Source organism: Pseudophryne corroboree, chromosome 1, assembly GCF_028390025.1.
Source record: "Pseudophryne corroboree isolate aPseCor3 chromosome 1, aPseCor3.hap2, whole genome shotgun sequence".
In the NCBI taxonomy this organism is placed as follows: domain Eukaryota; kingdom Metazoa; phylum Chordata; class Amphibia; order Anura; family Myobatrachidae; genus Pseudophryne; species Pseudophryne corroboree.
The window spans coordinates 188,257,009-188,401,187 of NC_086444.1; the positions used below are offsets into that span (position 1 = coordinate 188,257,009).

The 144,179-nt window shown below is 42.4% G+C and overlaps 1 protein-coding gene, 1 long non-coding RNA gene and 2 other non-coding genes across 6 annotated transcripts; 3 read left to right on the plus strand and 1 right to left on the minus strand.

The window, feature by feature from the left end:
- Positions 1-23,320: 23,320 nt before the first annotated feature.
- LOC135060152 (uncharacterized) lies at positions 23,321-76,044 on the minus strand. Of its 3 annotated transcripts, XR_010246548.1 has the most exons (6): positions 75,907-76,044; positions 45,256-45,392; positions 42,465-42,620; positions 38,569-38,609; positions 24,648-25,556; positions 23,321-23,502 (listed from the first exon to the last, which is right to left on the minus strand). It is a non-coding gene; the product is annotated as an uncharacterized LOC135060152 (long non-coding RNA). The 3 variants fall into 3 exon arrangements; XR_010246554.1 differs by lacking the exon at positions 42,465-42,620; XR_010246560.1 differs by lacking the exons at positions 38,569-38,609; positions 42,465-42,620.
- A 71-nt stretch (positions 76,045-76,115) lies between these two features.
- Positions 76,116-78,533, plus strand: LOC135060136 (cytochrome c oxidase subunit 7C, mitochondrial). Its single transcript, XM_063963962.1, has 3 exons — positions 76,116-76,262; positions 77,804-77,943; positions 78,456-78,533. The coding sequence occupies exons 1-2, from the start codon at positions 76,188-76,190 to the stop codon at positions 77,918-77,920; spliced, it is 192 nt and encodes a 63-aa protein (XP_063820032.1). The 5' UTR covers positions 76,116-76,187; the 3' UTR covers positions 77,921-77,943; positions 78,456-78,533.
- LOC134932719 (small nucleolar RNA Z39) lies at positions 76,377-76,440 on the plus strand. The gene has a single exon (XR_010179460.1). It is a non-coding gene; the product is annotated as a small nucleolar RNA Z39 (small nucleolar RNA).
- On the plus strand, positions 78,303-78,364 carry LOC134932722 (small nucleolar RNA Z39). The gene has a single exon (XR_010179461.1). It is a non-coding gene; the product is annotated as a small nucleolar RNA Z39 (small nucleolar RNA).
- Positions 78,534-144,179: the final 65,646 nt, after the last annotated feature.

Below are 144,179 nucleotides of genomic sequence, written 5' to 3' on the forward strand. Positions count from 1 at the left end.
TTTTTCGTTGTTTAAACTTTTTGCATAAAGAAGCTATTTGGTCTGCTTCTAGGAGACACAGAGCTCTGGCATGGGATGGTAGGGACATTCGTCTCTTTCAGGATTACTCCGCAGAAGTATCCCGAGCCCGCAAGGATTTTTTCCAGATTTGTTCCCGCCTGGTCCAGGAGGGCAAGAAATTTGCACTGTTGTACCCTGCACGATTACGGCTCTTTGAAGGGGAATCATTTCGTGACTTTTCTAATGCGGTTGACGCAGCTGGCTACCTGTCTGAAGGAAGAAAGTCGGGACACTCCTCCTCTCCTGCTTCTCCACGTTCCACATCATAGGCCCTGTGCTGAGAGATTCACGCGTTACTTGATGGAAGGCCTGGAGGTTCCGGATGGGACTGCTTGCAGGCCTGCTATTTGTATGGTATCCATATGCGGGGAAAAAACTGCTTAAGTGATACTCATCCAGTTTACAAGTACTAAACACCCTCTTTTCCTTAATCTCAGTTTAGTTTGCTCAGTTGGGCTGGGGAGAAGCTGGGAGTTTAATTTTTTCATTGAAGGTAGCTATTGACCGGGGTGTGCTAGGGGTAAGCACGCCATGTTTGAAGTTAACATTACGGATTTCTAAATGGCTGGAAGTCCTTATTTCTTGGATGATGGAGGCGAGTTGCAGCCTCCTGTCCTGTTCTGCTTTTTTGTTTCTATATGTTGTTACCCTCTCTGTGTCTTGTCTAGTCCCCCCTGTATGTTTGCTCAAGTAGCGTGGTGGGTGGAGCAGCGGTGGCTGGACCACCATTGCATTTATGTGCTCATCATTACTTCACTGGGTTTATTTAGATTGGCTGCATGTCATCTTTTAACGATTAGCACATGGAACGTGGGGGGTATTAACTCCCCGGCTAAGAGGAAAAAAAATTCTTATGTATATGAACAAGCTCCGTATGTATATAGCTTTCCTGCAGGAAACGCATCTCCTTCCTCTAGAGATGGCCAAACTTAACACACTTCGGTGGTCAGTGTTGGCCTCGGCCCCATACTCCTCTAAGGCACGGGGGGTAGCCATATTGATTAGACAGTCTCTTTCTTATACTGTTCATTCTGTAAAGGTGGAGCCGCAGGGTCGGAATATTATTGCAGACGTCACAGTAGACTGCACACGCCTATTGCTATGTAACATATATGCCCCGAATAATCGCCCCAAAGCGTTTTTCTAGAAATGCTGAACAAACTGTATGGTCATATAGATTCCAACATTGTGTTAGGGGGGGATTTCAATGTGGTTTCTTCTCATGTTATGGATAGGAATGTGGCTTCCAGTCAAGGGCTTAGTGACCCTAAAGTGGGTGTTAACTATATAACCCGCCGGCTGCGGGTGGTGGATGTGTGGAGGGCGTGCTATCCGCTAGAACGGGATTATACTTGCCTGTCAGCTGCATATGGTACGCTCTCCCGCATTGACTACTTGCTGTTGTCAGAACATGTTCCCTAAGGTTATGGATGCTGGGATCGAAGCTATAAGTATCTCGGATCGTGCCTTATGTTGGATTAAGCTGGCGGTGCAGGTGGATAAGGGTCCGGTGCGGCAGTGGCGGTTCCCGGCACATCTGGCTAATTCATTGACATTTCGTAATATGTTGGAGGCGGCGTGGCTAGATTATAAGAGTAATAACGCAAGTTATGAGTCCGAGAAGCCTCTGACATTCTGGCAGGCATCTAAACCCGTCATGATAGGGGTAATTATGTCTTACTGCGCACACAGGGAAAGGCAATTAGACGGCTCATACTTGGAAGCCCAGGCAAACTTAACGACTTCCTTTCAGAGGTTTAAGCATACACCTACTCCAACTAATAGGGCTGATTATAACAAAAAGGCAGTTGTTGATAATATTCTGAATCACTTAGAAGCCAAGCACACTTTCTATAGGTCTGCTTCTTTTCACAGATATAGTAATAAACCATGGAAATTAATGTCCTTCTTATTGAAAGGGCGCCATTCTTCCTCAGTAATTAAATCCATCCGCACTAGTGACGGTACTAGGGTCAGGTCTAATGCCAAAATAACGGAGGTGCTGAGCTCTTTTTATGCCCAACTGTATTCTCAGCCTCCTAGCAATCTGCCCAATAAAGAGGCCTTTTGGGCTAATATGAGTTTACCTCAGATGTCTGACAGCCAGGCCTCATCCCTTATGACACCCATCTCGGGGGAGGAGGTGGAGAGGGTGATTAAGGCACTGAAGACTGGAAAGGCACCGGGACCGGACGGCCTCTGGAATGATTATTATAAAATCCTAATGCCCCATATCCGGGACACATTACAGGTATCTTTTAATGAATTACTCTCCGGTCGGGCCCTGCCTGGTTTCTTTAACTCAGCGTTCCTCAGGGTGTTGCCGAAGCCTGGCAGGGATCCGGAACTCCCGGAATCTTATAGGCCTATTTCCCTGCTTAATACGGACTATAAGCTGTTTACCAAGATATTGGCTGACAGGTTAAAACTTGTATTGCCCTCCATTGTCCACCCAGATCAGTTGGGAATCATTTGGGGCCGCCAGGCGGTTGTTAATATAAGAAAAGTCTTAACAGTAATGCAGAGGTTACAGTCTTCCTCAGATACGGACACCAATGTAATTTTATCACTTGACGCCGAAAAGGCATTTGATATGGTGACTTGGGACCATTTATTTGATACCATACATAGGTTCGGGGCCCCGTCAGCCTTTGTAGAAATGTTGGTCCGCCTATACACAGACCCGGCCACGCAAGTATTAGGCAATGGCTATTTTTCTTCCCCCACCTACATCCAGAGAGGCACCCATCAGGGTTGCCCTCTATCCCCCCTACTATTCGCCCTGGCCCTGGAGCCACTGGCGATATCCCTCCGTGACGCATCTTCCTTTAGAGGCATTTTGGTGGGCAGGCTGGGGGTTAAGATAGCGTTGTTTGCTGACGATATGTTGCTATTTATCGCTGACCCCAGCAGGTCGATAGGACCTATAGTCTCTATCATTAATAGCTTTGGATCCTTTGCGGGTTACAAGGTTAATCTTTCCAAATCGGAACTCATGCCTCTATCGGGAGATGCGTCCTTCTTTAATAGGCACCCGATATTGTCCCAGTTCCCTAGGACCCAGAGGGCTCTTAAGTTTTGGGGATAATGATACCCACATCACTAGAACTGTTGTATACAGTTAACGTTGCCCCGGTCCTGACAGCTGTCCGAGCTCTCCTAGACGGGTGGGTTAATTTGCCCTTGTCCTTGCTGGGAAGGGCCACGGTCCTTAAAAGTGTACTGTTCCCGAAACTCTCATATATTTTGCAGATGCTGCCATTATGCCTTACAAAAAAAGACTGTAGGTCTGTAAATTCCATGTTCTCTAAATTCTTATGGGGGGGAGGAAACCAAGGATTTCTTGTGCTAAACTTCAGCTGCCAAGGGTGGAGGGGGGGCTGGGGATTCCAGACTTGGAAGCGTTTAGTAGAGCGGTGATGTTCCGCTATGTCACAGACTGGTTATGGCAGCGTTCTTGTTTTACCAATTATACATTAGAGGAGGAACTGTTTGCCCCCTTCTCTCCCAGCGCCCTCCTACACACCCCAAGGAACAAGCTGCCGGCATCACTTAAGACGAATATTATCCTTTCAGATACTCATGGAGCCTGGCACTATTCCAATTCCAAATTACATAGAAACCCGGCCTCCTCCCGTTACATAACTTTCTGGGGGGAATCCCTGCTTCAGGCCTGGGCTGGAAAATGCTAACTTTAAGCAGTGGCGGGAGCGGGGAATTTCGTCTAATTATAGACGTATTTGACCCTGGGGGAAGGCATATGCTCTCCTTTGAGGAATTAAAGTCCAAATATGGTATAGCAAACTCAAATTTTTATATGTACCTGCAAGCCCGACATTTTGTCATTACTATGGCTGTCCCTATGACTTCGCCAGACAAACAGGATTCGATAGCCACTCTCCTCACTCTCACGAATGCCTCGGCTTATCGTTTATCTTATTATTATGACCATTTACGGGTGATACAGACGGAAAAGCTATGGAAACGTACGGTTTCTAATTGGGAGGGGGATGTACCGGACTTCCCGGCGCAACCAATTCTACTGAAATCCTGTCAGTATACATTTAAATATCTACACTCAGCTCAGCTTCAGGAAGTGTACTTTAAGTTATTACACAGGGCTTACATAGCCCCGGCCCAAAGAGTGCATATGATCCCGGATGGGAATAGTGAATGTTTAAAATGCCACATGTCAAGGGCCTCCTTTTTTCATTGTTTTTGGACATGTAGGAAGATTGCCACGTTTTGGAACAAAGTTATTGTATTTATTAATAGAACTCTCTCATTGAGGGTCGCCAGAGACCCCATAGCTTGTTTATGCAACTGTTTTGAGGGTTGGCCTCTTGGCCCGGATAGGAAGCGAGTTACGCCCATTCTCACGGTCATCCTCACGGTGGCTAATAAGGTTATTTTGAACCATTGGACGAAGAAGTCATCTCCCTCTTTGGGGGAATTAAAAAATGTTCTTTTACGGGTTCTCTATTTCGAGCGCCAAGCCACCTTGCCAGACATTGAGAGGGGAGTCGCTCGCTTTTACTCGAAATGGGAGCCTTACATTGACAGTCTAGACATTGATACACAGGGCCACATTGAAAAGCTCTTTGAAAATACCTCCTGGGTTCTTCACAAACATGTAGATGCTAATTGATATGAGTTAATACTTTGCTATATTGAGGTTGATGGGCACATGGAACGGGGTAATGTATGTATGCCACGCGACTAAGGAGTGAATTGTCTTGTCTTGTCTCCCCCCTTCCCTTCTCCCTTCTTGTGTTCTCCCTTATTATTTTATGATGTTTATACGTGGGTGATGACAGTTTACAGTGTATAAGTATAGGATATGCGAAATTAAGTGGTACGAGTTGCAAGGCACAGAGACACTCGCAGTACTGTTAATGCTGAAATGCATGTATGTATCTTGGCCATTCTTATCTTTTTTCATTTTGACTCACCACTGTATGTAAAATGTTATATTATAAAAATGAGAAAATAAAGTTTTACAAAAAAAAAACCTGAAACTGGAATTAACTGGGCTACATTTACAACATTTACAAAGAGCATGGCGCAAAGGAAAATGGCAGTATTTGAAGAGTTGCAGCATAAGATGGGGAGATGTGGGCCAACTAAGTTCCTGATTCAGAAACGGACGAAAATGCCATTGTGACTGTAACTCAGCAAGAAGCAACCATGAGGAAATATGCAAATGTTGCAGCCACCGGGATTGTTATTGAGTCACCAACCAGGTGTCTCAAATCCACTGCTTGTGTACAAAGACAAAACCATCAGACATACAGTACATCAGCCGATAATAAACTATCTGGGTAACCCCATGATCATGCAGAACAGCTGTCAGAAGACACCACAAGTTGTGAATTGACCCCACAACTGTCACAACATGCCTGCGTTTGAGTCGCCACTTCCCCGTTACCTCAAATAAGCGCTACCTGTCATTCACATTGCAAATTAATCCACACTCCAACAGCTGTCAAAATACCATCACGGCACATGCACTGTGTTGTGCAGTAGTAAAAAATAGTTCTACTTAACTCTTACATTTTTACTTTGCAAGAGGACCTTGTTATTGAGTTACTTTTTATGGGAAACAATGTTCCAGTTGCCCTTTAGTGCAAATGCTAAGTAATTATTCAAACACATAATAATGCTGAACATGATTGATTTAAGCATACCTCAAAATATTTGAGTTTGGGGTGCAGCTGTGTAATAGCATCATAGAGGGTGTGCTCATGTGAATATAGTGAAAATGGCCATGAATTGATGTTATTTTTAGCAGAAATAAGAAAAATAAATGCAGGCAAATACCTCCCAACTTCCCATTACAATACCCCATAAGTTTCCAGATAGGTGGAAGTTACATAGTAACATAGTATCTGAGGTTGAAAAAAGACAATTGTCCATCGAGTTCAACCTATTTGTGGTCTCCTATGCATGATGATTTGACTAAAATTTCTGACTGATGCTGCTGTCAGCTGTTGCATTTTATCCCTATTTATAGTAACTATAATGCATTACTATGCACCATACCCCTGGATATCCTTATCCATTAGGAATTTATCTAACCCATTCTTAAAGGTGTTGACAGATTCCGCCATTACAACTCCCTCGGGCAGGGAATTCCAAACACGTATTGTCCTTACCGTGAAAAAGCCTTTACGCCGTATTGTGCGGAATCTCCTCTCCTCTAACCTGAGCGAGTGTCCACGAGTCCTCTGTGTTGATCTAACCAAAAACAGGTCCCGCGCAAGCTCTGTGTATTGTCCCCTTATATATTTGTATATGTTGATCATATCCCCTCTTAGTCTCCGCTTTTCCAATGTAAACATGCCTAGTCTTTCAAGCCTTTCCTTGTATTCCATCGTCTCCATGCCCTTAATTAGTTTGGTCGCCCTCCTCTGTACCTTTTCAAGCTCCAGGATATCCTTTTTGTAGTACGGTGCCCAGAATTGTACACAGTATTCAAGGTGTGGCCTCACTAGTGATTTATATAACGGGAGTATAATACTCTCGTCCCTAGCATCAATACCCCGTTTTATGCATGCTAATATCTTATTAGCCTTCTTTGCTGCAGTCCTACTTTGGGTACTACTGCTTAGCTTGCTATCTATGAGGACACCTAAGTCCTTTTCCAGTACAGAATCCCCTAATTTTACCCCATTTAGTAGGTAGGTGTAATTTTTGTTCTTGTTACCACAGTGCATTACCTTACACTTGTCTGTGTTAAAGCGCATTCTCCATTTGGCTGCCCATGCTTCTAATTTAACTAAGTCGTTCTGAAGAGACTCGGCATCCTCCTCTGTATTTATAGCCTTACACAATTTGGTATCATCTGCAAAAATTGACACCGTGCTCTCTAGACCTTCTGTTAGGTCGTTAATGAAAATATTGAACAATAGCGGTCCTAAAACTGAGCCTTGCGGCACACCACTTAGCACTTCAGTCCAAGTTGAAAAAGATCCATTAACCACAACGCGCTGCTCCCTATTATCTAAACAATTTTTGACCCAAGTGCATATTGTGCTTCCTAGCCCTGATTCTTGTAGCTTGTTAAGTGAGAAGTTAAGTGAGGATAAAACAAACAGCATTTAGTGGTGATGCAGTTAATATGCCGCTGGGCGGGATCCCGGCCAGCATAATACCAACTGCCCGGTGGCCACAATTCCAACATCAGAACACAGACATAGGTGGGATTCCCAGCGTAAAAATACCGATGCCTGGAATCCCAAACGGACTCTCAGCGGGACGCAATCGCATCCAGCCACCGGGGGGAAATTAGTTTTACATAGAAGTGGGGTTAGAGTGCAGGGACGGGAAGGTTAAGGTTAGAGTGCAGGGACGGGAAGGTTAGGGTGCAGGGATGGGAATGTTAGGGTGCAGGGACGGGAATGTTAGGGTGCAGGGACGGGAAGGTTAGGTACCGGGGAGGGTTAGGTAGCAGGGAAGAGAGGGTTAGGCACCATCTGGGGAGGGTTAGGTAGCAGGGAAGAGAGGGTTAGGCACCACCTGGGAAGGGTTAGGCACCCACAAGGGAGGGTTAGGTTAGGGGACAGGGGAAGTTTAGGGTCTTACCTGCGGGACTGTTGGGATTGTAAAGGACGGGATGCCGATGTCGGTATTGTGACCATTGATATTCCATCCATTGCCATTACCTACTGAACCAATTAAAAAGCAAAACTGATAAGATTTATTTAGTTTAATGGTAGCACTAAAATGCAGGGTGACTGGACTATGAAGTCTAAAGTGTTGATGTCACATGCTGATGTCTCATGAAAGATACTTCCATCTCTCCACAAAATATGTGGTGTCTTCCTGAAAGGGGAAAATGTGGCTGCTGGATGGACTATTCATTATTATTATTATTGTAACCCTTACCTTCAGATTATTAATTATTGAGAAATAGTGCATCCACCGAAGCCTCATAGTTGACACCAATCTCAAGGGCAAAATGATGTGATAATACATACAAGCGCCCAATGAAGGGACCAACTGTAGTTCAGAATCCTTCCACAAATGATTTTCAATGTTTACGTAACAAAGAAAAAAGTGCATATAGTGATGTACCATTAAAACATTTAATATACAATCACATAAAACATACAGCAATAAAACAATAAGTGCATGGAATCCAAAGTGCAGAGAGTGTCCAAAGTGCGTAATTACCAGCAGCAAGTTTTTTCAAGCATGAGGTTTTGTGTTCCACGGCAACTGTGGCTGTCAACATTGAAAATCATTTGTGGAAGGATTCTGAACTACAGTTGGTCCCTTCATTGGGCGCTTGTATGTATTATCACATAATTTTGCAGTTTGCTTGAGAATATTCTCTGGGTGGAGGTACATATGAGAGTTACCTCTGTGTGATTAGTACAATAACTAGCTGCCTATTCCTGAGCGCACTGAGAATTATCTATCCTCTTGTTTACCAATCTCATGGGGTTTGCTAGGGAACAACACCTGGGAGTTCCAGTTTCTCTTTCGTATTATTTCTATTAAATTAGTCAGTCACACACCTCATTAGAAAGTAATAGATTGGGGGGGGGGCGGGCTTGGCTGCTTTCTGAGGAAGACGTTTATAATAAGAGATCATGCAGTGTTGGTATATAACCAGGTTAGACACCCTTATTTCGGCCCACCCTAGTAATGCTGCATACTGCCCTGGTCTGCTGTAGTTGTCTGCTGTAGCTGTCTGCTGCTGGTGGGATCGGTTGCGGAGTCGGGGGTATGGCAATCCAGTCCCTGCAGGCTGCGGACTACCCACATTCAGATGCCAGGACCACGAGTATTGCACCCCCCCGCTGGCAGATCCGGAGCAGCGGACATCAATTCGCTCAGCGGCTGCTCCTTTGAGGCGGAGAAGCTGCCCAGCCCTTGGAGTCTTGCCGCGACGCTCCATGCTGCCGTCCGGTGGCCCTGCAGTTAGACAGGAGAGCTCTGCTGAAGAGGCTCTCGGCAGCGGGACTCGGGTGGCGGCCATCTTGGAAGGACACAGAGGTGAGCAGCTGCAGCTCCCACTGCCTCTAGCTATACCCTCCGGTGCTCTCAGTGACTGTCTTGTGCTCTTACTGTCCTAGCCTCCGGTGGCAGTTTAGTGGGGTATTTCTTAGGACCAACTCGTGGTAGCTTTATATCCACACATCTCCTTATCTGTTATATTGGAGCTGTTGGGACTTGAGGCTATATTAACACATTACATCATCAACTTTGTGAACCCTCCTGCACATTGCTATATAGTCTCCATAGAGGACAAACCGCTCCCTGTACCAGAGCTATCTCCTGTGACCTTTATCATGGGAATCAAGTGTTCTGCATTGTTTTTCAATTTCACTGACCCTCAACTTCATATTTAATTGCTGTCCACTCCTGCCTTACCGGGAGATACCTTTATGGACACCTACATGCTACTTTTATTCCTCATTTAGGTTTCACAAGCTAATTATTGTTACCTTACACCTATTTTGCCTTACATAATTTTGTCATACTTGGCCTGTTATCTGGTTCACCCCCGGAGGCTGTCCTGTGTTGTACCCTTTAATATGTTCCTTGCTCACACTGCCATGTGACCGCTGGGGGCCTGTGTTCATTGCAGTCTCTTTCTATAATACACACTACCACCATGACACCTCTGATTTAATGTCCTTGCCTGTCAAACTACTCTGACTCAACCGCCTTATGGGCAAGTCTGGGAAATCATCAAACAAGAACAATCCACATCCTAAACCTGCAACTTATCAGGCTGATTTACGGTCTTTCCTTCTTCCAAATCCTTTAGTACTGAGCCCTGCTCCTGATATATCGGACTCTTCCCCGACACCATCTGATCCTCCAAGTCCTGCCACAATGGTTGATTCACCTCCTCATCCATCCAAAAAAATGGGGAAGGACTTACAGGAAATCTTAGCCTACATCAAGACTTTGCCTACTAAACAAGACCTTCAAACCACTATTCGACAAGAGATTGCGTTGGTCAAGCAGGACCTGACCGTGCATTGTGAAAGTCTCACAGAATTGGAATAGGGTCAAGAATCCACTGACTTAGCTTTCTCTAAATTGACCGATGTCATGGCTCTTCAAACGACTGAACTTAGCCCCATGAAAGCTCAAATTAATGACTTGGATAACAGAGGGAGAAGAAATAATATCAGGATTAGAGGCCTTCCTGAGGACGTACAACCTCCTGCTCTGATCCCTGCAATAACGAAGTTCTTCAATGAGATCCTTGATGCTGATCCTAATAACAAAATTGTCTTTGACAGAATTCACTGAGCCCTAGAGGATCCTCTTCAGACAAACTAAGAGATGTCATTTGCAGGTCACATTACCATTCCCAAAAGGAACAGGTAATGCTGGGGGGTTGGCGATTGGATGGTACTACTATCCAAATATTTCATACGTTGCAACCTCTCACGGATGAATTGCGTAAGCGCCAGATAAAGTATCGGTGGGGCTTCCCATTCAGTCTGCAAATGTCCTGCTCTGGAAAGCCATGTTTTCTTCATTTGCCATTGGATCTCCCATCATTCTTAGACAAAACAAATTGAAAAGATGGCGCTCCAATACAGAGATGCTGCAACCAGACAGGGTGGTCACCTTCACCCCTACAGAGTTCCATGAATGTTCCAATACTTAGTATGGTGCGCTCCCTGGAGTATATGGACAGTTCCCACGATCAGATAAGCAATGCTTGTAATATTGATGAATCGACTCCTTATTATTTTCAATTTATAAACAAATGATTTAATCCGCTTTTCCTCTGGTGGGTAAACCTTCGCAACTCAGAAGACTGGCATACCCCCCAAAAGCAAGGAAAAAAGATGCATATAGTGAAGTAGTTTATTTCGTACATAAAATTCAATGTTAAAACTTCGTATGTTAAAAATTACAAATACAGAATCCACCAGATTGGTAGACCAGAGTACCAGAGAAAGTGGGGTGTCAATATTGCCCACCCAAAATCACATGCAGTGTTACCTCCCGGTATTTCCAGCAACACTCCACAAACTGGGTCACCAACACGTTTCAGCTCCAGCAGAGCCTTTTTCAAGGTGTGTGGTAAACATGGGTCCTGGCTTGCTTATAGACCCCTTCCTGTGATCTGATTGGACAGTACCTTGATTGATAATTCGGTGCTCTTTTGCACCCTACCAGTATATACTGTTCACATTATCCAAAACACCCTGTGGTCTCCTGTAAGGATATTGGTGTATAATACCATAAATACATTCCTATTATCCAAATATCGTGTGCATTCCACAGCCGTGGAACGCACACCACTTCTGTTTTCCTGTAAACTTAACTGCGGTTGAAAGGGACCCCTCTTAATTCCGTACCGCGTGACCGTAAGTGCATCACCTTCCCGCTGACCTCTTCCAGTTAGCGATGAAACACAAGCACAGCATTTAAGCAAGGTCAGCGGGAAGGTGATGCACTTGCAGTCACGCGGTAAGAAAGTGAAGACACCTCTTATCAGCGGTTTACTTCCTATCTATAAGAAGCGCTATGAACTTCCACTGTATACTATAAATGCGCTATGATACTCTATTTTCAAAAGTCTGTGACCATTAAAGTGCATGTAATTAGCAGCATTACGTATTAATTTATCATCATTATTTTGCAGTAATTTTCAAAAATCTATGAGATCATTTAAGTGCATATAATAAACAGCATTACAAATTGGTTCACAGATAAAATGCATATAAAACCACAGCAAAATATTCTATCTTTAAAAAATACAATAAAAAAACACTTATAAAAACCACTTCAATTCAAAATCCACATTTAGTCCCTTTGGGTTCTAAGTGTCCATTTCATTAATTAATTTCATTTCCGTCTGGGTCAAAAACTCTTCTATATTGTTATTTCTCCAATGGCTATGAACATCTTTTATTCCAATAACTTTTACCAGGCCCTCACAACCCTTTTTCTATATTATGGACATGTTCGGCCCATCTCAATTTTAATGGCCTAGATGTCCGCCCAATGTACTTTAAGCTGTATTTGCATTCTAAAGGTAAATGCATTTTTTTGTATCACATGTAATAAAATCTTTAATATTGTACAATTTCCCTGTGATCGTAGACTTATAATTTTCAAATCTGCTTGATTGTGATACTGGGTCCTACACATTTAACACAGGCCACATCTATGGAAACCCTTAAGTCTTAATTATATTGGATTTTTTTAGGAGGGATCACACTTTTTACTAATTTTCGTTTCAAATTAGGGGCCCTCCGATAAATAAACTTAGGTTCTACGGAAATGATTGGTTTTAGAATTGGACCCCTTGAAAGGAGGTGCCAGTGTTTTCTAATTATTTTTTCCATTCCCTTGTATTGGCTGTTAAAAGAGGTAATGAAAGGTAAAACTATTTCCTCGGACTTTTTCTCAAAATTAGATTTCAGGGTATTTTCCCTATTAGAAGCCAGGATGTCTTCAATATACATATCCATAGATCCTTCCTTATACCCTTTAGCTAAGAATTTATTTTTTAATTCTCCTGCTTGTTTTTTAAAAACTTCTACCTCCGTACAGTTTCTTCTCATTCTTTTCAGCTGGCCCTTAGGTACATTCCTAATCCAATTCGGGTGGCGATTACTGCTGATTGCAATATATGAGTTACTGTCTGTGGGTTTAAAAAATGACTTTGTATGGAGATGTCCTTCCTTTATATATACAGCTAAATCCAGAAACACTATCTCGGTTTTACTAGTATTAAAAACGTAATTAATATTAAAAACTAAATTAATATTAAAATCATTAATATTCAACTTATTACAAAAATCCTCTAAACGTTAATCTTTTCCTTCCCATATGAAAATTATATAGTCTATAAACCGATACCAAAACATAATATTTCTTAAAAGTAATTCCCCCAAACATGGACATCTTCCCATAAACTCATATAAAGGTTCGCACATGAGGGCGCAAAGCGTTTGCCCATTGCGGTACCTCATTGTTGTTGATAAAATGTACCACTGTGCCAAAAGAAATTATTACTTTAAATAAAACATGTTTTCCAATAAGAAGGGAATCATGTCCACATTGGCCTCATTTTAATCCAAGTGGTATTTTACTGCTTGTATACCCCTTTTGTGGTTGATTACAGTGTTCAAGCTGCTTACATCAACTGTACCCAAGATGTAATTGTCCTTCCATTCTACACCATTCAACTTGTTTAAAATATCCGGAGTGGACTTCCGGTTCCGGCGTCTATGTGAGGAGACGCTTCTCACTAGGGCTCTCTGGCACCCCCGGCTACCGGACCTCCTAGAGCCAGCATCCTAATTCTGACAGCTGCGCTTTTGGCCTTAAATTGAAGGGGAACACCCAGGGAGCTATATGGACAAATTTTTGTCTGCCTCTATGCCCCCGAAAGTGCAGCGTAACAAGGCTGAGAAGCGGGTCCCAGAACCCAAGATGGACGCCACTCCTCCTCAGCATGTGTCTGTGGCCTCTCCCAGGTGCACCACTACGGCGCCCTTGATATCACTGGAGTCAGCAGATTGCCCAGGTCAGTTAACTGGGTCTCCGGTTACATATACAGATGTGGTCCGCGCGGTGCAGGACGCCATGGGGCCTATAATGGAGGCGCATACTGCTAAATGGCAACAGGCATTGCTGGACGTTAAGTCTCAAATGAAACAGTTATCTAAGTCAGTGGGGGTCACGGAACCGCGCTTAGGAGAAACTTTTCGGGATGTGTCAGTTTTGAAATCTGATTATACAGCTTTGCAAAAATTACACTATCAAATCACACTATCAGTTGCTTACAAAGGTCGATGATTTGGAAAATCGCTCAAGAAGATGTAATTTACGTATCCTCGGTCTTTCTGAGGACATGAAAGGTCCTGCATTATTTACATTTTTACAAACATCGCTCTTATATTTGCTGGACATTACTGACTCTTGCACTGGGATTGTGATTGAGCGGGCACATAGGTTGGGTCCGCCCCGCACTGCACCTAACAGTCGCCCACGTGTTGTGATTATCAACTGCCTCAGCTTTGTGCATAAGGAACTTATATGGACAGCGTCCCGGCGTCACAGAAACTTGCAGTGGGAGGGTTCCCGCATCTCCATATTTCAGGATTACTCGTCTGAAGTGTACAGAGCTAGGAGAGAATTTTCCCCACATTGTACCAGGCTAGCCAATACAAATAGGAAATTTGCACTACTGTTTCCAGCACGCCTCCGCTTATTTGACGGATCTTCTTTCAAAGACTTCTCCACTGTGGCGGATGCGGAAGGATACCTCCTGGAGTCCTCTGGGGAGGATCCGTATGCTATACATGCTGCTTGCTCTCCTACCCATGATTTATAGCTCTTGCACTGCAAATATTTGCTGACATTTAATCTCTCCTGTTGTCATTCTCAATGCTAACTATTTTTTGTCTCATATATGTCTGATTGAGGTTAAAGCTGCTATATTATGTTTTTCATATTCCTTATGGGTCTGCTTTCCGTTTTATCTACCTCTTTGTAAAATACCATAGCCGGCCCTGTTGGAATCTCTGCTGTTAGAGGTACTTTACTCATTACCTTACTGGGTGTTGTATCAATCAGCTCACCATACTATAGGCTTCGCGCCCATGTATTAAATCACTGCACTGCTGCTAGCTTGCAGTGTACTGCTACTTTAGGATGGTCCACTTTATTGTCTTCACTGTATTATTTTCTTTTATAGCCGGGGGATGCCTAGCGCACCCCATATTGTTACTCTTCTGATTTGTACACGGAATAGTTGCTGTGTACAACTTTGATATCGGTTGTTGTTATACGCCTATGCTGTAGGAATGTGTGTCCGTTTCTGGTCCTGCATTCCTATGTGGTTTTTGTGTTTGTATTTGTTTACCCCCCCTCTCCCCTCCTTCCTTCTTTCTCCCCTAATCTCTTCTCTACTGTGTCCTGTGTGGTGCATCTCCATGGTATCTCATTTCGATCCTACTCTTATTTCAAATAGACTCAGGGTTTCAGACCGACATGCCCGTCTTCCCATTAAGTCATTATGACGAGTTTAAAATTAGGCACATTTAATGTCGGGGGCTTCCATTCCCCCATCAAACGAAAGAAGATTTTAATATACCTCAACAAACTGCATTTAGATGTGGTTTACTTGCAAGAAACACACCTGCTCCCTCCTGAGGTTGAAAAGTTAAATTCATTACGTTGGAAAGTATTGGTTTCGGCACCCTATTCCTCCAAGGCTAGGGGTGTTGTTATTTTAGTTAGACAAGCTATTGCCACTACCTTACATTCCTCCAGCATTGATCCTCAAGGCAGATATGCTATTGCCGATGTAACGTTAGACCAGTCCAGATTGATTTTATGCAACATATATGCCCCTAATGTGTATTCCAGTGTTTTCTTTTTACGTATAATCACTAAGCTACATGCCTTTGGTACTGCCCCGCTACTGCTAGGAGGGGATTTTAATATTGTATCTTCTCACATGCTTGATAGATCCACATCCCGATTGACTCAGAAACAAGCCCCAAAGATAGGTATCCCATATATTCAACAACATTTACATGTGATTGATGCCTGGAGGGCGTCTCATCCTGTGGAAAGAGACTATACCTGTCTCTCAGCAGCCCATGGTTCCCTTTCCAGGTTAGATTATTTGTTAATTTCTGAGTCCCTCTTTACTAGGATTATTGACACCTCTATTGAACCTATCTTTCTTTCAGATCATGAAGTCACATGGCTCAGTTTCTCTTTGCAGCACGACAGGGGTCCCTACAGGCAATGGAGATTCCCATCACATTTAGCTAACTCAGCAACCTTCCGCTCTGCTTTAGAATCTTCCTGGAGCAATTATAAATGTAACAATGGGGATTGTGAACTAGACTCTCCCCTACTATTTTGGCAAGCATTCAAACCTGTCATACGTGGAGATATTTTCTCTTTTTGTGCACATAGAGAAAAATCTCAGCGTGCGGTTTATATTGAGCTGCAAATCGCTCTGTCGGATGCATATCATATGTTTCTTACCGCTCCTACTTCTGCTCATAAAGATAAATATCTCTCAAGTAAAATAGCGTTTGACACTATGCTTTCAGAATGTGAATCTAAATACTCTTTTTACTCCAGTTGTAAATTCCATCGTTACGGTAATCGATCTAGCAAAATGCTGTCCAGTTTACTACGAGGGCAACCGAGGGAGACCTGGTTAGGAAGGGGAAGGAGATTTCTGCTGTCCTTCATTCTTTTTACACGGCATTATATTCCCCTCAACTCACAGATGAACCAAATAGGGCTGAGTTTTGGAAGGACGTTACATTACCTCTTATCTCCTCTGCCCAGGCGGATTCTTTAATCGCACCCATTACCATTGAGGAACTTAGACAGGCTATAAGTCATCTTAAGACGGGGAAAGCCCCTGGCCCTGATGGTCTCTCCAACGATTTTTATAAAATCCTAGGCCCTAAATTAGAGGACTCCTTACTTCTAGTTTTTAACTCCCTTCTTTCTGGAGCTATGCCCCCTCTTTATTTCAATACTGCTTTGCTGACAGTTTTGAGTAAACCGGGCAGAGACCCAGAACTCCCTGGCTCTTACAGACCTATATCGCTTTTAAATACTGACTATAAGTTATTTTCCAAAATTTTAGCGGATAGACTGAAACTTATTTTGCCATTAATCATTCATGACGACCAGTCTGGGTTTATTGCTGGTCGTCATTCAGTTGTCAATGTTCGTAAGGTCATTGCCACTATGCAATGGTTGTAGTCGTCTGGGGCGCCGGATCAATATGCGATCCTTTCTCTTGATGCCGAGTAGGCCTTTGACCTTGTGTCTTGGAAACATCTATTTGATGTCATGGGTAGATTCGGTGTCCCAGACGGCTTCATCTCAGTTTTAAAACGCCTCTATCACAACTCCTCATCACACATTGTAAGCAATAATTATCTTTCACCTCCTTTCCCAATCTTGCAGGGCACGAGACAGGGCTGCCCCCTTTCCCCCATATTATTTGCAATGGCATTGGAACCTCTGGCAATAGCTCTACGGAATTCTTAGGATTTCCAAGGCATTATGGTCCGCAATACGGAAGTAAAGCTTAGTCTATTTTATTTGCGGACGATATGCTGCTTTTCTTGTCCAACCCGTCGCAATCTATTACTGCTGTTATGAGCATTATAGATAAATTTAGCTCATTTGCTGGCTTTCGGGAAAATTACTCTAAATCCAGATTGTTACCCCTTTCGTCAAATGATTCATTTTTTGCCTCTCATCCGCTTTTATCTCAATTTACAATTTGCCAGGCCCCCCTGAAGTATTTAGGGGTTCTCATCCCAAGACAACTTGCTCTGCTCTACTCAGTTAATTTCAAACCAATTTTGCTCTCTATTCAAAAATCTATAACTAATTGGATGAGGCTACCATTATCTATGTCAGGCAGGATAACTGTTATTAAAAGTATCCTTTTCCCAAAACTTTCTTATCTCCTGCAAATGCTCCCTTTGATGCTGTCTATTAAGTATGCCTCCTCCCTTAGAAAACTGTTTTCAATTTGTATTTGGAATGAGAAGGCACGCATATCCTACATGAAATTGATATTACCTAAGTCTCTGGGGGGCTTTAGTCTTCCAGATGCGACGGTTTTCTCACAGGCTGCTCTATTTAGACATGTTATAGATTGGTTTCTCCAACAATCACTTTTCTCCAACTACACCTTAGAAAAGGCCCTATTCCATCCCTACTCACCCAGCGCACTCATACATATCCCTTTGAAACAACTTCCCCCAGGCATACTCTCAAATATTCTTTTCACATACACTTATAAGGCTTGGCGCACTATCAACAATAAACTAAACAGAAATTTCACATATTCCCCGTATATCACGTTTTGGGGTAACCCTGCCTTCCCCTCTGGTTTGGATAATTTTACTTATGTACAATGGAGAGACAGAGGTATATCTGCTATTTAAGATGTGTTCGATCCTGGAGGCAAATTGCGCCCATTTGCTTATTTTCAAGAAATGTGGCAGATAGGCCATAAATGCTTTTTCATGTATCTTCAAATTAGACATTTCATCCAAACTAGACCTAAAGCCCTGGAGGAGGGCAGTGATGTAGATTAAATAATGGCTGTTATGTCCTTTATATCATCTAAACCATACAAATTGAGGTATCTGTATCCTTACCTAATTGCGCCCACTGCTCATAAAGCTTGGGCACGCTCAGTGGATTCATGGTCTGCTGACATATTTTTGATTCAGTCTCAAGAGGACTTACTTTCCCCGATAGCGACCTCCATAAAATTTCTTACCTCAGCAGCTTTACAAGAGGTGCATCTTAAAGTAGTAAATAGAGCCTTCATTTCCCAATCCCAGAGGAAATATATGGGGAAATATATGGTTCCTAACGAATCAGGTCAGTGCCCTAAATGCCATGCACAATTTGCTACCTTTTTCAACAATTTTTGGAGTTGTGGAAAGGTGCTACGTTTTTGGAATAAGGTTATACAGGTTGAGTATCCCTTATCCAAAATTCAAAATCCCACATTTTGGGTTCCCCTACTGAGATAATGACACATATATATATGTATATTACATTATATATCTATATACTATATATATATATATATATATATACACATAATGTATAATATATATGTCATTATCTCAGTAGGGTACCCAAAAATGTGGGATTTTTAATTTTGGATAAGGGATACTCAACCTGTACTATTAATACTGTCTTCTCTCTACAATTGAACAGGCTTCCTGGACCTTGTTTGCTACTTAATTTTGCAGGTTGGGATCTTGGACCCAACTCAAAGCATATTAGGCCTGTAATTATTGTTATTCTCACACTGGCGAAAAAATCCCTGCTGAATCATTGGATTTCATCTGCCCCTCCTATGCTTTTAGAAGTCAAACAGTTGATTCTGCAGGTTTTATATTATGAACGACATTGTGCATTTTATGATATTGAAAGGAGAGTAATCTGTTTTTATAAAAAGTGGGAAATATATATTGAACATCTTCCCCATGTGGAGCAATTTAGAATACAGAAGATCTTTGAATCTACTAGTTGGTATTACCTGAAACAACTGTCATAACCAATGTTTTATCTGTTTCCTCATTGATATGTTCTCAGTGATTTATGTTCCGATATGTGTCCATGTGATGCTCTTCTCTGCCTCCCCCCCCTAGCACTTTCTTCTTGTCTACGTGTATTCTCTCATCCCTGTTGTGCTACCCCTTCCCCCTCCCCACCTTTTTATTGTTACAAAGTTTGTTTTTATCCGACTGTTCTCTTTGTATTCAGATTGTATTCCCAAAATTTTTTTTGGGTGTATAGAGACATGATGTAATGGGTTACCGTAACTTCCATATTGGGACTCGTGGTCTCGACTATCACTTATCATGACTGCTGAATTTTTCTGCACCTTATTTTTCAAATGTGCCTGTTCACATGATGATCTTGCTGTTGTATTGCATCTTTGTCTATTCCTCATGCACTTAATAAAAATTGTTTATACAAAAAAATATATATATATCCGTAGTGTCTTTAACATAGGATTTTATTTTGAGATCATCTGGCTGGAGGTGATAATCTATAACGTGTGATAAATTCAACGTGATGGATTTTGTACCAGCAACAATAGGTCTCCCTGGGGGATTTACCTGATCTTTATGAATCTTTGGTAATACATAAAATACAGGAAGACTGGGATCCTTCACTTTAATATATTGTCCTTCTTTCTTGGTTATAATATTCTTATCTCTGAATTTCAATAATAAATTACTCATGTCCTCTCTTTGCCTCTCCCAATGGACTGACTCCTCTACTCATCAGGAGGGCCACTGCCTTGATATAGTATTCACCAGACTATGCTCCGTCTCTGAACTCACTAACACTCTTTTCCCCCTCTCAGATCACAACCTTATCACCTGCATGCTCTCCTCCGTTAATTCAAACTATCTGTTGCTGAAGTCCTCCAATCCTCCTCAAACCCGCAGAAATATTAACACAATTAATCTTCAAGAACTTTCGACTTCACTCCAACAACTGCTTTCACCTATTTCTGCATTCACCTCTCCTGAGATGGCTGTATCACACCTGAACGATACTATAGAACTAGCCCTTGATGAAGTTGCTCCAGCTACCCATCACACTCCACGTAGTCCTAGATGTCAACCATGGCACTCCAAATTAACAAGACAACTACAAAAACTCACGCAAAAACTTGAACATAAGTGGCATAAATCTCATATTTCAAGTGACTTTCTCACATATAAGACTGTCTCCCACTCTTAGAGAAATGCCCTGGACACTGCCAAACATATTTCCAAACTCTTATCTCTGCTCAAGCCTCTAACCTCAAACGACTCTTTAATACATTTAAATCACTTCTGAATCCTCCCTTACCTACCCCACCCGCCACTATCAAGGCACAGGATCTTGCTTCCTACTTCAAGGAGAAGATTGATAAGATCCGAGATGACATGGTATGCTCTTCGGCAGCCAGTGACCTGCTCCGTTCTTTACCTGAACCCTCTGACATTCTCTCTTTATTTGATCCTGCAAATGAAGATGAAGTATCATCACTCTTCTCATCCTAATTCTCTACTACCTCTCCTCTTGATCCTTTACCCTCACAAATAAGTAACGCTGTCTCTGGTGCTCATCCCTACCTTAACTAACATCTGCAATCTCTCTCTCTCTACTGGTATTTTTCCTTCACTTTTTAAGTACGCAGTGATTACTCCCATTTAAAAAAAAAAAAAAAAGTCTGACCCTAACACTCTCTCAAACTACCGCCCTATCTCTCAGCTCCCTTGTCTCTCTAAGCTACTTGAGAGACTTGCCTACACTCGACTCACACACTTACTTAACTCACACACTTTATTTGACCCACTTCAGTCAGGATTTCGTTCCCAACACTCCACAGAGATAGCACTGACTAAAGTGGTTAATGATTTGGTCACTATGAAGTCTAAAGGCCATTATTCACTACCTATTCTTCTAGATCTATCTGCTGCATTTGACACTGTTGACCACACTCTTCTCATACAAACACTACAATCCCTAGTTCTTAAAGACACAGCTCTTTCTTGGTTCCTATCCTACCTATCTAATCGCTCCTTCAGTGTTCACTTCTCTGAATTTACCTCCACTTTGCTACCTCTTTCAGTTGGAGTACCGCAAGGCTGTTTTGGGTCCTCTGCTTTTCTCTATCTATACCTCATCTCTAGGTAAACTAATCAGCTTTTGGATTTCAGTATCATCTGTACGCAGATGATACTCAAATCTACCTATCCTCCCCTGACTTGTCCCTATCTGTACTGGGCCGTGTCACAGAATGCCTTTCTGACATTTCATCCTGGGTGACATCTCGCCACCTCAAACTTAATATTTCAAAAACAGAGTTAATTATATTTCCACCGGCCAATAGTAGTTTCCAACCTGGCATCTCTATCACTAATAAAAACTCGACTACCCTACCCCACAAGCTCGCTGCCTAGGTGTCATCCTTGACTCTGATCTGTCCTTTGTTCCCCACATTTAATCTGTCTCAAGATCATGTTACATGCATCTAAAAAACATATCCAAAACACGACGATACCTTACACAAGACACTGCTAAAACTCTAATCCATGCTCTCATTATCTCCCACATTAATTATTGCAATAGTCTCCTAACTGGTCTTCCCAAAACGAGACTCTCACCACTACAATCCATTCTGAATGCAGCTGCGAGGCTAATCTTCCTCGCTAGATGTTCATCGTCTGCAGATCCACTCTGTCAGTCCCTCCATTGGTTACCTGTATTCTACCGTATTCAATATAAAATACTTTTACTCACACACAAGGCCATTAACTAAAAACTACACCAACGTACATTACTTTGCTTATCTCAAAATATCTCCCAACCCGACCTGCGTCTCTCATCCACACTCCTTACTCGCTCCCACTCACGATTGCAGGACTTTCATCGGGCTCCACCCACTCTGTGGAATGCACTACCACGCACAATAAGACTCTCCTCTAGTCTCCAAACCTTCAAGCATTCCCTGAAAACTTACCTCTTTAGGCAAGCATATCAAAATCTAGAACCGCCCACATAACTTTCATAAACCTTCCGATCAAATTGCACCCACTCTGCACAGTCTACACATATCCTCACGTCTTCTCATTCTTCACTTTCCCTTCCTCTCGAACCCGGTTCATCATTGCTGTATGACCATATCATACAGCCCACCAAGAACCTTTGCAATCTGGCGACAACTATGCAATAAATAGCACCTTTCCTTGTATATACATGACTATTTCCCTATAGATTGTAAGCTTGCGAGCAGAGCCTTCCTACTTCTATGACTGTTTGTTACTACGCAGTTTTGTTATATCATTGTTATTTCCAATTGTAAAGCGCAACGGAATTTGCTGCGTTATATAAGAAACAGTTATTAATAAGTTATTTTGTATTATTTCACTTGGGTATTTTTTCTTATCCTCTAGTTGTCTCCTGATTTAATTTTAATACTTCTCCACATCCAATCATGACTATGCTTCCCCCTTTATCTGCAGGTTTAAAAAATATTTGTATTTCCACTAAGGCATTATGGTGGTCATTCCGAGTTGTTCGCTATTTTTTTCGTACGCACAAGGTATGAGCAAAATTGCAAACATGTTGCAAAATAGCGAATATCCGCCCTCAACGTGTTTTTGCTATTTCGTATGCAGTATTACATAAAGTAGGCGTATGCAAAATGACATCGCACTAATGCGAACCCATCGCATTACCACAAACCTCATCGTAAAAATCCTAACTTATCGTAGATTTACACATTCCTGTTAAAATTGCACACGCTTTAGCTAAAAAACGCACAGCAATGGGTTTTTATTCTTTAAAGTTGAATTACACCTTTCAGTTTAAACTCCACAAACCTTCCTCAATTACGAATCCAATTAGTGTAATGAATGATAATGGTCATGACCAATTAAGTCTTCAAAGAATACCTTAATAACACTATGTAGGCATAATTGGACCTCAACATTTAAAAGAAGTAAATAAAAATATAGATGTGGTAAATGTGCCTGTTTTTTTTTTTTTTGTTGTAGAGGTGTAGAGTGTGAAGTTTGTGAACATGTTTTTGTAAACAATAAGCTCCTAATTATTATTATGTTTTTTTTTATAATTTTAATTCAATATTCAGAAATAAGATATGTGACGTGTTTTAGCTCACCAATTTATGCATGCAAATCTGTTTTGCCAAAATAGCATTAATAAACACAACACCCGCTTAACTTCAAAATCAATTTTATTTTATTTTGTTATTTTTTAAGCTAATGTAAATTTTAAAAAATGTAAAAAAAAATTAAAAAAATGAATCCAAAAGTTCTAAGTCCGCTATGACGGCCCTCAGATTTCCTTTAAGGCGGGAAACAATCTCCGGCAAACTGCTGGGATCTCCAACTGCCACATCTGAAATGAAGATGCAAAGAAAACATTACTAACTTACTCACATTACATATTATACAATTAATGCACAAAGCACACTTTAATGCAGCCATGTCCAAACTGTGGGCCTCCAGCTGTTGTGAAACTACATATACCAGCATGCCTTGACACAGTTTTGGGATCAGATAATGCAAAAGCTGTGTCAGGGCATGCTGGGATGTGTAGTTTCTCAACAGCTGGAGGGCCGCAGTTTGGACAGGCCTGCTTTAATGGCAAAGTGACTACATCATGGCTGTTTTAAGGATAAATCAGTAGCAGAACAACACACAAGGCTGCTCAGCAATGTTTTTTGTAAATTACTATATTTTAATAAAATGTACCACACCATGGGGTGCATTTACTAATATGGGAGTTCTATTTAAGATGGGACGTTGACCATAGCAACCATTCAAATTCAACATATTATCTTGTAGAAGGGGGTCTAAAAAATTACAAGTATAATCTTATTGGTTGCTATGGGCAACATCCCATCTTAAAGAGAACTACCATCTTAGTAAATGTAACACCATGTTGGCATTCATTCACATCTGGAGTGAAGCCAACTTATCTTTTTTGGGGTTGGCCCTGCATCATCACACTGCATATCAACATCTTCAGAAGGACCACATATCGTAGCATGCCCACACTCCATGAAAGCCTGCCTTACAACATAAGGTCAAACAGCTTTATAAATGTATAAATCTTAAATAGTAGGAGTGTAACTTTCACAACACAAATCACTGTGTCCTTAGCCTGCCTAACAAAGTGACTCCTGCGACTTTAATTTGAAAATCTTGCAATACCCAGGCACAATTGTAAACGTAAAACCACACAAAAAGTACCACTCAAGTCTAAATGTTTTGCATATAATGTATCACATACAAACCCTGTTGTGCAGCCAAACCTGTTGACATAGTGATTGGCGACCCAGAGTGGCCATCCTCAACATTGCAGATGTAGACACTGTACATATAATGTTCCTTACACAAATGTAAATGCATCATCCATACCATGATGAAGAAGACAAGCATTTAACCTTGACAAAAGATTGGCCACAGTACAACACTGCATTTATTTGAATGTGTCGTTTTTTATCAAAAATAAAAATTAAGGAATGTGTGTGAACTTACTTTCCTCTGCCACTTGCCCACCTCCCTCAAGTGGCTCCGGGCCTCTGCTGCCCATTCACATGGTGGCGAAGGTGGCTGGCTGGGGGATGGAGGCTGGATGGGTGAGGTTGGCTAGATGGGGGATGGGTGCTGGATGGAGGAAGGAGGCAGGATGGGGGAAGGAGGGTCTAATTGTGTAAGAGTATGGAAGGGGGAGGACCTTACAGAGGGGGTTTGGGAATGATAGGGTGAGGGTGGTTTTTTGGGACACAGAGGGGGAGGGGGGCAGAGAGGGGAATTGGGAAAGAGAGTGGGATTGGGCCGGAGAGGGTAATTGGTTGGGAGAGGGGGATTGGTCGGGAGAGGGGGATTGGTTGGGAGAGTGGGATTGAGCTGGAGAGTGGGATTGGGCTGGAGAGGGGGATTGGGAAAGAGTGGGATTGGGCTGGAGAGGGGGATTGGGAAAGAGAGTGGGATTGGGCTGGAGAGGGGGATTGGGCTGGAGAGGGGGATTGGGAAAGAGAGGGGGATTGGGAAAGAGAGGGGGATTGGGCTGGAGAGGGGGTGTGGGGCGGAGAGGGGGTGTGGGGCGGAGATGGGGTGTGGGCCAGAGAGGGTGAGGTGGCCGGAGAGGGGGTGTGGGCAGGAGAGGGGGATTGGGCTGGAGAGGGGGATTGGGCTGGAGAGGGGGATTGGGTCGGAGAGGGTGAGGTGGGCGGAGAGGGGAGGTGGGCGGAGGGGTGAGGTGGGCGGAGAGGGGAGGTGGGCGGAGAGGGGGTGTGGGCCGGAGAGGGTGAGGTGGCTGGAGAGGGGGTGAGGTGGCTGGAGAGGGGGTGTGGGCTGGAGAGGGGGAGACAGAAGGGGAGGGGGCCTGAGAAGGGGCCTGGTGTTGCCTCCCAGCAGCAGCAGCAGCTTGCCGTTGTGCTCGCCCTAGAATGACATATGTAATATTTAGGTTTTAGCATATACATTTATAACATCAGCTTACTGCGCCTACGTAGGTTACGGATTTGTTGGCGGAGCTCCGCCAACCGGTCCGGCGTACGCCTGCGGAGGTCGCTCCACCGCCTCTCCAACTGTATGATGGTCCGCCTGCTGCGGTAAGCGTCAGACCTCCGCGTAGGCCTCACACTTAACCCTATTTGGGACAAAGGGCCCTGTGCGGCCTACGCGGCGGTCCATCACTGCCACCAGGACGCGCAGCTCGCGGCGTGTGACTGCTGCTGCGTGCATCATGGCAATGGCGTTTTCCATATATGGGCTTATATTTATAGTTTGTGGTTGCATGCGATTGGTTGGAAATGTATGGTGTCATCTGTAATAAACTTTATTGATGTGTACATTGATGTGCAGGACAGTTTGTACAGTTCTCATGGGCGGAGATTCGCACCCGCGGACACACACACACATCATTCAGATATGGCTTCAAATCATAAACATATCAGTCTTCATATATATATATATATAAAAAAAAACATTTTTAAAAATTAAAAACCATTGGTTTTAGGTTTTAACAAACATGAAAAGGAGAATATTACATAAAAAAACTGTACTGAAACAATAAAAATAATCTCTAAACTCATTCAGAAATGTGCTCTCAGAAATGTCCACTTTGCTTCAGTAATTTTCAGCATACACGCACACAGGCTGCATGCAGGGCGCTTATATAGCCAGTGCAACAATTAGTGGACCAATTTGCATAATATACACCTGCGCGGAATTCCTCACCGGAAACCACACGCAGCTATAAATAGCTTAACACTCGTGCATACACACATGCCACCAGCAACATGGCTACTCGTGAGCAGACGGCAGCAGAGATGGACGAGGTGCAGAAGCAGATGGCAGCTTTAGCACATAGAAGCTTAGCACTGCGGAGGCAGATGCTTGAGTTTGCCAATGCTGACTCTGAAATAGCAGGACCCAGTACTATACAAACTCCTTCTTCTGCTACCCAGGAGTTAGGAGTGAATCCCCTGCCAGACATAGCTAGTGGGGAAACTGAGGGTGATTCTGGACTGGCAGCTCAAACACAAACTACACAAGCAGCTAGTGAAGAGGAAGATGGAGAGTAAGGTCAGGACGATAGCTCACAGGCTACTTCCAAAAAAAAGAAAAGACAGCCCGCCTTCACTAAGAGGGAGTTACGGATTTTGGTCACACAGGCCATGCAAAAAATACATCGAGTACCCAAAAACATGGGTGCTGCAACCAAAGACAGAATTTGGAGGGACATCACTAATTCTATTAATGAAGTCGGCTCAATAGTCCACACCTCGCAGGAAGTTCGAAGACGGTAAGTGTATATTGCCAGTCCATTTTCTGTGCCAAGTATTATTAAAGTTACTTAGATGTGATGTTGCCTATAGCAACCAAACGCATAACATGTGTACTATATATTAAAGCAGGTTTTCATAATTTAACACTACCTTGCCCCTATTTTTCCCCGCATGTAGTTGGGCCGACTTCAAATCCCGCCTGAAGGGCAAGAGGTCTGCGGAGTGGAATGCCTCGAGTGCAACATGGGGAGGACCAGCTGCCACTGTGGAATACACAGATCTGGAGGAGATAGCGATGGACTGTGTGAGCTACGAGGAGGGGGTTGGGGTGTCTTATATGGACACGGACCTGCCTGAAATACTCCATGCACATGACTTGCCAGGTAAGTTTACACACATATTTTTATTTTATTTTTTGGATACAAAAGTCTCATATTGTTTTTATCTACTCTTTTTCCACTCATTCTTCTATTTGCTTTGCACATAACACAGCACAGGGGGGTGAGCAGGTAGAGTCACAGAAGGGTTATGTGGCTGAGGCTGAGGTGGAGGGACCTAGTGTGTCTGGCAGTGTGGGACCACAAATCCCACCCATCCAGATTCCAACTGGCCCCCTCACCCAACCCTCTGCTATCCTGGAAATCCTGACTGAAATAGCCAGGTATGGTGAGAGCCTGAATGATTTTCATGACAGGATGCTCCGGGAGGTAAGCCAGATACCTGTCCGGCTCACTGAGCACAGAACCAGTGTGGAGCAAGGTGTACCTCAACTCTGCCAAGGTCTGGCAGAGATCAGGCAGGGCCAAGATCAACTCGCCTCCTCCTTCCATGAACTTGCCAATTCGATTCGGCAAGGGCTCCAGGACATCGCTGTCTCCCTTGCCCACAGTGGCAGAGAGCCAGCCACATCGGCTCCCTCCCCTCACCCTGCCCAGGAAGAACATCCCACTGGGCAGGGCACTCGAAGGTCGCTCCGCAGACCAAGCCAAGAAGAACATCATCAGGCGGGGAAAAAAAAAGAGAAAGTGATGTCTCTCCAGATGGGCAGCACCCATGTTTTACATGTTGCTTCGATGTATTTTTTTATTTTGGCTTGTGTGGCCAGAATGTAGAACTCCCTCAAAGTGAAAGGTTTTCTTTAAATTGTAGCCTGTGAGTTATTTGTGCCTACACCTGAGCCATCTTCCTCTTCCTAGCGTGCTGTGTATGTTTGTGTTTGTTCCGGAATCTGCCTCAGTTCCCCTAAAAGTTTAGTCTGGCTGGGGGTTCACTTACTTAATTGAAAACATCATATTTTGTCAGAAGAAGGGATTACCATAGTACTGGGTTCTGCTATGTGCATTTGCCCAATGCCATCTGCTTGCTGCTATGTCCATCTCTGTATGTGATGCTCATTTGTAGCCATGTTGTGTTGTTGATTTTGAACTTTTTTTGAAGTAAAAAAAAATTACTTTACAATTGTTTGTGTTTTATTAAAGGTTATGCACTCATGAAAATTGTGCCCTGTAAACTTGAACATGGCATATTGACATTTGTGGAACAAGGGAACAATCAGAATATTAAGACAAACATTGCATAGTGTAATTTTAAATCTGTATGCCTTGCACAACACTTAATTTACCATATAAAAAACACACAACAAAAAAACTTGGGTTACTAGGGGCAACATGCCATAGTATTAGATATGGACACATATTCCCCCCCCAAAAAAAAACACAAACATATTAAGTCACATTAAATGTAGGCTGCCTTATGGTGCTCATGTTATTTAGTATGTACAAAGGAATATGTCTATGTCGAGAAGATTTAGCTGATGTAGTTTATAAGTTTGTTTAGTCACATTTGAGATTATTAAACAAAAAATTAAAACATGCATTTAACATCAGTTAATTTTTATTTGTACAAAAAAAACAGTGCATTATTTGTGAGTGTGTCAGATTTGTTTGTGCTAACAATACAAATATTAAGTGGCCATATAATTGCTGTTTGTATTATTTTGTAAGAGCAGTGTTTTGTGAGTAAATGCTCAACAGGTGAATTCAGTTGCTAATTAATTGCTAATTTGAACATTTGTTATGTACTTTTAACATAGGATACGCATTTTTGCCAAAAACACGCCTACTACAGGATGCATACTCCCACACTAGCCGCCCACTTTCACGCCTATTTCGCAGGATTGCGAAGCCGTGCCTCTGCCACGCCTCCGTCACTCCCCGTTTTCGTTTGTGTATTACGAGCAGTTTTTCTTATAGTAATTCTGCACAAGTGTCGTATCGCTATCTTTGCGCATGCGTATTTCTGCTTTTGCGCTTGCGGTTTGAGGTTTTCCTGCCGTTTGCGATGCGATGATCTGCTGCGAACAACTCGGAATGAGGGCCTATATTGTTTTCCTTTCTGTCTTAGTTAAATTTTGGTCCTTCTGTGTCAATTCAACCTCTTCCAAATCTGCAGTTACAGCCTTTTTAAAACTAGCAATAAAACATCTGTGGTTAAAAGTGGGATTTAAGGTGGATTTTGGTCTAAAAGGATCTCTTGCTAATGTGGTTTCATTTTTTTGTGAGAGGAAATATTTCTTTAAAGATACCTTCCTCACAAACTTTTGTACATCCAAGTAAGCCTCAAACTTATTTAACTTATTGTCAGGGGCAAATTTCAGACCTTTTTCCAAAATCCCCTTCTCTTCATTTGTAAGTTCATGATTACTTAAATTAAAAATGGTTATTTTCTCACTGACCCTATTTTCTACTTTTGCCTCTTTTCTTTTTATCTCAAAGACTAAAATCTTTCGGACCTCCTTCTGATCCCTATTAAAAAATCTTCATTATTGAAGGCTTTGTACCTGGTCTTAAGGGTTGGATTTGTCTATCCTCTTGACTTCCCCTCCATTCGTCCTTCACATAAAAAGTATTTCTATTGGGGGGATCTCTCCTATACTGTCTTTCTGATCTATATTGGAATCTCTCTCGATTTTCCCTTCTGCAGTATTTTTCTCTCTGTAATGGAAGGTTCCTCCTCCTATTATATCCCTGCTGAAAGTTCCTCCTGTTATATCTCTGTGGGGTATATCTATCCGGAGTGGGACCTGACTCACAATCACCATGGGTTTCTTCTTTATATTCCCTTATAACCTCTACTGAATCCTGATGTCTTCTATTCATATCACTTTTCATTGGTTCTGAGATATACATGCTGCCTGGCCCTGCGGGATCCCAGTATATTTATATACAGGTTGCGTATCCCATATCCAAATATCCGAAATACGGAATATTCCGAAATACGGACTTTTTTGAGTGAGAGTGAGATAGTGAAACTTTTGTTTTTTGATGGCTCAATGTACACAAACCTTGTTTAATACACAAAGTTATTAAAAATATTGTATTAAATGACCTTCAGGCTGTGTGTATAAGGTGTATAAAAAACATAAATGAATTGTGTGAATGTACACACACTTTGTTTAATGCACAAAGTTATAAAAAATATTGGCTAAAGTGACATTCAGGCTGTGTGTATAAGGTGTATATGAAACATAAATACATTCTGTGGTTAGACTTGGGTCCCGTCACCATGATATCTCATTATGGTATGCAATTATTCCAAAATACGGTAAAATCCCATATCCAAAATACCTCTGGTCCCAAGCATTTTGGATAAGGGATACTCAACCTGTATTTAAGTCCTATACATTTAATTTTGATTTATCTATATAGCTGTGATTGACATCACGGCGTGTGAACCTTCTAGGGAAGCTTTGGCACAGCTTCGTAATTTAATGAGATCTATGATAATTGTACATTATGCCTGCATTGTGTGTCGGTTTACATTTGGACTCTTTTTAGACTTTTTAATGTCACAAATACATCAGTTGTTCACTGGCTAATAGCCATTTAGTGTGTCTGGGTTGCTATGCATGTGGAACTCAAGTACTATTCATTTGGAATGCTAGTGCTATTCATTTGGAATGCAAGCGCAGGAAATTATGTAACTGAATGAGTAACCGTGGGATCCGGGGATGCCTGCTGCTAGGTGCAGGCATAGTTTTGAGTACAGTGAAGCGTGTTGAGTCCCGCAACATGTGGTAGGTGCAGTCCTACATGGCTTCAGTGGTGCAAAGGTGCAATCCTGGTTGTAGCACCAATGGTCACTCTGTATGTAACTGGGTGGAGCATGTGTAAAACGTTGGAACGCATGCTGGGAGTGACAGAATTCTCAGCTGCGGTGAGTTTGATTGATGTTTGTAGTACATCAGGGGATTCCGTGGGATGTCTCATGACTATAAGGGTGCATTAACCAGTTGCTCAGGTCTTGAACGGTCTATCCAAAGACCAAGGTCGACAAACGGGTATCATGAAACTTTGAAGTAGACTGTAATTTTTTGAATATTGACATGAACATGTCAGGTGCCTGTTGCTGTTTTTATTATGGTGATTGAAGATTTAAGCATAAGTCACTTTAGATTGTGTATGGAAAGTGCCTTAGTGGGTGGTGATGATGGTACTAAATTTACTGTGTTTAACCACTAAGATGGAGTGCCCTTAACTTACATATTTTTAGATTTCCAAGACCACAGAAGACAGACTATAAGGAGCACCATTTAAACATTGACACAATGGGGCGTGGCTTGGCGGCCATTCGGAGTAACTGTCTCTCTGCAGAGCTCCTGCAATTATTGCCGTTTTATTGCCACTGCAAAAGCTTTTGCCGGGCTGAAACTCTCACTCCAGACCACCCCCTGGCCTTGCCCATTTATCACTCCCCTGAAGTTACATTTTGCGGAGCCGAGAGAAGCATTAGGCCTCTTTGCGGGTTGCGGCATACCTCCCTCATCTAAGCCGGGACCTAGATTTTCGTCTCCTCGCCTGGATCTGTGATCGCAGACACAAGCTGGTTCTCCCCGGCGGAGCTACTCCCCGCTGTCTCTACACTCACCCTGCAGCGGTCACCGCTTGGAGGCGATTCACTGCTGCCGCACTGTGTGGTCCCGCCGGAGATTTAGACTGCCTGCCTTCCGGTGCGATTGTTGTGCATGTCGCGCTGGCTGCCGGAGGCTCGGTCTGCCCCTGTTGGCGGGGTGTATGCACGGGATCCCGGCCTCAAGCCGCAGCTTCCTCCGGCTCTTAGTGGCTGCTGGACCCAGGACCCCACACCTCGCTCCACAGAGCCCCAGGCGGGGAGGTGTACAGACCGGAAGTCCTCCTGCCTGCTCAACACTACACTACAGGTCTGTCCAGCCACTGCAGACAGGGAGCTGCAGTCATTACATATACCTACTCTGCATTTATTAAACCCCAAGTGTCCAGCTGATTGTGCAGTTTTATAACACTGCTCATTACTCATAATTAACCCACACATTTTGTATTTTGCTGCCCTCTGCTCCTATGTATGGTAATCACTCCACATTTAGATTTTATCTTTGGCCTGTATGCCTTATATTAATAGGGCCTCCACCCTATACCTATTGCCGTTATTGGGGCCTCCCCTTGTTTTACAGCATTGTTGACTTCCTGTAAAATCGCCCTTGAGCCCTTTCTACAGCCATGAACGAGCCCTTTCTACAGTCATGACTGTGGCTCCGGCACGTTTATTCAGGCTTTATTGCTCTGGTATACCCACTACTTCCCTAACTGTAGGGAGTTATCCCATGATATGGGCATCAGCCCTCTGTTTTCAAATGAGGCTCTCCTGATCGCCATGACTTGCCACTGACAGGGGGCTATTATCCTCGACCCTCATACGAGTTTTGACGTTGAATTACAGGATGAATCTACTTTCTCCGCTCTTCTAATGGGCAGGGGCAGAAGGAGTTCGCAAGGAAAGGGTTCGCGAGCTAAACGTATTGCTCCCTTCAGATCCAACATCCGCTCATTTCTTTCTATCACACAACACCCGGATTCCCTTCCCCCCACCCTAGAGACTGAAGCACCTAACTCGCCCACAATGGCTCAGACTCCTCCTCCTGGCGACTTCCAAACTCAAATGTCTCAACTACGTAGTGAAATCTGAGAAATTTTAATGCATGTCCGCTCCCTACCCACCAAGCAAGATATGCAGGCGCTTGAGTCTCGCTTGCAGGACTCTCTTCAGACCCAGATCGCCTCAGTATAATCAGATATCAAACACCTGGGGTCGAGAGTGGTGATACTGGAAGAGGAGAAGGAATCTGTAGATGACCAAATTGCTCATCTCCACGAAGCCATCTCCCAGCAGGCATCAGATATGATGGCTATCCAAAACAAACTGGAAGATTTAGACAACAGTGGACGTCGTAACAATATCTGTGGCCTTCCTGAATCGGTTCCTCCGACTGGGATCATTGATGCTCTTAACAAAATATTTGGAGAACTTTTGAGTCTTGACACTAATGAGTCCATCACATTTGATCGACCTCACAGATCACTCCGACCAAAAGGATCTGCCTCTGATCAACCGAGAGATGTCATCTGCAGCCTCCACTTTTTCTCGCAAAGGGAGGCGATCCTCCGCAAGGTTAGGGAGCTGGAGGGAATTGAGTTCAATGGAGTCAGAATACAGATATTCCAAGATCTTTCGTGGAGAACACTTCAACAGAGGAGGCTGGTGAAACCTTTAACGGAAGCATTACGTAAAGCAAATCTGAAATATAGATGGGTCTTTCTGTTCTCCATCCAAGTCATTCACGCTGGTAAATTTCATTCTCTTCAGTCCCCGGCTGATCTCCCTATCTTCTGCTCTTCGTTGGGTCTGGAAACCATCACCCATCCTGATTGGCAAGCATTCAACTAACCCGATCCGGCCCCTCCTGCCTCTGCTAAAAGATCGAGATGGCAACAAGTTCCATTCAGCAAAGAGATGCCCACCACTGATGTAGCCTCTCGGGCACGTGACCCCACTTGATGGAATGCTGCTTCACTGTTTTTTGTCCTCTGTTGATCTCACATGTGGGCTTGACCCCCCCCCCAGGACTTCACTAGATGCCATCTACAACTTTCCCCCTCATTAATGTTTTAACTTACAGATTTTTAGACGATGCCTCTTGATTACGTGCCTGTTTATGTTATTCATTACATTGTTTATATATTTTTTTTCTTGCAAGTTGTTTTTATAATTAATGTGAAGTTTATGCGGGTTCGTCACTCGGTGGCGACATGTTTTTGAGGCTTCCTGTGCGATTGCACTTCTGGCCTTTAGGATATTTTTATACTAAGTGAGAATGTTGAGGTTCCTCCTGCCCTAGATCGTTTGACTACGTTCAAAAAATTTTTCTTATTTTTCTATGTCCAGGTTTGTTGAGGGCTGCAACTGTTTGTTATTGTTTAATTCTGTTGTTTAAAAATTGTTTTTTAATATTTTTCCTGTTTAGCCACCAGCCCCCCTACCGCCAAATTTATTTTGTTTTATTATTTTTTTATTATCTTTTTCTTTATCTCCGAGTTTCTCTCTTTGCCTTACTTCCAAGGCTTTACTGTTTCTTTTTTGGTTCTGTCCTTTTCCGTTTTCTTCCCTTTTCTAGATGCTTGCTCTTTATCTTCTCTTCCTCTTGGTCTCTTACTTATTTTCTTTTTTCTGTCCCCCTGATACGTTCTACTTTGATGTTGTAATATGTTAACACTATGCCCTTATGGCGTCTACACTACAATTAATCTCAATTAATGCAAGGGGTCTCAATGTTCCCGAAAAAAGATCCCAGGTCCTCTGCTCCTTCCGAGCTGATAAAGAAGATATAGTACTTTTCCAAGAGACACACTTCCGTCACTTGCCTCAACTCAAGAATAGATTTTTTTCCTTCCGATTACTACAGTAACTACTCTCTCTCAAAGTCTAAGGGGGTAGCAACTTTGTTCACTGTTTGCTGCTCACTTGCCCGTTTCCGTGAGCGCAGTCTACCGTTTAGAAAATGGGAGGTGCCTTTTATTAATTTGTACTATATTCAACACTACCTTCACTATTGTGAATATATATGCCCCCAATCTAGGACAATTGATGTTTCTGGAAAATACTTTTGATAAAATTGATTCACTCAAGCAGGGTGTAATAATTGTAGGGGGGATTTTAACTGGACACTTGACCCCCAAGCTCGACGTCTCCTCTGGACCCTCCTCCATGTCCAACCGAAGGTCGAGACAACTGAGGCGCCTGCTCCACACTCACCAGCTGTCTGACGTTTGGAGAATACTTTCATCCAACTGTTCGAGATTTTACGCAATATTCGGTTCCTCATCGTTCTTATTCAAGGATTGACTATATCCTTATAGACCATAGTTACCTTCAGTTGGTGCATGACGCATCCATAGGCCCGAAAACTTGGTCGGATCATGCGCCAATCTGTTTAGACCTGTCACTGAGTTCCTCCTACTCGACCTTCCATTCTTAAAGATTCAATAAATCACTTCTGTACGACCCTTACTGCAAAACTCAACTAGAAAATACCTTAGATATGTATAGAGAAACCAACGTCTCCCTCGAGGTATCAAGCCTCACCATTTGGGAAGCCCATAAGTGTGTGGTAGGAGGCAAATGTATACAACTAGTGTCCTATCTCAAGAAACAGAGACAAGGTCAGATTGATGGACTTTTACAGAAAATCCAACTTCTGGAATCCTCCCACAAAAATACCATCTCACCTGATGTATATGCAGATCTTGTCTCTGCACGATCGTCACTCAACCAATTGCTTCTAGATAAAGTTAAATATTCTTTTTGAAAATGTCGTAACAGATATCACTGGGGAAACAAACCTGGCAAGATGTTGGCCAGGGCTGTACGCTCTCAGCGAGCTCTTTCATATATCTCCTCCATTAATAATGACCAAGGTTCCACTCTCCACAAAACTGACGAGATAGCTGAGACATTTTGCTCTTACTATTCTTCGTTATATAACCTGCCCTCCCCTGTGGCCATCGCGGATGCTGGCGAGAAGCAGAGGGCCATTCACTCCTACCTTACGAAAATCGGTTTTCCCAGACTCACTGCCGACGCTTGCGAGAAGCTTGAGAAACCCTTTTCCTCTTTGGAAAAGAGCCCGGGCCCAGACAGTTTTACGATTACTTATTTCTGGAGGCCTGCAATACTGTTTTGGATGATGTGCCTTTTTCTCGCCAGTCTCTGGAAGCACATGTCACCGTTATCCCCAAGCCCGGCAAGGATCCCTCCCTGTGCCCCAGCTACCGGCCTATCTCTCGCCTAAACACCGACATAAAGCTTTTTGCAAAACTTTTTGCAAACAGATTAAAGCTCCTTTTGCCGGGAGGCGAAAGACAACACCACCAAGATAATTGCTCTCATTCACTATATTTCATCCTCGGACTCTCCCGCTATTTTGTTATCTACCGATGCCGAAAAGGCTTTTGATAGGATTGATTGGGGATTTATGGCCAGTGTGCTGGGTCACTTGGGACTGGGTCCCATGTGTCTTCAACATGTTAGCTTTATATACTTCCCCACGAGCTAGAATTAGGATTAATGGCTCTTTATGGGGCTCCTTCAACATTCACAATGGAATCCATCAGGGGTGCCCACTTTCGCCCTTAATATTTGTTCTCTGTATGGAGGCTTTGGTGATCAGGCTTAATCCCAATATTACAGGGATCAAGATAGAAGATGCTGACCACAAGCTAGCCCTTTTCACAAATGATCTGTTAACCACTCTCACAAATCCTGTAATCTCCCTCCCAAATCTGATGGAGGAGTTTAAATTTTTCGAGGGCCTCTCCAACTTTCACATAAATTATTCTAATTCGGTAGCCTTGAATATTACAACAGTAACAGGACTTAAATCTGCGTTTACTTTTTTCTGGGACACCTCCCGAATCAAATATCTGGGGATTACTCTAACTAGAGACCCCTCATGCCTCTTTGACTCTAATTTCACATCGTTGTTGAGTAAGTTACGATCTGATCTCCAGACTTGGAAGACGAAACCAAGAATGAGTGTACTCAAAATGAATTCCCTTCCTAAAATATTCTATTTACTGCAGGCTCTCCCCATCAAAATTCCCCTAAAATGGTTCAAGGATACTCAAACACTATTTAGAGACTTTCTTTGGGGAGGTAAACGCCTGCGCCTGAGGTTCAGTTTGATGTCCATACAGAAAGATAGAGGCGGGACAAGTCTACCAAATATCCAGGGGTATTATCAGGTTTGCCACTTAATCAGGATCATGGATTGGTCCAGATCAGAGTCATCTAAACAATGGGTTCAGATAGAAAAATGCTCAGTCGATCCCTCTTGAGGTAGCCCCATGGATCCCTACCCTCCCTAACCCCCCCTATCCTACTATTGGCCCGACTCTGTCGTGCTCGAAGACGGTTAGGAAATTGCCATTAGTTTCTTCTTCGAAGTCTTATATTTCCTTTTTGCTCAATGCTCATTTCCCCCCGGGATTGAACTTATCGGCTTTCCGCACCTGGTATGCCAAGGGCCTCTTTCGTGTTGGTCAGCTGGTGAGTGGGGATGGCATTGTCTCCTTCTCGGATCAACAGACTAAATGGGGTTTGTCCCAGGGAGACTTTTGACGCTATCTACAAGTTTGCCACTTTTTGCAGTCGCTCGGCCCTTTACGATCCTGGCATTCTGAATTGACACCCTTTGAATGCATTTGTGCTAGCCCAGAGACCCCTGTCCATTCAATCTCCAAGATATATAACATCCTACTTACAGACTCAAATAAGACTTTACCTCCTTTCACTCAGGTATGGAATAAAGAAATGGGTGCTGTTCTAGATGACCAATGGGTAAGAATTTTCAAACTAGCCCATTCATGTTCTGCTAGCACATTAATTATTGAGACCCAATATAAATTAATTTCCAGGTGGTATAGATGCCCCGATACCCTCTCCAAAATGGGTTTGGGTGTTCCTAAAATTTGTTGAAGATGCTCTAATGGCGTGGGTAGCCTATTTCACATTTGGTGGCTTTGTCCTGATATCCAGCCCTATTGGAAGGAAGTCCTTTCCCTTTCTGCTATAACGGGAGTAGATGCCCCAACTGACCCGCTGTTTTGGCTTTTCCATTTTTCCTCTAGACCCATCCCAAATTACAAAAAATCATTGTCACTTAAATAATGCAGCCACGGCAGTTATTCCTGTCCATTAGCGCTCATCCTCCCCTCCTACGGTGCTAGACTGGTTCCATAGGATTGACTTTTATATGGAAATAAACGATATTATGTCCTCTATAGATAATGGTTATACTTGTTTCAGGGATACTTGGTATAGATTGTTGGTTTTGGTGTATAATCTGTTGGTCACTGGACTATTAAGCGTGGTTTGGGCTTGCTAACTGTTTTTGATACTAGTATAACGTACTGCTGTTGTATGTATTCACTTTTTATTTTGCACAAAAAATTGACACAATAAAAGTGTGCAATGGTTCCCTATATCAATACAGGTTGAGTATCCCTTATCCAAAATCACACATTTTTGGTTCCCCTACTGAGATAACACATATACAGTACATATATTATATATCTATACAATATATATATATATATACATATATATATATATATATATAAAAAACACTAATGCCCCGGCACTCCACATAAATACCTTGGCGTGGTTTGGTGCCCTCATGAAAATTCATATAGAAAAAGATGCTGATGCGGCACTCATAACCGATTGGCAAAGAATGAACCACAACCACAAACTAGTACCGATACATGAAAAAAAGAAGGATACAGGAACAATACCTAATTACTCCCTTGGCAGATGAGCACATGATCAAGACATCCTAATAACAAAGAGATAATCAATCACATAAATACATTGTTATAAAAACATAGAACACACGCTCATGAATGAATATTCATATCGATCTAATAAGCAACAGTGTCATAAACATCTAAACATGAACATCACTTAACTAAACCCCCAAACAGAAACAATGTGTCTAACACATTCCAGATGGATAGTGAAAATTGTATCGTATGCTTCTATAAACATAAAAAGCACTGCATCCTACAACCAAGGAAATAAGCAGAAGATTCTACAAACCACCGACTCATACCTCAATGATTAAAGAAAGCTAGCAAATGAATTGTGATCATTAAGGCACCGAGGACTGACAACGTCTAGTCTATGGATCCATTCTGTTTCCTTTCTTAATAGCAATAAATTACGGTCTCCACCTCTCTTGTTAATAGGAACGTGATCTATCATCCTATACCTGAGGCTGTTTAGGGGGTGTCTGGCTAAGATAAAATGCCGGGCCACAGGTTGGTCACTGACCCCACTCGCAAGGGCTAACCTGATTGAGGAGTGATGAACAGTCATACGTTCCTTGAATTTGCGTTGCGTTTTACCTATGTATGAAAGACCGCATGGGCAGATGAGCTGGTAAATGACATGTGTGCTCTCACACGTCAAATGATGGTTCATTTTAAATCTGGTCTCTAAATGCGGATGACAGAAGGTATCTCCAGTTAATGAAAAGTTACATGTTGTGCATGTACATTTAAAAAAGCCTTTGCGTACCGAGGACATAAAATGCTGTTTAGTGGTCGTGATCAGTTTTTACTAACAGATCCCTGAGGTTTTTTGACCGTGAGTAACATGGCATAAGTGTGTGTCCTACAATGCCGATTTCCACGTCTGAAGAGATGACCGGCCATAATTTTTTTGAAGTAGCATTTATCATAGATGAAGATGTATTGTATTTATTAACCCAATGAAATGTATTTTTCCTCTGTTCTGACACTTGTTTCTGTAATAATGAGGATCTATTCAGAGTCATTGCCTTCTCTTTGGCACAAATAAGATCTTTTAAAAGATACCCACGTTGGAGAAATTTGCCAATTAATTCATCAATCTGGTTTGATGCCAGCTCCAGATTGTTGTTAATTCTCCTAATCCGTACCATTTGGTAGTAAGGCAGACTCTTTTTCATATGGGTTGGATGACAACTTTGGTAATGTAGCAGTGTGTTCCTATCAGTATCTTTGGTATACAATGTCGTAACAAAGCTATCCTGGTTTCTAATGATTTTAACATCCAAGAATTTGATCATCTGTTGGTCCATCTCAAAGGTCAATTTGACAGGATAATTGGACAAATTATGCTTGGACATCAGATCAATAAAGCTTGATTGAGTTCCCAACCAAATCAACAATAAATCATCTATTAAACCTGGTGTAAAAAAATATGTTAGCTGAAACAATTGGATCATCAAAGAACAATGCTTGTTCGACTTTAAACATATAGGAATTTGCATAACTTGGGGCCACTGAGGACCCCATAGCACAACCAGTAGATTATAGATAAATCTTATTATCAAAAAGAAAGAAATTACACGTTAAAAGCACTTCAAGCATATTAAGTAGAATCACAGCATGAGAAGCATCATAGTCACCATATTCCAACAACAGATCTTTCACTGCTCTCATGCCTTCACCAAGTGGAATTACTGTATACAGACTTGAGACGTCTGCTGTAATAAGTCACGCCTCCTGTGGTACAGGGCCTAATGCTGATAACTTGTTCAACAAAGCTGTGGTGTCTAGTAGAAAGTTCTTGTGTTTCTGCACCAATGGCTGTAAAATTGAGTCTAAAAAGATGGAAGTAGGCTGTAGTAAAGAGCCACGTGCAGAAACAATAGGGCGGCCAGGTGGCGGAGTGAGGCCTTTATGTATTTTAGGCAATGTATATAAAACAGGCATATTCGGAAATTTTGGTACTAAAATAGAATAAATATTATCATCAATCATCTTAGCATCTAGAGCGACTTGAAGTACTTCGCATAATCTCTTGGTGAACTGAAGGGTAGGATCACCTTTAAGTTGTTGATAAACCGCGGTGTCACTAAGCTGGTGCACAATTTCATATCTATAGTCGCATAAATCTTGAAGGACAATGCCTTCACCCTTGTCCGCATGGCGGATCACCAACTGTTTATTTTGGGACAATGATTTAATGGCATCTCTTTCAAGATTCGTCAGATTTGGATGTTTCTGAACCCTTAATTTACTCATACACGTAACCTCCGAGTCAAGCATATGGATGAAAGTTTTAATAGAGGCATTGGTAGATGGTGGATCAAACTGAGACTTTCTCTGTAGCTTTTTCAGCTGTAAAGGAATAGGAATTTCAGTGTTTTTATTGTCCACTGGTCCCTTCTTAGTAAAGAATTATTTAATCTTCAATTGACAGTGAAGACAATGCTTCTCAATTTGCCATTGAAGGTTGTTAAAATGGGAACTGGGAATGAATGATAAACCTTTCGCAAGTAGACTCTTTTCACTACCACTCAAATCGTGGGAAGACAGGTTGAAGATTATTTCTTCTTTGCTTGAGTCAGAGGTTTTTTGGCCATATTTATGTCTCCGGTTCTGGCCACCGCGTCGGTTATATCGTCTCGATCTTGTCTGTTGCGGTACCGGGTTTCTGCTGCTAAAGGGATGACTGTCTTATTTCTATGGGATGTGGTCGGTTTTTCAATATCACTGGTTGCGCTACTGCCCTCGTGACGATTCTGTATCAAGATTATTTCTAGGATACTGTCTTCTTCTAAAGAAAGCTTTTTTACGCTACTGTCCTTTATTAAGTCTATTGCCTCCTGTCCTTTATTAAGTCTATTGCCTGTGAGCCACCTATAAACTTGGTGCTGCTCATAATCCATCCTGACTTTCTGTAATTTTTCCCGTTTAAATTTCAGGAGATCTTTTTTATATAGTCAGTTGATTGCTTAATTTATTCAGCCAATTTGTTTCAGCATCTGTTTGTAAGCATGATAAATGTACAGTTTCAAATTCAGCGATCTTAGTATTAACAGCCAACAGTTTTTTTTTTTGGACTGTTCGATCACCAAGAGCATCAGATCAAACGAACATTTATTTAGGATACTAATCCATTTTTTACAAAATGCCGGATCAAAACGCCCGATAGTCGGGCAATTGCGAACTCTAAAGCCTCTTGGGATTTGTTTTGATCTAAAATAGTTGCTGAGAGAGACTGCATGTAAATGAAAGTCTATCTCTTTCTTTTTCAAAGACAAGAGATCACGATAAATCATGTCATTGGGTAAGCATTCTATTTGATCAGTCATATGTTCACTGTGCAGAATAGCTTCTGTCTCAGATTCAGAGTAGCTGTGAGTTTCATGCAACGGCAGTAATAAAGGGTTAAAGTGCTCATCAGTGTTTTCAGCATACTCAGCCATCTTATCACAGTAGTAACAAACACCAGCTGCCAGAAAAATATTGCACCAATCCTCAAAGTGCAAATGCAAACAACAGTCCACTAAAGTGCAAGTGACATTTAAAATCAAATCCAAAAAACCGACACAACTATCCCACAGGGCAAATCATGTGTTCAGTCACAAGTTTGTATGATTATGTTTCCAGGAAGAAATATCAGTACGTGCCCTGGTTCGGTCCAGAAATACTGAACTCCATTTACAACACAAATGTCCCGGCACTCCACATAAATACCTTGGCTTGGTTTGGTGCCCTCATGAAAATTCAAATAGAAAAAGATGCTGATGCGGCACTCATAACCGATTGGCAAAGAATTAAGTCACACAAAGGATGCTTTCAACGTTTCAATCTGTAATAAGATTGTCTTCAGGAAATATACAAACAGTGTTTCTTACCTTATATCCCTTCACAAATCGCCCAGACAAACACAGGTTGGCTGCATTGCCGGGCGCGGGAGTCCCGGCCCGAGATTCTGGTGCAGATGGATGATGTCATCGCGCACTCCCGCGATGCACGTCAGTATTGTTTACAGTTAACTAAGCAACCACAAACTAGTACCGATACATGAAAAAAAGAAAGGAAACAGGAACAATACCTAATTACTCCCTTGGCAGAAGAGCACATGATCAAGACATCCTAATAACAAAGGGATAATCAATCACATAAATACATTGTTATAAAAACGATGAACTAGGACGAATGATTTTATCCAGCACTTACTCTGTGTCTTCGAATGTGATGAGACAAGCGATCCTGAAGTATTGGCACATTCTACAGTCCGACCCGGTTATGGGGAAACATTGTGAAAATCTGCCCCTATTTTGTTACAAACGGAGCTCTAATCTGAAAGATCAGATAACTTATTCTGACATTGTGCCTATAGCCCAAGAAAGAAAAGTGTGGCTACAGCTTAAAAAAGGAGCTTTCAAATGTGGGTCGTGTGTCAATTGCAAACATATGCGCACAGGGAGCAGCTTTTCACATCCTACTATCAATGGCAAAACATATCATTTACGTCATCGTATGACACGATATGTCACTTATGTGATTGTTTGTCCATGCAATAAGTTGTATGTAGGGAAGACGATGAGAATGCTGAAAGAACGTATTGCTCTACATCGCTCATCCATCAAAAAGGCATCTATAAAAATGGATGGCTCCACACCACCGGTCGCTAAACATTTTGTTCTGTCTGGACATAACATCAAAGATCTACTGTTCATGCCCATTGATCATGTACCACCTCTCAAATTAGGTGGAAATAGACATAAGCTGTTACTACAACAGTAATGTCGGTGGATTCATCGGCTTGAAACATTGACTCCAAATGGACTAAATGAACATTTCTCGTTTACCACATTCTTGTAAATAATCTTAAGAAACCCCTTTTTTCTTTTCCTTTTTTTTCTTTTCTTTCTTTTTTGCAATATGTTTTTTGGTCTTGGTGGACCTGGACTTCTGGATTGCATCTGGATCCATCGCCTGATAGGGAATTATTAATGGTTTATTAATAATAATTTTTTTGAGTATGACTATATGTTTTTGACATACATCCCACTCAGTGAACTGACAGTAATCGGGGTCATTAACTCTAACTTACGTTTGGCCCTAATTTGGGTATGATTAAGGGTTTATTAAGTATTATATTTATGGCCTCATTTGGAACCGGGAGTCACTGATTGGGATGTGGTTTATGATGTATATATATTGTTTGTTTCATTTAATAGTTATATATTAGTTGTACCTGTGTATCTTTGTTTCCTCCGGCCACAATGTGTCAGGCTCATTGTCATGGATTGTCCGTGACAGCTAGCCTGTCTTGGATTGGCACCACCTCTTGCGCGTCATCTGATGCGCTGGTGTCTTCCAGGGGAGGACCTGGTGGGCTCAGACTCGCCAGGGGGAGTGGCGGTGTGACGCAGCCTGGCACCTTGTGTGCAGGGAGGTGTGGGCACGCTAGTCCTCTGCCGTCGTTGCCGGAGCGCGGCCAACAGCGGCGCTTCCGGGTGACGTCTGACTGTTCCCCACGTGTGGCCGGCGGCAACAGCTGGTCATCAGGTAATTATACGCCGGTTTTAAATAGGCTGTGTGTGTAATGTATCTTTTGGGCACTTGGCACTTTATTCTGTTGCACTGCAGGACGAGCAGTGCTTGAGCATATATGCTGATTTTACTATTCCCCTGATGAAGGCATACGAAACGGCTGTTGGGATGATGAGTATATCATTGCATTTGATATTTTGCTGCTGAAATACCGGTGCTGCATGTTTGCGTTGGAACTTTTGCACTTTATTGACACATTAAAACACAGAAAGATGTTTCATGACTGAATAGTGTGCTGGTCTATCCTGAGCTTGGTTCCTGTAGGATCCTTTAGTTTATGGACAACACTGCATTATTTATCTGACCTGGCACCTAGACATTGACCTGGAAGTGTGCTGCGGCTTTGTTTGTGGAAATTTATATATATATATATATATATATATATATCGGACCCCAAAAATGTGGTATTTTGAATTTTGGATAAGGGATACTCATCACACACACATTGTATATATTTATATATATGCTTGTGACATAGAAAAATATTAAATTATTAATGAGAATAATATCAAATGTTGGACAACATGTTAGAAGTCAATTACAACATTTAACATTGTCATTGAAAAACAACTGAAATAATAAATGTCAAATATTTTTTATAACTAACTCATTTGTCATTTATTTTGTTAATCCATATCTCCTTTAGATAAACCATCATGTCTCGCAATTTTGTCTGTCTGAAATTGATAAAATTGCATTATTTTAAAAAACATTAAAATCTAAATAAAATACATACCACTGAGGTCTTGTTGGTTTCCGGTGTCCAAACATCCCTTAACTCAACAGACAGCTACTGGTGATAATATTTATTGTTCTCCCAATGGACATACTCAATATGCACCTTTGGCCCTCCTCATGTGCCTTGAATGTTTTTTTGTTTGTTTTTTCAAGACATTTTTTTCAACACTACTTTTGCAGTTATTAAACTTTTTTTGCACATGTGCAGTTCTGGTAAAACTTCCAATTGTACTGACATTACTGACATTTTTTGCAGTTTCCCTCCAAACAGCTTCTTAATAATCATATGACGAATTAGTCCCAATATGCTTTCCAAATAGCTTACTGTAGGTTTTAATAACTTACACAATCAGGACCTAATTTTCCTTAAAGATGAATTTGTATGCTCTCTGATGGTCTTCTGAATTTTTTTTTCCTGGTTATGCGTTCCATGGATGCCACTTATCTTCTTTTTGGTGTAACTCCAGTGGATTCTTTGGAATCTAGAAAGTTTGAATCATCCATTTTTACAAATGCTATTGAAATACAATGCTATTTGGCTGAGGCAATCACTGTTATTTTAAAATACAATTATTTTATGTTTGAGGGTGAGTTCTATTTATAGGTGCTGGGTTCGGCCATGTGCACTAAGTTAGCACCAAGTCTTGCAAATTTATATATTGGAATATTCAGAGATATATATGGGATGGACCTTACGGTGCAAACTAGGGTACTATGGCTGATATACAGATGATCTATTTATTATTTGGGATTTGATACACAGAAAGCACTTGAACTTGTTTAATTTCTTAATGATAATTTATCTAAAATTTTCATGTTGTTTTGATCACTTTTTCGTGATTTTTTGGGGATCTGACGATTACCTCGGGGGGCTCCTGTACTGTGAGACAACTATAGAAAAAGTTGATACAATCAATTTTTTATATTTTTCCAGAGGCCATTATAACCCATGGGTAACTAATGTACCCTATAGTCAATTTAGCAGATTTAGAAGAAATTGTTCTATGGCAGAAACATAAAAATTACGGGCAATTAAAATGTATAAAAAAATTGATACGAGGTGACCCCGCTTATTTGCTTAAAAGTGCCTATGAAAAAGTACTAAAATTGGATTTCCCTAGTCTTTTGAAATATTTCAAGAAACCTCTAGAATGGACAGGTAGTAATAAGAAAAATAACCAAATGTTTTGTATCAACATTTAATAATCAGTCAGGGGAAATAAAAAAGGTTTTATGTAATAATATAACTATAATTCAACAAGACCAAATCCATCAAGAAGCCATAGACTCCTAATTAAGGGTGATGTTTAAGAAAAATGAAAGACTGAAAAGTATAATAGCACCTAGGATGTTAAGAAAGGAGGAAAGAGAGATGAAACTATAAAGAAGGTCTGGTGGAATACTTCGATCAGAGGCTGCTTAAAATGTGGTGAAAGCAGATGAATTACATGTGGTTTTATTAGTAATAAATGTACAGAGATCATCTCATTGGTCTCTGGGAAGAAATTCTTCATTCATTAATGTATTCATTGCAATACAGAATACATCATATTTGTATTGCAGTGTCCATGCAGCCTACAATATGTGGGAAGGAGTACCCGTCTCCTCAAAAATATTCAGAGCATATATTAAATATTGTAAAAGATGGCACTTTGCAAAAGAACATGCCTGTAATCCAGATGGACTAGTATGTATTGGGTTACAACAGGAAGGATTTACATTAAGAGGTGGATATAGATTTAGACTTTTATGTTCCAAAGAAATAGTGTGGAAGTTTAAATTAAGCACCCTGTTTCCACAGGGGCTGAATTAATGAATCAATGTCATAATCTATATTTTTAATATTTAGGGGGTTTGATTCTTAAGGAAAAAAAAATATATAGAGCAAAGGAACAGGGTATTATTGAAGTCTAAATTTGTATGGAGAGCGCTAAAGCTACTATGGAAAAGATAGTGTTATAAATCATGGTGATACATACATAACAAGTTATGTTACATTATAATGCAAAGTTGATATTCCTATTAAAAGACCTTTTTTTATTTAAAAAAATTATTTTAACAGGAATATCAACTTTGCTTTATAATGTAACATTACTCGTTATGTATGTATCTTTGCAGCCGTATTATAAAAAAGTGAGCATTATGGCTGAATGTAAGGATAAAGTAGAGGTACAGATACAGCTCTTAAAGGAAAATGTCATAGGTTCAAGTATCAGGAAGGGACAGTTCTTAGTTGAAAAATTATTTGTATTTTTTTTACAATTTAATATAGCATGTTCATATTTATTATTTTTGTATATACAGGTTGAGTATCCCATATCCAAATATTCCGAAATACAGACTTTTTTGAGTGAGAGTGAGATAGTGAAACCTTTGTTTTTTGATGGCTCAATGTACACAAACTTTGTTTAATACACAAAGTTATTACAAATATTGTATTAAATGATCTTCATGCTGTGTGTATAAAGTGTATATGAAACATAAATGAATTGTGTACACTTTGTTTAATGCCCAAAGTTATAAAAAAATACTGGCTAAAATGACCTTCAGGCTGTGTGTATAAGGTGTATATGTAATATAAATGCATTCTGTGCTTAGATTTAGGTCCCATCACCATGATATCTCATTATGGTATGCAATTATTCCAAAATACGGAAAAATCCGATATCCAAAATACTTCCAGTCCCAAGTATTTTGGATAAGGGAGACTCAACCTGTACTGTTAAATATACATGTAGGTTTTTAATGAGATGAAGTTACTTGAATATAGATAGACAGAAAGACAGACAGACAGACACACACAGTACTGTGCAAAAAGTTTTAGGCAGGTGTGAAAAAATGCTGAAAAGTAGGAATGCTTTCAAAAATAGGGGTATTTATAGTTTATATTGATCAATTAATAAAATGCAAAGTGAATGAACAGAAGACAAATTTAAATCAAATTAATATTTCGTGTGACCACCCTTTGCCTTCAAAACAGCATAACTGCATCAAATCTTCTAGTTACACTTGCACATAGCTTTTGAAAGAACTCGGCAAAGGGGTTCTCCAAAACATCTTGGAGAACTAACCACAGATCTTCTGTGGATGTGGACTCTTGTCTGTAGTAAATGTATCTTTCACTAGTAAAAGGAATGTCCACAAACACTTAAGCTTGATAAATTATATTGCAATTATATTTTGCTATGCCAAAGTTATTGTGTAAGCTGAGTCTGTAGCTATTCACACATGATTACACAACATGGTAGCAATCATAGTAACAAGGATACATATTTATTTTTTATTATTATTTTAAAAAAGTTAGAGTGGACTGAGTGCAACTCAGTAAAATGTAAAATTGCAGATTCGGGGACTGTAAAAAAAATTACGAAACACAAAATGCCCACCTTAATGAGGCATACTCGCAGCACAGGAGGAGGAACATCCATTAAAATAATTTTAACAAATGTGAGGAAAAATTAAGAAATAATTTTTTGCCTGTTCTTGCTGAAGGTGTTCAAGGAGAAATTGACACTATGACAACACAAGGTACATGAAATACAAAAGGTGAATTTTGATTAATATTGGTATTATATTGTTTTAATATTTATTTAGAAACTGCGGAAACTCCTGGGATTTTGGACGCTAACCCTTCTACCTTTGCAGAGTCCTCAAAAAGAAGATACCAATTGGGTCAATCTTTAGCACATGCATATGGAAAAAAAAGAGTGGATTTACATTAAAATATGCTAAAGACAAAAGGTTTGTATTTATGCCTAACATTATTTTTGTATTTATTTTTACTATTTTCTATCCAACTATTTTCATCCAAACAATATAGATGTTGGTATTGCCAGTGCGATTAAAATGCCAGCTGCTGTTACACCTGTGTAAAGTCTAAATGCACCATTTGGCATGTATTATACATTATAATGTTTATCTTTAAATGTGAATTTGTTCTTTGTTGACAACCTCAATCTGGTCTGGTTTTTGTCCTTCTGTGCAATATTCTATTTTTCAATTCTATGTGTTCATACAAGACCCCTTCTGCACATGTGCAAAATGGGCTATGTGACACTGGGCTCATCACATCAGTGATTGAGATATTACTTGAGATATTACTGAGTCTATTTTGAGGGCAACAATACTGAAAATGGGAGGTGTGAATCTTCCAGTTAAAAGGAGGGAGGTAGATAGTATCCCCATCGTATAAAGTAGATTTCATAATTTTGTGAACAGTAATGTCATTGAAGATTGCATAAGATAAGTACTTTCCCTAATCTCCCTCAAGCATGAGTGACAGTTGTACGAATCTGATGAGTACGTAAAACCTTCTCATGGTTGCTGTCTCAGCTGCACCTGTGCTACAAATTAGTACACTCTACTCTCTGCTCACCTGTGATATATGTATCCATTTACTATATCTCCAAATTTTTCTTACCATGTCACACCTCAGACTCCCCTCCTCAGATACTCTTGAAATACTCTTACACTTTAAAAAAAATAAAAAAATTGTAAGACCAGGCTTTAATACTCCAACCTTGTTGAGGCTATACAATTGGACCCATGTGTCCCTACATGTATGTGTAGCTTGGGATACATCCCATCCTGAGGGCTCCTCGTCAAATTATTTTTGAAATATCAGGTTCAAACCTTAAAATCTTAATACTCCTCACTACAAGAAGTTCATATCAAGGTTATCAATAGAGCATATATTTTCCCTTTTCAATTAAAACATTTTGTCAAAGACGAGACTGGATGTTGCAAATAAAGTTAAGAAACGGGGCAACTTTCCAACTATTTTTTGGGAGTGCAGAAAAATTAATTTTTGGAATAAGGTCTTAGCATTTATTAACTCAATTACCAATATCTGCTTTCCTACACCCGCAATTACCAATACCTGCCTACCTATACATCCAATAACTATGAATTTCTGTAATTTTGATTTATGGACCCCATATCTTTCCACACAAGGTAATCCCAAACTATTCCTGGTAATTTTTACAGTAGCGAAGAAAGCTATACTCAGAAAATGGTTCTATTTGTTCCCACCATATAAGTAAAAGTAAAATACTCTTTTAGAACTCTTGCATTTTGAAAGGTGGATTGTTTTTCTAGATACTGAAAAAGGTGTGTCTAATTATATGTTAAGTGGGGCCTATATATAGAATAGCTAACCCCCCACTTTTGGTGGGCGGGGCATCTTGCATGGCCGCTTTTTACCAGCTCTCCCGGCAGCGGCTCTAGTTATCTGCCTCCATCTACATACTACCATGATTTTTCACATCCCTTAACTACACCCTCGGATAGCTTAAGTGGAGTGGATGCCTGTGATATCTTTACCAGGTTGGGATATTTATTCACGGAAGTCTGGCCACTGATAGTGAACTCTCTGGACGCCACATTTTGACGCGAACCTCAGCCTGGTTGCTGGAGTGTATGCTGTGCCACTCTGCGTGGCTAAGGATCTCTCTGCTTACCCGGGAACTGACAGAGTCTCCCCCCTCGGTTTCCAATCCTGCACCCCGACAGACCTGTGTGCCCGACCAGAGGTACTGTACCCACTGAGTGAGACTGCTGGTGTCTGCTACACAGGGCTGCCGGATCGCTCCCGGTACGGAGGTATATATCTGGCGGGCAGCCTCGTACCCTGCAGATGCACTGCGGGATCTCTACTGCTCTGCTGAGCTCCTTTCTCGGCTGCTGCTCCGGGACATGTGTGGACCTCCTGCCTCCTGTTCGCCGGGGAGCCTGAGTGGTACTCTCCCCGCTGATCGGTGACCCGGGTCTTCCCTGACGGACCCTCTGCACTGCGACCCATCAGCTCTCACTACCACCTTTTGTTGGTATCGCAGGATGGATCCTAATGGCGGCTCTTACGTTGAATCCTGTTCTCGCTCTCGCTGTGACCTGTGGGGCTTAAGTGGAGGAGCTGACTCATTTTATTTTTGATTCATCCTCTGGCTCGGAACTTTACCACTACGCTACTGGACACCCGTGGAGCCAATAATCTGCTGCTGTGAGCGTGTGTGATCCCTGCTGCCTAGCTGCACATTCCCCCTACACGACAGTACAGCTGAGGACCGACAACCGCTGTCTCGCAGTGCTCCTAGCTGGCGGTGGCTGTTGCCTCGGAGTGACAGGCTCAATCCCCCCCTACCTGGCAGATATCGCTGTCTTCCTGACTGGCAAACTATTTTGGTGGAAGCTGCTCCGGACCTCTTCTCCTACTTACCCGGTATTTGTCTTCACCCCTACTAATACCCTTTTTACCTCCCCACCTCGTGTTTTAACCCTTTTTTTTCTCTCCCATCCCTGAACCTTTTACCGATTCCCCTCTTTCCTTCCTATCAAGCCTTTCCTGCACTTTTGGTGGCCACACCAACGTTTTTGGCTGAGAGCCTCACACAGGCTGATTGCCTGCATCTCTTTTTGCAGCTGTAACAGGTCTATTGGGACTCTTGTACCATAACGGGACAGGCCGGCTACTGCTCCTGAGTTTAGGACTGCCACTTTATAATATATACTGAGCTCCACTGCTTTCTTTATTGAAGGACTATCCTCAGTACTCCTGTATTTTATTTTATATTAATTTGATGTTAGGATGGATGTTTACAGAATTTCTTCTTCATTTGTTTTGCATCTACCAGGTCTATATGCCAAAGAGTTCTAATTATAATCCAAGTAATACACTGTCATATTTATGATTACTGTACTGACGACACTTAGTGATCCTGATTGTTGCTGCTGTTGATCTGTTTGAAACAGCATTACTGTCCTGAGGCCTACCCCAAATCCCATATTCCCTCCTTGCTGTAAATTAGAGCTATAACTGATGGAGCAGTGCCCTCTAGTGGCTCTCTAACTGATAGTTCAATTGTGACGTTTATTATTTTTCTTCCATTGACGGTTAATTGTGACGTTTGTAATTATTCTTCCATTGAAGGCTATATGTGACGTTTATTATTTTTCTTCAGACATTTCTATTCTATATTGCTTGACACCTCAGATCGTTTTATAGCATTGTTTCCGCATACGCCTGTGTTAGTTGTAGTTTATTACCGGTGAAGTTTTATGGTGTTGCTCATGGTATTTCAGTTATTACATGCTATCACAAAGCCGCTTTCCGTCGCCAAGCGACACTTTTCATAATTCTATATGCAATATCACTGTTTATATGGCTGTAATTTTTGTAGGGATGCTGCCCAACTGGACTATGTCCTAAATAATTTGGTTTAATATCACACTACCGCCCGAGCCTCATATATATCTATTTCTTTTTATTACTACTATCAGTGACTGTTTGTCAGGTGGCTTTGGGAGAAGCCGATTGCTCTATGCCATATCCCTTGGGGTATGGACAAATACCTTGACAAAAACATGCCCCCAAAACAACCAAACCCCTCTTATAGAGCGGGGAGAGGGAAAGAAGTCGGGTCCGTCTTCCCCTGCTGGTCCTGAGGCGGAAACATCTAGCTTATCTAGTGATATAACTCCCCCCTTGACAGCTAAATAAATTTCGTATTTCCTTATGTCTCTACTAGACAAAGATTTGATGATCTCCAAGCCTGCTTAGATGCGGGGCTGGCTTGCATAGACTCACATGCGACAAGTATCTCCACACTAGAAACGAGAATGAGTGATACTGAGGACCTTGCCCAATCTTGTCAAGAGGAGGTGTCTACCCAGGATAAATTCTTACAATTACTGGAAAAATATGATTTTAAACCTACCGGTAAATCTTTTTCTCCTAGTCCGTAGAGGATGCTGGGGACTCCTTAAGGACCATGGGGTATAGACAGGCTCCGCAGGGCGTGAGCTGGTTCCTCCCTTTATGCCCCTCCTCCAGACCTGTTATAGAACTGTGCCCAGAGGAGGACAGTACGAGGAAAGGAATTTTGTTAATCTAAGGGCGAGATACATACCAGCCCACACCACACACCGTACAACATGGTATATACTAAACCAGTTAACAGCATGAACAAACAATATCAGCCAGAGACTGTTCTCAACTGTAACATAACCCTTATGTAAACAACAACTATATACAAGCCTTGCAGATTTAGTCCGCACTGGGACGGGCGCCCAGCATCCTCTACGGACTAGGAGAAAAAGATTTACCGGTAAGTTTAAAATCTTATTTTCTCTTACGTCCTAGAGGATGCTGGGGACTCCGTAAGGACCATGGGGTTTATACCAAAGCTACAGACCGGGCGGGAGAGTGCGAATGACTCTGCAGCACCAATTGAGCAAACATGAGGTCCTTATCAGCCAGGGTATCAAACTTGTAGAATTTTGCAAAAGTGTTTGAACCCGACCACGTAGCTGCTCGGCAAAGCTGCAATGCCGAGACGCCTCGGGCAGCCGCCCAAGAGCCCACCTTCCTAGTGGAGTGGGGCCTTTACCGATTTTGGTAACGGCAATCCAGCCGTAGAATGAGCCTGCTGAATCGTGTTACAGATCCAGCGTGCAATAGTCTGCTTAGAAGCAGGAGCGCCAACCTTGTTGGCTGCATACAGGACAAACAGTGCCTCTGTTTTCCTAACCCGAGCCATTCTGGCTATATAAATTTTTAAGGCCCTGACTACATCAAGGGACTTGGAATACTCCAAGGCATCCATAGCCACAGGCACCACAATAGGTTGGTTCATATGAAACGACAAAACCACCTTAGGCAGAAATTGAGGACGTGTCCTCAACTCTGCTCGATCCACATGGGAAATCAGATAGGGGCTCTTGTGAGACAAAGCCGCCTATTCGGACCCCTGCCTTGCAGACGCCAAGGCCAACAACATGATCACTTTCCAAGTGAGAAACTTCAATTCAACTGATTGAAGAGGTTCAAACCAGTGCGATTTAAGGAACTGTAACACCACGTTAAGGTCCCACGGTGCCACTGGGGGCACAAAAGGAGGTTGGATGTGCAGCACAAGTCTGGACTTCTGGGAGAGAAGCCAATTCCTTCTGAAAGAATATAGATAAGGCCAAAATCTGCACCTTAATGGAGCCTAACTTTAGGCCCATATCCACTCCTGTCTGTAGAAAATGGAGAAAACGACCCAGCTGAAAATCTTCCGTCGGAGCATTCTTGGCTTCACACCAAGACACATATTTCCTCCAGATACGGTGATAGTGCTTCGCCATTACCTCCTTCCTAGCTTTAATTAGAGTAGGGATGACTTCCCCCGGAATACCTTTCCTAGCTAGGATCTGGCGTTCAACCGCCATGCCGTCAAACGTAACTGCAGTAAGTCTTGGAACACACATGGCCCCTGTTGTAACAGATCCTCCCTGGGAGGAAGAGGCCACGGATCTTCTGTGAGCATTTCCTGAAGATCTGAATACCAGGCCCTTCAAGGCCAATCTGGAACAATGAGTATTGTCTGTACTCTTGTTCGTGTTATGATTCTCAATATTTTTGAGATGAGTGGAAGTGGAGGGAACACATAGACCGACTGAAACAGCCACGGTGTCACTAGGGCGTCCACTGCCACTGCCTGAGGGTCCCTCGACCTGGAACAATACGTCCGAAGCTTCCTGTTGAGGCGTGACGCCATCATGTCTCTTTGAAGGAGTCCCCAACAACTTGTTACCTATGCAAAGACTTCTTGATGAAATCCCCACTCCCCTGGATGGAGATCGTGCCTGCTGAGTAAGTCTGCTTCCCAGTTGTCTATTTCCGGAATGAAAATTGCTGACAGAGCGCTTACATGATTTTCCGCCCAGCGAAGAATCCTGGTGGCTTCCGCCATTGATGCTCTGCTCCTTGTCCCGCCCTGGCGGTTTACATGCGCCACGGCTGTGATGTTGTCTGACTGGATCAGAACGGGTAGGTTGCGAAGATTCTCCACCTGCTTCAGTCCGTTGTATATGGCCCTTAATTCCAGCACATTGATGTGTAGACAAGCCTCCTGGCTTGACCATATTCCCTGAAAAAATTTTCCCTGGGTGACCGATCCCCATCCTCGGAGGCTCACGTCCGTGGCCACGAGAACCCAATCTTGAATTCCGAACCTGCGACCCTCTAGAAGGAGCCACCACAGGAGAGAGACCCTGGCCCTGGGGGACAGCCGTATCCTCCGATGCATTTGGAGATGGGACCCTGACCACTTGTCCAGAAGGTCCCACTGAAAAGTTCTTGCATGGAACCTGCCGAACGGAATGGCCTCGTAGGCCACCACAATTTTTCCCAATACTCGAGTGCATTGATGAACTGACACTCTTTTTGGTTTCAGCAGGTCCTGGACCATGTTCTAGAGTTCCTGGATTTTTTCCATTGGGAGAAAAAAAACGTTTTTCTGTGTCCAGAATCATGCCCAAAAATGATAGCTGAGTGGTCGGAACCAACTGCGACTTTGGCAGATTTAGAATCCAGCCGTGTTGTGGTAGTACTCTCAGAGAGAGAGACACGCTTTTTAGTAAATGTTCTCTTGATCTTGCTTTTATCAGATCGTCCAAGTATGGGAAAATTGTGACCCCCCCTGCTTGCGCAGGAGCACCATCATTTCCGCCATTACCTTGGTGAAAATTCTCAGGGCCGTGGAAAGACCAAACGCCAACGTCTGAAACTGGTAATTACAATCCTGTTCTCAGGGCCGTGGAAAGACCAAACGCCAACATCTGAAACTGGTAATTACAATCCTGTACAGTGAATCTCAGGTACGCCTGATGATGAGGATATATGGGGACATGAAGGTATGCATCCTTTATGTCTAGTGACACCATAAAATCCCCCCCTTCCAGGCTGGAGATCACTGCCCGGAGAGATTCCATCTTGAATTTGAACCTCTTCAAATATAGGTTTAGGGATTTTAGATTCAGAATTGGTCTGACTGAGCCATCCGGCTTCGGGACCACAAATAGGGTTGAATAAAACCCCTTCCCCTGTTGCAACAGGGGAACCTTGATTATCACTTGCTGTTGACACAGCTTTTGTATGGCAGCTGAAACTATTGCTCTCTCTGGGGGAGAAGCTGGCAAGGCCGATTTGAAAAATCGGTGTGGAGGCACATCTTCGAACTCCAGTTTGTAGCCTTGGGATACAATTCCGACTACCCAAGGATCCAAGTCTGACTGAACCCAGACCTGGCTGAAGAGTTGAAGACGTGCCCCTACCGGTGCGGACTCCCGCAGCGAAACCCCAGCGTTATGCGGTGGATTTGGTAGAGGCCGGGGAGGACTTTTGCTCCTGGGAACTAGCTGTAGCTGGTTTCTTTTACCTCTACTTCTGGCGAGGAAGGATGAGCCACGCCCCTTTCTGAAAGGACTGCACATGATATTGAGGTGTTTTCTTTTGCTGTGGGGGAACGTAAGGAAAAAAAAAGACTTACCCGCGGTAGCTATGGAAACCAGGTCCGCGAGGCCCTCCCCAAATAAAACTTCACCCTTGTAAGGTAAAGCCTCCATATGTCTCTTTGAGTCAGTATCACCAGTACATTGACGGGTCCACAGGGACCTTCTAGCAGAAATTGCCATGGCATTGGCTCTTGAACCCAAAAGACCAATATCTCTTGCAGCCTCCCTCATATATAACGCTGCGTCCTTGATGTGACCTAAGGTCAATAAAATACTATCTTTATCTAGGGTGTCCATGTCAGATGACAAGTTATCTGCCCAGGCTGCAATTGCGCTACCCACCCATGCCGACACTACTGCCGGTCTGAGCAGGGCTCCCGTAGTCGCATAAATTGCTTTTAAGGTAATTTCTTGCCTGCGATCCGCAGGATCCTTTAGGGTCGCCGTGTCCGGTAGGGCCACCTTCTTGGACAAGCTCGTCAAGGCCTTGTCCACCGTGGCTGAGGATTCCCACCGTAACCTGTCCTTTGAGGGGAAAGGATACGCCATAATAATTCTCTTGGGAACCTGCAGTCTCGTCTGGAGTTTCCCAAGCTTTTTCAAATAAAGCGTTCAGCTCATGAGATGGGGAAACGTTACCTCAGGTTTCTTTTCCTTAAACATGCAGACCCTTGTGTGAGGGACAGAGGGGTCCTCTGTGATATGTAATACATCTTTTATTGCAATAATCAATACATCTTTTATTGCAATAATCATGTATTGAATACTCTTGGCCACCCTTGGGTGTACCCGTGCATCATCATAGTCGACACTGGAGTCGGAATCCGTGTCGGTATCTTCGGTACCGTCTGCTATCTGGGTAAAGGGACGTTTATGGGACCCTGAAGGGTCTTGTGACACAGTAAAAGCCATGGATTGACTCCCTGCTTGGTCTTTGGACTCTGCCTTGTCCAATCTCTTATGTTATAACGCCACACTAGCATTCAAAACACTCCACATGTCCACCCAATCCACTGTCGGCTGTGCCGACGGAGACACTACCACCATCTGCTCTGCTTCCTCCCTAGACGAGCCTTCCGCTTCAGACATGTCGACACACGCGTACTGAGACCCCCACACACACTGGGATATCTGGATATGGGGACAGACCCACAATAAGGCCCTTTGGAGAGACAGAAAGAGTATGCCAACACACACCCAGCGCCACTTCGTTCTCAAAGTCCCAGACCTGTAAGCGCTTTTTATAACAAATTTAACACCAAATCAATGTGTGTTATTTTTGTCCCGTTACTTGTACAGCAGGGAAAGAGTCTGGGAGCAGCTTCTCTGCAGCAAGCTGTGGAGAAAATGGCGCTGGTTAGTGCTGAGGGATCAAGCTCCGCCCCCTCGACGGCGGGCTTCGGTCCCGCTATTTTATACTGGCGGGGTTTTTATATATTTTTATATATACTGCCTACGCAGCGTCTATATATCTGTGCCAGTCTAATATGAGGCCATAATTGCTGCCCAGGGCGCCCCCCCTGCGCCCTGCACCCTTGCTGTGCCTTGTGTGTGTGAGCAATGGCGCGCAGCGCGACCGCTGCGTGGTACCTCACGAAGATCTTAAGTCTTCTTGCTTCCTATACTTACCCGGCTTCTATCTTCCGGCGCTGTGAGGACGGCTGCGCGGCTCCGGGAAGAACAGCAAGGACGACACCTGTGTTCCGACCCTCTGGAGCTAATGGTGTCCAGTAGCCTAAGAAGCAGAGCCCATCAGTCCAGAAAAGTGGGTCTGCTTCTCTCTCCTCAGTCCCACGAAGCAGGGAGCCTGTTGCCAGCAGTGCTCCATGAAAATAAAAAACCTAACAAGTCTTTTCTAGAGAAACTCAGTAGAGCTCCCCTAGTGTGCAACCAGTCTTCTCTGGGCACAGGATCTAACTAAGGTCTGGAGGAGGGGCATAGAGGGAGGAGCCAGCTCACGCCCATTAAAATGTCTTAAAGTGCCCATGTCTCCTGCGGAGCCCGTCTATACCCAATGGCCCTTAAGAGTCCCCAGCATCCTCTAGGACGGAAGAGAAAATTAAGAACCTAGAAAATTAAAGAACCTGGAAAATAGATCCCGCAGAAATAACCTTAGATTTATATGTATACCAGAGTCCTTGGCGGGCCCGGCCCTTACCTCCTATCTCAGCACGGACCTCCCCACATCGCTGGAGATCTTAGATGATATTGAGGTCCCATATCTTGAAAGAGCTCATAGGTTAGGAGCACTGTGAGAAGGGGCACAAAAACGACCTCGCCCAGTTATCGCCCGATATTTAGACTATAGGGCTAAGGAACAAATTCTGGCTGCATACCGTAAAACCAGGGAATTGCTTGTCAAGGGACACAAAATCTTAATATTTCAAGATTTCTCAGTTGCTGTGGCTCAGAAGAGAAGAGTTCTCTGAGGTCTGCTCCTACTTACATAATAAAAACATTTGATTTGTCTTACTATACCCAGCTAAATTGCAGGTCTAAGAAAATGGAAACCAAGTCTTTTTTACAGATCCAGAGGTGGCGAGGTTACACTTTTTGACACACAGGTCACCACCAAGATCACCTAATAGCTAGGGTATCGGTCACAGGACCGCCATGGTTCAGGTAGCTTATGTATTCTCGCCTCGGGCGGATATGTGTTGATTTCCTTTTTATTTCTTTTTTCTTTATCCTTCTCTTTACATGTAGCATCCATTCTTAATAAATTGTGTAGTTACTAATAATAGTGTTCAGTGTGCGCAATACTAGGCTTAGTTGGTGCCCACCATGGTTATGGTTGATAGGAAAATTTTAGAAAATGGAGTTATGAGTCATTATGGATTTTTGTTAATATTTCACACAGTACAGTTTTGCAATGTATTTTATGTCACAGTGTTGTTCATGCTTTTAAAATCCCTAATTAAGTGGAGGCCTTGGGTTAGGGAGGGAGCTGTCATTGTATACCTGAATTTATTGGTTATCTGTCAGCCACTTCACTGCCCCGTTGGGGTTGGGTAGCCATGCCGTCCGCAGATTCTTCCTCATCTGATGTACTACCCCCGAAACCCATACAATTTATTTCCTGGAATGTTGGTGGTCTAAACTCCCCAGTCAAACGACGTTGTGTGGCCACACACCTCAAACGTTCTCATCCTGATGTGATTTTTTTTACAGGAAACTCACTGGATGACGGGCGAAGAAAATGTATTGAAGGTGCCTTCGTTTGGCTCATGTATATATGCTCCTTTTCGTATGAAAGCCAGAGGGTTAGCCATACTTTTCCGGAAAAATCTTTCTGTAACTGTTTTGGCAGAAGTTATTGATCCTGAAGGCAGATACATAATATTGGATATAGAGCTCTTCCATACTAAATTTATCCTCGTCAACTTGTATGCCCCGAACATTAATACACACGTTTATTCAGGACTTCAGTCACATTCTCCAAAGTAGAATACATTTTCCCTTAATAGTGGGAGGGGATTATAACATGGTAGCTGATCCCACAGATGATAGATCACCAATCGTACCAAGGACCACTGACCCCCATAGTAAACACTTACTGGCATTTTGAGACTCGTTAGACCTTTCTGATCCATGGAGACTGTTGCACCCTGGCGACAGAACACATACCCATTTATCACTGGCCCAAGGGACACTGCCTCGTATCGACAAGTTTCTAATTGCCAATGACTTGATTTCTACTGTCACTGGGGTAATCTTGATATATTAATTTCTGACCATGCCCGTTACGTTGGCTCTCACCCACCCTCATATGCACTCAATGTATCACATTTGGCGCTTCCCGCAATATCTGGCCGACTCAGAGGACTCTAAGTTATATCTTACTTACCCCACTGGCCTATGTTGATGAAAATATTATTACTGGGATCGACCCGACATCTTTTGGAATGCCTCTAAGGCAGTAATGAGGGGTCATATCTTTAGCTGTTACCTGGAAAAAAAGAGACTCTAAAATGGAATATACTGCACTAAAGGCAGCAATGTCCATGGCTTTCTGAAGCTATACTACCGCCCCTACAGATGCCACCCTCACTGAATACAAACAAGCGAGATGCTTGCTTGAAACTTACTTAGCCACTCAGGCGAAACACTCATTATACCAAAAATAAATTCTATAGATGGGGTAGGTAATTAGGCAGGTAGGTTACTAACGGTTATTTCCCGACCTCCCAAAAAGAGACATACTATAACTGCTTTAAATCATCCCGTGTCAGGTCATATTCTTACCAAATCTCAAGAAATAGTAGCGCAATTTCAAAACTATTTTAAGTCCTTGTTTAGTTCTACACAGGTGGATGCCGATATACAAGCACAATTGCTTACGCACAGTGTGCTACCTCCTTTGACTCCGGATCAGAGGGAGGCCCTTGTGGGTAATATAACAGCGGAGGAAATCCACTCCGCCATTTCAAACTTGCCCCATGGTAAATCTCTTGGTCCTGATGGTCTGTCGGGAGACTATTATCGCATATTACAAACCCATATTGTTCCTGCTTTATTAGAGTTGTTTCGGGCCATACATGAAAGAAGTTCTCCTTACCCCTTATTTAATGAAGCATTCATTACCCTCATCCCTAAACCCGGTAGGGACACGAATCTTCTTTCTTCTTATAGACCAATCAGTCTACTAAATGTCGACTATAAATTATTGGCTAAAATTATGGCGTTAAGGCTTCAATCTATTCTCATAGACATCCTCACCACAACGCAAATGGGATTTGTGACAGGCAGACATGTGGTCAAAGCAATCCGCACGGCACTAGTAGCAGTGGCAGCATCTCAATCTCCATGTACAGATTCAAATATGCTCCTCGACGCCAATAAGGCTTTTGACATGGTCCTATGGCCCCATTTGTTTACTGTGTTGGAAATGAGGGGTTTTGACCCTGACTTCATTAACTATATTCATTATATCTACAATAAACCATCTGTCTCTCTTTTGATAAACGGGATCAGGGGTCAACGGTTCTTTTTGGAGAGGGGTACCCGTCAAGGATGCCCTCTATCACCACTATTATTTAATTTAGCTCTTGATCCACTGCTTCGAACCTTGCAGGATTGGTCTGCCTTTCGGGGAATAAGAGTGGGCGTGCAGGAAATTAAGTTATCAGCCTTTGCCGTCGATATCCTTCTTTATATTTCTGATCCCGAGCACTCCCTTCGTTTTATTTTAGAAAAAATCCAATTGTTTGGCCACATTTCTGGCTTTAGCATCAACATGGACAAATCTAAAGCGCTACTGTTATATGGCAATACTACCTGTCCGCATTGGACATCACATTTCCCACTGCACTGGGTATCAACATACATCTCGTACTTAGGAATCATGGTCCCACGATATATATCAGAATTGTACAAGTTTAATGTGAGCAAAGCCAAACGTACTCTGATGATATTAAGGGATGGGAACGCTTGCCGCTGTCATACTTGGGCAGGGCCAATCTACTTAAAATGGTGGCTATCCCGCGCCTATTATACCCACTACAAACGCTCCCTGTATTGTTGACGAAAACAGATACGCAATTGATTAATAAACTTATCAGAACTTTTATATGGAAGGGGGCCGTGCACGTATAGCTTTGCGTAAGCTTGTCCAACCCAAATCCAATGGAGGGATCAATTTTCCCGATGTGGTATTTTATAATCAGGCTGCACTTTTGAGACATTTGAGGGACTGGCTACAAAACAGTTCTGTTTACACGAATACATCCTTGGAACAAAACTTTTTAACAAACATAGACTTAACGTGTTTCCTCCACCAACATGATCAGGAAATTCCAGTCCATATTAAATCGAACCCGCTTTTGTGGTCTACCAGGAGAATATGGCACATCTTATGCCACAACGCGAAATTGAATCAATATCACTCCTTACATCTACCTTTAACCAAAAACCCTGAGTTCTTGGACGGCATGGCTGCTCACCCCTTTACTGTGTGGGGGGAGGCTGGTATAACATTGATTCGATCATTGATATCCACGGAGGACCACCACCTATTAACGTTTTCTGAGGTATCTACAAAACATGCCATGGTTACCCCGTTTCCCCTGCCATTTTTGCAAACACAATTTTATGTCAGACATGTTCTTCCACATTTTGCGGAAGGGGATTGGACAAACTCCCTAGACAGCCTTTTATTACACCCCTTACCTAGTCATAAAGCCATATCTATACATTACACATTTTTAAGAACAATATTGGATCATGCTACTATAACAGTCGGCATGTCCAAATGGTTGGCTCACTTTCCTGGTCTGACTATACCCGTGATGGAAAAAGCCCTATTATACTCCCGGAAGGTCCTGTCTGCGAGTATGTACACCGAATTATTTTTAAATGTATATGATAACACTTATTTATCCCCATTACGGCGTTTCCACATGGGAACGTCAGAGACACACTCGTGCCCAAAATGCCACCGGAGTGAGGCAGATACCCATCATTGTTTATGGGCATGTCCCATTGTGCAATACTTCTGGCATCACATTAGATGATACGCAGAAGCTAAACTAATAACTTTTGTGCCATTTACCCCTGAATAGGCGATTTTGGGTATCATCGATCCTACTCTCCGAATGCCATCAGAATGTAAAAATCTACTGATAGCCCTCAGTGCAGCGGGGGAAAAGACAATACTTCAAGGTTGGATAGACAGCACTCCAAGATACCTTTATTTCTGACTAAACTGCACCACCTATTCCGGATGGACTGGGTGGAAGCTATTGTAGATAAGGGTAAACAAGTGGGTCTTTTTTCACTCTATGGAAATCCTATATTTCCAGTCTACCCCTCACCACATGGTTACAAATTTATAATAGTTTAAAGAACACTATGTGGTATCAGACTAGATTAGCAGCACAAGACCAACCTATATCCTTGGTTTGAGGACTAAGGATTGATGACAGCTTCCCTTAGGGCTATCTGTATTATTCATAATAACACAAGTGACTCCAATGAATGACTGTATACTGTGTATCATCTTTTATTGCTTTATTATGACACTATGGGGGTAATTCCAAGTTGATCGCAGCAGGAAATTTTTTAGCAGTTGGGCAAAACCATGTCCACTGCAGGGGGGGGGGGGGTAGATATAACATTTGCAGAGAGAGTTAGATTTGGGTGGGTTATTTTGTTTCTGTGCAGGGTAAATACTGGCTGCTTTATTTTTACACTGCAATTTAGATTGCAGATTGAACTCACCACACCCAAATCTATCTCTCTCTGCACATGTTATATCTGCCTCCCCTGCAGTGCACATGGTTTTGCCCAATTGCTATCAAAAATCCTGCTGCGATCAACTTGGAATTAACCCCTATGTGAATTAATGGTACAGGTTGAGTATCCCTTATCCAAAATGCTTGGGACCAGAGGTATTTTGGATATGGGATTTTTCCGTATTTTGGAATAATTGCATACCATAATGAGATATCATGGTGGTGGGACCTAAATTTAAGCACAGAATGCATTTATGTTACATATACACCTTATACACACAGCCTGAAGGTAATTTTAGCCAATATTTTGTATAACTTTGTGCATTAAACAAAGTGTGTCTACATTCACACAATTCATTTATGTTTCATATACATATTTCTTATACACACAGCCTGAAGGTCATTTAATACAATATTTTTAATAACTTTGTGTATTAAACAAAGATTGTGTACATTGAGCCATCAAAAAACAACAAAAAACAAAGGTTTCACTATCTCACTCTCACTCAAAAAAGTCCGTATTTCGGAATATTCCGTAATTCGGAATATTTGGATATGTGATACTCAACCTGTATAACACTCAATTGTAAAGTTTTTAACTACAAATGCTAATATACCTACATTATCTTTACATGTACAATCCATGTTGTCTCAATAAAAATTGTTTTGGGGAAAAAAAAACAGCTAACCCCCCCCCCCCCCCTTCCCGGGAAAGCAAGAAAGACATCATGAAGGTTTCTGAATCCACCACTTTGTTACTATATTGGAGTTTATCCAACAAGCCTCCTGACAAACCACATTAAAATTCTCCAGGTTCTATAAGTAATCTACATTATCTTGCTATGTCTTTATAGAATGCACCAGATGGACAGGCTTGTTCTTTCCTTTTCTTTTATTTATGTTTTTTGTGTGGCTTATGTTTTATTATACATTTATTTTTCTCTAACTGCTTCCTCACGTGCTGATATTGGAGAATATAGATTTCATCTGTTACCTTGTTATACTTCATAAATCTCCGTTTACACGCATGGCTTATTAAGTGAGACTGTTATATGCGTAACTTTATGTCCAAATGAACCGAAAAGCTTAGTTTATCCCCAAAACTCATGTCTTTTAGTGTTCACTCTAGGAATTTTTTAGGGCAGGGTGCTGATCACGGGGAGGGCACATTTTTCATTCAGGAGGGCACATTTTTCATTCGGGAGGGCACGATTATGTCCACACTGTAATGCTTAGACAGTTGTCTTAACTAAAAATGGTGGACTGCATGGTGTAACATACAGGATAGGCCGTGTGTTCTGGCCTGTTCCTATGTTAGCTCCTTTTACTCCCTGTTCTGTGGTAGGGACTCTCCCTGGTAGTCAGCGACCTGTCAAGGGCTCTGGAGCCTGAACAATGGGTGTGACACAGCTTTAGATAAACAATGAATCCTGGCTGTGAAAAGTGAACACCTGCAAATAAACTCAGACACACGCCACGTGTATATACACAATCCAAGTTCAAGCACATGACGTTGTAGACCAGAGGTTCCCACACTGTGTGCCGTGGCTCCCTGGGGTGCCTCTGGACACTTGCAGGGGTGCCCTGGGTTGGTGGTCCAGGACCAATTCAAATTATTCATGGTCAATATAATAGGCAAAGCCAGTGCTGGTGGCTGCCAGTCATAAAATATGTGGCCAAACAGAAGCAAATATCGTCCCTCACCACACAACTGACCGTAAGGATGACATATAAACGCAATCTACTTAATGTAATATTTCTTTCTAAATTTCTCAATTAGAAATTTTTGGCCTAGGGGTGGCGTGAAAAAAATTCTGATATTCTAGGGTGCCGTGATTCAAAAAAGTTTGGAAACCACTGTTGTAGACACCTAACAGACAACACAAGACCGGTAAGTCAGGAGTGGACAAAATTCAAACAACCAAGGGCGCAAAGGGATGAGGGGGGCATTATAACTGTACCCACTAACCCCAACATGGTATGGAAACTCTGCATGATGTGGGCTGACATTTCCCCATAAGACGTGGCACCACACTTCAGGCAGCCATTATTACTTGAGGGCAAGCCTAGTTACCGGGCTCATTACAAGATCCCTCGGACACATAAATGTGACCTGCTCCTGAATTTACATTTAGTTGTCCTACCCCAGCTTTAAATAGAATTAAAACAAAATAACTATATAATGACAAACAGGATTCTCATTTTGCTGCATTTTAAAAACAACTTTTTCTTCCACAGAAAATCATTCACATTTTTATCGCTGCATGCTGCCATATTTATGTGAATGTCATTCCCATCCCATATCACCGACTTTAATAAGTAAACTATCATGTACTGCTCTGGAGGAATCCGTGCAGATGTCAACTGAGCAGACCAAGCACTAGCGGAGAGATCACTTATCACAGAATGTTCTCAGCTCATGGAGAATAAACGTCCAACTTCATGGCAGCCACCAAGCAGCAGAATGGAAGAACATGTAAAGGTTTCTGTGGGGGTGGGATTTACATAAGCAGAGTGTGACAGTGTGATGGCGATATATAAATAGACGATATATAAATAATAATAAATGTTAAGCCATGCTGGGGGCACCTGACAATAGGGGGCTGAATACAGTGAGTCCACGACACGTCCCACGTATCCAACAGTATTAAAGGCTCGCAAAAGGATAGCTAGGATCAATAGGTGTCCAACAAAGAGGACAGACAATAGCAGTTCAAACCAGGCATGTAATAAATTAGAGCAGAGGCCAGTGCTGGATCCAGGGCAGAGCTGATCTCCCTGGCACAGGCAATAGCGGGTCAGAGACATGATGAGGTCTGGCAACAGGTATACAACACTGGTACTCCAGCACTTCAGGCTCAGACAAGTTTACAACTGCAGTACTTACATGTTAAATATAGCCCAGGACATAGAGGGGGAGCGCTGATTCAACCCGCCACACTTGCGGAGCGGCATTAAAAATGGCGTCCTGTTGATCCTCCCTGGCGTCTCCTTTTAATGATTCATCCACACAGGAGGGATGGGTTTGCATCGGCGGGAGAGGCAAACCCAGCCCTCCTGTCTCACCAGATCACGAGCAGACCTATAGTCTGCTCGCAGAGGAGGAGAGCTGCGGCGACTGACAGCTAAGGGCGGGGCGGGCCGCGGAGGTCTCTCATGCAGGGAGACGCTCCGTGTGAGTACTACAGTGTGTTCAATGTGTCCTGCGGCGCACGGCTGGCTACGGCTGCGTGGCGGGGTCAGGCGGGCAGCAAAGTGCGGGGCGGCAGGGCGCACAGAAACGGGCAGGGCGCATTCAGGTGTCTAAAAAAAGGGCAGGGCGCAGCGCCCTGTGAAAGACACCTAGAGTGAACACTATCTTTAAGACTAAGTACATTTCTAAACTATGTTTGCATAATTATTATATATAACCCTTAACTGTTGATGCTGGGTCTGTGAGACTCAGTCATTCTGATTGTTGTTCTACAGTATCTTGTCGAAATTCGGAGGAGCTATACATTTTTCAGTATCTTTGTATCATGTCGTTTACTACCATTTGATAGATAAAGCATAACGATGTGCTAGTCACGATTGCTGCAACAGCCCTTCCTTTGTCTGCCGGGTCTGAGACCCAGTGTCAGTACTGAAGTAACTCTTTTGCATGCCTATAGTCACTGCTGTATGGAAAAGTTGACCCTGCTAGGAAAACGAGGAAGATGCAGCAAATGCATCAACAAGGATAGAAAATAAGATTTTACTCACCGGTAAATCTATTTCTCGTAGTCCGTAGTGGATGCTGGGAACTCCGTAAGGACCATGGGGAATAGCGGCTCCGCAGGAGACTGGGCACATCTAAGAAAGATTTAGGACTACCTGGTGTGCACTGGCTCCTCCCACTATGACCCTCCTCCAGACCTCAGCTAGGATACTGTGCCCGGAAGAGCTGACACAATAGGGAAGGATTTTGAATCCCGGGTAAGACTCATACCAGCCACACTCGTGATATTATACCCAGTTAACAGTATGAACATAATAGAGCCTCTCAACAGATGGCTCAACAATAACCCTTTTAGTTAGGCAATAACTATATACAAGTATTGCAGACAATCCGCACTTGGGATGGGCGCCCAGCATCCACTACGGACTACGAGAAATAGATTTACCGGTGAGTAAATTCTTATTTTCTCTGACGTCCTAGTGGATGCTGGGAACTCCGTAAGGATCATGGGGATTATACCAAAGCTCCCAAACGGGCGGGAGAGTGCGGATGACTCTGCAGCACCGAATGAGAGAACTCCAGGTCCTCCTCAGCCAGGGTATCAAATTTGTAGAATTTAGCAAACATGTTTGCCCCTGACCAAGTAGCAGCTCGGCAAAGTTGTAAAGCCGAGACCCCTCGGGCAGCCGCCCACGATGAGCTCACTTTCCTCGTGGAATGGGCTTTTACTGATTTAGGATGCGGCAGTCCAGCCGCAGAATGCGCCAGCGGAATTGTACTACAAATCCAGCGAGCAATAGTCTGCTTAGAAGCAGGAGCACCCAGTTTGTTGGGTGCATACAGGATAAATAGCGAGTCAGTTTTTCTGACTCTAGCCGTTCTGGAAACATAAATTTTCAAGGCCCTGACTACGTCCAGTAACTTGGAATCCTCCAAGTCCCTTGTAGCCGCAGGCACTACAATAGGTTGGTTCGATTGAAAAGCCGATACCACCTTAGGGAGAAACTGGGGACGAGTCCTCAATTCTGCCCTATCCATATGGAAAATCAGATAAGGGCTTATACCTGACAAAGCCGCCATTTCTGATACACGCCTGGCCGAAGCCAAGGCCAACAACATGACCACTTTCCACGTGAGATATTTCAGATCCACGGTTTTAAGTAGCTCCATGATTTTAGGAATCTCAACACCACGTTGAGATCCCAAGGTGCCACTGGAGGTACAAGTTGGGGCTGAATATGCAGCACTCCCTTTACAAATGTCTGAACTTCAGGCAGTGAAGCCAGTTCTCTCTGGAAGAAAATCGACAGAGCCGAAATCTGGACCTTAATGGAAGCCAATTTTAGGCCCATAGTCACTCCTGACTGTAGGAAGTGCAGAATTCGACCCAGTTGAAATTCCTCTGTTGGGGCCTTCCTGGCCTCATACCAAGCAACATATTTTCGCCATATGCGGTGATGTTTTGCGGTCACATCTTTCCTAGCCGTAATCAGCGTAGGAATGACTTCCTCCGGAATGTCTTTTTCCTTTAGGATCCGGTGTTCAAACGCAGCCGCGGTAAGTCTTGGAACAGACAGGGCTCCTGCTGCAGCAGGTCCTGTCTGAGCGGCAGAGGCCATGGGTCCTCTGAGATCATTTCTTAAAGTTCTGGGTACCAAGCTCTTCTTGGCCAATCCGGAACCACGAGTATAGTTCTTACTCCTTTCCTTCTTATTATTCTCAGTACCTTGGGTATGAGAGGCAGAGGAGGGAACACATACACCGACTGGTACACCCGCGGTGTTACCAGAGCGTCCACAGCTATCGCCTGAGGGTCCCTTGACCTGGCGCAATATCTTTTATAGCTTTTTGTTGAGGCGGGACGCCATCATGTCCACCTGTGGCCTTTCCCAATGGTGTACAATCCTTTGGAAGACTTCTGGATGAAGTCCCCACTCTCCCGGGTGGAGGTCGTGTCTGCTGAGAAGATCTGCTTCCCAGTTGTCCACTCCGGGAATGAACACTGCTGACAGTGCTAACACATGACTCTCCGCCCATCGGAGAATCCTTGTGGCTTCTGCCATCGCCCTCCTGCTTCTTGTGCCGCCCTGTTGGTTTACATGGGCGCCCGCCGTGATGTTGTCTGACTGAATCAGTACCGGCTGGTTTTGAAGCAGGGGTTTTGCTTGACTTAGGGCATTGTAAATGTCCCTCAGTTCCAGAATATTTTTGTGTAGGGAAATCTCCTGGTTTGACCATAGTCCCTGGAAGATACTTCCCTGTGTGACTGCCCCCCAGCCTTGAAGGCTGGCATCCGTGGTCACCAGGACCCAGTCCTGTATGCCGACTCTGCGGCTCTCTTGAAGATGAGCACTCTGCAGCCACCACAGCAGAGACACCCTAGTCCATGGAGACAGGGTTATCAGTCGATGCATCTGATATGCGACCTGGACCACTTGTCCAACCGGTTCCACTGAAAAGTTGCATGGAACCTATCGAATGGAATTGCTTCGTAGAAAGCTACCATTTTTCCCAGGACTCGCGTGCAGTGATGCACCGACACCTGTTTTGGTTTCAGGAGGCCTCTGACTAGAGATGACAGCTCCTTGGCCTTCTCCTCCAGGAGAAACACTTATTTCTGGTCTGTGTCCAGAACCATTCCCAGGAACAGTAGATGTGTCGTAGGGACCAGCTGTGACTTTGGAATATTTAGAATTCAACCGTGCTGTTGTAGCACTTCAGAGATAGTGCTACCCCTACCAACAACTGCTCCCTGGACCTCGCCTTTATCAGGAGATCGTCCAAGTATGGGATAATTTAAAACTCCCTTTTTTCGAAGGGGTATCATCATTTCGGCCATTACCTTGGTAAATACCGTCGGTGCCGTGGACAGGCCCAACGGCAACGTATGGAATTGGTAATGACAATCCTGTACCACAAATCTGAGGTACTCCTGGTGAGGATGGTAAATGGGACATGCAGGCAAGCATCCTTGATGTCCCGATATACCATGTAATCTCCCTCGTCCAGGCTTGCAATAATCGCCCTGAGCGATTCCATCTTGAACTTGAATTTTTTTATATGTGTTCAAGGATTCCAATTTTAAAATGGGTCTCACCGAACCCTCAGGTTTCGGTACCACAAACATTGTGGAATAGTAACCCCAGCCTTGTTAAAGGAGGGGTACCTTGATTATCACCTGCTGGAAGTACAGCTTGTGAATTTCCGCCAGTACTACCTCTCCGAGGGCAGCAGGCAAGGCTGATTTGAGGTAACGGCGAGGGGGAGTCGCCTCGAATTCTAGCTTGTATCCCTGTGATACAACTTGCAGAACCCAGGGATCTACCTGTGAGCGAGCCCAGAGGTAACTGAAGTTCCCGAGACGCGCCCCCCCCCCCCCGCACCTGGCTCCACCTGTGGAGTCCCAGTGACATGCGGTGGACTCAGAGGAAGCGGGGGAATATTTTTGTTTCCCTCTTCCCTTGTCTCTGGGCAGAAAGGAAGCGCCTTTGACCCGCTTGCTTTTCTGAAGCCGAAAGGACTGCACTTGATAATAGTTTTATTAGGCTGTGAGGAAACCTGAGGTAAAAAAAATTTCTTTCCCAGCTGTTGCTGTGGATACGAGGTCCCAATGACCATCCCCAAACAATTCCTCACCCTTATAAGGCAGAATCTCTATGTGCCTTTAAAGTCAGCATCACCTGTCCACTGCCGGGTCCCTAATACCCTCTTGGCAGAATGGACATTGCATTAATTCTGGATGCCAGCCGACAAATATCCCTCTGTGCATCCCTCATATATAAGACGACGTCTTTTAATATGCTCTATGTTAGCAAAATATTATCCCTGTCTAGGGTATTATATTATCAGACAGGGTATCAGACCACGCCGCAGCAGCACTATCCATGCTGAGGCAATTGCAGGTCTCAGTATAGTACCTGAGTGTGTAAATACAGACTTCAGGATAGCCTCCTGCTTTTTATCAGCAGGCATCTTCAAAGTGGCCGTATCCTAAGACGGCAGTGCCACCTTATTTGACAAACGTGTGAGCGCCTTATCCACCCTAGGGGATATCTCCCAACGTGACCTATCCTCTGGCGGGAAAGGGTACGCCATCAGTAACTTTTTAGAAATTACCAGTTTCTTATCGGGGGAACCCACGCTTTTTCACACACTTCATTCACTCATCTGATGGGGGAACAAAACACTGCCTGCTTTTTCTCCCCAAACATAAAACCCTTTTTTAAAAGTACTTGGGTTAATGTCAGAAATGTGTAACACATTTTTTATTGCCGGGATCAAGTCACGGATGTTCCTAGTGGATTGTGTATATGTCTCAACCTTGTCGACACTGGAGTCAGACTCCGTGTCGACATCTGTGTCTGCCATCTGAGGGAGCGGCCGTTTTTGAGCCCCTGATGGCCTTTGAGACGCCTGGGCAGGCGCGGGCTGAGAAGCCGGCTGTCCCACAGCTGTTACGTCATCCAGCCTTTTATGTAAGGAGTTGACACTGTCGGTTAATACCTTCCACCTATCCATCTACTCTGGTGTCAGCCCCACAGGGGGCTACATCACATTTATCGGCATCTGCTCCGTCACCACATAAGCCTCCTCATCACACATGTCGACACAGCCGTATCGACACACCGCACACACACAGGGAATGCTCTGACTGAGGACAGGACCCCACAAAGCCCTTTGGGGAGACAGAGAGAGAGTATGCCAGCACACACCAGAGCGCTATATAATGTGGGGATTAACACTATAACTGAGTGAATTTTCCCCAATCTGAGTGAATTTTCCCCAATAGCTGCTTGTATATATAATATTGCGCCTAAATTTAGTGCCCCCCCTCTCTTTTTAACCCTTTGAGCCTGAAAACTACAGGGGAGAGCCTGGGGAGCTGTCTTCCAGCTGCACTGTGAAGAGAAAATGGCGCCAGTGTGCTGAGGGAGATAGCTCCGCCCCTTTTTCGCTGACTTTTCTCCCGCTTTTTAATGGATTCTGGCAGGGGTATTTATCACATATATAGCCTCTGGGGCTATATATTGTGATATATTTGCCAGCCAAGGTGTTTTTATTGCTTCTCAGGGCGCCCCCCCCCAGCGCCCTGCACCCTCAATGACCGGAGTGTGAAGTGTGTATGAGGAGCAATGGCGCACAGCTGCAGTGCTGTGCGCTACCTTGGAGAAGACTGATGTCTTCAGCCGCCGATTTTCCGGACTCTTCTTGCTTCTGGCTCTGTAAGGGGGCCGGCGGCGCGGCTCCGGGACCGAACATCAATGGCCGGTTCCATGCGGTCGATCCCTCTGGAGCTAATGGTGTCCAGTAGCCTAAGAAGCCCAAGCTACCACCAGTTAGGTAGGTTCGCTTCTTCTCCCCTTAGTCCCTCGATGCAGTGAGCCTGTTGCCAGCAGGTCTCACTGTAAAATAAAAAACCTAAAATATACTTTCTTTCTAGGAGCTCAGGAGAGCCCCTAGTGTGCATCCAGCTTGAGCCGGGCACAGGATTCTAACTGAGGTCTGGAGGAGGGTCATAGTGGGAGGAGCCAGTGCACACCAGGTAGTCCTAAATCTTTCTTAGATGTGCCCAGTCTCCTGCGGAGCCGCTATTCCCCATGGTCCTTACGGAGTTCCCAGCATCCACTAGGACGTCAGAGAAAAACACATTACTACAGTGAAAAATGTTATAATTTTCTTTGTATTGAGCATGCAACAATGATGTGTGAAGAATGCTTAAAAATACTGGACAGTAAATATAATAAAACATTTTTTTCTGGGTGAATTAATAAAACAATCAATAGTTGGAGATTAACAAAGGGGGTTCTGTTTCCATTCCTGATGTCATTTCTGATCAATATCCATAGAATTCCTAAAACGACGCAGAAATCCAAATGTGTCTCACAGACCCAGTGTCAGCGTTTTTGTCACAAAATATGGCGTCACTACTGGAGGGATAAATTCCTGAGCTAAAACCCCACTATTTGTTATAGTGAATTTATTATGGTGAGTGCTGAGCCATATAATATTAATTAATACACTGTGGTGACATGTCATTTCACGCCGCAATCCTGGGAATGGCAAGTACAGTTTTGCGCCACAATCATGGGAATGATGAATTCAGTGAATTAGTGTGTGTGTCTATATAAACAACTCATTTTTATTGTAATGCATTGCATTTTAATCATATCATGCAAATAACATAGTTGAAATTAAGTGAAATGGTTTTTCAATATGATATGGGCGTTACTTTTACAGTGACAATGAAGAGATTAATGTGGAAGTTGGAAAATGGGGCTGTGGTGTAACACTGACAAGTATGAATACATAAAAGTAGTGTAAGATAGCAAAGCATTATCAAGCAGCGTACATAAAATGGAGAATTGAGACAAGGGATGAGTATGTAATCCTGCCGCTGTACAAATCATTGGTACGTCCGCACCTGGAATATTGTGTTGTTTTGGGAACCACTGTATAAAAAATATATCGGTGAACTCGTAAGGGTTCAAAGGCGAGCTACTAAATTGATTAAAGGGCTAGGGGCCTGGATTACGAGGAAAGGCTTACTAGGTTGAATATGTATACACTGGAAAAGAGTCGTCTAAGAGGAGACATTATTATTGTCTTCAAATATGTAAAGGGACACTACAGTTATCAGAGGAGTTATTTATTAATAACTCGCTGAGGCTGGAGGAGAGAAAATTCCGTACGCAACAGAGGAAAGGTTTCTTCACTGTTAGGGCAATAAGGATTTGGAATTCCTTGCCAGGGAAGGTGGTAATGGTGGACTCTGTAAATGCATTTAAAAGGGGATTGGATGAGTTTCTGATTGAAAAGGATATCCAAGGTTACAACATTTAAAATATTGACGTTGTTAATCCAGGTGTAACATGATTTATAGTTGTTAACTAGTCATAAAACATTCTTCAGCAGGTACAGTAAAATCAACTCAACTTAATACAAAATACAGGTTGAACGCGATGATTTTGCCTCTTTTCAATCTCAATTACTATGTTACTAAGTATAAATATTTATATATTATATATGTTGAGTAAAGTTAAGTTCAGGAACCCGCTCAGTGTAGGTCTTGCGCTTGGCTTTAGGTTTCTTTCCCTGCACGTACATGTTATACAATATCCAGAAAATTAAATGGATGCTCATTGGGCAGTGGTTTCCAAACTTTTTGGAATCATGGCGCCCCAGAGTATCAAGATTTTTCTCACAGCAACCCTAGGCCAAAAGTTTCTGATTAGGAAAATAAGAGATATTATATTAAGTAAATTGTTGAGAATCATTGTCATAGGGCGTGGAGAAGCTGTTGCTTAGTATAGTTTACATAGACAGCGGGGCAATAAAGGAAGTTAAAAATACAGAAATCCTCCAATATTAAGCAGATAAAAAGCTCTCTTTATTTTGTGCTATGTATCCATTTGGCCCTTTAAACGTGATATTAATGCTCTGGCTAGACATGTATAATATTGTATTACTGGAGCAGTATATCACTTTGGATGTGACACAAACTGCCAGCATAGTTGGAAACACATCAGAAACCGTATTTAAAGCAGCTAAAGACAGTATATGGCATAAGCGCAGAAGCGGATACAGTAGCTGCAGATTTGGAGAGATGGAGATGAACAGGATTTATTTAGAGAAAATGCGGAAAAACAATTTGTACTGTACTTCCAGATTCCGGGATCTTGGGCATACATCTGATTTCAATTAATTTTCAAAGGAAATCGATGTTTGCTTAGTGCTTATTGGTTAGCATGTGTCCAAGAATAGAACAGCACTTAGCAAGGAAATCACTGAAATCAGCTTGGTCATTGAAATCTGAATTCAATTATTTTTATAATAAGAAATAATCAGTGTAAAATCGAGCTAATCGTTCTGTATATAGATCATTCAAGGATAGATAATGTCTATTACACCCAACAGGCTGCTCATTACAAGGGCAGGGAGTAATGTATAACGTGCTTGGTTCACGTAACAAATCTCCAACACTACATCCCCCTCTATTTATTACGTTTCGTATGTAACGCAGCATATTCCGTTGCGCTTTACAATTAGAACAGTAATAGAACAAACTGGGCAAAAACAGGCAGACATGAAAGTAGGAGGGCCCTGCTCACAAGCCAACAATGTCTATCAGCAGTTCTGCCACAGAATAGTTCACTTTACTTGATATTTAACTTCACTTTTTTCTTTTTAATTTTGCACGTACTATGCAGTAAAGTAATAAAATGACATCATAAAACATGTTGACTCTCTTCTAACTGCAGATCATCAACTGCGGCCATATGAAGGCCTTTACCACCTCCCACATGAGCTCCACCTTATGGTAGATGCTAGAATCAAGTGGGCTAAGGGACCTTTTCCGTAAGGGGGAGGAGTTACGACGCAAGGGGGAGGAGCTAGGCCAGCGGGATAGTTCCTCTACTATCCATGCCACCAACTATTACCTTTAGTAATTAGGTGGTGAGCGAAGCGGAGCGGAGCGAGCCACCGTGCCCGAAGCGTGGCGAGCGAAGCGAGCCCGCGAGGGTACTTTTCGGGTACCCTGTTCGCCCGTAGCTCCTCCCCCTGGTGACGTAGCTCCTCCCCTCAATACGTCACAAGGTCCCTTCAGCCCCTCCGATATAGAACCAACCCCACCTTATGCTGTACTTCTCACCCATAGTGCACATGGGGAGGCAGCTACATCCACTGCATCCATTCTAACAACCTCTTTAGCTGCATAGGGTCTCCTATACTGTGTATCCTTGCACTATATGGCATCACTTATAATAAGCTCTTGGCATCAAACACACGCACTACCTATGCCTGCCTGTCCTGACCTTGACTGTAAGAGGCGACGCGAGCATCGTGCTCAGCTACCCGCCCATTGCAGAATGAGCGGAGAAGCGGCCGCCGGGAATTGTAGTTTGATAATTAGTTGTCAGTGCAGTAGTTAGTGCGACAAAGGGCGCCCAGAAACTACAGATCCCAGTATGCACCGGTGCTTCCGCCGTACTGCCATTTCCGCCGCCGTGCGTAGCGGAAGCTAGGGGAGTTTGGAGGTTACACAGTGGCTGTAGTGTTTCTCCCTGTCTGCAGCCATGATCGGTCAGTGCGTCCGTCGTTTCGCTACCTCCGCCGTACGCCGTGCCCACTACGAAGAAGGCCCGGGCAAGGTAATAGAGCAGCGGGTTTGCTCATCTGGGTTCTCGTGTTTGGCTGAGATTTGCTCCACCTGCTTCAGGTCCCGACTATGGGCGGCTACAACGGCATAATGCAGGCCGTAACTGGTATAAATGATGAGAACATATCAGTATGAGGTGACCTGTGATACTGTAAACGCTTTCTGATATGCCAGTTATGTCTTACTTTCGGTGTGTTTCCATAGAGAGAGAGTTAGGTAGAGACAGATAATGATATAATTGATATACAGAAACGTGTGTGTGTGTATGTATGTGTATATATATATATATATATATATACACACACAGAGTAAAAACCACAGCACTCACCGCACCAGAAGCGGGGCACAGCTATGCACTTACCACTCACAGGGTGGGGTGCATGTAACACTGCACTCTCCACCACAGAAGCGGGGTACACAGCTGTACTTACCACTCACAGGGCGGGGTGCATGTAGCCCATGACCACATTGCTCTAATAAATACAGACAGAGAACCCAGCACTCACCAAAGTAAACTCACTTATCCTCAACAATTCAATAAATAAATGATGGGGGTTTAGTTGGTGGATTGGCCAATGCACGGAAGCCTGTATACCGATTCAAGGTACCCCACCTTCATACAGGTCCTACACTATCACAGAGTCTTAAAACCTGTATATGAAGGGGTTAATCTATGGTTAGCTCTTATTAACCGTGGCCACTAGCTTTCTCATGCACCCCTGTGTGGACTTCATTATCCTGAACCTGTCTCAGCTGTTTTTTAGCAATCATCTTTGAGCCAGTGCAATAGGTGACTAGTGTGCCTTTAAAAGCCATAAAGTCTGTGGCAGGTAGCCATAAAGTCTGTGGCAGGTACACATTACATCTAGCAGGCAGATGATGCAGCAGTGTGGTAGTCAGGTTTTAAGACTCTGTGGTTTAAGACTCTGTTATTTATTGAATTGTTGAGGATAAGTGAGTTTACTTTGGTGAGTGCTGGGTTCTCTGTCTGTATGTGTATATATGTATATATATATATATATATATATATATATATATATATATATATATTCTCTATATACTGGATGAGTATCCCTTATCCAAAATACTTTGGACCAGAAGTATTTTGGATATTGGATTTTTCTGGTATTTTGGAATAATTTCATACCATAATGAGAGATTATGGTGATGGGATCAAAGTCAAAGCACAGAATGCGTATGTCTTATATACACCTTATACACACAGCCTGAAGGTAATTTTAGCCAATATTTTTTAATAACTTTGTGCGTTAAATGAAGTGTGTATATTTGCACAATTCATTTGTTTCATATACACCTTATACACACAGCCTGAAGGTCATTTTAATATATTTTTGGTAACTTTGTGTATTAAACAAAGCTTGTGTACATTGAGCCATCAGAAAACAAAGGTTTCACTTTCTCACTCCAAAGATTCTGTGTTTTAGGACTCCACCTGTATCTATATCTGTACATTATGTGTTTTCCTGTTCTCCCCTGTTAACATTCTCTCTTTCTCCCCTATGTTTCTTGCAGAACCTGCCCTTTTCCATTGAGAACAAGTGGAAGCTCCTCGCCCTAATGACTGCTTTCTTCGGCAGTGGATTTACCTTCCCCTTTATTATAGTCAGACATCAGCTGCTGAAAAAATGAGAGCTCTAAAGAAAAATTTGAAGGTATGGTATTTGCTTTGTGTGAAATATGTAGGCGGGGGGGGAAGTTTTAAGGTCTGCTCATATTTGTAGTTTAGATGTATCTGAGAAAATGGAGTCCATAACATGTGGTGTATAAATCAATATACTACCAAACAATAGATCTATCGCATGGAGGCGAGTTACCAAACAAAACCTTTTGGTGAAATGTAACATTTTTACCTTGTATAAATCATTACTGCATGAAAAATAGATTCCCATTATAGTGCAAACTACTTGCAGTCATTAATGTGTTAAATAAAATGCTATTTATATCAGTTCACATGATAGATCTGCATTTTTCCTCATTTAATTCACCACTTTAAATTTTGTAAAACTGCATTGTGCATGTGATGATAAATTAACAGTATGATAATCCATGACACTGTAAACGCTTTCTGATGCACATGTATTAAAAAAAAAAAGCTGTATAATTTTTCATATTGCTGTCACTTTTGTATCTTTAATATATGTAATGTAACTTTGTTTTTTAATAGGTGCAGTGGACCGTCTGACGCTATTCTGTATTTTCCTACCATGACAGACATGGGTTGTAAATAAACAGTTCTACGTGATCTCTGGTTCCTGTGTTATTCAGCACTGTAGTCATTAAATTAAGGTTTCTGGTGGAAATAGTTCAAATCAAGTTTGTGTTGAGATGCTTCATGTATCTTATCTACATATGCCACACATTGTTTGGCAATTATTTTTTTTCTTGTAGCTCACTTTATTAAACACACAATGTACAACTTAAAAATGTATATGGTTCAGCAAATAGAGATGTTTAATATGTGGAGTCAATCAAATTAAATAATCTTAGATGAACATATCTGAATTGAAGATAATGTGCAGAAAGAATGGGAGTGCAAACGTATTCCAGATCAGAAATGTGAAATGTTTATATTGGAGTTTAAAGTAAAAAATAAAGATTTTTGGAGGTAGGAGTGAAGAAATCCAGAGTACACATACAGTTCATGGATCTTAGTATGCTTGTACGGGTGGAGTGTGTAGTGGGGAAATGAAGGGTATCTGGACCAAATCACGGGGAGGAAATCGAGCCCAGAGAGCCAATACAGAAACACTAAAAACTACTCAAATGAACATTTCATAGCTGCTTCAGTAAATTACAAGCAGTTAATAGTAGGACATATATTGTACTGACCATTTTCTGGTAGCAAATACATATACAGTTTATTTTTCTACTTCAGGAATAGTGGCTCTTCTCTCCAAATATACAATGTCGATGACTTTAAACTGGGTTTGTGTGACTAGTGAAGTTTATTTTATTAACATAACTGTATCTGCTTTTGTGACAATCATTGTAAACACTGAGATTATTTTCAAACCATCAAAATGAAAAGATGAGCAGGCATCACAGTCCTTGTCCAGCTATAGCCAAAGTATGTAACATATTGTATCTGTAAGAGCTACTCGCATAAAAAAAATACTACTGTGGGGTTATTGGTCAAGTGTATAGGCTGTATAATGGTTCAGTCCAAAAGCTATTACCTTCAGTGTGTTTAGGTTACAGCTCCATATTGAGCTAAGGCTTGATAGTCCTTTAAAAGGTATTGTCAGCCCAGAAGATTCCCTACTAATGTACTGTAGCAAACACCATACTGCTATTAACTGAATCCAGGGACTAATGTGCTGGCAGCTCACTGTAAAAGAGAAGACCAGTGTCTGAGCTGGACAATAGGAAGAAAAGTGTGTATAGTGTTGATATGGCTTTATAAGGTCTTAAATGATTAAAATCTTTAATTTTGGCTGAACTAACTTATAGGTAGTATCTTTTTTTATGTGGTTTATTAATGTACAGTATGCAATAGTGGTGATTAGCAATCATCAACACTAGAATTGAGTTACACAGAACTCACTTTTAACAATAGGCCTTATTCGAATACATGAACTAATCACCTTGAGGATGAGGTATAAAAATCAACCTTCCTGATCTGCAAACAAATCCTTCTGATAAAACCAGTGCATCACTGGGGCAATGCTTTAGCCTGGCTTGAAGTAGATTTTGATCTACTCTCATGCGGAAACTTACACTGACAAAAGGACAGCATCTGCAGTCTTCCTCTAATATACCCACACGCATCCTGGATTGGGTACTGCATATCAAACATATACACCAGCATTGTTCTGAGTCACAGGGAAGTATGCATACTTGATGGAGCCTCGGGCTTCAACTATAGCCATATTGTATGAACATACTCCTCTGATAAACTGCATTGTCTTGCATAATATTGAACTTGCACTTATGGGGACTGGAAGTTTCTAAAATATTTGGTGTTATATGCCCCTGTATCCCAATACTATAATATATCTGCAAAATGTGATAATTCAGAACACCCAGTCATCTAGATTTTTACATATGCTAGAGTGTGATCCAAAAGAAGATGAAGTATATTAAATTCTTTCACACCGTAAATCAGAAACTATTTTTGTCCAGTGTGGTATGATCCTGAATCTAAGTGCATCCCATTACAAGATCAGTACAAGTTATATGGGATGTATGATTTATTTAGTTGTTTTATGTATGTCTGCCAAAATATATATTTAAAAGGGAACTGAACCTGCTTATCTCCAGTAGTACAACATATGAGTTTTCTCAAGGCTGCTCACAGAAATGCATGGAGAATAGCAGACTTCTTGGCAAAAGGCAGAATATTTGATAATGAATACAGCAGCCTATGTTGGAATTGGAATTAGGAGAGTATAGGATATTAGATAGTATGGCGGACACAAGGTAATGATGTCATTCTAAACTAATTCATGGGTGCTTTTGGTTCTTTAAATGTCCTTTACGTCACCCTATTATACATAAACTACTCAACTGGTATTTACCATGTGCCACACTTGTAACTTGATCACTATACTAAGCACTGTGGGTTTTCTGCATGTAGTCCCCAGAAAATGTTCCGCCTCTGTGCACATGAAGTGGAAAGCAAAGCCATTTATTAACAAAAACAAATCTCTGCTAAAACAAAAACATCCATATATTTTTGTCTACATACATCTTAAAGGCATAGCTAAGGTCCTAGAATAGAGCTAGGGTCTGTATTGTTTAGTGCATTAAAACATTTTGCAGTAGTCCAGATGTTTAGGTATAGATATATATATATATATATATATATAGATATATATCGTATATATTTTTTATCTTATTTAATATTGTGACTTCAGTATAGCAACCCATAAGTTATGTATTAGACTGCATTGCAAAAATCACACAGTACTTTTTTTATAAATTACTGGCCCTTGTTTATGTATTTTTATATATATATATATATATATATATTTTTTTTTTTTTAAAAGATGTCATTAATGTAACATGGCCCTGTCTGTGTGGAGTTTGTGTATTCTCCCAGTACTTGCGTGGGTTTACTCCCACAAGCCAAAAATATACTGGTAGGTTAATTGTCTCCCAACAAAATTAACCCTAGTATGTAAGTGCGTGCATGTGGTAGGGAATATAGTCTGCAAGTTCCACTGGTGCAGGGACTGATGTGAATGGCCATTTCCAATGTTCATCAAATAGTGAAAACTTAAATATATCATCATCTCATGGCTAATTTAATCTACAAATGAGGCTACAAACAAGCAGTATATTTGGAATTTATAAAAAAATAATAATAAAGGGAACAATCTTAAAATGTTAGTACTCTGATGTGCTTTTATGGTTTTCAATTTATATACTCTTATGTGTATCGGCAAAGGTGCAGATTGATATTTCCGAACATACTTCCAATAAACAGATAGTGAAAATGTGTCTTACAATGCACACCTAGGATAATGAGTAAATAATAAAGCAGTGTTGAATGAGCCTTGCAGAGATTTCAGATTGTTATAGTTATGGAGACTGTTATTAAGGCCCCCATGCATCAGCAATTTCAATTAACAGATTCACAGATCCTGTGTATTTTCCCCAGATTTAAATTTCCCCAATCTACAAATCTTTGCACATACATTTCAGATATTTTTCAGTGAATTGCAGATTTTTTTCATCCAAAGATTGGATCTGCAAATCATGAAAGTGCCCATACATGACCTCAATGGATTGTCACTTTACTACTCGCATGTAGAAAATTTAAATAATGGGCCTGATGAACCTGGATAAAAAAATAATGGCAGGGAGCATTGTGACAGTATTCTCTAGTGTGTTAGCTTGAATTGTATTCCTACTCAGCACATTTTTCCTGCGCTTTATTATTTTCTTCCTTTATTGCAATCATGCCTTAGATTTCATATTTGTGGAATGCTGATTTTACAATGGTAGCAGCAATACTTACCATTCATCATTACAGGAGACACATCTGCAAATACTCCTGCAGAGGAGAGAAACACTGTCTCGCATGTCATTACCCCATGAAATAAAGGAGAATAATCCTGAGGACTACAATAACTTTTTCTGGATGAATTACAGCACCTTTCAAGAGCTGTTATAGAATGAGAGCAATACCTACTGACCAAAGGCTAGTGGTTCCATTGCAGTTTCTAGGCACTTGAAGATCTTTTATAGACCTGATATTATCCTTGGCCATTTATGCACAATTCCTGGGTTGTAAAAATGTTTAATACTTGTGGAACCATAATTTTTAAAGGAATGGTAACGTCACAAATTGCTAATGTTTTAAAACAGTTTTTGTTTTAAAATATATTAAAATTGCTATAAACAGCTGACACACTATATACTATAAAATTAGGTATACAGATCATACTCCTCGTTTTATCACCAAAGTGCATAATACTGCTTCGAGTTGATGGGTCAGGAGTGAAGCCATGTACGTTTGCATTACATAACGAATACTCATAATAAACATTGAGATGTTAACTGTAAAAACACTGCATACTATAAAATGAGATCAAACAGAATGCAACAAATACAGAATTTTAATAATCAGCATAGTACAGACATGTATCACCAAGGTATTTTATACTGCCACTTTATGATGGGGCAGTAGTACAGGAATGAATATTATAACTTGTGTTACCATTTTCTTTTGTGGGTAAAAAGGTATACTTGATGTGGCCCTGTTGCTGGTGGGACCGGCAATGTGAATATTTTATGATTGAGGCATGTGGTTCAACTGAGAACATAAAGAGAATTATGTATTCATGTATGTTTCCATGGTAATTTGAAATTATTATGGCGTGCATGTTGAAAGACTTGTTCTTTGACGGTGAAAAAGTGTAAGCGACATAATTTCCCTAGGACGTTCCGAGGGTAAACCCTTGGGACGCAGAGCCCTGTGAGCACGATCAAACTTAATCTCCTCGTTAGGGTCCGACCCCAGTACCAAGTTAAAAATCTTCTTAAGTACATCGACAGTGCCGTCTTGTGGAACGTCTTCAGGCACGCCCCTGACCCGCAAATAATTGCGACGCCCCCTATTGTCCAGATTATCAAGCCTCATTTGCATATCAATCAGGAGGCGGTTCTGACGGGCAATCATGGCATCAATATCGGACAATTTAGAGTCGACTGTCCTTGTGCTCTTCAAGAGAGACCATGCGGTGTCCCACCTGAGTTATGTCTGCTTGGAGAGAGTCCATCCGAATCTTGACCGCGTCCTGTATTCTCTGTTCAAGAGATTGTAAGTCATGTTGTGTAAATCCTGCCTAGTAGGAAGGGTACGTAGGTGGTTCAGTATTTCTGTAAGCTCTGGACTCACCAATTGAGACTGCGATTGAATGGAGGGAGAATGGGTCTCCGGGTACGTGCACCCTCCGAGCCGTCAGAAGCCATTATAGTCGACGTACGTGACAAAGGAGTATTCGCAACAGGGTGACAAGGCTCCGAAGAGGTTGAGGAAGGCTGCCGTAGGTGTAGATTTAGACTTGACTGGGGTGGCCGCAGCGGATTTATTAGCATGTCGTCTTGGCGTAGAGCTAATAGAATGAAAATCTCACAAGGTGAAGAAAAAAGAAAAAGGCTGATATACGAGGAAGAGGATGCTATTCGTCATGATCCCCCCATTAAAATGTGGACATATTCATGAATCAGCAGACATCTTAAGGCTCACTGGAAACCAGGTAGAGAACATATTCTTACAGGCAGATCAATATGAGAAGTATGTCATCATAGGATCCGAACTTGTGTGAACACCATGCAATAGAAGTCAGAGGGAGGGCCAGTGAGGTTGGGGATTAACGTATAACAAGAATCCACAGGAGTATTCCCAGACACTGTGAAATCACCCCAATGTATAATATATAGGGTAGCAGGGGAAGTCACTGCATAGTGGGGAGCAATAGGGAAGCAGCAGATGGGCAGCAGCCTTATACACTTTTCTGCTTACCCCTGCTGTAGAGCTGGAAGCCGCTGGAGCCTGCGTCCCATCTGCCTCGCTGCGTGTGTCCCAGTGCAGTCCACAGACCGGCTCCCGATCCCAGAGCGCAGTTGTGGCGGCTTCCTGTGTATGCAGCACCTCAGCGCTGTCGGGCCGCGGACCGTCAGCTATCGGGCTCCGTAGACGGAGTCTGGTCCCTCACCGCTGGTGCTGGCTCCAGAGCAGCAGCGTCCAGATGGCGGCTGCGCAGCTGTAGGGTCCGTCAAAATCGAGGTCCCGGCTTCCAATGGTTAGGCCACGGGTCACGAAAGGTAGGAGCCTGCTCCAGGGACCGGCCAGTGTACAGTGATATTTGTGTGGGACACCCTTAGAGTGGCTTATAGGGTGAGTTTCACGAATATGTGGAGGAGCTACCTCTCCACACTTCTGCTTTAGATGGCTGCAAGACCACGCCCCTTGGGTTTTTTTTAAATAAATGTAGCACCTTTACTACTCAGATGAACATTTATTTAACAAATATATATATACATATATATATTATTTGCAAAGTCTGTTGCAACAATTGCACATAACTCATCAATTCCTCATTTACTAATATTTCATTTTGAAATCAAATTTGATGTTTAATTTTGAGTAGTGATTTTGTGTTCAGATTAGGAAACCCCTTTCAAAAACACTTATACAATTGAATACAAAATTGAAAATAACTCATTTATTCTTAATAGGTGTAAGCTGGTGATTTCCAGAGTCATAAAGCTGTACGTACTGTTGATAGACAGCTGGTAAAATGAATGAGGCACATCTTGTAAACATCATACCCATACAGATAGCATTGTAAGTGGCATACACCAGTGCTTGTACTGTATTTTTCTTCATGAACCAGATATGGAAGCCCATTTTGCAACAGTAAGAGACAAGCCCATTAATGCTTATTACAAAATAAAAACCTCTATAAGATCATTATTTTTAAGAACACAAATGGATATTTATTACAAAGAAACCATAAATAAAAGTTTCATTAAGAAAATCTTAAAACAAGAGGAAAATTGATTATTATACTCTTAGGAAACGTGCCTCAGAAAGGATATTCATTATCTGAAACTCATTGCACGGAAGCTATGCTGTGGACCTGATGAGTACTTTGTATCAGATGCCCAGGCCTGGTTTTGAAAAGTGTTCTGTGGTGGTGCCGAGCTACTCGCCTGGGACTCTTGCCATTTTATCATGTTTCCCCGCAACACACATAAATTGTAAGACGCAATAAGCTATTGCCATGTTTATTTTCTTTATACATATATACTGTAAGTGAAATTTTTATTCATATATGTTATTTATTTATTCATATAATAAATTATTCTCTATTTACCTTGTTGTACCTCTGGATTTGCATAATATCCCATTTATATGGGTAATAGGTTGTTCTATGTTGGGGATAAATGCAGAACAAGGTTTTTGAAAACATTTTTCTTAGAACCTAGTGTCATCCCTATCCTAAATGGGTGTGGTTCATCAAATCGACAGTATCTAGGTCGACAATGTTTAGGTCGACCACTATAGGTCGACAGTCACAAGGTCGACAGGGTTTCTAGGTCGACATGTGCTAGGTCTAAAGGTCGACATGAGGATTATTATTTTTTTTTGGTGTCGTTTTCTTCGTAGAGTAACCGGGATCCCAAATTAGTGCACCACGTCCCCTCGCATGGCTCGCTTCGCTCGCCATGCTTCGGGCATGGTGCCTTCGCTCCGCTACCGCTTCGCTCTGCACAGATTACCGTTCCAATCGTAGTCCACGTGGATCATTAAGTATGAAAAAATTCAAAAAAAGAAAAAAAATTTGAAAAACTCATGTCGACCTATAGTGGTCGACCTAAACATTGTCGACCTAGATACTGTCGATCTTCAGAGCGGATCCCATCCTAAATACCTTCTTATATAAGATGATCTCTGGAAGTAGGTGTTATCTTCCCTTTGTGGGTAAGGGGGGTGATTCTTCCTAGGATTAATGTGCACATTTTTGTTTAACCATTTTTAGTCATACTCTCAGGGGAAAAATGATGGCATTATGAAAATAATCTATGTCAAATTAATTAAGACACTCAATTACCCCACAAGCTGATTTTAGAGATTTATAGACTATATTTAAAGTTTGAGAGACATGCTGAACACTACATCATGACCACATCAAATCAACTCATTAAAATCTTCCATGAATCATTCTAAAATCTAACTTTCTCCAACTGGTCCAGAAATTAATTGCGGCAAAGCTTGTTGTTGTGTTTTTGTTTTGTTAAAATTGATTTACATTTTTTTTTACATTTACAGACACACTCCGCTGGTCGTCGAGGGCTGTGAAACAAAATTACTGGGTCAATCAAAGGAACACAATAAATCACCCAGTCAGTAGTAGTGACAGGCATACTAATAGCATTTTTAATGTCCTGACAAAAAAATCCCCACAACACATAAAATTAATTTTGCACAAATTAATTTGCATAGTACTCTAACTGTCTGGACATTTGTGGGTAGGTAAACTATTGGATGAAGATCACTGAAGAAATAAACTTTGCTCTTAAAACACTACAAGTGATTTGTGATATTTAAGAATTAATTATATAGCTTGATTAATTGTGGTACAATAATTTGATCCATAGTATTTAATATATCACAGTATATTATAATATTGTTGCTAAATAATTTGAGCAATAGTATTTAATATAGTGCAACATATTATAATACTGTTGCTTAATTTGTTTGTGCCTCAATAAACCAAGCTATATAAGAAAAAGGTTAAATGTGGAGCCCAATACTCTGAAATTACAAAAGCCCAAACAATTGTTATTCAACAACCTTGTGGGGGCCCAACTACAGTGCTCAACAAAAATAAAGGGAACAAAAAGATAACACATCCTAAATCTGAAGGAAAGAAATATTCTTATTAAATACTTTGTTCTTTACATAGTTGAATGTGCTGACAACAAAATCACACAAAAAGTATCAATGGAAATCAAATTTATTAACCCATGGAGGTCTGGATGTGGAGTCACACTCAAAACTAAAGTGGAAAAACACACTACAGGCTGATCCAACTTTGATGTAATGTCCTTAAAACACGTCAAAATGAGGCTCAGTAGTGTGTGTGGCCCCCACGTGCCTGTATGACCTCCCTACAACGCCTGGGCATGCTGCTGATGAGGTGGCGGATGGTCTCCTGAGGGATCTCCTCCCAGACCTGGACTAAAGCATCCGCCAACTCCTGGACAGTCTGTGGTGCAATGGAGCGAGACATGATGTCCCAGATGTGCTCAATTGGATTCAGGTCTGGGGAACGGGCGGGCCAGTCCATAGCATCAATGCCTTCATCTTGCAGGAACTGCTGACACACTCCAGCCACATGAGGTCTAGCATTGTCTTGCGTTAGGAGGAACCCAGGGCCAACCGCACCAGCATATGGTCTCACAAGGGGTCTGATGATCTCATCTCAGTACCTAATGGCAGTCAGGATACCTCTGGCGAGCACATGGAGGGCTGTGCGGCCCCCCAAAGAAATGCCACCCCACACCATTACTGACCCACTGCCAAACCGGTCATGCTGGAGGATGTTGCAGACAGCAGAATGTTCTCCTTGGCGTCTCCAGACTCTGTCACGTCTGTCACATGTGCTCAGTGAGAACCTGCTGTCATCTGTGAAGAGCACAGGGCGCCAGTGGCGAATTTGCCAATCTTGGTGTTCTCTGGCAAATGCCAAACGTCCTGACCGGTGTTGGGCTGTAAGCTCAACCCCCACCTGTGGACGTCGGGCCCTCATACCACCCTCATGGAGTCTGTTTCTGATCGTTTGAGTAGACACATGCACATTTGTGGCTTGCTGGAGGTCATTTTGCAGGGCTCTGGCAGTGCTCCTCCTGTTCCTCCTTGCACAAAGGCGGAGGTAGCGGTCCTGCCTACGGCCTCCTCCACGTCTCCTGATGTACTGGCTTGTCTCCTGGCAGCGCCTCTATGCTCTGGACACTACGCTGACAGACACAGCAAACCTTGCCACAGCTCGCATTGATGTGCTATCCTGGATGAGCTGCACTACCTGAGCCACTTGTGTGGGTTGTAGGCTCCATCTCATGCTACCACTAGAGTGAAAGCACCGCCAGCCTTTCAAAAGTGACCAAAACATCAGCCAAAAAGCATAGGAGCTGAGAAGTGGTCTGTGGTCACCACCTGCAGAAAAACTCCTTTATTGGGGGTGTCTTGCTAATTGCCTATAATTTCTACCTGTTGTCTATTCCATATGCACAACAGCATGTGAAATTGATTGTCAATCAGTGTTGCTTCCTAAGTGGACAGTTTGATTTCACAGAAGTGTGGTTGACTTGGAGTTACATTGTATTGTTTAAGTGTTCCCTTAATTTTTTTGAGCAGTGTATATGTTCTAATTAAAGATCTATTATTTTGCAAAATACAGACTTCAAACTATTTTTTTAATCACGTGCACAAAAGACAATAAACTAAATTAACCACGTTAACAGCCATGAAATACTGTCCTTCATTCTAGTGGCTAACGCAGAAATGGTTTCAACAGGATATCAAGGATACATATTAACAGGATATAAGTACAAAAAACATCTTCTTGGAACATACAGTAGCAACTGATTATGAAGTGATCTCTGGTTCTCTAAGAATATGGTAAATCGGCAGGTGGCATCTTTTGTAAAAAGACTCCCACTGCTGGCTTCTCAGATCTGCCTCATGTGTCCAATGAAGCATTATCGGATCCACAACATAACATCTACTAGCCCATCGAACATCTGAGTAACTCCCAATTTATTCAGGATGTCTGGCAAAATTGCTGCCAGGGCCTGTGAAACAGAGTGGGCCTGACTGCTGGGATGAGAGAGCAGGCTCCTATGTGAAAAATAGAGTGGTAATACTGTACACAGTTGATGTGGTTTGGTCTGTGCTGAGTCTGGGTAGATGTTGCCTGCTGCTTTTGCTGCCCTTTAAGGGTCATAGTGTGTGGATTGGGGAGAAAAGTCACCGGCGCCCACAGCTCTGCAGGTTGTAATTCGTAACCGGAAGTAGACGTACTTTTCGCTACCTGAGCTTGATCACTTGGTCGCCTAGTGACAGACCTCCAGCTATGGGCAGTGGCATATCTAGGGTCTTTGATGACCCCCGTGCCACCAATAAAAAACAAAATAGTAACCCTGCGTGTGTTCCAAAAAGAAGTGCAAAATCAACCGGGGAAGGGGTATGGCTTCACTTTTTTGGTAACTGTGCCAGAGATATGGAGGGGGAGCATGAATATAGAGGAAAGAGAGGGCAAAGGCATGGGAATAAAGAGAGAGGGGGAGGCATGAGGAGAGGGGGGGGGGGGAGAGAAGAGAGTGACTAGGGTCAGAGTGAAAGGTGAGGCAGAGAGTGGGATTGAGAGAGAGGGGTGGGAGGAGAGGGAGAAAGCTGGGCAGAGAGAAAAAGAAAGAGACTGTAGGTGAGAGAGAGGGAGGTGTAAAGGGGTTGAGACAGGCATCACTGTGCACCACCTAAATAACTTCTCCCCAGTACAGTTGGCGCTGTGTACTGTACCTTATTGTGTCCCCATACCCCCGCAACAAGCAAGACTGTTTTCCTCCTCCCCTTCAAGCAGCATTATGTACCTCCAGCAGCAGCATGTCCCCTTTCAGCGCAGGGAGCAAATGGTCTCCCACCAGCTGCACCAGGCCGGTACTGTTATACATAATAGACTAGCTGTTCTACCCGTTCTTCGCATGGGAGTTTCTGATTTTCACGGTTGTAAATATAAGTGAGTGTTAAAAATTTGGTAACTCTAAATTTGAGACGTTTTAATGTAAGTAAATATTTATTCATGGTTCTTGGTGTTACCCGAGGAGCACCCATAGCAGATACAGTAAAAAGTGACAGGACCATTTTTGAAGTTCATGAAATTTTACACACTGGAGGTGCAATCCAAATTTTCATCTGATTGTCCGTTTGGGCATTATCGTTCACGCAACGCAAGCCACACATAGGTGATGACGTCATTATGTCAACCTCCTTTTTATCCTCTTAGGGGAGGTTTATTAAAATTCTAATTACGCAGTTGTCCTATTTTCCACCTGAAGAATACCTACATTGAATTTCAGCTTCCTAACATATCGGAAAGTAAGAGAATTAGTGCTGAGTCAGTCAGTGAGTGAGTGATGGCTTTCGCACATACAGATGGAGTCCTGCTCATCTATCCCTTTAATTGGATTAATTGAGCCAGTGCTGTCAGACTTAATCCCCTGCTGTAATGAGTTAATCCCCTACAGTATTGGTCTCTCTGTATTGTATTGCAGCTGAGAACAATAGATGAAAGGCTTATGCTAATATATATATAAAGAAGTAATAGGCGGCACTCACGGCTCTCCGAAGGGATTAACCTAGACACAGTCGGATTTGATCTACGTTTCAGTGTTAATGAGATTACATTTTTATCAGAACAAAGTGACAACTATACACCACATACCTTTATACCAGACCCCAGCCGTCCATGCCGCCCGCCGTCCGTCGCGTCTCGGTCCCTAAGAAGTGACGTCATCGATAAGTGCTGGCCGCGGCATCACGCAGGGCCGGGTAACACCTGTGAACTGATGAGACGCAGAGTTAACTCATCAGCTAACAAACCAAAATATAAACATATACATAGATACAAAAAATATATAGAAAAAGCACAAAGGTTTTCAATTGCTATACGAAAGATACAGTACTTTAAAGAGGCTAATAATATGAAGGTAGTGACACAGTATCAATAACAGTATACTTATACAATACAATAACACTTTGGATTTAGTAAATGGATCTGAAAAGAATAAATTATCTTCTACATGGAACATAAAGCAGTTAGCAAAAGAAGGGGAGACATTGCTCCCCATGGAACATCCCTGTAACTGCAAAAAATATTCATTGTTAAACAAAAAATAATTTATTTGTAATGTTAACTGTAATAACTCCAGACATAACTCAATATTAGGCCCCTTGAAGGCACTGTTATTAGTGACCAAGGATCTAACTGCCAACAACCTCTGGTCATGCGGAATGCACTTGTATAGGTTGCTGACGTCAATGGTAGCTAATAAACAGTGAGTTGGATCAAAAGTAATGTTAGCCAGATGGTTTAATAAAGCAGTGGTATCTTTTAAACAAGAACTTTTGGCTTGAATGCAAGGCTGTAAATGGTGATCTAGAAACATAGAGATACACTGATACAATGATCCCCGGGCGGAAATATTAGGGCGTGCTGGTGGGTTGGTGCTGTTCTTATGTATTTTTGGAAGAGAATATAGAATTGGCATTACTGGAAATGAAGTTGTAAGAGCAGCACTTTCATCGATCGACAAATGTCCTTGCTTGACAGCCCTCAAATGAATATCATCCAATTTGTGCTTGAATCTTGCAGTGGGATCATGTGGTAATTTACGATAGTTCAAAGAGTCCGCCAGTTGTCGATACAGTTCTTTGACATAATCTGCTGTGTTCTGAACTACAAGGTGTCCGCAGGGCGGAAAACAACGTCATCATATTTACTGAGTTGGATTAATGCATCCCATTCAGCTTTTGAAAGATCAGAATGACAATTATTTTTTTTGTAATATACTGTTGCACTTGATGATCCACTGTTTAAGAATATGTTCAAATTGCTTGATTCTGAGATGTAGGATCAAATTTCAATCTTTGACATAATGTCGAAGGTATTAAAGAATCTTGAATAGGGACAGAAGGACGTGAGTTGAAATATTCTTTCAGCCTTAATTGGCGGCCCAATTTGTAGTGTTCAATCTTCCATTTGACAAAATTAAGGCCTTTTGAGGGAACTTTTATTTCATCAGAAGAGAAGGATCGATTAGATAAATTAGATCACTTCCGACGCGAGTATGACGGACAACCCGCACCTCTGTCTGCCCCCGCCCCGTCCTCGTATAGCGCCGTCTGGGTCTGCCAGTTGTGCCCTGGTGTGTACCCCTAAAGGGGGACGACCTGTGAAGTTATCTTGCAGGTCAATATCACTGGTCGAGGCGGATCCATCAGTGGGGCTGTCCATGTCCAACTGCGTGGCTCTAAAACGATTATATTTTCAATGTGGTGGTATCCTTTTGTTTTGTTGAGTTCCAAAAATCCACGGATATACTTGCCGCTTTCAATAATCATTGTTGACTTTTTCCAGTTTATTTCGTTTTTACTGAATAAGATCTTTACAATATTTTTCTATTTGAGTAGAAATTTTATTGTACCAATCATTTGATCAGCTTCCAAGGTGCTTTTGTGGATACTTTCAAAAGATTCAATTTTAGAGCAAATTACTGTTAATTCATGAGTGACCTCTTCGATAACCAATAATATCAGATCGTAAGAACATTTATTTAAAATGGAAATCCATTTTTATTTTTTTTTTCAAAACTGAGTATTAAATCGTCCGATCGTAGGGACGTTTTTGTTCCGGAAGCCACGGGGAATTTTACCCTCTCTGTGATAGTAGGACAGAGTGACCCCATGATAGTGGTAATCTTGCTTCTTCCATTTTAATCTTAACAATTCACGAAACAATTGAATGTTATCCAAACTGTCTCCATCTGTAGTAAGATTTTTTTTTTAAAGAATGTTTGCTGCATCAGTATCTGAGTAACTGAAAGTATCACCTTTGATAGTTCAATGGCTGTCATTAATGCTTCAACATCTTCATCAGTCTGAATAGACATAGTGACTCCCACAGTATAGCAAACAAATATCTTGTGCAGAAATAACCAAGTGAGTGATAATAAAAACATAGTATATATAGTCAGCATAACTGTATATATATATATATATATAAATGTATATAGACGTGTAAAAATATTTAACATATAAGAAGTATGAGTGTGTGTGTGTGTGTGTGTGTGTGTGTGTGTGTGTGTGTGTGTGTGTGTATATATATATATATATATATACACACACTGATATATATTCTGTTATAGATGCTGGTGAGGATGTGAATGTTGAAAAATTGTTGTGGTTTTAATTGTTATCCAGTAGGATAATATATTTGGGCATGGTGCATAAGGTGGGTTGACAAATCAATGTATTTTTACTAATTAAGGGTGTGAATATATAAACGAATAATGTGTTTGGCTTACTGGGTTGTAAGCCAAGATAGATCAAGGTGAATATCACATGTAGATAAAAAAAAAAGTGGTTATTGTGATATAAGTGCAAAAAAGAACTGAAAAAGTTAGTGTACAAACGAATTAACAAGCAGGATAAAGGTTAAACTTGGAAACTTATAGCAAGTATAAATTACAAGAAGATACTGTAATTGATATGTTCATTTATACCATTCAGAGTCATGGTGTTTAATATATACAGTATGCTCTATTTTTTTGAGAAGCCTTTTTGTGGTATCCCCTCCTCTTATGCCCAGTTCGACCTGTTCCAGGCCAGAATCTTAAAACTCTCTTATGATCCAGAATGCTGTTTTAGAAAATGTTGGGCTTATGATGTGATCTATTTCATTATTTGAAGATCCTTTTTTTAACATTTCTTATTGAACCAATATGTTCTAGTGCTCTTGTTTTGAACATCAGAGTCATCATCCTGATATACTGTACCTTTTATGGCATGAGTACTCTTGATTTTAATGTTACAGCCATACCTATATACAATTGTTTATAATGATCTATAACTAGCAAATGTATATTCATGATTTTCTATCTTGTTCAATACCATATATTTTCACAACAGAAAGATTGCTCTATTTTTCACGTTGAGTTGTATTTTACTTGTCTATGTCGCACTATGCCTAAATATTTTTTTAACTCTTGAGTCATTAAAAAATTATATATACTTATTTTTTAAAGTGTACCACGGAAAATACTTCTAGTCTTTTTTTCTTTACGTCTATGTAAAGATCTTCTACTCATATAGTTTGCTGAACTTTTTTTTGGGAGCATCACCAACCAAGTGCTAATTGTACTACACGTTGGTATACAACATTATCGATTTTGTTCTAAAAAAAAATAAACGTCCTGTGTGGTTTCAAAATACCTACTTACCTTATATAGTAGATCTTGCTAAGCAAGAATTTTTTTTTATCTATTTCGAATTTTTTAAGTAGATTGCTTGTTATGGTTTCAGAAAAGGTCCCATAATTTAAACTAATATCATTTGGAACAGGTACCAGAGATTGAACTAAACATTAATTTAAATGTCATTGATTTTACCAAATCATGCGATATAGGGACGGCTAGAGATAGACAGATCACTTTTATTACAGTTAGTTAATGGGACATAGGTAACCTGAAGTAACTAGTTGTAATAAAATGCCTAAATACCAAATTGCTAGTCGCCACTATGAGAATTCCAAATTAAATGCATTTTCATGTACAGATAAAATATTTCTTCTTTTGGCGTTCGCATAGAAAGGTCAATGTATAAAAAAGTTATGGATGCAAAACAGATTTAACTGACTTTATCTAGAAATATTAAACTTCTAACTGTGTATTCCCCTTCATAATCCTTAGACGGTTTTATCTTTTTAAAATGTGCATTTAAATTATCTTGACTGTATGATTAACCGTGTTATTGCTTCAAAGAGTAGCCATCAGGTTCCCTCCAGTCTTTGCCGAGATGATAGAGAAGTTGTAAGGTGAAGCTGGTGATCAAACAGCATTAAAGTGGCTTAGTACAGGATTATAGATTATTATAAAACAGCTACAAATGTACAGTGAAATAGCGGTTGCTAACTTCTGCTAGAGAACAAAAATACTTGATATAAAATCAATGAATAAATGGTTAAAAAAATAACAAAAAGTTACATGCTACACACCGAAATAAAACCTAGAAAAACAAATATTTGTATATATAGATTTCATTATGGCATTTCACCCTTAGGGGAGTATCCAATTAACTTGTCATTCTACTCTCAGGAGGGTCGATAGCCAAAGTACCATCACATGTCATTACTGTCCCTGAAGAGTGTCTTTTAATTTACCACTTGGATTAGCGGTTAAACATGACAATTACATTTTTACTAAAGAATAGTACAATTTACCAATCTTGTCTTTTGAGCATTCTACACAAACATGTTATAAAAATGACAAGATTACTCTAATTGATATGTGAAAACAAACAATGACGATGTTTCCAAACAAGAGGATTGTCATGCCTTAATTTAAGATAATGTATACAAATATCTGCAACCCATGAAGGTTACTTATGAACTTAAAAAATGCAGGTCTGTACCTCTTGGAGAGATTTGTGTGTACACAGGTGCAAATCTACTTTCTGGTTTAGGTACACAGCATCATTTGTGAGATTGTAGGCATATAGTAAAACGCGCATAATGAAAAAGTAAAATAGCCACATTCAAGTCATTTCTATCATTTTTAAGCCACCATATTATTTAGTTACATTTTATTTTTAAAATGCTGCTGTTTGTAGCCTTTTTAATGTCTGAGTGTTAACATAAATTGGCATTTTTACCGCTTTTGCTCATGCAGCATTGCAGACTAGTTTTCGTTGTCAAAGCAGATGAACAGCAGATGTGTGCTGGCATCAGGGTCACCGATGATGAGGCAGTGTTTTGAGTGCAGCTTACTTGCATCACATTACATTCTCTATGATATGAGCAAGGTTGAGCAAAATATTTGTTTGAATGTATCCTTAAGTTGTTAAAGAAAGTGGTATCAAGTTACTGATGCCATTTAACATGGAACAACCATATCTTTACAATATCTATGAATATACTGCACCAAACAGTAATCTCTTTTGTACAATAAAATATTTTAGAAACTATTTATAAAGATAGATAAACAGATAGAGAGATATATAAATAGGAACCCTTGCATCATTCTTTCTTGATCTATTAAGGCTAAATTTAGGGCTTATACAATATATATATAGTCTGGAACTGCAATGGTGTCAAATGTTGTTCTTTTGCTGTGAGGTGTATGCACTACTTTCAGGAGGATCTCTGTTTAGCAGTTTCAGACACAACCTCCAATATTTCAGATATATTGATGACATTTTCTCCTATTAAACTTACACCTCACCATAATGCTACTACCATCCTAATACTCATTCTAATCTACATTGACACTTGGTCTATAATATACAGTACATCCTCATCACTCACAGAGCAGATTACTCTACTTCACACTAGCCATCACCCTCCCTCTACTAGTTTCCCAATTATTCAGACCAAACTTTATAATGAGATTGGATGATTTCTTTTAAAGACATCTGCAGGACCTGAACCACATATGTGAATAAAGAATCCCTTAAGGTGCATATATTTTGGTGGTAATAGGTTCTATAGTTTGATATTTATTGGTATTTTTACATGAAGACTACATTTTTTTTCCGCTTACACCACCACTTAACCAATAGAAACCAGTAAACACCCTAGATTATCCTACAATTGTCTGACAAATTATTTGTTACAAGGGAACCAAAAATGTGAGACAATTTTCTTTTAAAGTTAGCACCAACTTTTCTTTGTAAGCCAGGCAATGTCAAATGCAATGAATCCACTACTTGTAGATAAATTATGATTCTTTACCTATACACACTGAAGAAAAAAATATACAATTTTAGCTAATTATTTGTCTGTCTGGAATGAGCTATTTTGCCAAAATTAAAAAAACGATCTGGTCACCACTTATCAGTCATGAGGACAGAGACTAAAACTGGCAACTTAGACAAGGCTTTTGTAGCCCATATATCTGCATCACATCATCATTGCTTCCAAAAGAGTCATTGAAAATACATTGTATCAGACATTCATATCATTAGTTGCAATAAGCAATAGAAAAATACTGCTGCTTCATAGGATAGAAAGCACAGTGGTAGTCCACATTGAATGTTTGTTTTTCCACTTTGTAGGTGGATATTTATTTCTATAATATCTGTTTGTGATGTGGGTATTCATAAAAGGTCCGGTGTGCGCACCTCCTACCTTTGGAGTAGGCAGTCTTCAAGTCTTCAAAGGGTCAAGGAAAGTCTCACTTCTGGTATCCCACTTTGTTGCACAGAAGATTTAGCCTCAATTGGGGGAGTGAGAATCAAGCCCTGTCTGTATACTCCAAAACCTATACTGTGGTTGTAGTGCTGGTACCTCCATCTCTCCTTTCACTGTTGGCTTGATGCTGGCTGTTGCTGCCGTGGGGAGTTACTGGGCAATAAGGTCTCTTTCTTGCTGCCACATGGAGAGCTGCAGACAGTTATGGATTATAGGCGCTGTGCTTCCTTGCTGCCGAATGCTGACTGCTTCCAGGATCCAGACTGAATGTGAAACCAAACACCCCCCATACACCCACCCACCCCTGGCCCTCGCAATGCATTTCTGACGTGTTGGGCTACCCATGTCAGGAACATAAATCGTTCAATAAAGTAGTGCTATGTGAAGAAAAATAGATCCATGTCTGGGCATGGCATAGAGTTGGTATAACTACACCCCCTCTACAATCCCAGGCCCTTACATAAAAACAGCTTGGGTAATCACTATATGCCTGCCCCCCATTATCAGTGTCTATGTCTATTCATTATACTGTATATTAGTCTGACATCAGCCACTTAGTGTCACCCACTCCTCCACATTGTGTAAAGTGGTGGACGTATCAGTACAGTTGATTCTGGTTAGCAACTAAATAAAATAGTCAGTTGTCTTCTCCTGGCCAGATATTGTATGGTATTCTACACTGTAATGTCCCAGCAGTCTTCCCTAAAGGGATAGCCCTATATGATTTCATTTACAATACAATATTTCAGTGTGCCTAGCCAACCTCATCTAGAGAAGAGATGGACAGTAAACTCAAAATTGACCCTCCTTTAGATGGACCAAAACTTTTCAGTTTTTGGAAAACATTTATCAGGTAAATTCCATAAAATGATAGGTAGAGCTAATTGTTTGTTATGGGCAACATCTTCAGTTGTCTATTTCATCAACTTTTATAAACTTTGGTACATCTCACCCATAATGTCTACCATAATGTCTAAAATGTCTTTATTTAATTTTGGTGCTCTGAGACACAACAACACGACTGATGTTTAGAATTAGTTCATTCCAACACACAGACATGTGCTTGCAGTATATGTTATCAGCAAGATCTACATAATAAGTGTCTGCAGAATAAATTTGAGTTTAATATTACTCAGTTGTTGAACTGAAACTACCAGCATGCCCTGCCAACTTCCTAAACCTAATCTAAGGTAGAGAATTGAGAAAAAAATTCTGCTCTATTCTAGTCCAACCACCCCCACTGTATAAGTACTTTGAACTGTGCATGATTAAGCGCACACAGAAACACTGATCAATTCCACACTGAACATTAAGATAGATGACACAGCACACAGTTTTGCCAGCTAATAAATGCAGATACATCAGCTTAAATTGCAAATAGTATGTTCTCTCATCTATCCTGATCTTGTATGCTGCAGCATTACAACGACATGCTGCATGAAGATTGCCATCTCTGACTGCTGATATGAATCATTAAGCTCTGTCATAGTGAAAGTATGAAGCTAATACTGAACTCCCAAAATTGGCTGCCCACACACATTTAACACAATAATGGGAAAATGGTGTTAAATTGCTGGTTTCAGTTTTATGATCACGGCACATCTTAGTAAAGTTAGATTAAAGGCTACATTTACTAATGGACTATTTATAACACTAGATCATTCAATTGCTGTTTTGGCATTGCTCAGCGAAGCAATATAAATATCCCAAAATATTTTTCCAATATATTCTACATTATCCAATTACTTTTGTATTGAATTGTACTTTTTCAGTGAGATAATCACATATGTTCCAGTTGTCCTCAGTAGCACTTTTGCCACAAGTGTTATAATAAGTAAAGCAATAAAATCAAGTACAGATGTGTACTTTTTAATCTTTATGTATGCATCACAGGCTGTAACTCTCAGCATAGCATAGCGTTTGTATGCACGTTACTATGGAGACAGACTGTGAGGCAGCAGGGGAGTGATATTACCACCCCCCTAAACAGGGAGGGGAAACCGGTGGAAGTTAGTGGGCTCGGGTAGCAGTGAGTTATGCTCACTCCACCCGTACTTATAGGTAGTTTTACCTGACGGCGTTCGCGGGGACATGCATATGCCGTACACTAGCAGGACTAAATAAAGCTGTGGCTGCGGGAGGCTGCTCTGCATCATGGCAACACCAAATTTAGCAGTAACCCGCAACAAAGATCTGTCGGGACACATCTGTAAAGTTGTGTCTGGAACAAACCGTGTTGTAATGCAAGGGGAGCAAATACATTTATGTTTTTCTATACAGGGCAAATACTGACTGCTTTTATATGTAGCCCACAAAACAGAAACTTTGTTTTTACTCTGTAATTTAATTTCAGTTTTAACACACCCCATCCAAATCTAAATCTCTCTGCACATTACATTTGCCCTACCTGTAGTGCAGCATGCAAAACAAGATTATATGAGAATTACACTCACAACACAGAATGACTGATGTTGTCCATACACATTCATAGGTAATAGAGAATTATACATTTTATATAGAACAGGAGATATGGCATACATCTGTGCATATGTGACTCAAAAATACAGAATAAGAACATAAAATGAGAATAAAAATGTCAGTACACACAGTAAGAGAAGTGACACTATGCAGCTGTTTATGTATAAAGAATAAGATTACATTGTCAGAATTGCAGCATATTGACCATACAGCCACAGTCACATGTAATTGATCTGCTAGCAGGCATAACTTCAGCAGCCTACAGTGGAGTTACTGCATTAGGCCAAATTTCAAGCTAGGGGGAGTGCTGTGGGTGATTGTAAGTATGGAAAGTACAGAAAGGCAGAATATTCAGACAAAAGATAATTGAGTTGGGACATATATCTTGGAAATACAAAGCTGCGAGGTGGTCTACTCTCCATGAGTTTCTTTCCTGGTCTCCTTTTGGCCGGCAGAGCAGATCTGATGGGTGTAACATAGTAACTAAGGTTGAAAAAAGTAAATTGTCCATCGAGTTCGACCTATTTGTGGTCTCCTATGCATTCTTATTATAGGATTAGTTATTTTTATGTTAGAACTAGTTAAATTAACTATAATGCGTGCCTACGCACCATAACCCTGAATATCTTTATCCAATAGGAATTTATCTAACCCATTCTTAATGGTGTTGACTGAGTCCACAGTTACTATTCTCTCAGGCAGGGAATTCCAAACACGTATTGTCCTTACTGTGAAAAAACCTTTTCGCCTCAATGTGCGGAAAGTCCTCTCCTCTAACCTAAGCGAGTGACCACGTGTTCTCTGTGCTGCTCTTATAGAAAACAGGTCCCTCCCAAGGTCGAGCATCTGTGCAGAGGTGTCACTGTTTCCATCTGGTGCAATATAGCCAGAAACAACAATTGGAGGTGGAGTGAGCCTAGACTGGCACGAAAGAGCAGGTTATTTAAACGTACTTAAGGATGACTCGCAGCACATTGATTGTTAGGTCATTAGTTGTCTCTCAGAGGTTTGATTCCTACTGTAACTCCTGTGCCTATCAACAGGGCAAATACTTGGACACATGTTACCAGACATATTAAACTCAACCTCTGTCTTATTCCATTAAATACTTGGAAACTTTTTACCAGGCCTCGGATTGAATCTGACTTGCCTTTGTTTTTGTCCATTAAAACTTGGATACCCATTACCAGACTTTGGAGTATACCTGATGATCATGTTGTCCTTGTTTCTTCCCCACCATCATCTGTCTCGGCCTCCTGAAGAACTCCGGACTTCGCCTTCCCTTGATGTAGGAAGAATACCCCCCTCCCCCATACGCACAGTCACTACGCATTAGGACAGTGACTACATTTTTTATTAACAGGAGCAGTTGTCACTGTTGAGAGGATTTAAATGGTTATTGTGGCAAAAAGTATGCACAGATACATTTACTGAGTTGTACTTACTACAGATTATGCTATATACAATATACAGTGAAATGCAATTCAGTATGAATAATATTTCTCGGCAAGAAAAACAAGTTTCACAGTATTAAACTGAATTTTCACCAGGTGGCGATGTAAGGGTAACTATTTCTCAGTCCCTGTGTTGTCAACCCTTTTCTTATGAGTCAGTGTTACCCTTTTCTTATGAGTCAGTGTTCTATTAATTAACTGTTGCTGGTTAAGTTCCTAGTGCCCTGAAGGTGGCAGGGTGAGCCTGCAATACCATTAAGCAAATAAATGTTCCTCACTGGAAAAGTCTCCTAAGAATAAGGTTCACCAAGAAGCACAGTTCCCTTGGCTGATGCTGACAGGAATGAAGCAATGGTTAGTGAGAGCGAGCAATATAGTTCAAGTATTTAGCGGTTATGGAGCTGGTGAAAGCAGTTCTAATGACAGGGATGCAAAGCAATATAGGTCAGTTCCTTAGCGTGTCATGAGAGCAGGTTAAAGCAGTTTAATAGCAGTGGGTGACACAAAGCAATACAGTTCAGTTCCTCAGTGGTTATGCAGGCAAGTTAAAGCAGTTTGAGCAGTGAGTGTTAAAAGCAATACAGTTCAATTCCGCAGAATAAAGCTACCATGCCTGCTACTATCATTGTTTCTCCTTAAACTGTCAGAGAGTATCTGCTTCTGGCTATGGCTTTAACACAAGATTCTCTTCACACAGGCAATGAGAGTTACTAAGTGTAATTACAGGCTTTGTCTAACTGTTACTGGCTCTCACACTCTCCTCCTTTGGCTTAAAGAGGGAAGGGGTGAATGCATAGCAAGCTCCTCTGTAGTAGGACTCTCATATGGAGAGTATGCACACTACTGCCGCAGCTCCTGCTTGACTCCCTCACTAACAGGTCGGACAGCCCACAAACTGTTGGTTAAGTTGGTTGAGCCTCTGAGGTGGAAGATGCTAGATATTGGGTTAGTTGACAGTCTCTCAGTCCAACAGCCCACCTCTCTGATCCCCACTGCTTACTCCCTCCATTATGCAGGCGACACACGCGGTAATGATCTTCCTGTGGACCACTCATTGCAGTTTTCTCCACCTCTCTGGCACACGCAACGGCTCGCTCAGTGCTCCTCTGGCTGGCACTACTCCCTTGCGACAGCCTTGCTGCACCATACTTTTTGGGTCTCCCAGGGTTGCCACTCTCTGGCAGCACTCGTCAGGTTTTGGGCAGCGCATTTCATTCTCTCCATCAGCCTGGGATTCTCCTCGGCTCTGTTTCCCCAACTTCTTAATTCCCACTCTCCAGGCTCCGGCTACAGGGGTCAGCCAATGACGGAAACTTTGGCTTCCTGCTCTCTAGTGCAGTGTCCTCTATTCTCTCAGGTCCTACTACTGCTGCATACATCACTGGTGAGGAGGGGGAACTTTTGTTATCCCCCATTATGCCAGCCTCCCCATGCAGCTGGCAGCAGTGCCAATAAGGGGTGGTAGCAACCCAATAAATGCTCAATTCAAAGGGCTCTTTTAGGGTACCACATATTTATATGCCTTTCTGCATTGTAATACAACATCTGTAAATACAGAGTGTAATTTATCTTTTCCACGTGCAGCTATGAATGTGCAGGAGTAGCATATAAATTCTTGTAATCCATACTTGATGTATAATGAAGTGTGATGAGTTTGACAGCATGTGTAGGACTGTTTGTTTTTCTTGCCAAAATCTTAAATTCTGCTTGACAGTTGATATCAGACTCATTCCATGTTGGGGAGGTGTGAGCTATTTTAATATAGCAAGCTGAATATGTGAACTGTTTATCAGCAGCCACATAACACCATTCTGCCTGGTTGTTAATGTACAATTGCTCAGATTGACTAAATGTTGGCCCAGCACATCCCACTTCAAACAAAAAAACGCACACATATGAGTGGGCTGAGCTGCAGTACTTTGTGCTGCTGTTAATACTTTTATTGGCCTCAAGTTCTTATACCCCCCTCACTTCTGCTCAACTAATGTCCCCAGTTTTGAAGAATTACAATGAAATATGTGCTTACAGGTTGCATTAAAAGATTCATTTAGAGAAATTAATGTCTCTTATTTGAAACATTTTTATACTGTTAAAGACATTCAGTTGTGGGAATTTATAAAATAATTCTCAAATCTTAATTTTACAGAGAAAATAACATAATGCATTTTTGTTCTCTTTTAACAAACCTGCTTATAATTCTTTTTTCATGTAATTGGTAAAGCACACAGATTGTATAATTACAGCTAAGCATTTAAATTAAAAAAATTAGTCCCATTATGCTTTTGTCTACTATACACAGTTGCCAAATGAAATTACCAGTTGGTTGTAAAAAACAATAACATACTGAGTACAACAGTTAACTCGCTCATGTCTAGGTTATTTTATTTCTATTGTGGCAGAACATTATAGAGATAAAGGTTCATCAGGTGAATCTCAAGAAACTTTAACAGCGTTAGATCTAGGGTTGCATAGGTAGCATACAGCTAGAGATCTAATAGTATTGTTGCCAGGGTAGATTCAATGTGAACCTCTAAGGGATCAGATATTATTTATGTAGTGTGCACATATTCCACAGCACTTTACAGAGAATATTTGGACATTCACCTGAGTCCCTGCCCCAGTGGAACTTCCAATCAATGGGGCAGATGTATGGTCCCATGCCTAAAGATCCTTATGGTAGGTATGACATTTCATTGCTTTTTTTCGGTGACATGCTGGCACACATCACTAGAATGTACGTATCCCAAGACTGCCATTATCACCATGCACTATGTCACTTTTAAGGTGATGTGGTTCCTTTTTACTTTTCAGTGTTTGTTGCACATGCGCAGTAGGCATCCTTCCCAGTGGACTTTGCGAATATCCCCCCGTGCATTCGCGCAAGATCTTGTTGGACGTCGAGGCGATGGGGACACGCTGTTTGGCTGGGGCAGTGAATAGGTGGTAGTTTTTTGCTGGCGCCATCTCACGTGACAGGCAATTGATGTATTTGCAGCTCTGCATGTCATGTGAGTAACGCTTCAGGATGGGTGCTCCTTTTGTGGGTAGAGAGCTCCTGCTGTGAAGACTGGTTATGGCACTTACTTTCTTCTTCTCTAAATCTCTGTTTCTATGTTTTGTTGTCATGTTAATGGTATTAATGCATATTATTTGCATTGCTAAGCCAATAAAACCCACATGCTGCTTCTGTTTATAATGATAGGAAGCTTGCCTGTTTGTTGCTTTGTGAATGTGTCTCTTTTTGTGCATATGCAATGCTACAGTTCTCATTTATATTTGGGATAATTTTGTTCAATGTAATTTTTTTATGCAGATAGTGCATAATCTCACAAAATAATGACAAATCACATATCTTTTTAAGAAGCATAAATTGTTAGTGTGTGCATAACAATGCAAATAAGTCTACTTTGAACAGACGAATGACTGGGTGTTATGGGGGAGAAGCGGTTTCAGTGACATGTGCACTGATTCCACTTATCCTCCATGATAGACCATGCTGGTATATGCACGGGTGAGAAGTGCAATATGCGTCCCTGTGCATATTTTTAAGGTTGCTGCTCGTTATGCAGGGCAATATTTGAATGGTCAGTCCTGCAGTCCGTTCCGGCACATGTTGCTGTCAATTGCTAGTCTTCGAGGCCTCACACCACACGCACAGAAGGGCCTGGCTAGTTTAAGAAATGTAGCGCCAGTGGTGAGCTGTATGTTTTTCTTATAAAGTGTTTAATAATGTATAAATGGTCAGCAGTGCAGACCGTTCAGTCACCTACAACAGTTGATTTCAACAGCTGCAATTGTGGCACTGTCCATGCACAGCAAGCAGGTACGGCATTGACCCTGCTGTCTGCATCTGCCATCTCCATGATCCACTGTGTGATCTTGTACTGAAATCGATATCCTGCTCATTTAGTTTTGGAGCAGGCCCGGGTGAGAGATATAGTGCATCACCTGTTAGATAAAGCACAGTGTCTCAGGCATGGATTGCCCAAAGAGAAGTGGTCACTCACCTGATTTGGCAAAAAAGATACTCATGCATCCTACCGGAAGTGTATGAGGCTGCACATAACGTGTTTTTTCTAACAATTTTCCATTTGTTTACTGTGGGTAGTTTCCGTAAATTTAATTTATACAGTTTTAATAAAATATTGTCGTTACATTTACCATACCATTACTTTTTTAGTAAATATTTTTTATTTTAATTTTTGTACTAGTAAATTGATTACATTTGACTAATTTTGTTGTAATTATTTTTATCCAGCATTAATTTAGACCAAGATTCTAATGAATATACTGTTACTACAGAAACAAACATGTCTACCGAGAGAGATAGCACAGATTTAGATTCTGGAAAAGCAAAAAAAAGATGATGAAAACCAATCCAGAGAAACATGTTAGAGGACATAAGTTTACTGCAAAAGAAAATCAAGTATTTGAACGTCCAACAGGACTAAGTATATCTCTGGATTTCAAATATTACATCTGGAAAAGCATTGCTTACAATGTTAGTGCCGGGAGAGTACAGTATGTATCAGATCTCCATTTGTTTGTAAAAAATGATACCATCACTGCAAAAGGAACGTTAAAAAAAATGTCTATGGGAAAAAAAACATGTGAAAGGGACAGGAGGTGGTGCACCGATCCAAATGGATCCCTTCGAGCAAAAATTACAAAGCATAATTCTTAAAAATATATAGCACTTTTGTAACATCTATATTAATTTGTTAAATTTTAACATCATTCAGATAACATTGAGGAAGATGAAAGAAGCTGTATATTATGTGCAGCTCAATACGCTTCTTGCTTTGCATCTTTACCAAGGCGAAGCATGAAGCCAGATATTCAGGAAGTATTAACATCCTGCCTGCTGAAGCAGTGGCACTGAAAACTGTACCTTCCTGCAGTCCCTATTGTAGAAGCAGCGCTTCAGCTTACAGATGACGCGCAGTGTATATCTTGTTGGCTGGCCCCTCTGCGCTTGTGCAAGACCTTACAAATCTTGTAATTTCATGCAGTGGAGCACAAATACCAGTAAGCAGCAGGGACAACGCTGTCCATGCTTGCTGAGTATGGGTATCATCTCATTTACAGCTGTTGAAATCATCAGCAGCCAGTTCATACATTTCCCTGCATATCAGCCAGCTTTCGAAAAGAAAGGGTTGAGATGCACAGCACCCTTCTCCCTGTGCTCATACCAGCTTGGTATAACATGGAGGTTAAGCAGTATCTGCGCATATAACGCATCTGATACTGCTTCTACTCAAAAAAAATGGTCATACATTAGTCCTACTGAATAAATGTTTTCTTTATTGTTCCTGCTGTTTTGTTTTTTAAGAGGTTTTTTTATATAATTTATATTTGCATGAAATAATTATGTTTTAACCATTTTATTTTGTATCATATGTCTAATATTTAAATTGTTTGTAATATTTAAAACATTTGATACAGAAAATCAATTTGAAGAAGAATATGTATGTATGGTGAGGAAAGGATATTCAATTGAAATGTACTATTTTCTTTTTTTGGGGGGTGTTTTATAAAAAAATGGAATATATTTTAATTTATTTTTTATTATTGCTTTTTTATATTCCTGGTAATATTTAATTTTAATACAATATGTAACATTATTTTGTGTTTTATTTGTATTTTTTTATTATAAAAGTTTTTAATAAAAATGTTTGATACTTTAAAAATTAAATGAGAATATAAGAGAAGATTTAAAATAAAGCATGAAGAGCCAGATATAAGAGTTGGATAATAGGGGGGTAAGTGCAATCAGCATTTTATTAGGAGCAAGTTACTTCAGAAACCATTTTAGACTTCTTTTGGGTAAAGAAAAAGTGTTAAGGGAAAGTTCTACAGGGAGATAGGCAGTCATTGGCTGGGTTGGGGGGCATTGTGCCATCTAGCTCCCACTTAATAATTCTAAATTCTGGTAATGTTAATACTTAAATATCATTAGTATTAAAAAAATGATATGTAATTTATTGTTATTGGATTTTTGTTATTATTATTTTTTTGTTCCAGAAAATTCAAATCCTCATTCTGAAGATTTTATAACTCTGGAATGTAATGAAAATGAATACATAACACTACAGAATGTTACAGATTTCTGCGACAATGACTGGAAACCCAGAAATTGAAGAAATAAGTGAATCATCTGTTATTTTGACTCAGGAGTCAAATGTTTCATATGCTTCAACAATTGTATTTTCACAAAATGTTCCCCATCCATTAGATACTACTGTTCTTTGGAGGTAAACAAAAACGCAGGGGAATTGGACCCAGAAAGTCACGTAGATTGTGTATTTTAAAAAAGCATGCATGATTACCAACAAATTCTTAAAAATGAGTTTAGTGAGGTGTCCAACGATTTAAAAATCTTCAATAATACTTGTACTAAATTAGTTGAAAATGTTGAAAATAAAATTGTTCATGCATTAAATGTATTTACAATGTGTGTTTGTATGAAATGTTTATGTTTAAAAGGTATGCTTAATTTTTTACATTGTTTAAGTGTGTTGTGTGTGTGTGTTGTGTGCTAGGTGTATAATTACAATGTTTCATGGTGTGTGGAGTGCTATATGTGTGTGCTGTGTTATGAGATTGAATTGTATTTTTGAGGTGTGTTTTTTGGTGTCCAATGTTTACAAAAATATTTTGAGATATATATATACAGTACGTTTGTAACTGACAAATATTTGATACTTGGGGATAGATGTATGAAGCAGTGTTAAGAGCGATGAAGTGATCCAGTTGTAAAGTGTGTCTTGGCAAAGAATCACTATTCCTAAAGACCCATTTTAAAAGGCTTTTTTTTAATAAATATACATTGCTACTTGCTCGGTTGGTATTAGCAATTTTTTCACTGGATCCCCTCACCATTGTTATCATTTCTTCATTCATGAAAACTTTTGTCCAGTTACTCTCAGTGTATGTTTAGAGTGGAAATAGATTTTAAGACTTGATCTTCTTGTGCTTCGTAAAGTAACTAAAATAGTAAAAACAAATCATATTTATTCGATATCATTGATAAATTTTACTTTGAAAACAAACTCAACAAAGCATACATTTAAACATATTAATCTATTCAGAACAATCTATACAATTTACAAACGATCACATAATTTTTTGTTTATCATTTACTTGAAATATTCATTGATCAATTTCAGATGAATCTGAGAGGCTATAAGTGAACAGTCTACCTCAGAAGCATTTACTTGAAATATTGATTGATCAATTTCAGATGAATCTGAGAGGCTATAAGTGAACAGTCTACCTCAGAAGCAGGAATTGCCTCTGGTTCTGGATTATTAAACTACCGTGTTTTAACATAAAGTCGTTTATCTACACATATATTATGTAGAATGCGGCAAACTGCAAAGATTTTACATATTTTTCCAGGGCTGTAGAGCAGGGTTCCACCAGATTTATCCAAACAATGGAAACTATTTGAAAGTCCGTTCAAACACGTGTGCTTTATTTTAAAAAAAATTCTCGGGGTTTCAGCTTGAGAAACAGGTGTCAAAAGCCAAGGCCTAGTATCTCCAATGTAAAATAACATTAGAACTTTGTATAATAATAATAGTAATTTCTGCAGCAGGGTACACTGGGATTTCACAGAGAATACATCGGGGTGTAGAGTTGAATCTTGATCCGAGGCACCAACAGGCTAAAGCTTTGACAGTTCACAGGATGCATTGCACTGTCTCCTCTATAACCAAGCCTTCAGGCACTGGAGCTCAATTTGGAAGTTGGTGCCTGCAGAGCAGGTCACTAACAGGTTGGGCTGCGCTATGCAGCCCTGAAAAGAGCTTTTTAAGAAGACTTCAAGGGCCGCAGCACTGTTTATGTCATTTTGACATTCTGTGCTGCGGCTCCATCACCTACCCAGCAGCGCTGCATACTCCCACAGCCGGGTTCCCAACTACTTGCAGCGGAGGCGCACCGGTCATCAGTCACACCACCACTGACGCTCTCCAGGATCGCGTGGCTGCACATGAGGGAGGAAGTAAGAGGGTCCCCCAGGTGGGACCCATCGGTTAATCGCGCTCCCAGGAGATGGACCGCGCCGCTGGTGTGGACACTGTACTGCACAGGGACCCCACTATATCCACCAGGGTAGGTAGCACAGGTCGAATTTACTAAAATCCATTTTATATAGGCTCCACAGTACCCGGTGGTGAGACCCAGCATAGGGGATAAGGCGCTGACCTGTAGCCCCAGCACCGGGTGCCATCTACTGCTGGTGTTCCCGCCCTGGAGCTGCATTTCACTCTCCCTCACTCCCTGACAGAGATTTTGGCGCCATCTTCACTAGTAGCTGGGCTTATCTCCGGGACGGCAGGGCTCTGTCTCCTCTGTAAAGCTGCCTGTCTCATCAGTGCTGTGCATTTACAGGAACTTAAGTATTCTACATGTCATTTTAGACAGTGTTAAGAACAAGTCTGCTGCTATCTGAATATTTAGTATTTTGTGATATACATCCAGTATCTACTGTGTATTGTTATATCTATATTCATACATATGTATATGTAGTTTTACTAGTCCAGTGCAGTTTTATTGTTTATCTGTAATAACTTTGGCATTGTACCTGTGCCTGTAGCTGTTGTGTGGATTTCATTCTCCTGTATCACTCATATTGCTCTCACTATATTCTGTACCCTGAGGGGATAGGTGCATCAAGGTCTCATATATATATATATATATATATATATAGTGCTGTTACGAATGAGTAGATCAGTGCGCTCGTCCTAGTCAGAGTTCCCGTACTGTTATGTGTGATCAGACAACCACAAATCAATCTATTATATATCTAACTCAAACTACACAAAATGTCTTTCCAATCAGAAGTAGGCTTAACGGCCAAATGTCCACACTCCCTGCTTTATCGGGCGGCTGCTCGGTTCTTCAAAGGTGCCACTAGGTATGCGTAGCCCAAGGAAAATCTGAAACCAAAAGGAAGAACAAAAGAGCACCTATGGTGTAGTAATTCTCAAGTGGTTCTGTCACACGCAAAGAATAAAATTGCGTACCGGATTATGGCTGGGCATAAAGCTTATCAGTCTCCTTTTCTTTAGTCCGGGTGTCCACCAAGATCTCTGCCATCTGTCCTGTATCCTGTATATTTTCTGCTGGCTGAGATGAACACCTCACCAGTACCATGAGTTCCCTGAGTGCTGATTTCTCTATCTGGAAGGTGAGAGTTGCTAACGAGTTTCACTTGGGTTGATTAACATTCTGTGTGAATGCTGAATTCAGCAAGTCTCTTCGTGCTCTCCTATGTGTCCATGCCAGCATAGTAATGGCCGCAGGCCCTGTGACCACTGGACTTGTGGATGATGGTACGGACTCATAGGACAGCACGAAGCAAGTCTCCTGTTACAAATGGCACCTGAACAGGGACCCTTCTGCTAGTCGTGTCACACGTGGCAGAGGACCCAACAGCCACAAGGTAGCGGCACACATACCAGTGAACTCCAGACCAAGCTGAACTCGTGGGCATCAGTACCAGACCAAGGGTGTTGTGAGTAGTGGTTAATCCCAACCCACGGGGTAAAAATAATGATATGTTTTGTTTAAACTGAATGTGTTTGATTATGGTGCAAAAGTTTGCATTGGCAGCAAAGAGGTTAAACAGTTTGCCTGGCCTGTTCTGGCTTATATGCTCTGCACCATTCATTGAAAGTAGCTGTGCTGATGTGCTCTAAGGGATTGCAAGCATCTGATAATTTATGACTGAATTTCTTTTCCAAGCTTATTTTTACCTGTGCCTGCAAAATCTGGTAATGGAATTCTGGTGTCCCTGTTAATTTGCTCATTAAGCCCAATCAAGCAAAGTTGAAACCTTTTATGAATGTGGTTCTGTTTAAATAGAGAAACTTTGTGGCACTATGTGCCCCAGCAATCCCTGAGTTCTAGTTTTAAGAGCCTGAAGGGAGAAGTTGTTTCTTTGCACTATCGGTGTAAGATATTTGTGACCACTATGTACATGCTACATTTCAGTGCTTTGCTTAAAGCTTAATCTGTGCTAAGAAAAAAAAGGAATTTTTATTTTCCCTTTCACTTACAGTTTTCAAAGGTAACAGGGTGAATAAAGATTTTCAGATATACAGCCTATTCTGAAGTGTCTCTTCAAATGGGTAACAAAAAGAGAATTCATGTTAAAAAAAACAAAATGGGTGACAGCTCTAACACCTCACGTCAGGAACTTATGTGACCCAATTAAAGCCCCACCGTTGGAGAGTGAAGTGGAGAGCTTATTGGGGAGTAATCCAGATCTTGGGGAAGATTTTAGCATGGAACCTTTTTTTTGGTGTCACACGATAAGTGACCTTGAAAGCAATGTCCAATTAAAGGACCAGGAGCTAGAAGAGCTTAAGGAAAAATGTGATTTCTTTCAAGAGTAGGTGAACACCTTAACACAAAAGCTGGAAAAGAAGAAATCTCTTTTGTCTGACTGACCAAATTGGGAAGGAGTAGAGAAGAGATTGCCAAGCTCTCAGGCCAGGTGTCAGAATTGCAGAAAACCTTGGCAAAGGCTAAAACTAGTGATGAGCGGATTCGGTTTTACTCGGTTCTCAAAACCGAATCTTATTGGCTATCCAAAACACGTGACATCAGTGAGCCAATAAGATTTGGTTTTGAGAACCGAGTAAAACCGAATCCGCTCATCACTAGCTAAAACCAGATCTGAAAACTTTGTAGCACATAGCCAAGAACGATTAGAGGAAATCTCCTGTGACCAGACACGATATGGGAGTTTGGTGCTGGCCAATAAGGCTCTGTCGCAAGACTTGGCAGAGCTTCAGGAGGAGGTTTCTAAGCTAAAACCAATGGCTATGCTTAGTTTCAGTTCAGACACAGGCGTAGCTACACCAATTGCTGAAGACGTTATGCCGAAGGTTGGGTCAGAGACATTATCAGCCGAAGTGGAGATGCCATCTTTGGGGGAAATTATGCCAACAGTGGTGCAGGCTGCGGAAGAATGGTACCATACTGTATTGGAACCCGACTATACTGGATTCCCTGTTCCAGCCAGAAGGAACAGGAAAGTTGTGCCAGAGCTGGCAGTGCCTAAGGCCGGGAATGCTCCCTGCTATGCCACTAGTAAGGCCATCTGACAGGAAAGTGGAAATGAGGGCCCTTCCTCAGACGTAGAGCATTTACAGGCACGAATGTCCATTCAGTTGGTATTGCCATTCCAGAGCATGGAGGAAGCTGCAACCATTATTGTGCAACGCACAGAAAATCCACAGGAATTTTTCAAGCAGCAAGAGAGCCACATCAGATGGCAGTGTTTTGTTGTTAACACCTAGGATGGCAGTGAGAAGTTCCTCCGAAGCAGCACCACCTCATTCTCCGGGAGAAGAATGTCGTAGTAGCTTGGGTGAAGAGTCGAACAAAGCCCTGAGTTCAGTAGAACCTGTTCAAGATGGAGCATGGCAGCCACATGGGCTGACAGATGTGTTTATGGAGACACAAGATGAGGATGTGGGATGCCCGGTTGCTCCTCAGTTGACAGGGAATGAGGAAGAAGCGGTAATGGAGCTGGGAGAGGTTTACTTGATGTCAAGTGATCATCCACCTCCAAAACAAGAATCCTCTAATCTGCTGGATCTGTGGCAGAATGATGAACCCCAGGAATCTACCTGGACAGATGGCAATTTGATGACTACTCAAGAGCCCATCCTAGAGCAGGAAGTCTTATCTGAGCTGGTCTTGGAAACCCGGGATCTGGACATCCAGTGCACATGTGAGACTTTCTCTGACGAATCACAAACAAAAACCGTACCTTTGGAGGTGTCTCGCCCACGTGAGCTAGTCATGGCTAAGCTAGTGGCAGTACTGGAGTCTACTTCCGAAGTTATCCGGGGACCTGCTTCTGAAGGAGTTCCACTCGTGCATGTGGACGATAAGGTGCAAGATTTTGATCTTGAGGTTGTTGCACCTCAGCATGATCCACCACGAGGGGCTCAAGATCCAATTACTAAACTGGGACAGTTCATAAAGATCACACTAAGTAAGGAGCAAGAACCTGTCTCAGAGGAATCAGTGCAGAGTCCTATTTCTGAGGTTGCTCTACCCAGGGATAGTTCTCTATATGAGACAAGAGATCCAGAAAACTTGAGGGGAGAGTTCCAAAAGCTGGCCCTAACTAACAGCCAGCGAAAAGAAACAGTGAAGGAGATTCCTAAACTACGGAGTTGAATAAGAAACCTGGACGAGAGACTCAAAATGGGTTATGTGCCAGTCATAGAACAGCAGGAGTCAGTGACTAGTGTAAAAGATGGGAGATCAGCGGATGAAGCAGTCACGTTAATGAAGGAAATGTTACCAAAGCTCGAAAGACTGAAGGAAGCACTAAAAGTTCAACAAATTAATGTACTTTCTGAGACTCGGGACCAGTGCCTCACTCTGAGGGAAAAGGTGGGGGCGAAGTTGGACCATGATCTCAGAACAATTAAAGTCGGGGCAGAGACTAGGTGTTACCGGTGCCAAGAGCTTGGCCATAAAAGGTGGAATTGTCCATATAGGCCAAGACCAGTGAGGGCCGGCTTGACTACTAGGCCCAGAGTGAACTTAAAAACCTTCCCCAGCCCAGAGTTGGTTAATGTAAGTTGTCACAAACACCCAGAAAAGAATGAAGCGACTTCCTCAGTAGCCAGTAAATCCGAACCTGATAAGGGAAACATCCCTAAAAGTGGAAAGGTGAAGAGAAGGGGAAGTTTAGTGGGCAACAGGAAGTTGTCCATTAAAACGACCACTTTGGCCACTATGCCAAAGTGGAGGGAAAGGGAAGGTGGCACGGTAGAGTCAGTGCCACCAACCTTTATTGGAAATAGATTCCAAGGCCAGTTAAAAGGGCCTCGGACGTATACTTGGGAGAGGAACTTGGGACCCAGGTGTATGGGCCCAAGTTATGTCCCAAAGATTTGTCAGCCCAAAATAATTGGAGAAGATGAAACCTTGCCAATGTCACATGCCGCTTTACTTAGCCACGAAAAGCTGAGGAAAACGGTATGTGGCAGTAGAGGTACTTTGCCATCTGTAAGCTACATACAGGGTCCTGGGGGTGGATGGGAAGTGTGGATGGACTGGGTTCCCATCCATTTGGGCCAGACCAGGTTTTATAGGCTTCTTAGCCCAAGAAGCTGCTTCATCAGCCAGGACCTGGGTGCTGGGTTTAAAGCAGAGTCTCTCCCATGAGTCAGGGCTCCTGAAGGCAGCTAGTCGTCTAGGTGATAGGCCTGCTAGGGGCAGTGGGATCCGGAGGGCTGGGCACTGGTGTCAGAATGCTGGGACTTGGAGGGTTTCTGGAGTGAGGCAGGGCCTAACCTCCCTGGTAGTTTATACTAAAGACAGTGATCTTTGTTTTATGTATATCTTTGTTTTTGAGCTACCTGAATAAAAGGTATTTGTTATTTTTGCACTGGCCTGGAGTCGGTCGTTAGTGGATTTTTGTAGCAGAGCACATTCTAGCAAGTCTCCTGTTACAATATATATATATATATATATATACATATAGAATCCAGAGGCAGCACTCCGTAAATAATCAGACAACAACCAATTGGTTAAGCAACGTTTCAGCACTTTAATGCGCTCTTGTCAATCATAAAAAGCTCATTAAAGCGCTGAAACGTTGCTTAACAAATTGGTTGTTGTCTGATTATTTATAGAGTGCCGCCTCTGGATGCAATTATCATGAACTGCCCTGCAGTAGCACAACTAGATGGCACCCAGCAAGTATACCTCATTGTGAGTCAGGTAGTACCGGTTCCTCGTTTTACATATATATACATATATACACTGCTCAAAAAAATAAAGGGAACACTTAAACAACACAATGTAACTCCAAGTCAATCACACTTCTGTGAAATCAAACTGTCCACTTAGGAAGCAACACTGATTGACAATCAATTTCACATGCTGTTGTGCAAATGGAATAGACTACAGGTGGGAATTATAAGCAATTAGCAAGACACCCCCAATAAAGGAGTTGTTCTGCAGGTGGTAACCACAGACCACTTCTCAGCTCCTATGCTTTCTGGCTGATGTTTTGGTCACTTTTGAAAGCTGGCAGTGCTTTCACTCTAGTGGTAGCATGAGACGGAGTCTACAACCCACACAAGTGGCTCAGGTAGTGCAGCTCATCCAGGGCGGCACATCAATGTGAGCTGTGGCAAGAAGGTTTGCTGTGTCTGTCAGCGTAGTGTCCAGAGAATGGAGGCGCTACCAGGAGACAGGCCAGTACATCAGGAGACGTGTAGGAGGGCAACAACCCAGCAGCAGGACCGCTACCTCCGCCTTTGTGCAAGGAGGAACAGGAGGAGCACTACCAGAGCCCTGCAAAATGACCTCCAGCAAGCCACACATGTGCATGTGTCTACTCAAACGATCAGAAACAGACTCCATGAGGGTGGTATGAGGGCCCGACGTCCACAGGTGGGGGTTGTGCTTACAGCCCAACACTGTGCAGGACGTTTGGCATTTGCCAGAGAACACCAAGATTGACAAATTTGTCACTGGCGCCCTGTGCTCTTCACAGATGAAAGCAGGTTCTCACTGAGCACATGTGACAGACGTGACAGAGTCTGGAGACGCCAAGGAGAACGTTCTGCTGCCTGCAACATCCTCCAGCATGACCGTGGTGGCATTTCTTTGGGGGGCCGCACAGCCCTCCATGTGCTCGCCAGAGGTAGCCTGACTGCCATTAGGTACTGAGATGAGATCCTCAGACTCCTTGTGAGACCATATGGTCCTGGGTTCCTCCTAATGCAAGACAATGCTAGACCTCATGTGGCTGGAGTGTGTCAGCAGTTCCTGCAAGACGAAGGCATTGATGCTATGGACTGGCCCGCCCATTCCCCAGACCTGAATCCAATTGAATTAAGTAGATGGAGTGCGCTGTCAACGGCAGCCCGTATAGGGAAGGTCAGTTCCCACAATGGTAGATACAAGCAAGAAAAAGAAAAGTACTGGCGCCGGCTGTGATTCAAAACACAATATAATACACATACATCTACAAGAGAATAATCTATCCCTCACGGGTAAAACAACACTGATAGAATATATTAAATTAATTCTGTAGGATACCACAAAGGTTAACCCTTTTGTAAAAAATGCCCACAGTTCCTGGCTAGGACACTATTCCACATTTGCCCACAAGTTTAGTTGGTGTAAGAGCATTTTACCAGACTTGCTTCCGGATATAAGTCCCCTAGGAGTCCCATGCAAATAGGGTCCAGATGGCAGATGGGGATAAGTCCGGGTCTGTGAAGAACTTGTGCCGGAATTTGATCCAGTGGATGCCAGTAGGTCCAAATGAGGCCAGGAGGTGGATATGGGTGCTGGTGCTTGTGGTCCTACAGAGAAGAGCTCAACGCGTTTCGTTGGTCTAATGGGTGCCAACTTCCTCAGGAGGGCACATCTGGGACATCATGTCTCGCTCCATCCACCAACGCCACGTTGCACCACAGACTGTCCAAGAGTTGGCGGATGCTTTAGTCCAGGTCTGGGAGGAGATCCCTCAGGAGACCATCCGCCACCTCATCAGGAGCATGCCCAGGCATTGTAGGGAGGTCATACAGGCACGTGGAGGCCACACACACTACTGAGCCTCATTTTGACTTGTTTTAAGGACATTACATCAAAGTTGGATCAGCCTGTAGTGTGTTTTTACACTTTAATTTTGAGTGTGACTCCAAATCCAGACCTCCATGGGTTAATAAATTTGATTTCCATTGATAATTTTTGTGTGATTTTGTTGTCAGCACATTCAACTATGTAAAGAACAAAGTATTTAATAAGAATATTTCATTCATTCAGATCTAGGATGTGTTATTTTAGTGTTCTCTTTATTTTTTGAGCAGTGTATATATGTGTGTGTGTGTGTGTGTGTGTGTGTGTGCGTGTGTGTATATATGTGTATATTCATAATAAAGTAGCCTTTTAAATATGTCAGTTATGTATAAATGGTTGGGCAGGGGTTACTGAGGGGAATTGGATATGGGAGACCTGCATTTACGAAGCTGGCTGGCATAATACCAACCAAAGCATCCCGGCAAGCAGGATCCCAACAGCCCCCCAGTAATTATAGTAACCCTCATCCCACCCCTACCCTAACCCTCCCTTGTGGATGCCTGTCTCCCCTAAACTTCTCCCACCAGCACCTTAACCCTAACCTTCCCCCCTCGAACCTTAACCCACCCGGTGTTGCCTAAATCTAACCAGGCCCCCTTAGTGCCCACCCTAACCTTCCCCCCCTGGCTGCCTAACCCTAACCTTCCCTTCTTAGTGCCTAGCCCTCTTTCCCCACTGCCTTACTCTAACCTTTGCCCCTCTGCACCCTAACCCCATAGTACCTAACCCCCCCAGCATATCACTAGTGCTAACCAGCATACTTACGTTCATAATGCCAGCAGTCAGTACCCATGTGTCTAGATGCTGATCCATCTCAGTATTCCGACTGCTGGCATCTCAAAGGCTGGCATGCTGACTTGATCCGCTAGGGGGAGCACGGGTGGTAATGAGAAGCTTTGCCTTGGGTCTCCAGAAGCCTTGCACTGGCCCTGGGTGAGAGTGCTGGAGCCGGAGGAGGAAGGGCATATTAGAGAGTCAGCTGCTGGCAGTTTGGAACAGGAAAGTTTTATTTTCTAAAATATAATAAATATTTTGTATTTATGAAGTGTCTCTCCCACTAGGACTGGGGGAGACATCTTGGACACACTCAGGTGCTGTGCTTCATCTTTCACATCTGTCCATGCACTATTGGAGTTTTAATTCCATAACACACTCACATACATACTAGGATGTCAGCGCAATGATATCACATGTAGCAACCGCAGTATGACCGATCATAATGAGTGCAATCACAGTATACTTATGAGAGCAATCATTATGTATTAAATAAGAAGGCAGATACTGTATCACTGATAATTCTCTTATGTAAACACTGTTCTATTAATATATTAGGTGGGAATTATTGTTTCATTTTATTGAGACAAGTATTATTTTTAACTGTAAAAAAGTAAATCCACCCCCCATGGTTAACAAAGATTCTTAACCACCAATTAAAAATATTACCCTTTTTAATATATGATTAATTAATAAAACGCTATCTCACAAAATTAAACTACTTTAACCCAATATAGATGTGTCAATATACACCTATGCCCAAATCACACCAAATAGCCCCATTTGGCACGCCACAGACTTTGTGTTAAGCCATGTACAGATTTGTCCACATACATCCAGCCTCAATACGCTATGCAGTGCAAGATGCCTGGCGTGAGTGAGCCACCAGGTGCAGTGCAATTCTGCTAACATCGGGCATCTTTTTTGCCAAAAATGTAGTCACTCCAAACAACCCCTCTTGGCACGCCAGGTTTATACTTGGATTTCGTCAAAGGGCACTTACGTGCACTAAGTCTTGTGGAATCACTGACTGTGCATGCTGTTTTTGCTGCTTGCAATTGTTTGGATCAAATAATATGCTGTTATACTTATGGTGGTTTACCTCCGTCTCTGGTACGTCATTCATTACCTAAATTTTATGTGTGAATAGAATTGTTTTTAAAAAGTAATTATGCACTATGGAGCGCCCCCATTCTCATTTTGAGTTACAGATTGACCTGATACTGAATGCAGGATTAAAGGGGAGACGCCAACCGCAAGAAGTGAATTCTTGGTGCAAAATAAGAACTGCCTAATACATTTAAAGAATTCAACTTCATTCAGTGGACACAAGGATCAGGGGTTCCAGCTGTGAATTGTGAGAAACAAATAGCGCACTGACAAAAATGACTCTTATTTTATTTTTATATATATATATATATATATAGATAGATATATATATATATATATATATATATATATATTTACCCATGAGACTTATTAGTGTTATCTGCTTCTTATTAAATACATTATAATTGCCCTCACTATAAGTGTATTGTGGTTCCTCTGCTTCTGATTGACCACATAACTCATGAGCATGCTTTCTGAGCTATCTTGCCTGTCACTACCACATCATGTTTGTTGTTTTCCGGCACTTAGTAAATACAGAGTTTCTATATTTGCAATGTTAAAAACAACATTTGTATTCTAAAGTGTGGCTTTTTGGCAGTTTCCCATTGTTTGGGCTTTACTAAATCAGTTGACTGCAAACATGCCCAAAAACTACCGACAATTAAAAGCCAACCATTAAGCCTCAAATCTCAATACAATCTAATCTTGGTGTCAATGCAGTCTTTATGGGGATACATGTTTTAAGATGCAAAAATATGCTTATGTTCAACTCTAAATGAGGTTTTTCATATTTATAAGAACAATATATGTGTCCTCATATAACTAGCCTCAATATGTCTTGTGACGCCAGATACCTCACGCGATTGGTCCATACAAACAGGTCTTTTTTTTTCATGAATGTGCATCTAATCATTATCTAGACTGCACTGATTGATATGCAACACTTGTATATGCTTGCGTGACTGAGTCTGAATCTGCAAGTATGAAGCACAATAGAACTTGGCGTGTAAAAAACCCACGGCTGCTGCATCGTAGCACTTCATATACAGATTCAAACTAAGTTACACACAGATATACAAGTATCATAAATCAAATTAATCTGCAGCCTCGTCGAGCGGTTTTGTCACATTGCATTGCACCTAAGATGCATATTCAAGCAAAAAAAATACTTGCATAAGCTGAGTCGCACAGGACCTGATGTTTGTATACGGGACGTTTGGTGCAGCTGCATCAGTAGTGTATGTCGACAAATATGTATGCAATTAATGTTTACAACTATAGAAATATATTAAAATATGTTTCAATATTGAGTTGCTATCAGATGCCGTGATAACATAAAAATATCCACGTAAGCCTCTGTCTCCGAGATATACAAGGAAACTTTTTATTCTCATAAATATATTTCCTTTTTCAATAAAAATGAGTTCAATAAAATTGAAAGTTGCCATCTGTGTGAACAGATGGGGATTAGCACAGAGATAATCTGTCAGGATTGCTGACATATTAACAACCTAATCATGGCATACAAGGTCAGTGATAAGAGAGTTCAAATCTGGGGACATCAGAAATCTTTCTAGAGGTACTCAGCCCTGCACCAGCAGCTGACATGCTTCATTAAAATATGCATGAGCTGAGCCACTGCAGCTGAAATATTTCTACAAGGTTTTGTCTTACAGGTAATAGATTATCACACAGGAATTCTGAGTTTCTGCAAGTGGATAAGGTTTTAGGGATATCCCTGTACAAGAATTAATCACCAGTTCAATCCTGACTGAGCCACCTGTGCTGACACACAGATGCTTACAATTTTGCTATTTATGGTCAGCAGCGGCAAGAGATGAAAAGCAAAGGATTTATTGTGTACTATAAGTGACCTTTTCAATTAATCGTTATTAAAATCACAGATTATGGGTTTTAAATCTGTTTTTAATATCTATTTTTGTATTTTCTTGAACCTCATTAGTCCTGTGGTTTAAGCACATTGCTGTACATTTATTTTTATGACTGTGTTTCCAAATGGACATAATAAAAATTAAAAACTAATCAACAAAGCATATGTGTGGGATAGACTATCATCATAGAGGCTTCGGGTTTGTGGACTGCATGTGCAGTAGTCACATTATTGCAGTGATATTAGAAGTCGTTCCATGGTAATAAAGAATATTTCCATTTTTCCTTTTAATGGAAAGTCAACAGATGTGTATATTAACATGAACATAAATCATACATGTACTTTCATATTTTCTCTGACGTCCTAGTGGATGCTGGGAACTCCGTAAGGACCATGGGGAATAGACGGGCTCCGCAGGAGACTGGGCACTCTAAAGAAAAGATTAGGTACTACCTGGTGTGCACTGGCTCCTACCTCTATGCCCCTCCTCCAGACCTCAGTTAGAATCTGTGCCCGGCCAGAGCTGGGTGCTCCTGGTGGGCTCTCCTGAGCTTACTAGTAAAGAAAGTATTTATTAGGTTTTTTATTTTCAGTGAGCTTCTGCTGGCAACAGACTCACTGCTACGTGGGACTAAGGGGAGAGAAGCAAACCTTCCTGCTTGCAGCTAGATTGTGCTTCTTAGGCTACTGGACACCATTAGCTCCAGAGGGTTCGAACACAGGCACCTGTCCTCGATCGTCCGTTCCCGGAGCCGCGCCGCCGTCCCCCTCGCAGAGCCAGAAGAACAGAAGCTTGAAGACGACGAAATCGGCGGCAGAAGACTCCTGTCTTCATTTAAGGTAGCGCACAGCACCGCAGCTGTGCGCCATTGCTCCCAGCACACTTACACACTCCGGTCACTGTAGGGTGCAGGGCGCTGGGGGGGGGGGGGGCGCCCTGGGCAGCAATTGAAGTACCTTTTGGCAATAAAAATACATATATATAGTCTGGCACTGTATATATGAGAAAAAACCCCGCCATTTTTTCACAGAAATCGGGACAGAAGCCCGCCGCTGCGGGGGCGGGGCCTTCTTCCTCAGCACACCAGCGCCATTTTCTATTCACAGCTCCGCTAGAAAGAAGCTCCCCAGGCTCTCCCCTGCAGTATCCAGATACACAAAGGGTGAAAAGAGGGGGGGCACATAAATTTAGGCGCAACTTTGTATATACAGCAGCTACTGGGTAAACACTGAGTTGTAGTGTAATCCCTGGGTTATATAGCGCTGGGGTGTGTGCTGGCATACTCTCTCTCTGTCTCTCCAAAGGGCCTTGTGGGGGAACTGTCTTCAAATAGAGCATCCCCTGTGTGTGTGGTGTGTCGGTACGTGTGTGTCGACATGTCTGAGGTAAAAGGCTCCCCTAAGGAGGAGATAGAGAAAATATGTGTGTGAGAGGGTGTCTCCGTCGACAACGCCGACACCTGTTTGGATATGTGTAAGTGCTGAGGGGAATTTATTGCACAAAAGATTAGAGAACAGACAGGAAATCTACCCATGTCTGTCCCTATGTCGCAATATATGATTATTGTAATAAAAGATGATTTGCATATCACTGATGACTCATGTCCCTGACACAAGGGTACACATGTTTAAGGGGAAGAAAGCTGAGGTAAATTTCCCTCCTCTCATGAGGAAAAAGGGCGGGAATCTCCAGACAAGAAACTGCAGCTTCGCACAAGGAATTCTCAGGCAGTATCCTTTCCCCACTAGGGCCAGGATGTGATGGGAATCTTCCCCTAGGGTGTCACGTTTGCCCAGACGGTAGCACTAGCTGTTCTCAGGGATCCTGCAGATAGCGTGCACATTCTAGTACACTACTCAGACCGGCGATTGTGTCGGCATGGGTTTATAGCGCTGTGGCAGCGTGGACAGGTACCTTATCAGCAGAGATTGAGACCCTAGTATGCATATAGATATATATATGTATATATAGAGATATATATATATATATTAAAGATGCTGTCTTAAGAGATATGTATATATATATATATATATAAAACATGCCCAAAGAGACATGAGTATACTGGGTCCTAGAGTCAAAGCTATGTCGATTTCTGCTTGACGTGTCCTGTAGAATATGCAATGGACAGATGATGCCGACTTAAGAGGCATATGGAAGGCTGAGGATTGTGTGGAGAAGGGTTTTTTTTCGGACCTGGTCTCCACAACTATAGCTGGTAATTCTGATATTTGCCTTATATTCCTGCACAGCTTAGGAAAGCACGACATTATCAAATGCAGCCTTTCAAATAAAGAAACAAGAAAGTCCGAGATGCGTCCTTTCTTGCCAGAGGCGGGGGCAGAGGAAAGAAGCTGCACAACACAGCTAGTTCCCAGGAACAGAAGTCCTCCCCAGCCTCTACAAAATCCACCGCATGTCGCTGGGGCTCCACAGGCGGAGCTGGGCCCGGTGGGGGCACGCCTTCGTAAGTTCAGCCACAAGTGGGTTCACTCCCTGTTAGATCCCTGGGCAATAGATATTGTGTGTCAGGGATACAAGCTGGATTTTGAGAAGATGCCCCCTCACCGACGGCCCTGCCGGCTTCCCCAGTGTTAACTGCAATTCACAAATTGTATCTTCACCAGGTGGTGGTCAAGGTTCCCCTACTTCAACAAGGAGGGGGTTATTATTCGACCATGTTGTAGTCCCGTAACCTGACGGTTCGGTGGGACCCATATTGAATTTAAAATCCCTGAACATATACCTGAAAAGGTTCAAGTTCACGTTGAAATCGCTAAGAGCGATTATTGCAAGCCTGAAAGGTGACTCGGGACATAAAGGATGCATACCTTCAGGTCCCCATTTATCCACCTCATCAGGCGTACCTCGGAATTACGGTACGGGATTGTCATTACCAATTTCAGAGGTTGCCGTTTGGTCTCTCCACGGCCTTGAGAATGTTCACCACGGTAAGGGCGGAAATGATGGTGCTCCTGCTGAAGCAAGGTGTCACTATTATCACGTACTTGGACGATCTCCTCATAAAAGCGAGATCAAGAGAGCAGTTGCTGAACAGCGTATCACTTTCTCTGGAAGTGTAACGGCAACACGGCTGGATTCTATATATTCCAAAGTCGCAGTGGGTTCTTACAGCTCATCTGCTTCTCCTAGGCATGATCCTAGACACAGCCCAGAAAAGGGTTATCTCCCGATAGAGAGAGCTCAGGAGCTCGTGACACTGGTCAGGAATCTATTAAAACCAAAACAGGGGTCAGTGCATCACTGCACTCGAGTCCTGGGAAGGAGGGTGGCCTCATACGAGGCCATTCCCTTCGGCAGGTTCCATACGAGGTCCTTCCAATGGGACTTACTGGACAAATGGTCCGGATCACATCTTCAGATGCATCGGTTAATCACCCTGTCCCCCAGGGCCAGGGTGTCTCTTCTGTGGTGGCTGCAGAGTGCTCACCTTCTCGAAGGCCGCAGGTTCGGCATACAGGACTGGGTCCTGGTGACCACGGATGCAAGCCTCCGCGGATGGGGGGCAGTCACTCAGGGAAGAAACTTCCAAGGGCTGTGGTCATGTCAGGAGACTTGTCTGCACATAAATATACTGGAACTAAGGGCCATATACAACGCCCTGAGTCAAGGGGAGCCCCTGCTTCGAGACCAACCAGTGCTGATTCAGTCAGACAACATCACGGCGGTCGCCCATGTAAACCACCAGGGCGGCACAAGAAGCAGGGTGGCAATGGCGGAAGCCACAAATATTCTTCGTTGGGCGGAGACTCACGTGCAAGCACTGTCAGCAGTGTTCATTCCGGGAGTGGACAACTGGGAAGCAGATTTCCTCAGCAGACACGACCTCCACCCGGGAGAGTGGGGACTTCATCAAGAAGTCTTCACACAGATTGCAAATCGATGGGAACTGCCACAGGTGGACATGATGGCGTCCCGCCTCAACAAAAAGCTAAAAAGATATTGCGCCAGGTCAAGGGACCCTCAGGCGATAGCTGTGGACGCGCTAGTGACACCGTGGGTGTTCCAGTCGGTATATGTGTTTCCTCCTCTTCCTCTCATACCAAAGGTGCTGAGAATTGTAAGTAAAAAAGAGGAGTGAGAACAATACTCATTGTTCCGGATTGGCCAAGAAGGAGTTGGTACCCGGAACTGCAAGAAATACGCACAGAGGACCCATGGCCTCTGCCTCTCAGACAGGACCTGCTGCAACAAGGGCCCTGTCTGTTCCAAGACTTACAGCGGCTGCGTTTGACGGCATGGCGGTGGAACGCCGGATCCTAGCGGTAAAATGCATTCCGGATGAAGTTATTCCTACGCTGATAAAGGCTAGGAAGGACGTGACAGCAAAGCATTATCACCATATATGGCGAAAATATGTTGCTTGGTGTGAGGCCAGGACGGCCCCTACAGAGGAATTCCAGCTGGGTCGATTCCTGCACTTCCTACAGTCAGGAGTGTCTATGGGCCTAAAATTAGGGTCCATAAGGGTCCAGATTTCGGCCCTATCCATTTTCTTTCAAAAAGAACTGGCTTCACTGCCTGAGGTTCAGACGTTTGTTAAGGGAGTGCTACATATTCAGCCCCCTTTTGTACCACCAGTGGCACCTTGGGATCTTAACGTTGTGTTGGATTTCCTGAAATCCCACTGGTTTGAGCCACTTAAGACCGTGTATCACTGACCTGGTTTGGGAGTGTTGTGGACTCGGGGCTTCTTCCGATGACCGGGAAGAGGAACCGCCACTGGGTCGTAGTAGAGATGGCCGGATGTAGGTCTTCCTCATGCAGAACTAAGACGGCAGGCGGGAGGCCCAGAGGAATTCTTGTAGGTCTCCTGTAAGACAAGACTTGTAGAAATAATGAAGGCTGGGGTACTGAGATATTGGAGACACTGTGGTATTGAAGGCACTGAGGTACTGGGAGTACAGGGAGTGCTGGGAGACCCTTGGAGGCACGGAGGTGTTTGGAGGCACGGAGGTGCTTGGAGGCACGGAGGTGTTTGGAGACACCGAGGTGTTTGGAGGGACGAGGTGCTTGGAGGCACGAGGTGCTTGGAGACACGGAGGTAACTGGAGGCACGGAGGTGCTTTGAGGCGCGGAGGTGCTTGGAGGCACGGGGTGCTTGGAGGCACGAGGTGCTTGGAGGCACGGAGGTGCTTGGAGGCACGGAGGTAACTGGAGGCACGGAGGTAACTGGAGGCACGGAGGTAACTGGAGGCACGGAGGTGCTTGAGGCGCGGAGGTGCTTGGAGGCACGAGGTGCTTGGAGGCACGAGGTGCTTGGAGGCACGGAGGTGCTTGGAGGCACGGAGGTAACTGGAGGCACGGAGGTAACTGGAGGCACGGAGGTAACTGGAGGCACGGAGGTGCTTGAGGCGCGGAGGTGCTTGGAGGCACGAGGTGCTTGGAGGCACGAGGTGCTTGGAGGCACGGAGGTGCTTGGAGGCACGGAGGTGCTTGGAGGCACGAGGTGCTTGGAGACACGGAGGTAACTGGAGGCACGGAGGTGCTTGTAGGCACAGGATGCTTGGAAGCACAGGTTGCTTGTAGGCACAGGATGCTTGCAGGGACAGGATGCTTGGAAGCACAGGATGCTTGCAGGGACAGGATGCTTGGAAGCACAGGATGCTTGCAGGGACGAGGGAGCTCTGGATCATAGCTTCCACAGGAGAAACGAAGATACTCAGGCATCGGATCTCTGCCTGGTATCTGATTTTAAATTCCCCGCCCTAGCCTGATTGGCGGAGCAGGCAGGTGACGTCAGACCTGCTCCGCCTCCTTGCCCTTGCTTGTGATGGCGGCGCCCTTGCTTCCGGGAAGCCGCCGGAGAGCAGCGCCGACCCGCCGCTGAAGCCGGAGACTGACAGGGGAAGAGAGGCGCCGGGCAGACCAGGCCACCCGCAGGGACAAGCGCGGTCGCCGCTGCCCGAGGTTCGTGACAGTACCCCCTCCTCCAGGAGTGGCCCCTGGACACTTCCCGGGCTTAGTCGGATGTCTGGAGTGGAAGATCCGAATCAGACGAGGAGCCGTTACTTCAGTAGCCCCAATCCAACTTCTCTCCTCAGGTCCATAACCCTTCCAGTCCACCAAGTACTGTAATTTTTTATGAAGATAACGAGAGTCCAGAATAGCTTTGATTTCAAACTCCGCTCCAGCTTCTGCCACTACGGACGTTGGCCTTGGGAGTGCTGAGTGGAATCGATTCAGTATGAGGGGACGGAGTAGAGAAACATGGAAGGCGTTAGGTATGCGAAGATGGGCAGGCAAACCCAGTTTACAGACCACAGGATTTAAGACTTGTAGCACAGGGTAAGGACCGATGAACCTTGGAGCGAATTTCATGGTGGGCACCTTCAACCGGAGATTCCGTGTGGACAGCCATACCCTGTCCCCAACTTTATATTGAGGTGCGGCTTGCCGTTTCTTATCTGCAAAGAACTTGTACCGAACAGAAACCTGCTTAAGATTAGCATGAACCTTTCTCCAAATTTGTCCAAAGTGTCGTAGAGTGGACGCTACAGCAGGAACCTCTATTATCGGAAGGCTTGGAAATTCCGGAACACGGGGATGGAACCCGTAGTTGACGAAAAATGGTGATTCCCCAGTGGAAGAATGAAACAAATGGTTATGGGCAAACTCCGCCCAAGGCAACAACTCCACCCAGTTGTCCTGTGAAGGAGAGAGATACAACCGAAGAAAAGTCTCTAGATCTTGATTGACTCGTTCCGTTTGTCCATTTGTTTGGGGATGATAAGCCGACGAAAACTTAAGTTTAATGTGTAGAGTTGAACAAAGGGCTTTCCAAAACCTGGCGGTGAACTGTACTCCACGGTCAGAAACAATCTCTTGTGGCAACCCATGCAAACGAAAATGTTCTCGGATAAACAATAGAGCCAGTTTCGGTGCTGTCGGAAGACCAGTCAAGGGCACAAAGTGTGCCATCTTCGAAAAACGGTCAACGATAACCCAAACGGTGTTGCAACCCTTGGAACAGGGCAAGTCAGTGATGAAGTCCATGGAAATGTGAGTCCAGGGTCTCACAGGGATAGGCAGAGGACGAAGTAACCCTGCAGGAGGCAGACGAGGAGATTTATGTTGTGTACATTGGGGACATGAATTAACGCAATCTTGTACATCCTTCCTCATGGTGTTCCACCAGTAAGACCTTTGCAGAAACTTGTACATCTTCTGAGCGCCGGGATGACCGGAAAACTTGGAGTTATGGACCCACCGTAGTATTCCTGGGCGGAATCTAGCTGGTACGGACATTCTTCCAGGAGGAGGAGCTGGAGTAGTTAAAGCAGCAGAGACAGAAACTGGATTCAGAATTAAACCCCGCTCCGGAGGTTCATCCTCGTCTGTGGGAACCTGTGAACGGGAAAGCGCATCTGCTTTAATATTGAGAGTCCCGGCACGGTACTTGATAATGAACGAGAATCGGGAAAAGAAAAGTGCCCATCTCGCCTGGCGAGGATTCAAACATTGTGCGGATTTGATGTACAGTAAATTCTTGTGATCCGTGTAGATGGTAAACACATGTTTAGCCCCTTCTAGAAGATATCTCCATTCTTCCAAGGCAGATTTGATTGCCAAGAGTTCCTGGTCTCCAATAGAGTAATTTCGTTCGGCTGGAGAGAATTTACGAGAGTGGAAGCCACACGGATGTAATTTCTTATCAGAGGAATGCTGGGAGAGGACAGCCCCCACCCCGACTGAAGATGCATCAACTTCTAAGAAGAAGGGTTCCTCGAAATTTGGTTGTTGGAGAACTGGAGCCGTCGTGAAAGCTAACTTTAAGCGAGAAAAAGCTACAATGGCTTCCGGAGGCCACAAACTAGGATTAGAACCCTTTCTCGTCAGGGCAGTAATGGGTGCAACAATGGTGGAGAAACCTTTAATGAATTTCCTGTAGTAGTTCGCAAAGCCCAGGAACCTTTGTATTGCTTTCAGGGAAAGAGGCTGAGTCCAATCACGAATGGCCGACAACTTTTCCGGATCCATGCGAAGCTCCGTCCCCGAGATGACATAACCGAGGAACGGAATAGATGTTACTTCAAAGGTACATTTGGAAAGCTTGGCGTAGAGATGATTCTCTTGTAAACGGTGTAGCACCTCTTTGACTTGAGTCCTGTGTTCGACAAGATTCTTGGAAAAAATCAGTATGTCGTCCAGATATACCACAACGCTCTGATACAGCATATCACGAAAGATTTCGTTGACGAATCCCTGGAAAACCGCGGGAGCATTACTAAGACCAAACGGCATCACCAAGTATTCGTAATGCCCATCTCGGGTATTAAAGGCAGTCTTCCATTCATCCCCCTCTCGGATGCGTATAAGATTATAAGCTCCTCTCAAGTCGAGTTTTGAAAAAATGCGGGCACCACGAACCCTATCAAATAACTCTGTGATTAGTGGCAAGGGGTATTTATTCTTAATAGTAATGTCGTTTAGGCCGCGGTAGTCGATGCATGGTCTCAACCCCCCGTCCTTTTTCTTCACGAAAAAGAAGCCTGCACCAGCAGGGGAGGAAGAGGGGCGAATGAATCCCTTGAGCATATTGGACTTAATATACTCCGACATGGCTTGAGTCTCGGGAAGAGACAGAGGATATGTGCGACCACGAGGTGGCGTCTTCCCTGGGACAAGGTCAATAGGGCAGTCCCAAGGCCTGTGAGGTGGTAACAGGTCAGCAGCTTGTTCCGAAAATACGTCCTTGTACCCTTGATATGCCTCCGGAATGTGCTCTTCATCCGTTTTGGAGGTAACACGGAGCGGACAAACAGGAGTAAGACAATTAGTGTGACAAAAGGAACTCCAGGACAGAATTTGTGACGACTTCCAATCGATGTGGGGGTTATGACTTTTCAGCCAAGGCATTCCAAGAACCAGATCATGGGGCATTTCTGGGATTACCAAGAGTTCCAAATCTTCCTGATGTAGAGCCCCGACCCGCAGCTTAACTGGCCCCGTGCGCCACATTATGAGACCTTTGGAAATTCTAGTCCCGTTGATAGCCGTCAGTGAAATTGGCCGCTCGATAGGCCGTAACTTTAAACCCAAACTTTGGGCACAGAAGGAAGAAACGAAGTTCCCTGCAGCTCCGGAATCCAATAGGGCTTCACAAGACCTGGAGACTGAATTGGAGACTAGAGTTACTGGAAGCAAGCAGTCCGAAGTTGGAGAAGCTTTTGTCGTAACTCCCAGCTTGACTCCTCCGGAACAAGCTAGGTCTGCCCGTTTCCCGGACGGACTTTACAAGATTTAAGAAAATGATCTGCGGCTCCACAGTAAAGGCAGAGTTTACCCTCACGACGACGCTGTCGTTCTTCCGGAGACAGTCGGGAGCGGTTAATTTGCATGGGCTCATCTGAGCTAGGTGAGGCCACCGGCCTAGGAGTAGGATTCCGGAACCTGGAACGATCCGAACGGTTACGTTCTCTTCCACGCTCCTGCATCCGAAGATCCACCTTGACGCAAAGGGAAATCAAATCTTCTAATGGATCCGGCAGATCTCTAGTAACCAGCTCGTCTTTCAGCCGGTCGGAAAGACCGTTCCAGAAGGCAGCTCTCAGGGCATCATTATTCCAGCGTAGTTCGGAAGCAATGGTCTGGAAATGAACCACGTACTGGCCCACGGAACGGGCGCCCTGCCGAACACGGAGCAAATCGGAAGAAGCAGTGGTCATTCTGCCGGGCTCGTCGAAAATCCTTCGAAAGGACGAGATGAAGTTGGTGTAGTTGGAAACCATGGGATCAGATCGTTCCCATAATGGAGACACCCAATCCAAAGCAGAACCTTCCAACAGAGAAATAATATATGCTACCTTGGACCGGTCTGTAGGAAAGTTGTGTGCAAGTAGCTCGAAATGTACCTCGCACTGGTTCAAGAAACCACGACAATTTTTGGGATTCCCATTATAGCGGGACGGAGTAGGCAACTGAAGGCGTGGAGTGACACCGGCCGATGGTTGAACATTGCTGGCAACGGCAACTGGTGCGACTGCTGGAACAGGAGCCGGAATTACTGAGGCCAGAGACGCCTGAATCTGATCCAGACGCCCGGACAACTGCTGGAGGTACTGCATCACCTGACCTTGTGCTGCTTCCTGACTTTGCACTCGAGAAGCCAGGTTCTGGATGGCACTAGAGTCCGTGTTCCGATCCCCCGAGTCCATGTGGCCTGAGTATACTATCACTGACCTGGTTTGGGAGTGTTGTGGACTCGGGGCTTCTTCCGATGACCGGGAAGAGGAACCGCCACTGGGTCGTAGTAGAGATGGCCGGATGTAGGTCTTCCTCATGCAGAACTAAGACGGCAGGCGGGAGGCCCAGAGGAATTCTTGTAGGTCTCCTGTAAGACAAGACTTGTAGAAATAATGAAGGCTGGGGTACTGAGATATTGGAGACACTGTGGTATTGAAGGCACTGAGGTACTGGGAGTACAGGGAGTGCTGGGAGACCCTTGGAGGCACGGAGGTGTTTGGAGGCACGGAGGTGCTTGGAGGCACGGAGGTGTTTGGAGACACCGAGGTGTTTGGAGGGACGAGGTGCTTGGAGGCACGAGGTGCTTGGAGACACGGAGGTAACTGGAGGCACGGAGGTGCTTTGAGGCGCGGAGGTGCTTGGAGGCACGGGGTGCTTGGAGGCACGAGGTGCTTGGAGGCACGGAGGTGCTTGGAGGCACGGAGGTAACTGGAGGCACGGAGGTAACTGGAGGCACGGAGGTAACTGGAGGCACGGAGGTGCTTGAGGCGCGGAGGTGCTTGGAGGCACGAGGTGCTTGGAGGCACGAGGTGCTTGGAGGCACGGAGGTGCTTGGAGGCACGGAGGTAACTGGAGGCACGGAGGTAACTGGAGGCACGGAGGTAACTGGAGGCACGGAGGTGCTTGAGGCGCGGAGGTGCTTGGAGGCACGAGGTGCTTGGAGGCACGAGGTGCTTGGAGGCACGGAGGTGCTTGGAGGCACGGAGGTGCTTGGAGGCACGAGGTGCTTGGAGACACGGAGGTAACTGGAGGCACGGAGGTGCTTGTAGGCACAGGATGCTTGGAAGCACAGGTTGCTTGTAGGCACAGGATGCTTGCAGGGACAGGATGCTTGGAAGCACAGGATGCTTGCAGGGACAGGATGCTTGGAAGCACAGGATGCTTGCAGGGACGAGGGAGCTCTGGATCATAGCTTCCACAGGAGAAACGAAGATACTCAGGCATCGGATCTCTGCCTGGTATCTGATTTTAAATTCCCCGCCCTAGCCTGATTGGCGGAGCAGGCAGGTGACGTCAGACCTGCTCCGCCTCCTTGCCCTTGCTTGTGATGGCGGCGCCCTTGCTTCCGGGAAGCCGCCGGAGAGCAGCGCCGACCCGCCGCTGAAGCCGGAGACTGACAGGGGAAGAGAGGCGCCGGGCAGACCAGGCCACCCGCAGGGACAAGCGCGGTCGCCGCTGCCCGAGGTTCGTGACACCGTGGAACTAAAGTATCTCACGTGGAAAGTGGTCATGCTGTTGGCCTTAGCATCGGCTAGGCGTGTGTCAGAATTGGCGGCTTTGTCATGTAAAAGCCCCTATCTGATCTTCCATATGGACAGGGCAGAATTGCGGACTCGTCCCCAATTTCTCCCAAAGGTGGTATCATCGTTTCATTTGAACCAACCTATTGTGGTGCCTGCGGCTACTCAGGACTTGGAGGACTCCAAGTTGCTGGACGTAGTCAGGGCTTTGAAAATATATGTTTCCAGAACGGCTGGAGTCAGGAAGACTGACTCGCTGTTTATCCTGCATGCTGGGTGCTCCTGCTTCAAAGCAAACTTGCTCGCTGGATCTGTAGCACGATTCAGTTGGCTCATTCTGCGGCTGGATTGCCGCATCCAAAATCAGTAAAAGCCCATTCCACAAGGAAGGTGGGCTCTTCTTGGGCGGCTGCCCGAGGGGTCTCGGCTTTACAGCTTTGCCGAGCGGCTACTTGGTCGGGTTCAAACACCTTTGCAAAGTTCTACAAGTTTGATACCCTGGCTGAGGAGGACCTTGTGTTTGCTCATTCGGTGCTGCAGAGTCATCCGCACTCTCCCGCCCGTTTGGGAGCTTTGGTATAATGCCCATGGTCCTTACGGAGTTCCCAGCATCCACTAGGACGTCAGAGAAAATAAGAATTTACTCACCGGTAATTCTATTTCTCGTAGTCCGTAGTGGATGCTGGGCGCCCGTCCCAAGTGCGGACTTTCTGCAATACGTGTATATAGTTATTGCTTAAATAAGGGTTATTGTTATGAGCCATCCGTTGAGTGAGGCTCAGTTGTTGTTCATACTGTTAACTGGGTAAGGTTATCACAAGTTGTACGGTGTGATTGGTGTGGCTGGTATGAGTCTTACCCTGGATTCCAAAAATCCTTTCCTTGTAATGTCAGCTCTTCCGGGCACAGTTTCCCTAACTGAGGTCTGGAGGAGGGGCATAGAGGGAGGAGCCAGTGCACACCAGATAGTACCTAATCTTTTCTTTAGAGTGCCCAGTCTCCTGCGGAGCCCGTCTATTCCCCATGGTCCTTACGGAGTTCCCAGCATCCACTACGGACTACGAGAAATAGAATTACCGGTGAGTAAATTCTTATTTTTTTCTTTATATTTTGTTCTTTTTATATGTTAAATGCTATTTTATCCCTTGCTAAACTGCAGCATCTTTTGTATATGGCTAGCTCTGCCTTGTAATGATGCATAGAGTCCAGCAGATGGTAATACTGTAAATGATCATTAATTGTATCAGCTCACAACCACATGTTTGGTTATTTTGTCCCAATGGCATATAAACACACACTTTATTATAGCAATGAACAACTCATAATTCATAGTAACAGCTAGTTTGGACAGTAGTCCTGGATGTCTGGAGTAGCTGTTGATGGACACATGTAAAAAGTGTCAGTAGCTGGATCATTGTAACAATGAGATGCACTACAAGGTATACAGCAGGTATATATGCAGTGTAGTAATTATTGTCTGGGATCAAAGTAACCACACCACCCCATCCATTTGCTGGTGAAAGTAATTGTATCTGCTTACACCCAACTCTGAATGTCCCACAATTCCATCTGTACACCTACAGCAAACTAATTCCACCTGTGAATTCCCTGCTGCCACCCATTTACACACTCAGATTCCTGTGACTCTGAATAGACCATAAGGGCTCTAAGTTGCAAATGCAGGCTCTGACTTGTATGTTTATACAATAGTAATTGGTCAGCATTATTAAGGCTGCTGGGTTTACCCCAATGCTTGCACCAAATGAGGGTGTCCAATCCCTTAACAAGAAATAGATAGGTGCAAGTGGAGCACTCTAGGGTGTTTGTGTTTATAATCTAATGTAATTGCAGACTGACAATGGTGTCTATTGTGGGGTAGTAGTGTGGGGGATGCATGAGGGGAGTCCTGGGGTAATGTTCCAAAGTCAATCAGCGTTCCCAAGAATTAATCTTTAGGTAGGATGTTCACTATGGCTTTGTCCAAAAGTTCATCAATCAACGAAACTCAGAATAATCCAGTGTAAATCAGTGTAAACTGTAGAGAGGGTGTTCATGTAAAGTATGTCCCAATGGTTTAAATCAGTTTATGTCAGGTCAAACTTGTGAATCGTCCTTGTCTTTTTCCACTCCTCACCGTCACTCCATCTCAGAAATAATGTATAATGGAGTATCAGGTACAGTCAGACACTGTGTACAACTGGATGTATGTGGATGGTTACTCACCCAAGGATGTCCATCTTGTTGCTGGTCCCGACTGCTCCCAGGTTCCTGCTGCCTTAATGGTGCGTGCGTGTGATGGGAGGTGGTGGTGATTGGTTAAATGGAAGTATCAAATAAACTAGATATCCGCTGGTGCAAATACTATTTATTTAAAAAAAAGCAATTTGTAAAGTTCAGCATTGTGTAATCACAGTGCTGCAGTGTTAGCAGAGTCCAATAAAGTTCAATGAAATTCTCATACAAGTAGAATTAACCTGGTTCAATAAAAGTTTGTCAGCTGTGGGTGTCCCAATGCGTTTCATCTGGTGTCCGGACTTTTTCGAGGGTGTGTTCAGGTGTGTCAGTGCTTCTTTATAAATGTTCCGTATCCCGTTGCTGTCCGTTCCTCACCAGGTCCTCCGCGCATGCACCCCCAGTCATCACTAGAGCTCTGCTTCCGGCCACACCGCACTTACGTGGGGACACACAGGAGGCAGCTGGGAAGCTCCTATGTATGTCAATGGGAGTGAATAGGATTGCGGATGGTAATGGTCTCCTATGGGGGCGGCCATTATGAGTTAGCCTGGTTGTTCAATACTATACCAGAATAATGTTACTATACCAGAACAGAATAGGGAATACAATATAATTCAGGTTGAACGCGATGGACTACTGGTCTTTTTTCAACCTCACCAACTATGTTACTAAAAGATTTAGCTTGTCTGCGTGTTCCTTTAACCAGGGTGTATTAACTGGATTAATCAGTCTAGAAATGGTGTGCTGGTATACAGCAATATACATGGATCCGACAAGTATTATATTCTGGACAGGAATAGTCTATATTACATTACATTTGTATATATAGTAAATGTATATATAGTTAATGTTCTTGTCTCACTTAGGGGGACATTTATTAAGCAGTGGTAAGAGCGGAGAAGTGAGCCAGCGGAGAAGTTGCCTATGACAACCAATCAGCACTGAAGTAACATCTATAATTTGCATACTATAAAATGATACAGAGCTGCTGATTGGTTGATGGGGCAACTTCTCCACTGGCTCTCTTCTCCGTTCTTATCACTGCTTTGTAAATGTCCCCCTTATAGTCTTTTATAGTTAAATTAAAGAAATTGATCTCTGCTGTTATTCTGTTTTAGATTTATAATAAAATGCTTAATTATTTGTCTTTAAGGGTCTAAAGGTGTGTACCCACGGTGCGATATGCACTTAATTTTTCTTACGATTTGGACTATATAGTCAAAATCGTAAGGAAAGTTAGTGCATCTTGCACCAGGTGTACACAGCTTGTGATGCCGATGTGCAGTCCCGCGGAATCGGCATCACAAGCAAAAATAGACTGTGCAGACAAGTTAATTTTCAATATCTCAAGTAAAAGATAGTCAAAATTGTCACTTAGCCAAAATCGGTATTGCAAGCACAGCCATCTTTGCTTGCGTTCCCGACCACAGTCCTTGTTGCATAGTGAGAATCGGGCATAGGCCCTCATTCCGAGTTGTTCGCTCGCAAGCTGCTTTTAGCAGCATTGCACACGCTAAGCCGCCGCCTACTGGGAGTGAATCTTAGCTTAGCAGAATTGCGAACGAAAGATTCTCAAAATTGCGATTAGAAATTTCTTAGCAGTTTCTGAGTAGCTCCAGACTTACTCGGCATCTGCGATCAGTTCAGTCAGTGTCGTTCCTGGTTTGACGTCACAAACACACCCAGCGTTCGCCCAGACACTCCCCCGTTTCTTCAGATACTCCCGCGTTTTTCCCAGAAACGGTAGCGTTTTTTCACGCACTCCCATAAAACGGCCTGTTTCCGCCCAGAAACACCCACTTCCTGTCAATCACAATACGATCACCAGAACGAAGAAAAAACCTCGTAATGCCGTGAGTAAAATACCAAACTTCTTAGCAAATTTACTTGGAGCAACCGCAGTGCGAACATTGCGCATGCGCAGTTAGCGGAAAATCGCACCGATGCGAAGAAAAATAACGAGCGAACAACTCGGAATGAGGGCCATAGCCCAAATCTCACAGTGTGTATGGACCTTAAATTTAATCCTTCTGGGTGCAGGGTGTGCCTCTGAAAATCCAACTACTATCAGGTCTGTCTATTCTCTGATAGTGCCTTCCCCGTTCCAGTATGATTTAACCTTTTCTATGGCTGTGAACTGCAGGCCATGTTAGAGAGTTAATGCCTGATGTAATGGGTCTACCTGGTGGATTCGTAAAACTCTTATGGATTTTGGGTAGGTAATAAAATACCGGTATGATTGGGTGTGGTGTACTGAGAAATTTGTGTTTGTTCAAAATGGCGGTACATTTTCCACTTTGTAGTATATTAAGGAGATCCTTCTTGTATTTCTGTGTGGGGTCTCCTTTGAGTTTGAAGTAAACGTCTATGTCTCCCAATAGCCTAAGTGATTCCTTGTTATAATCAGCCTTATTTAGGTTGACTAGTCATCCCCCCTTACTGACGGTTTTATTGTTATATTGCTGTCATTTGTGAGGTCTTTAGCTGTTGGTTCAGATCTGTTCATGTTGGTAGTCTTAAGGCCAGTACTGACGGGAGAGATGTGTGCTGAGCGACACAGACCGCTCAGCACACATCTCTCCCCCCGATCAGCACAGTGTGCTGAGTGAGGGGGGGACGACGGGGGGGGGGGGGGGGGGGGGGGTTGGGGCGCTCACTTCACACAGCGCTGAAAAGAGAGACCCGCTAGATTGAGCCTGCATGCAGGCCAATCTAGCACCAGCAATAGTGATGCGCGGGGTCGCGCATCGCTATCGCTGGGGGGCATACACACGACAGATCCGTGCTTAAAATCTAAGCAATCTAGTCAGATTGCTTAGATTTTAAACACAGATCTCTTCGTGTGCACCCCCCTTTAGATTTTTGGTTAGTGTTTAGTTTTCTGATGTCATTAAACAGTTTGAAAACAATTGTGAATTTCTGACAGAATTGAAAATGGACCAATGTTGTTAATGTTACCATGGGAAGCTATTTTATCTTTCCGACTTTGTAGTGTGTCCAGAACACAATAACATCAACTAGGTGGGAATGTGTCCTTCAGAATTTATGGTTTACTGTTACATTTTATATATTTTTGCACAATACATTGTGTCTTTTTGCTGTCACTCGTTATCAAAGTTTCTATGAACATTAAAGCTGCTGCATTAATAATATTTAATTTCTCTTGACTTAAGTGTCATCTTCATAAATTATTTCATACCTTACTTTACATATTAGTATAAAATACTGTGTGAGCCTATTAGCAACATTATATATATATATATATATATATATATATATATATTTTATATATATATATATATAGCTTTAAAATGCTGTATGCTCGGCACTCACTCTGAAAAGATGGTGTAGGCTGCGGTGCCCTCCTGGAGGCGAAGACCTCTAATGCACGGATAAGGGAGGGAGGCGGCACTCAAACAGGCTTGTATTGCAATATAAAAAGGTCAATTTATTCCGACATGTTTCGGGGTAATCACCCCGTCCTCAGGGTCATCATGAGTGCCGCCTCCCTCCCTTATCCGTATGTATATATATATATATATATATATATATATATATATACACACAATAGATCGGCACTCCTTAATAACCAGCTTAATGTCCCGGTGCCCTCACATTCTCAAAGAGAGAATATACAGACCATTTTGGTGCTGTATTCGCAGGCTTGAAATAAACATTCAGTAGACGTGCAGCGATTCCAATGTTTCAATGTTATTACATTCCTTGACAAAAATGTAATAACATTGAAATGTTGGAATCGCTGCACGTCTACTGAATGTTTATTTCAAGCCTGCGAGTGCCGCACTGAACTGGTCTGTATAATGCTTGGGACCAGAGGTATTTTGGATATGGGATTTTTCCGTATTTTGGAATAATTGCATACCATAATGAGATCTCATGGTGATGGGACCTAAATCTAAGCACAGAATGCATTTATGTTACATATACACCTTATACACACAGCCTGAAGGTAATTTTAGCCAATATTTTTTATAACTTTGTGCATTAAACAAAGTGTGTCTACATTCACACAATTCATTTATGTTTCATATACACCTTATACACACAGCCTGAAGGTCATTTAATACAATATTTTTAATAACTTTGTGTATTAAACAAAGTTTGTGTACATTGAGCCATCAAAAAACAAAGGTTTCACTATCTCACTCTCGCTCAAAAAAGTCCGTATTTCGGAATATTCCGTATTTCGGAATATTTGGATATGGGATACTCAACCTGTATATCAAACAGAACTCGAGGTAGGCAGCACTCACAGGGACTTGCATAAAAAGAACACCCTGTGGCAACAGATACGGGCTTCTAAGCCTGCATCTGGTGCCACAGTGTGTTCTTTTTGTGCAAGTCCCTGTGAGTGTCGCCTACCTTGAGTTCTGTTTGATAGCTGTCTACTTGGAGGGCACCAGGGCATTAAAGTTATTGTGTGGAGTGCTGGTCATTGCAAATATATATATATATATATATATATATATACAGTATATAAACTTTTTATAAGATTATCCTCTTTGCAATAGATAAAATAGGATAATAAAATAAAGGGCAAGTCTGTCTACAATAGTTTATTAGAGAGCAATTATGTAAGTTCAGAAAACTTTATGCAGTATTTTCAGAGATGAATAACCACAGTGTGTCAGGCTGAAATATTCTCCACTGGGACGGTGCTATGGTGTTTGCCCACCCCACCCCCTCCCCCTTCACCCCAAAAACTGAATTTCCATCCACCTACAAATATTTTCTCTTTACAATTTTTTTCTTTCAGATTTTGAAATGTAATGTGCAGTGTGTTGTAAAATAAGTATCTACACTCGCCTTGATTATTGCTTCATTAAAAAGGTGTTAAAACAAATTTATTTGCACCCTTCCATTTTACAGTTTACCATTTTGCACACTTTATATTTTTATGCAATTGATGTAAGCTACAACAAAAAGAGGTATCTGAAGAAACACATTGCAAACATTTATTGAATAGTAAATTATTTAAAAAAAATATTAATTTAAATTGACAAATACTTTGGGGAGGAATACAGAACAGAAAGATGAATACTTTGTTTCCATTATATTCTATATCAGAAGTGGGGGATAGTGATATTACAGTATCAAAATTTAGTTTTTACTGCAAAGAAACTAGTCAATAAAATACTAAAGTACATCCTTTATTTATATAGTCTAGGCTTATGCTTTGGGTATTTGACCAGTGATGAAGCTTTATATCCAGATCCTTTATCTGATGTGAGTGATGGTGGCATTCTCAGAATTTATTGGAACAGGTTACAGCCATTTAGCCCTGCATAATTTCATACTTGCTAATTTTGAAACAAATTCTACAATCTGCAAGTGGGCACATACATTGCTGTTTATACAGTAGGTAGCAATCATTGATAGGTTTGCAATCCTCTCTTAGTAAATACCTGATTGCAAATAGTTTTTTTTTAATGATTTTTAACCTAGAAAAGTTCTTTCTCCACTTGCTATGCTAACCATGAGAGTCAGTAATATTCTGTGGGCAATTTTCAAATTTGGGGATGCAATTTATTGGAATGGATAAACTTAATTATTTCATACAGTACATATTTGCTAATTGTTACAATTCTGATGAAGACAGATAATCAAATGATTCTGTTTAATTGATGTCTTTTTATAACCGTCCAATAAGTGGTTTTCCAAGTCAATGCATTGCAGTCTCAAATTGTCTGTCTTGTTCAATAACATTGTTTAGATCCTATAAAAACTTGAGTATATTAGTATGTTGCTCTAACTGCTCAAATCTTTCCTTGAGAGATTATATCACAAAATCTGGAACAGTAGAAAAAATTCCCCTGTAATACATTTTCATGTGTTCGAGGGGATTCAACTGTGTGCTCATATTTCAACTGTAAAGCCTTTATACTTTGACAAATTTAGCTGCAGGCTTGAATTGAGGTTCTACATGAAGATCTTGGTATAGCTGCATGGAAGTTTCACTTAAGGTCTCATAACTTGCATCTGTGCTGTAGTTATAAAAAAAGCTCTGAAATTATCAATGGTTGTCAATCCATCTGGACTTGATATCTTGATTCTTTATTACATTTTTTTGTCTGAAATAATTTCATATAAGTAGTCTAAAATTTCTCCAGTTTGATGTCTGAAAGGCCGCAGAGCATCATTGTGACTTTCCCACCTCATTTCAGAAACAGGCTTTAGTGTCAAGGAAGAAATATACTTCTTAAGAACTCAATAATCCTTCAGAGATGCTGAGAAAACTTAAATATTTATTGAACTGTTCCAAAATAGCTGATTGTTTCCCAATTGACGTCAGTGCCTTTATTTACAACAAAATTAAGATTGTAAGCAGCACATGGAACATAGAAAGCATGCAGTTTAATGTTTAAAACTACATTTTGCAGGCAAATCTTTTTTCCTCTCATGTTGGCATGATTGTCGTAGCCTGGTCCTCTTATATTATCAATATGAAGATTCCAGATGGACAATTTATTGAGAATGTTGTCACACAAGCCTTCACCACTTGAATTGTCAACTTCAAGGAAACCTAAAAAGTGTTCTTCAATGAGAACAATATTTCCCTTGCAAGAAACAAAACATACGTATAGAAAAAAACACTGTTTTCTGTGATTGTGTTGCCCAGTAACTCAATCATTTAATTTCAGTTTCCTTGCTCAAATAATGAAATTTAGATTCTGAACAGACTGTTCTTGCTTTATGAATAGCAATAACAGGATCAAATTTAGTTTTGTTTCATTAAAATCTATTTGTTCTTCTGGTAGATTTTCAGATGAACCCCTTTGTGCAGGACATTGAGAACCAAAATAGTTAATCACTTCAATAAGCCCTGTAATTACATATGTCCAATGTTTCTTTACCAGTTCAAACAACCATAGATTTTAGGAATCTAGTGTGGTCTTATTCTTCAGATTTTTTTCTATGTCACAGCACAGCTTCAAATGCTTTATTTGACACAGACTTGTTTCATCTGTATGGAGAGCTTTGGATTGATTCTAGCCATTAGATACGAAGCTGGAAAAACCACTTTTGGGTGTTTGGGAGTTTTAAACACTTCTGCTTCTGACTTCCTGCTGGCTCTGGGTAATCTAAAAACCTGGACTTCTATTTGTCCACTCCAGCTGTAGAATACAGAGTTCAAAATTACTACTGCAGGTGCAGAATGTGCAGGACTTGTTTTCTTCTCCCTTGGAGGTAGCTGATCCCACCAGAATGTGAAAAAATCAAATAACAGACCACCCCTGTCACCGCACTACATAGAACTTCATTTAGATTCAATAATCATACATCAAAAATATGACAATCCCAATTTGGTAAAATATTTTAGGGGGGATTCAATCAGGGCTAATTTTTCACCTATTCAAAAAAACTGCGCTTTTCGTTATTTTTTAGGCGAATGGGGATTTGCCCTATTCAATAGCAGGGCCATTTTTTCGCCTAAATGAAAAATTTGTCAGAAGCTAAAACCTTTTCACCAAATAAAAAAAGTGAAAAGGCATTGGTGAAAATGCCTTAAAAACGGGTGAAAATGTCCGCAATTCAATACGCTTGGAGGGGAATTCAATAGCTCCAAAATTATCAAGTCATTAGTTTCTTCTCTCTCCATTACATATTAATCATATAGTTATCTTCATTATTATTATTATTATTTATTAGCACTTATCTATATGGCGCCACAAGGATTCTGCAGTGCCTAACAAAATATATAAACAAATGAGAAAACAAGAAAACAATGACTTACAGTAAAAGACAATGTAGGACAAATGCATGGTATATATACAGTGCTGCATCAGGGGACAGGGCACTTAATCATAAGGGTGGCAGAAACCAAATGTTAAATGCCGTTTATGGTGGCCAATCCCGGGATCGGGATTGGCAGGATCCTGGGATTAAGGGCCAAAAACGTCCAGGATTAAATCCCGGGATTGGAAGGTCCAATCCCGGGGATTGAGGGACCAGCGTTGAGCGTCCACGGGACGCTCAGACACTGCCCGGCTTTCTTCCTACGGCTCTCCAGCGCAGCGTAAGAGGTCACGCTGCACCATCACACGCCGCCAGGAGAGCGCGGAGGATGTTCCCCACCCGTCCCGATATATGGTGAGTTATTGGGGCGGGGCGAGGGGGCGGCCACATAGTTAAAAGCCAATCCCTGGATCGGCCATTTTCAAATCCCGATACCCAGCTTCCCTATTGGCTTCCCTAGTGCCGTTGGAGTAAAATATACTCTAAAAGAGGGAAAAGCACATGAGGGGAGAGGGCACTGTTCCTGAGAGTTTACATTCTGAAGTGGAGGGTACAAAGACAGGGATGACACAGATGGGGGTATACATGTAGCAGAGGGTTAGGTTGAGAAATCACTCTGTTTTATTAAGAAGTGGAAAGTCTGATAGGGAGAGGTAGAGAATTCCAAAAGGAACTGTAGGGAGCACCACGGCCAAAATCGATTGGTAGGAATTAATCAGTTGGCAGGAGAGGCAGCATTAATTTGTGGATTGAAGAGGGTGGGTGGGAGTGTAAGGAGAAATAAGATCAGATATGGAAATGGGTGAGGAATGGTTGAGAGTTTGTAAGTGAGTATGAGAAGCTTGAATTGGATTTGGAAGGGGATGGAGACCCAGTGTTTGGCTTGTAAGAGAGGGGATAGTACGCTTGTAGAGGAAGATGAGCCAGGCATCAGCATTGAGCGTAGATGGAATTGGAGAGAGGCGTTTGTACAGGAAGCCAGATAGGAGATTACAGAAGCAGGGCCATCTTTTCATATGGGCTCAAAGGGTAGTTGCCCAAATTCCCCAGGACTAAAGGGCTCCACGACTATAAGGGCCCTTGGCTGATAGCTAAGGGTGCCCTTTTTCCAGGGGTACCAGATTTCTGAAAATTGGCCTTGGGGAAAAGGAGATATCCAACTTCAAAGCAGTGGTCCCCATCCGAGCGTGTTAGTTTCCCTTTGCAGCCAGATATCTTGAGTTCTGTCTGACTGTTTTTTTGAGGGTATACTCCAAAAGCTGCGACTCTTCCCTGCTCCAGCTTCACACGCCTGGTATGCAGTTTTATATTTTTGATTGTGGATTGCTCTGGCTCCTTTACTCTGATCCCCAAGTCCCCAGTACCGCCTGAAAGTTGGGACTATTTATTAACAGTTTATTTATTAACAGTTTCTTATATAGCGCAGCATATTCTGTTAGAACAACAGTAATAGAACAAAACTGAATAAAAACAGACAGACATAGAGGTAGGAAGGCCCTGCTCGCAAGTTTACAATCTATAGGGACTATCTAGTCTTTTATCCCATTGAACGCTAAGAAATCTATTTCCAGGAATTGGAGATATCTGCAGTCAAGCAAGATGCCCTCCCACCGGAAAAATGATGAATACTAAGCCCACTTCACTATCCACCCCTCTACTGTGTATTAAACTCAGCCCAATGCCCCCTTCTACAGTTTAGTGTTCTCCCTCCCGCCCCATCTCCCAGCATCTGTGCAGTAAAGGAGTAATTAACAGAAATTACTGCTCCAGGTCCTACATGCTGAGCCGAAGATATATCACCCCCTACCGCCCACAGCACATCAAAGATTCCACTGATAGAACCCCCCCAACCCTACTGCTGGAGGATGGGTAAGGGCCCAAATGCATTGCTTTGCCCAGGAGCCTAAACTGCTGTTAAGACAGCCCTGTACAGAAGTCCAGTCTGGAGATGGCCAGTGAGTCGATGAGAGTCTTAGTTGCAGCCAGGGTGAGAAGGGTCTGATCCTGGAAATATTTTTTAGAGGAAAACGGCAGGACTGCGAGCGGTACTGAATGTGTGGTTT

Excerpts from the sequence above, each read along its gene's own strand:
- LOC135060136 (XM_063963962.1), top strand. The coding sequence starts at position 76,188 with ATGATCGGTCAGTGCGTCCGTCGTTTCGCTACCTCCGCCGTACGCCGT. Across the intron at positions 76,263-77,803 it reads ACGAAGAAGGCCCGGGCAAG|AACCTGCCCTTTTCCATTGA; the intron begins GTAATAGAGCAG and ends TGTTTCTTGCAG.